General features: G+C 41.1%; 2 protein-coding genes across 2 annotated transcripts; both read right to left on the bottom strand.

The window, feature by feature from the left end:
* Positions 1–22,938: 22,938 nt before the first annotated feature.
* On the bottom strand, positions 22,939–81,517 carry LOC115416229 (ATP-binding cassette sub-family G member 2-like). Its single transcript, XM_030129975.1, has 18 exons — positions 81,484–81,517; positions 81,174–81,304; positions 67,442–67,501; positions 54,308–54,422; positions 50,967–51,119; positions 50,302–50,459; positions 46,190–46,292; positions 45,989–46,037; positions 42,424–42,522; positions 42,245–42,343; positions 37,821–37,966; positions 36,218–36,303; positions 33,969–34,058; positions 33,744–33,868; positions 31,051–31,205; positions 29,771–29,860; positions 29,523–29,581; positions 22,939–23,092 (listed from the first exon to the last, which is right to left on the bottom strand). Exons 1-18 carry the CDS (start codon positions 81,511–81,513, stop codon positions 22,939–22,941), a joined length of 1,902 nt encoding a protein of 633 aa, XP_029985835.1. The 5' UTR covers positions 81,514–81,517.
* A 22,199-nt stretch (positions 81,518–103,716) lies between these two features.
* LOC115416232 (protein phosphatase 1K, mitochondrial-like) lies at positions 103,717–130,376 on the bottom strand. The gene is made up of 9 exons (XM_030129979.1): positions 130,307–130,376; positions 126,535–126,662; positions 122,888–123,064; positions 120,761–120,933; positions 120,566–120,666; positions 112,526–112,691; positions 106,188–106,332; positions 105,737–105,871; positions 103,717–104,536 (listed from the first exon to the last, which is right to left on the bottom strand). Exons 2-9 carry the CDS (start codon positions 126,643–126,645, stop codon positions 104,405–104,407), a joined length of 1,140 nt encoding a protein of 379 aa, XP_029985839.1. The 5' UTR covers positions 126,646–126,662; positions 130,307–130,376; the 3' UTR covers positions 103,717–104,404.
* Between the last annotated feature and the right edge of the window lie 13,803 nt (positions 130,377–144,179).

The following is a 144,179-nucleotide window of genomic DNA, read 5'->3' as shown; positions in this document are numbered from 1 at the left end:
AACCCAGGGTTCTAAACTCCTGTTCTGTCAGGTTCCACATTCAGTCTGATCTGATCTGCAGTGGACCCAACCAGGAAAAGAAGAACAGAAGAACCTAGAAGAAGACAACTGCACATTTTGTCAGTGTTGAGTGAAAAAAGAAAAAAAAACAATAAATGATGAAAATACTACTTTTATAAACTATCCAAACAAAAAGATGTGAAGAACCTGAAAAACTGACATTTCTTCAGATAATCCGTGTAATTTCTCTTCGTCTTCCTCCACTTCTCATTAGTCCATGTGCATCTGGATCAGATCTCCAAAGACACTAACACTGAGGAACAGGGAAGAAAAAGTTCAAACTGGACTAATTTAATACAGACATTTCAGGTTGGACACATTTGTGTCAGGTTAGTCACATTTTATTGGTACAGGAGAGTTGGAAATGGAAAGAGTTCACAATTTAATGGGATTTTTGCACCAAAACAAAGACAAACATTTGTAGTTGTCATTATTTATAGACATAATGGAATATTATTTTCTCCATCAAACCCAGTAGTAAATCTGCAGTGGTTCTTCTGTGTGGGTTCTTCTGCTGTTCTTATTGGACTGTAGATCAGATTGATCTGGATGTGGAACCCACACTAAATGAGTTCCACAGCTGGACTGTGGAGTTTAGACACTGTGGAAATTCATCCCAGGGTGGGCTGGAACCTCTGGGGGGACACAGGTTTGACAGCCCTGATTTAACCCATAAAGACCTGACCACAAAGACCCACTGGAGACCAGAACCATCTACTGATCTAAAATGATCCACTGGAGACCAGAACCATCTACTGATCTAAAATGATCCACTGGAAACCAGAACCATCTACTGATCTAAAATGATCCACTGGAGACCAAACCACTACTGATCTAAAATAATCCACTGGAGACCAGAACCATCTACTGATCTAAAATGATCCACTGGAGACCAGAACCATCTACTGATCTAAAATGATCCCTGGAGACCAGAACCATCTACTGATCTAAAATAATCCACTGGAGACCAGAACCATCTACTGATCTAAATAATCCACTGGAGACCAGAACCATCTACTGATCTAAAATGATCCACTGGAAACCAGAACCATCTATGATCTAAAATGATCCACTGGAGACCAGAACCATCCACTGATCTAAAATAATCCACTGGAGACCAGAACCATCTATGATCTAAAATAATCCACGGAGACCAGAACCATCTACTGATCTAAAATGATCCACTGGAGACCAGAACCATACTGATCTAAAATAATCCACTGGAGACCAGAACCATCTACTGATCTAAGATCCACTGGAGACCAGAACCATCTACTGATCTAAAATGATCCACTGGAGACCAGAACCATCTACTGATCTAAAATGATCCACTGGAGACCAGAACCATCTACTGATCTAAAATGATCCACTGGAGACCAGAACCATTTACTGATCTAAAATAATCCACTGGAGACCAGAACCATCTACTGATCTAAAATAATCCACTGGAGACCAGAACCATCTACTGATCTAAAATGATCCACTGGAAACCAGAACCATCTGATCTAAAAGATCCACTGGAGACCAGAACCATCTACTGATCTAAAATAATCCACTGGAGACCAGAACCATCTACTGATCTAAAATGATCCACTGGAGGCCAGAACCATCTACTGATCTAAAATGATCCACTGGAGACCAGAACCATCTACTGATCTAAAATAATCCACTGGAGACCAGAACCATCTACTGATCTAAAATGATCCACTGGAGGCCAGAACCATCTACTGATCTAAAATGATCCACTGGAGACCAGAACCATCTACTGATCTAAAATAATCCACTGGAGGCCAGAACCATCTACTGATCTAAATGATCCACTGGAGACCAGAACCATCTACTGATCTAAAATGATCCACTGGAGACCAGAACCATCCACTGATCTAAAATAATCCACTGGAGACCAGAACCATCTACTGATCTAAAATAATCCACTGGAGACCAGAATCATCCACTGATCTAAAATGATCCACTGGAGACCAGAACCATCACTGATCTAAAATGATCCACTGGAGACCAGAACCATCTACTGATCTAAAATGATCCACTGGAGACCTGAATCATCCCTGATCTAAAATGATCCACTGGAGACCAGAACCATCTACTGATCTAAAATGATCCACTGGAGACCAGAACCATCCACTGATCTAAAATAATCCACTAATCCTGTCTACATATGAATAATTGGTGTCAAATGTAGTTGTCACCTGTTGATGGTTCTCAGATATGACCATATTTGGACGTTCAGAAGCTCCATAGTGAACATGGAAACACCATTATCTTCTGATTCCCCAGTCAAACCCATGGAATTGGATCAAAGGAAGTGGTATATGACAGAAGAACCTTTGAATTTACTCTGAACATCTAAATGAAGTAGAGGAAATTAAAAAGATGGAAATACAGGATTTACACTGAAAAACACTAAATACAGAGGGTAGTGTTATAAGAAATGATGATAAATCACTTAAATAAAGTTAAATAAATGATGATAAATCACTTTAGTAAAGGTTTAATAAATGATGATAAATCACTTAGTAAAGGTTTAATAAATGATGATAAATCACTTAGTAAAGGTTTAATAAATGATGATAAATCACTTTAGTAAAGGTTAAATAAATGATGATAAATCACTTAAGTAAAGGTTTAATAAATGATGATAAATCACTTAAGTAAAGGTTTAATAAATGATGATAAATCACTTAAGTAAAGGTTTAATAAATGATGATAAATCACTTTAGTAAAGGTTTAATAAATGATGATAAATCACTTAAGTAAAGGTTAATAAATGATGATAAATCACTTAAGTAAAGGTTAATAAATGATGATAAATCACTTAAGTAAAGGTTTAATAAATGATGATAAATCACTTAAGTAAAGGTTTAATAAATGATGATAAATCACTTAAGTAAAGGTTAATAAATGATGATAAATCACTTAAGTAAAGGTTTAATAAATGATGATAAATCACTTAAGTAAAGGTTTAATAAATGATGATAAATCACTTAAGTAAAGGTTTAATAAATGTGATAAATCACTTAAGTAAAGGTTTAATAAATGATGATAAATCACTTAAGTAAAGGTTAATAAATGATGATAAATCACTTAAGTAAAGGTTTAATAAATGATGATAAATCACTTTAGTAAAGGTTTAATAAATGATGATAAATCACTTAAGTAAAGGTTTAATAAATGATGATAAATCACTTAAGTAAAGGTTAATTACAGAGAAAAATTCATTTAGGAACCGCAACAAAAGTAACACTGGGTCTGTATGGGTTCAAACCAACCAGAACCAGAACCAGAACGTCCACTACATGAACAATCATCAGTTACATTAGGACGATCAAAATCTGAGAGTTAATGCAGATTAATCCACCATCATGATTAATCTGATTAAAAATGTTAATGCAATTCACCCGTCTGCAGCGTAGAATGACTGTGAACATCTGCATTTGGAGCAGTTTGTCCAAGTAGAGTTAACACTGCACATGCACACCATTAATATAGATTAAAAATGAATGAGATTTAATCTGGATTAACTGAAATTAATCCACAGCCTCTGTGATTAATCTGATTTTTAAAAAATTTAATCATTTGACAGCACAAAAAAAACTATCTATCTATCTATCTATCTATCTATCTATCTATCATCTACTATCTATATAGATAATATATATATATATATATATATATATATATATATGTATATAGTATAATAAATCTGTTGTTCATTTCCAGCTCTACAAAAACTGGTAAATGATCACTTATGTCAGTCAGAAACAGACCACTCTTTATCTCACCATCAATAATATTTGTAAAAATATGTCAGTCAGTGTTGCACTTTCCAATGTGATTCTTGGTTTTGTAATTACTGGATGAAAACTCTAAACATAGTATTTACAAATTCTGCCGTTTTTGCATGTTCATTCCATTTCAACAACAATGTTAAAGTCACCACAAACCAAATCCCCTCATCACAATATTTCTCATGTAAATCAGTAATCTCCTTATTAAATTCTCAATGCATGACCCCGGTGTCCTGTAAATACAACTAAGAAATATATTTGTGTATTTTTCCATCTTAATTTCAACCGTTACACATTCCATCAGATTGTCTATAGCAATTGTCAAATCACCATTTACACACTATATCCAACAGTATTCCCTCCCCTGCTTGACTCTCATATGAATGTCAGGTCCATCCCTTCCTAGTCTATGGGTTCAGTCTGACGTGGCTCCACCCTTTGCAGCTCTAACAGCTTCAACTCTTCTGGGAAGGCTGTCCACAAGGTTTAGGAGTGTGTTCATGGGAATTCTGGACCATTCTTCCAGAAGTGCATTTGTGAGGTCCCACACTGATGTGGACAGAAGGCCTGGCTCTCAGTCTGCGCTCTAATTCATCCAAAGGTGTTCTATGGGGTTGAGGTCAGGACTGTGTGCAGGCCAGTCCAGTTCATCCACACCAGACTCTGTCCTCCATGTCCAAATGGACCTTGCTTTGTGCACTGGTGCACAGTCATGTTGGAAGAGGAAGGGGCCGGCTCCAAACTGTTCCCACAAAGTTGGGAGCGTGGAATTGTCCCAAATGTCTTGGTCTGCTGAAGCATTCCCAGTTCCTTTCACTGGAACTAAGGGGCCCAGCCCAGCTCCTGAAAAACAACCCCACACCATAACCCCCCTCCACCAAACTTTACACTCGGCACAATGCGCTCCCAAGTATCGTTCTCCTGGAGACCGCCAAACCCAGACCCCCGTCAGATCGCCAGATGGAGAAGTGCGATTGGTCAGTCCAGAGAAGGCTCCTCCCCTGCTCTACAGTCCAGTGGCGGCGTGCTTTACACCACTGCATCCACCGCTGTGCATTGCACTTGCTGATGTTAGGCTTGGATGCGGCCGCTCGGCCACAGAAACCCATTCCATGAAGCTCTGTGCGCACTGTTCTGGAGCTAATCTGAAGGACACATGAAGTTTGGAGGTCTGTACCATTGACTCTGCAGAAAGTCGTCCACCTCTTCGCACTCTGCGCCAGCATCCGCTGACCCCGCTCCGTCAGTTTCCGTGGCTACCACTGCGTGGCTGAGTCGCCGTCGTTCCCAAACACTTCCACTTTCTTATAATCCAGCTGACAGCTGACTGTGGAATATTTAGGAGCCAGGAAAGTTCACCACTGGATTTGTGTCACAGGTGGCATCCTATCACAGTTCCACAGTCTGTATATTTCTACTTGTATAAATGTCTGTATATTTCTACTTGTATAAATGTCTGCATATTTCTACTTGTATAAATGTCTGTATATTTCTACTTGTATAAATGTCTGTATATTTCTACTTGTATAAATGTCTGTATATTTCTACTTGTATAAATGTCTGTATATTTCTACTTGTATAAATGTGTGTGTATTTCTACTTGTATAAATGTGTGTGTATTTCTACTTGTATAAATGTGTGTATATTTCTACTTGTATAAATGTCTGTATATTTCTACTTGTATAAATGTCTGTATATTTCTACTTGTATAAATGTCTGTATATTTCTACTTGTATAAATGTCTGTATATTTCTACTTGTATAAATATCTGTATATTTCTACTTGTATAAATGTCTGTATATTTCTACTTGTATAAATGTCTGTATATTTCTACTTGTATAAATGTGTTTATTTCTACTTGTATAAATGTGTGTATATTTCTACTTGTATAAATGTGTGTATTTCTACTTGTATAAATGTGTGTGTATTTCTACTTGTATAAATGTGTGTGTATTTCTACTTGTATAAATGTGTGGTATATTCTACTTGTATAAATGTGTGTGTATTTCTACTTGTATAAATGTGTGTGTATTTCTACTTGTATAAATGTGTGTGTATTTCTACTTGTATAAATGTGTGTATATTTCTACTTGTATAAATGTGTGTATATTTCTACTTGTATAATGTCTGTATATTTCTACTTGTATAAATGTCTGTATATTTCTACTTGTATAAATGTGCTGATATTTCTACTTGTATAAATGTGTGTATATTTCTACTTGTATAAATGTGTGTGTATTTCTACTTGTATAAATGTCTGTATATTTCTACTTGTATAAATGTCTGTATATTTCTACTTGTATAAATGTCTGCATATTTCTACTTGTATAAATGTCTGTATATTTCTACTTGTATAAATGTCTGTATATTTCTACTTGTATAAATGTCTGCATAGTTCTACTTGTATAAATGTGCTGTATTTCTACTTGTATAAATGTGCTGTATATTTCTACTTGTATAAATGTCTGTATATTTCTACTTGTATAAATGTGCTGTATATTTCTACTTGTATAAATGTCTGTATATTTCTACTTGTATAAATGTCTGTATATTTCTACTTGTATAAATGTGTGTGTATTTCTACTTGTATAAATGTGTGTATTTCTACTTGTATAAATGTGTGTGTATTTCTACTTGTATAAATGTGTGTATTTCTACTTGTATAAATGTGTGTATATTTCTACTTGTATAAATGTGTGTGTATTTCTACTTGTATAAATGTGTGTGTATTTCTACTTGTATAAATGTGTGTATTTCTACTTGTATAAATGTGTGTGTATTTCTACTTGTATAAATGTGTGTGTATTTCTACTTGTATAAATGTGTGTGTATTTCTACTTGTATAAATGTGTGTGTATTTCTACTTGTATAAATGTGTGTATATTTCTACTTGTATAAATGTCTGTATATTTCTACTTGTATAAATGTCTGTATATTTCTACTTGTATAAATGTCTGTATATTTCTACTTGTATAAATGTCTTTATATTTCTACTTGTATAAATGTCTGTATATTTCTACTTGTATAAATGTCTGTATATTTCTACTTGTATAAATGTCTGTATATTTCTACTTGTATAAATGTCTGTATATTTCTACTTGTATAAATGTGTGTCTCTATTTCTACTTGTATAAATGTCTATATATTTCTTCTTTTTCTAAATGTGTGTGTATTTCTACTTGTATAAATGTGTGTGTATTTCTACTTGTATAAATGTGTGTGTATTTCTACTTGTATAAATGTGTGTGTATTTCTACTTGTATAAATGTCTGTATATTTCTACTTGTATAAATGTCTGTATATTTCTACTTGTATAAATGTCTGTATATTTCTACTTGTATAAATGTCTGTATATTCTACTTGTATAAATTCTGTATATTTCTACTTGTATAAATGTCTGTATATTTCTACTTGTATAAATGTGTGTATATTTCTACTTGTATAAATGTCTGTATATTTCTACTTGTATAAATGTCTGCATATTTCTACTTGTATAAATGTCTGCATATTTCTACTTGTATAAATGTCTGCATATTTCTACTTCTATAAATTTCTGTATATTTCTACTTGTATAAATGTCTGTATATTTCTACTTGTATAAATGTCTGTATATTTCTACTTGTATAAATGTCTGTATAGGTCTACTTGTATAAATGTCTGTATATTTCTACTTGTATAAATGTGCTGTATATTCTACTTGTATAAATGTCTGTATATTTCTACTTGTATAAATGTCTGCTATTTCTACTTGTATAAATGTGTGTATATTTCTACTTGTATAAATGTCTGTATATTTCTACTTGTATAAATGTCTGCATATTCTACTTGTATAAATGTGTGTCTATTTCTACTTGTATAAATGTCTATATATTTCTGCTTGTCTAAATGTGTGTGTATTTCTACTTGTATAAATGTGTGTGTATTTCTACTTGTATAAATGTGTGTGTATTTCTACTTGTATAAATGTCTGTATATTTCTACTTGTATAAATGTCTGTATATTTCTACTTGTATAAATGTCCTGTATATTTCTACTTGTATAAATGTCTGTATATTCTACTTGTATAAATATCTGTATATTTCTACTTGTATAAATGTCTGCTATTTCTACTTGTATAAATGTCTGCATATTTCTACTTGTATAAATGTCTGTATATTTCTACTTGTATAAATGTGTCTGTATTTCTACTTGTATAAATGGTCTGTATATTTCTACTTGTAGAAATGTCTGTATATTTCTACTTGTATAAATGTGTGTTAGTTTCTACTTGTATAAATGCTAGTATATGTCTAGCTTGTACTAAATGTGTGTGTATTTCTACTTGTATAATGTGTGTGTATTTCTACTTGTATAAATGTTGTATATTTCTACTTGTATAAATGTGTGTGTATTCTACTTGTATAAGGTCTGTGTATTCTACTTGTATAAATGTCTGTATATTTCTACTTGTATAAATGTCTGCATATTTCTACTTGTATAAATGTTGTGTATTTCCTACTTGTATAAATGTCTATATATTGCTACTTGTATAAATGTCTGTATATTTCTACTTGTATAAATGTCTTGATATTTCTACTTGTATAAATGTCGTGTATATTTCTACTTGTATAAATGTGTGTGCTATTTCTACTCTTATAAATGTGTTGTAGATTTCTACTTGTATAAATGTGTGTGTATTTCTACTTGTATAATGTGTGTTTATTCTACTTGTATAAATGTCTTTATATGTCTGCTTGTCTAAATGTTGTGTATATTCTAGCTTGTATAAATTGTGTGTGTATTCTACTTGTATAAATGTGTGTTTATTTCTACTTGTATAAATGTCTAGTATATTTCTGCTTGTCTAAATGTTGTGTATTTCTACTTGTATAAATTGTATGTATATTTCTACTTGTATAAATGTGTGTCTATTTCTACTTGTATAAATGTCTATGTATTTCTACTTGTATAAATGTCTGTATATTTCTACTTGTCTAAATGTCTGTATATTTCTACTTGTATAAATGTCTGGCATATTTCTACTTGTATAAATGTGTGTGTATTCTACTTGTATAAATGTCTTATTATTTCTACTTGTATAAATGTGCTGTAGTATTTCTACTTGTCTAAATGTGTGTGTATTTCTACTTGTATAAATGTGTGTGTATTTCACTTGTATAAATGTGTGTGTATTTCTACTCTGTATAAATGTGTGTATAGTTCTACTTGTATAAATGTGTGTGTATATTTCTACTTGTATAAATTGTGTTTATTCTACTTGTATAAATGTCTGTATATTTCTACTTGTATAAATGTGTGTATATTTCTGACTTGTATAAATGTGTGTGTATTTCTACTTGTATAAATGTGTGTGTATTCTACTTGTATAAATGTGTGTATATTCTACTTGTATAATGTGTGTGTTTCTACTTGTATAAATGTTGTGTATTTCTACTTGTATAAATTGTGTATATTTCTACTTGTATAAATGTGTGTGTATTTCTACTTTATAAATGTTTTATGTTTCGACTTGTATAAATGTGTGTGTATATCTACTTGTATAAATGTGTGTGCATTTTCTACTTGTATAAATATGTGTGTATTTCTACTTGTATAAATGTAGTGTGTATTTCTACTTGTATAAATGGTGTTTATTTCTACTTGTATAAATGTGTGTATATTTCTACTTGTATAAATGTTGGTGTAATTTCTACTTGTATAAATGTGTGTTTAATTTCTACCTGTAAATGTGTGTATATTTCTACTTGATAAATGTGTTGTATATTTCTACTTGTATAAATATGTGTGTATTTCTACGTGTATAAATGTGTGGTGTATTCTACTTGTATAAATGTTTGGTATTTCTACTTGTATAATGTGTGTGTATTTCTACTTGTATAAATGTGTGTGTATTGTCTACTTGTAGAAATTGCGTAGTTATTCTACTTAGTGCTGTAGTTCTTCTAGTTACTTCTTGCTGCCTTAGTGCTGCTCGTTCAGCTCAATGCTCATTGTCCTGTTGTCATGGTTCATTACACATGGGTCGCTCTGTTTACTAAAGTGGACCAAATACACACTGAGGAATACTCAGAGGATCTGTGCACAGTCTGAGGACTGGTTTGGAAGGCCTATATAAAGGCCCAAAAAAGGCCCATATAAAGCCCAAAAAAGGCCTATTAAAGGCCCAAAAAGGCCTATATAAAGGCCCAAAAAAGGCCTATATAAAGGCCCATATAAAGGCCCATAAAAAGCATATAAAAGGCCATATAAAGGCCCAAAAAAAGGCCTATTAAAGGCCCATATAAGGCCTATATAAGGCCCAAAAAGGCCTATATAAAGGCCCATAAAAGGCCCATAAAAGGCCTATATAAACGCCCAAAAAAGGCCTATAAAAGGCCCATAAAGGCCCATAAAAGCATATATAAAGGCCCATAAGGCCCAAAAAAGGCCTATATAAAGGCCATAAAAGGCCTATATAAAGGCCTATATAAAGGCCCAAAAGGCCTATATAAGGCCATGTAAAGGCCAAAAAGGCCTATATAAAGGCCCATAAAAGGCCCAAAAAGGCCTATATAAAGGCCATAAAAGGCCTATAAAGGCCATAAAGGCCTATATAAAGGCCCAAAAAAGGCCTATATAAAGGCCCAAAAAGGCCCTATAAGGCCCATAAAACATATTATAAAGGCCCATATAAAGGCCCAAAAAGGCCTATATAAAGGCCCATAAAAAGGCCTATATAAAGGCCCATATAAAGGCCTATTAAAAGGCCCAAAAAAGGCCTATATAAGGCCCATGTAAAGGCCCAAAAAAGGCCTATATAAAGGCCCATATAAAGGCCCAAAAAAGGCCTTATAAAGGCCCATAAAAGGCCTATATAAGGCCCATAAAAGGCCTATATAAAGGCCCAAAAAAGGCCTATATAAAGGCCCAAAAAAGGCCTATATAAGGCCCATAAAAGGCCCATAAAAGGCCTATATAAAGGCCCAAAAAGGCCTATATAAAGGCCCATAAAAGGCTATATAAAGGCCCATAAAAGGCCTATATAAAGGCCCAAAAAGGCATAAAGGCCCAAAAAGGCCTATATAAAGGCCCATAAAAGGCCTATAAAAGGCCCATAAAAGGCCATATAAAGGCCAAAAAGGCCTATAAGGCCCATAAAAGGCCTATATAAAGGCCATATAAAGGCCAAAAAAAGGCCTATATAAAGGCCCATAAAAGGCCTATTAAAGGCCCAAAAGCCTATATAAAGGCCCATAAAAGGCCTTATAAAGGCCCATATAAAGGCCCAAAAAATGCCTATATAAAGGCCCAAAACAGCCTATAAAAAGGCCTATATAAGGCCCATAAAGGTATTAAAGGCCCTATAAAGGCCCAAAAAAGGCCTATATAAAGGCCCATAAAAGGCCTCTATCAAGGCCCATAAAAGGCCTATAAAAGGCCCACAAAAGCCTATATAAAGGCCAAAAAAGGCCTATATAAAGGCCATAAAGGCCTATATAAAGGCCCATAAAGGCCTATATAAAGGCCCAAAAAAGGCCTATATAAAGGCCCATAAAAGGCTATATAAAGGCCATATAAAGGCCCATAAAAAGCATATATAAAGGCCCATATAAAGGCCCAAAAAAGGCCTATAAAGGCCCATATAAAGGCCTATATAAAGGCCATATAAAGGCCTAATAAAGGCCCAAAAAAGGCCTATAAGGCCCATAAAAGGCCATAAAGGCCTATATAAACGCCCAAAAAGGCCTAATAAAGGCCCATATAAAGGCCCATAAAAGCATATATAAAGGCCCATATAAAGGCCCAAAAAAGGCTATATAAAGGCCCATAAAAGGCCTATATAAAGGCCCATAAAGGCCTATATAAAGGCCCAAAAAGGCCTATATAAAGGCCCATGTAAAGGCCCAAAATCATAAGGCCATATAAAGGCCCATAAAAGGCCTATATAAAGGCCCATAAAAAGCCTATAAAGGCCCATATAAAGGCCCAAAAAAGGCCTATATAAGGCCCAAAAAGGCCTATATAAGGCCATAAAAGGCCTATAAAAGGCCATAAAAGGCCTATATAAAGGCCCAAAAAAGGCTTATATAAAGGCCATAAAAGGCCTATATAAAGGCCCAAAAAAGGCCTATATAAAGGCCCATAAAGGCCTATATAAAGGCCAAAAAGGCCTATATAAAGGCCCAAAAAAGGCCCATAATAAAGGCCCATAAAAAGCATATATAAAGGCCCATATAAAGGCCCAAAAAAGGCCTATATAAAGGCCCATAAAAGGCCATATAAAGGCCCATATAAAGGCCTATTAAAGGCCCAAAAAAGGCCTATATAAAGGCCCAGTAAAGGCCCAAAAAAGGCCTATATAAAGGCCATATAAAGGCCCAAAAAGGCCTATATAAAGGCCCTAAAAAGGCATATAAAGGCCCATAAAAGGCCTATATAAAGGCCCAAAAAGGCTATATAAAGGCCCAAAAAAGGCCATATAAAGGCCCATAAAAGGCCCATAAAAGGCCTATATAAAGGCCCAAAAAAGGCCTAATAAAGGCCCATAAAAGGCCTATATAAAGGCCATAAAGGCCTATATAAAGGCCCAAAAAAGGCCTATAAAAGGCCCCAAAAAAAGGCCTATATAAAGCCCATAAGGCCTATATAAAGGCCCATAAAGGCCTATATAAAGGCCCAAAAAAGGCCTATAAAGGCCATATAAGGCAAAAAAGGCTATATAAAGGCAATAAAGGCCTATATAAACCCAAAAAGGCCTATATAAAGGCCCTAAAAGGCCTATATAAGGCCCATATAAAGGCCCAAAAAAGGCCTATATAAAGGCCCATAAAAGGCCTATATAAAGGCCCAAAAAGCCATATAAAGGCCCAAATGGCCTATTAAAGGCCCATATAAAGGCCCAAAAAAGGCCTATATAAAGGCCCATAAAAGGCTATATCAAGGCCCATAAAAGGCCTATAAAGGCCCATAAGGCCATAAAAGGCCTATATAAAGGCCCCTAAAAGGCCTATATAAAGGCCCAAAAAAGGCCTATATAAAGGCCCAAAAAAGGCTATATAAAGGCCCATAAAAGGCCTAATAAAGGCCAAAAAAGGCCTATATAAAGGCCATAAAAGGCCTATATAAAGGCCCATAAAAGGCATATATAAGGCCCAAAAAAGGCCATATAAAGGCCAAAAAGGCCTATAAAGGCCCATAAAAGGCCTATAAAGGCCCAAAAAGGCCTATATAAAGGCCCATAAAAGGCCTATATAAAGGACAATATAAAGGCCCAAAAAAGGCCTATATAAAGGCCCATAAAAGGCCTATTAAAGGCCCAAAAAGGCCTATATAAAGGCCATAAAAGGCCTATATAAAGGCCCATATAAAGGCCCAAAAAAAGGCCTATATAAAGGCATAAAAGGCCTAATAAAGGCCCAAAAAGGCCTATATAAAGGCCATAAAAGGCCTATATAAAGGCCCATAAGGCCCAAAAGGCCTATATAAAGGCCATTAAAAGGCTATATCAAGGCCCATAAAAGGCCTATATAAAGGCCCATAAAAGGCCTATATAAAGGCCCAAAAAAGGCCTATATAAAGGCCCAAAAAAGGCCTATATAAAGGCCATAAAAGGCCTATATAAAGGCCCATATAAAGGCCCATAAAAGGCCTATATAAAGGCCCATAAAAGGCCATAAAGGCCTAATAAAGGCCCATATAAAGGCCCATAAAAGGCCTATATAAAGGCCCATATAAAGGCCAAAAAAGTCCTCCAGTGTAGTCCATGAACACATGCCCAATGTGTGCAGGTGTGACCTGTATGGAGGAGGCGGTCTGAGCTCAGTCATATAGCCAGGACTATGGATGGGCTGGTCCCAAACCTGGAGGAACGCCACAACCCAGGCTCTGGTGAACAGAGACCACATAGTCCAGGACCAGGACCAGGACCAGGACCAGGACCGCTACTGTTGGACTGTGTGTTTGGCAGGTTCCATTTTCTACTGTTCAGTTTTTTGTTTTGAAATTCTTCTTGAAACTTGAGTTTTTTGTTTCTGTGCCAATATCTAAACAAATGATTCAGATGAAAACTTCCAGTTTAGGGTTTAAAATAAGACTTATGTCGGAAAACTGGTCTCAAAGTTCCATTGACTGTGAGTGTGGATCTGTGGTGGATTAGGAGTATTTGTGGTGGTTTTGGAATCCCTGTCTTTGTGCTCGACACTCCTCCGTTTTACGGAAACTGTTACTCAGAGCTGATCCACCAGCAGGTGTGTCTGAGTGGGAGGGGCTTAACTCACCTGGGCTGAACCACCAGGTGTGTCTGAGTAGGAGGGGCTTAACTCACCTGAAACCAGGGATTTCCTGACTTTACCCACAAACACCACGGAGCAGTGGTTGCTATGGCAGCGAGGTGTCTGTTTACACACAACACAGCTGTAGTCAGCTGATCTCACCGGATGTGTGTGGTGTGTGTGTCATCATGATCTTCTCCCATTCTTGTCTCCATATATCACTGTCATACGTCCCAGGTGTCAAACATGCGTCCGGGGCCAAAACTGAGCTGTGGGATGAATGTGTGAAATACACAATTATATGAATATATGAACAGTCAAGGATGTTCAAATCATTTTAGGTCAATTCAACCTAAAGTGCATCAGACCAGTAAATACTATCAGAATAAGCTATAAATAATGAAAAACACAAATTCCTCTTTGTTTTAGTGGCAAAAAAGTCAAATACACAAACATGTTTCCATTTAGAATAACCCTTTTACAAAAAAGTAGGAATAACCTGAACAAATATGAACAAGTGGAAATGTCTTAAGAGAAGTCTGTGGAATTTTAAGAATCTTCTCCCTGTTATTAAATGTTTGGTGCATTTGTAGATCCACTGTGATCTGTAAGTTATAATGTACATGTATAAATTATAAACTGAGGCAAAATAGTGTTAAAATTACACTGACTTTTCTTTAGGATTTTCAGGTGGTTCATATTACCTCGCCAAGGAGGTTATGTTTTTGCCAGGGTTTGTTTGTTTGTTTGTTTGTTGTCGTCTGTTTTCTGTCCGTTAGTGTGCAACATAACTCAAAAAGTTATGGACAGATTTTGATGAAATTTTCAGGGTTTGTTGGAAATGGGATAAGGAAGAAATGATTAAATTTTGGTGGTGATCGGGGGTGGGGGGGCCCACGGGGGGGGCGCAGACCAGAAAATTTCTTCAAAATCTGTCCATAACTTTTTGAGTTATGTTGCACACTAACGGACAGACAAACAGACAGACAAACAAACAAACAAACCCTGGCAAAAACATAACCTCCTTGGCGTGGGGGGGCCCACGGGGGGGGGCACTGATCAGCCTTGGCGGAGGTCTGTGCTCTCCGAGTGCTTCTAGTTGTTCATGTTATGTTCGAGTACAGTTCATAGATGTAAATTTTCATTGCAGAATTTGACTTTTTTTTACTCAAACCGAGAATATTTTGGATGTTACATTATTTCTAAGTTCTTATCCTGTTATTTCTATTACTTTATTGGTCTGGCCACTTTAGATCAGATCAGGCTGAATGTGGAACTGAACTAACAGGAGTTTGACAGCCCTGTCATCCAGTAAATTGAAGTCACCCAGTGCAATGCCTTTTACATTTTGTTTGTTGTTTTCTCTGGTGTCTGGCTGTGGTTTTTAGCTGAGTTTGTTTGTTTTTTTGTGTGAGTTGAAAAGGAATCTTTTTTTTTTTAATTAAAAAAACATGGATACTCACAAGGAATGGGATAAATTCACCAAACCTACGTTCCTAGAAAAGTATCTGATAGAGTTACAAACGCAGATGGAGAAAAGGAAATAATGATTGTATAATATTCTCTTATTTATGAATGAAAATAACTCCTCACAGATCAGAGGGAGATGGTGAAGCAGAGGCCAACGTGGACATACAGGGTGGGGAAGCCAAATGTACACTGAACATTTAGTTGTTTTTTCTCAGCAGACACTACGTCAGTTGTTTTGAACCCAAACATATACTGATGTCATAATCATACCTAACACTATTATCCATACCTTTTCACAAACTTTTGCCCATATGAGTAATCAGGAAAGCAACGTCAAAGATGTGTGATTTGCTGAATGCACTCGTCACACCAAAGGAGATTTCAAAAATAGTTGGAGTGTCCATAAAGACTGTTTAGAATGGAAAGAAGAGAATGACTATGAGCAAAACTATTACCAGAAAGTCTGGAAGATACTATTAAAGAAGAATGGGAGAAGTTGTCACCCCAATATTTGAGGAACACTTGCGCAAGTTTCAGGAAGCATGTGAAGGCAGTTATTGAGAAAGAAGGAGGACACAGAGAATAAAAACATTTTCTATTATGGACATTTTCTTGTGGCAAATAAATTCTCATGACTTTCAATAAACTAATTGGTCATACAATGTCTTTCAATCCTTTCAATCAAAATATTGTACATTTTGCTTCCCCACCCTGTATCTGAGGATGATGTATGTACGGAGGCACATCTGGGTACAAATTCTAATAGATGGAGAGAATTCAAATGGAAAAGAATCACCCGATATTTCAGACCAGCAGAAATAGTGTCTCAGATGGGTCCAGAACATCCCAGGTCCTGCTGGAGGAACTGCAGAGCCCATAAAGCCGATCACACTCATATGTTGGACTTTGTCCTCAGTTCAGTGAGTTTTTGGAGGGAGGTTTCAACGGCCTGAAGGAGGTTTTAACCCTTACATGCATGAATTATGAGAGCCTTTATCAAGATTTTTTTCCTGAGTGTTTTTATTCCTCTAGGCATTAAAAAAAAACATGCGATTGAAATAGTTTTTTTATGAACCCATTTTTCATGGAGCTGTAAAAATGTCCACTCAGCTGGACACCATGCATTTAATTTTTTGAAGCAAAGAAACATATTTACTGATAAACTGTGTGAAAACTATGAAATAAAAACATTTTTAATGCAGCTAATCTGATGTTTTCCCACATTTTATCATACCTAATACTAGCCATTACTCACTTCATTGAGATAATATGTAACAAAAAAAACAAAAAAAAGCAAAAACTGTTAATTACAGTTTAATAACAATAACAAGCAATTGATTTCCACTCAAACCTGTCAGTGCAGATCAGGTTTATCAGAACAGTACAGTTACAGCAATGGTCTGAATTCCAGTGTATTATGGGATGGTTCATGCACTGCAAAAATCTAAATCTGACCAAGTGTATTTGTCTCATTTAATGAAAATATCTCATCACACTTAAAATAAGACAGAATCACCTAAAAAGGAACATTTTTTTTGTTTACTTCAAGCAAAATAATTCTGCCAATGGAACAAGTGAAAATGATCTTGTTCAGATGAGTGTAAATCAGATTTTGCAGATCTATTGTCTATAAATCAGTTCTTCTGTCTGACTGTACAGTTCCTCTGTAGGTGATTCTGTCTGATTTTAAGTATGATGAGATATTTGGAACAGAAATGAGACAAATACACTTGGACAGATTCACCATCACCCCGGTCTGCCAATGCAGAGGTACTGTCCCCGACTGCCACGCCATGTTACAGAGATGAGTCCACCAAGACAGTCCTGCACATCCAGACTTAAGGTACTCAGGGTGAACCTCATCCACCCCCGGTGCCCTGCCACTGAGGAGCTGTCCAACCACCTCAGTGACTTCAGCTTGGATGATGGACCAGTCCACCTCTGAGACCTCAGCCTCTGCTTCCTCCATGCAAGACGTGACAGTGGGATTGAGGAGATCCTCAAAGTATTCCTTCCACCGTCCGACAACATCCCCAGTCGAGGTCAGCTCCTCCCACTTCCACTTGAAACAGTGTTGGTGGTGCGCTGCTTTCCCCTCCTGAGGCGCCGGATGGTTTGCCAGAATTTCCTTGAGGCCGACCGATAGTCCTCCTCCATGGCCTCCCCAAACTCCACCCAGACCTGAGTTTTTGCCTTCACAACCGCTCGGGCTGCTGCACGCCTGGCCCGCCGGTACCCATCAGCTGCCTCCAGAGTCCCACAAGCCAAAAAGCCCGATAAGATCCTTCTTCAGCTTGATGGTATCCTTACTTCCGGGTCCACCACCGGGTTCGGGGATTGCCGCCACGACAGGCACTGGAGACCCTGTGGCCACAGCTCCGAGCAGCCGCTTCACAACAATGGAGTGGAGAACATGGTCCAGGGACTCAGTGTCCCCAGCCTCCCCCGGGATCTGGGAGAAGCTCTCCCAGAGCTGAGAGTTAAAGACCACACTGACATCAGGCTCTGCCAGACGTTCCCAACAGACCCTCACAACCTGTTTGGGCCTGCTGAGTCGGTCCGGTTTCCTCCTTCGCCAGGGGAGTCCAACTCACCACCAGGTTGTGATCGGTTGACAGTTCCGCCCCTCTCTTCACACCCGAGTGTCCAAAACACGCGGGTCGGAGGGTCTGATGATACGACAATATGAAGTGGATCATGGGACCTCCGGCCTAGGGTGTTCCTGGTGCCAAGTGCACTTAGTGAGCATCCCTGTGTTGGAACTGGTGTTTGTTATGGACAAACTGTGGACTAGCACAGAAGTCCAATGACAAAACACCACTCGTGTTCAGATCAAGGGAGGCCGTTCCTCCCCATCACCCCCCCTCCAGGTCTCACTGTTGTGCCCACGTGGCATTGAAGTCACCTAGGAGAACAATGGAGTCCCCAGTCGGAGCACCATCCAGCACCCCTCCCAGGGACTCCAAGAAGGCCGGGTACTCTGCACTGCTGTTCGGCCCGTAGGCCGAAACACAGTGAGGCACCTGTCCCCCGCCCAAAGGCGTAGGGACGCCACCCTCTTGTTCACCGATGAAAACTCCCAACACATGGTGGCTGAGCTGAGGGCTATGACCACCCCACACCAGCCCGCCGCCTCTCACCGCAGGCAACGCCAGAGAAGTGGAGAGTCCAGCCCCTCTCGAGGGGTTGGGTTCCAGAGCCTAAGCTGTGTGTGGAGGTTAGCCCGACTATATCAAGACGGTCTCAACCTCCCTCACAAGCTCCGGCTCCTCCCCCCCAGTGAAGTGACATTCCATGTCCCTAGAGCTAGACTCTGTTTCCGGGGATCAGGTTGTCAGGCTCCCTGCCGTCGACTGCCACCCAATCCACAATGCACCCGGCCCCTATGTTCCCTCGGTGGGTGGTGAGTCCACCGGAGGCGGGCCCATGTCGCTCTTTTCGGGCTGGGCCCAGCCGGACCCCGTGGGCATAGGCCCGGCCACCAGGCACTCGCATTCGAGCCCAAACCCCGGGCCTGGCTCCAGGGTGGGGCCCCGGCTGCGCCGTACTGGGTGACATCACATTCTTCTGGTTGTTTTTTTGTCATAGGGGCTTCTGAACTGCTCTCAGTCTGGCCCGTCACCCAGGACCTGTTTGCCTTGGGAGACCCTACCAGGGGCATAAAGCCCTCGACAACATAGCTCCTGGGATCATTCGGGCACTCCCCACCACGATAATGGTGGCAGTTCAAGGGGGAGGCAGAAGCCCCCATATTTCATATTCATCAGGGTAAACACGCTAAATGGGTTGTGCGACCTATTTTGTCCATTTGAAAGACGCAGCCCTCGATGGATCCTTTTTTTTAAACTTATTTTTGGGACCGAGCCAAAGGTAAGGCCCTCTCACACAGTGAGAGCCTCTTGTTTTTGTTCGTTTCTAATATTTTTCTGTGACGCTTTAAACTGGATTTTGACCCCCTAAACATGCCCAAAACTCACCAAATTTGGCACATGTCAGGCCTGGCGAAAAATTTGATAAAATGAAAAAATTAACCCCATTAACTTCCAAAATGTGCTCTCTAGCACCACCTATGTGAAAAAAAAACCTTAACGGCCCTAGTGACCAGAAGGAATGTCGTAGAGACATGGAACCACTGCCAAAATGTTTGTTGGATGAAGCACTACAAATGATACACTGACCGTTATGACCTAACTCCAACAGGAAGTTCACAATATGCCTTTCAAAATAAAATTTTTTAAACCTAACTCATATGACACCGTACATCATATTGACTTCTAAATAGCACCAAAAGATAGAGTAACCCTCCTCAAAAAGTGATCTCATACTATTTCCATAACTGTCTTCGTTTTTTTTTTGTAGAAGCCCGCAAAGTTGCAATGTTTGGAACTCATTTTTCACTTCGGAGTTTTTCCCCACACATGACATACCTATCCATTCACAGGACTCAGCACAACGCTCACATGCAAAAATTTTTGAGATACGATGTACGGTTATTGATTTATAACAATTTGTTTGTTTTCATACTTTTCCACTTTAGACTGCCATTTGACCCCCTTAACATGCTCCAAAACTCACCAAATTTGCCATGTATGTCATGGCTGCTGAACACTTTCATTCAATATCAAAATTAACCCCTTGGGTGCCTAAATGGACTCTGTAGCGCCACCTATTTACCAAAAAACACACAAAATCTGCCCTAGTGGCCAGTAGGAATGTCACAGAAACATGAAACAAATGCCAAAATGTTGGTCTGATTGAGCCCGACAAATCATACACTGACACTCATGAGCTAACTCCCACAGGAAGTTGGTAATCTGCCTTTGAAAGTTACTCTACGTTTCTGCAATTACTGCTTATTCATTTCAGACTTTTGACAAAAGAGTTATACCTCATTAAATTCCCACAAGTCTGCAGAATCCAAAACTGAAAGAATTTTTCAGATACGACCTACGGTTATGGAATAATGGTGATTTTTTGAAGAGTGCTTGTTTTTTATGGATCTCATTGAATAAAATCCCTCTGAAAGTCCTGCTGGTTTGTAGTGTCTGCACATAGTGCAGTGGTTAGAGCTGCTGCCTGTTGAGCAGGAAGACTCTGGTTCAAATCAAGAATTTTTTTTTTTTTTTTTTTTCCCCCCAGTTCATTTTAAAACAGGTTTTGCTGCATTGTATTGTGGATATTTGACATTTTGCACACATTACAGAGTACAAGGAGTACATTTTTTTCAAAATAAAAGCCTTATCTAAAATAATCATAATGACTATTAAATAACTTCTCCATTTTTATGCCAAACATTCAAGTGTTTCTACAGTTTTAATTCATTAAAAATTATTCTCTCAAAGACCACACACACAATAGTTTTTTTTTCAAAATAAACCCTGAAATGTGATAAATCATGACTTTTGTGTTCACTATTTCTATAATTTCAATTCCTTCAGAGTGAGTTTTGTCTCTCTCTCTCACACACACACACATACACACAGTAGGTTTTTCCAAAATAAAAGCCTCATTAAAAAGTGTTGGTGCTTTCAGCAGAGGGTCACTGGTGTTCTGTAGGGATGTAAGGATGACGGACACAAAACGGAGGGAGCTTGTATCGGGACAGAGAGGTGTGAGTGGAGCTGAGGTGTTGACGGTCATGGTAGGCGGAACACACGGGAGGTGGAACGTCCAGTGTGAGGTCCCGCCCAATGCTGCTTGCAGCTTTGTTTTATTTTATTTTTTTATCGGTTCGTCCTGTTAGTAGATTAGCTTCAACATGGTTTTTCGTGCGCAGTCAAGTTTGTGCACAATTTGTGCAATCCTTTAGTAAATGAGGTCCTAGGTGTCAGTTAATGTCATTAAAATCAGACCAACAAACGAGAAGTGAAACAGTCCAAATACAAGATCAGAACTTTTATTTTTTGAATATTAAATAACATTTTGTGTGATAAAATTACTTTTTCAGCTTTGAACTTTTGAGTGCAATAATGACAATAACACAGTTTATGACCAGAACACTAATGCTCTGTGGCGTTAAGTGGAGTTAGCGAGGAGGAAACAAATATTCAACAACTTCAACAGCAAACATCATTTTACCAAATAACAGTGATATTCCAGATCTGGAGCATGGATTTAAGATTTTATATGTCATCTCACATGTGCTCAGAGCTCTTCTGTGTGTCTGTGTTCATATTAAATCAGTCTCAGTGAATCCAAAGGAACTTTGTGTTGGTAAATGACAGTTGTTCAAATGGACGGGATTTCAGTTCTGTTCAACATGTTGATGCTCATATGAACTATGTTTTCAGCTCCAAAATGAACCATTTCAGCACAATTAATGCTATATTTTCATGTCACAAATGGACAAGTTCTATTTGAACTGAACTGAGCTGAAAAACAAATCTTCTCTTCTTTTGGATTCCCCAGTTTTTCTTCCCAGATTCTCTCCTCCATATCACATGTTTTATTGTACAGGTTCAATCTGGAGTATGGTGCTGATCCATCCTGCTTCTGTTCCACCAATACATACATGAGAATGGCACACAGCACTGTTACATCAACACTTTTACAAGAAGAAGCATTTTTAGACACAAAGAACAATTCTAGATTGTTCTTTCCTCTTTAGTCTGATGCTAAACTATCCAATAAATAATAGTGCTTCCTAGTTTTTGCACAGGGATCATTAGTGTAAACGCTGACATGGCTGCAGAGCATCAGTATGATGGATCCACAACAACCATGTCACATCCGTCCACTGACACATTTAGTGTTTTTGTGTCAGCTGGGATTGTTTTAGATCCACAATAGCAACATTTAGGAAGAAGAGCACAATTAGCAATAGGAAGTCTAGAAGTTTATTCCTAATAAAGTACTGGGACTGACCAGAGCATCATGGGTAATGTCACGTCCGTCCACCAGCAAAAGTTTTCACATCCACGTGCTATTCCAAATCCAATATTTATGAAAATAGAGCTTCCACTGTCAGAGAATATCAGTAGTCTGTGCACAAATGGATTAGCATTATTTACACACACTTCTATGACTTTAGGACAACTGTTTTGGACAAAAATGGACACTCATTTGACCCCCGAAGGACATTTTAGCCGATGAATAAACCATAAAAAAAAATCTGCCAAAACAATCGAGTATTCTACTGAACAAACACAGTGACAGCTGCTGTTCCTGTTCATCAGGCTGATTCACACAAAGGCTGAACTGAATGTTTTCATGGGTTCAGGTGAAATCTCTTTTTTTAGTTGAAGCACCTGTCAGTGGTGGAGGTCAAAGTTGACTGATGTAGTTTTGGATGGTTCATGGATGACGGTGGTGCTGCTGATGGAAGCCGAAGTGAACACCTGTTTTTTTTTTTTTTAGGTGAACTTCCTGATGAAGCGCAGTTTGAGGTAAGCGATGGTGAGGAAGACGACGGTCATGACGCTCAGAGCCACGTGGTTCTGCCAGAGCCCCCAGGTGGAGTAGTCCACCCCCTGGGTCTGCAGGAAGTCCTCACCTGTCCGACAAACACTGAAAAGACCAGCAGAGCTTAGAGTTAGAACAAACACCGAAAAGACCAGCAGAGCTTAGAGTTAGAACAAACACCGAAAAGACCAGCAGAGCTTAGAGTTAGAACAAACACCGAAAAGACCAGCAGAGGTTAGAGTTAGAACAAACACCGAAAAGACCAGCAGAGCTTAGAGTTAGAACAAACACTGAAAAGACCAGCAGAGGTTAGAGTTAGAACAAACACCGAAAAGACCAGCAGAGGTTAGAGTTAGAACAAACACCGAAAAGACCAGCAGAGGTTAGAGTTAGAACAAACACCGAAAAGACCAGCAGAGGTTAGAGTTAGAACAAACACCGAAAAGACCAGCAGAGGTTAGAGTTAGGACAAACACCGAAAAGACCAGCAGAGGTTAGAGTTAGGACAAACACCGAAAAGACCAGCAGAGGTTAGAGTTAGGACAAACACCGAAAAGACCAGCAGAGGTTAGAGTTAGAACAAACACCGAAAAGACCAGCAGAGGTTAGAGTTAGAACAAACACCGAAAAGACCAGCAGAGGTTAGAGTTAGAACAAACACCGAAAGACCAGCAGAGGTTAGAGTTAGAAAAAACACCGAAAAGACCAGCAGGGGTTAGAGTTAGAACAAACACCGAAAAGACCAGCAGAGCTTAGAGTTAGAACAAACACCGAAAAGACCAGCAGAGGTTAGAGTTAGAACAAACACCGAAAAGACCAGCAGAGCTTAGAGTTAGAACAAACACCGAAAAGACCAGCAGAGGTTAGAGTTAGAACAAACACCGAAAAGACCAGCAGAGGTTAGAGTTAGAACAAACACCGAAAAGACCAGCAGAGGTTAGAGTTAGAACAAACACCGAAAAGACCAGCAGAGGTTAGAGTTAGAACAAACACCGAAAGACCAGCAGAGGTTAGAGTTAGGACAAACACCGAAAAGACCAGCAGAGGTTAGAGTTAGGACAAACACCGAAAAGACCAGCAGAGGTTAGAGTTAGAACAAACACCGAAAGACCAGCAGAGGTTAGAGTTAGAACAAACACCGAAAAGACCAGCAGAGGTTAGAGTTAGAACAAACACCGAAAAGACCAGCAGAGGTTAGAGTTAGAACAAACACCGAAAAGACCAGCAGAGGTTAGAGTTAGAAAAAACACCGAAAAGACCAGCAGGGGTTAGAGTTAGAACAAACACCGAAAAGACCAGCAGAGCTTAGAGTTAGAACAAACACCGAAAAGACCAGCAGAGGTTAGAGTTAGAACAAACACCGAAAAGACCAGCAGAGCTTAGAGTTAGAACAAACACCGAAAAGACCAGCAGAGGTTAGAGTTAGAACAAACACCGAAAAGACCAGCAGAGGTTAGAGTTAGAACAAACACCGAAAAGACCAGCAGAGGTTAGAGTTAGAACAAACACCGAAAAGACCAGCAGAGGTTAGAGTTAGAACAAACACCGAAAAGACCAGCAGTTAACCATTTGTTCCTTGTGCCAGTATCAACATTTCCTGAAAATTTCATCCAAATCCATCCATAACTTTTTGAGTTATCTATGGACTGACTACTGTCCTGTACTGGACTGACCACTGTCCTGTACTGGACTGACCACTGTCCTGTACTGGACTGACCACTGTCCAGTACTGGACTTACTACTGTCCTGTACTGGACTGACCACTGTCCTGTACTGGACTGACTACTGTCCTTTACTGGACTGACCACTGTCCAGTACTGGACTGACTACTGTCCTGTACTGGACTGACCACTGTCCTGTACTGGACTGACTACTGTCCTGTACTGGACTGACTACTGTCCTGTACTGGACTGACCACTGTCCAGTACTGGACTGACCACTGTCCTGTACTGGACTGACCACTGTCCAGTACTGGACTGACCACTGTCCAGTACTGGACTGAGTATGGGCTGGATGTTTCTTGCTCATTTGTCACTCTGATGTTTTTTTCTTAACAGCGTGAGCAACTAAAATCTGGAATCTTGGAATCTGATCAGATGTGATTGTTAGTCAGACACACTGTAAAAACAAAAACCGTAAAAAAACAGTATTATTCCAGCAGCAGGGGCACCGAAAAAATACTGTTAAATAACAGAAAATAACCATCTGATAAAAATACGGTAATTTTTTATAATTAAAATTCAGTTTTTTGTCCTAACTTTACATGAGATTTTGCATATTTTTGTGACTTTTTAATGTTTAATAAAGAATATTTACATGCATTAAAACAATCCAATTCCCTATAAATATATATATAAATAATTTTCAGTCAGACTCAGTTGTCCAATCCGCTGATAAAAACTGTATTTGGACAGTTTATCAGTGCTTATACATGTTATACATTCACAAAAATACATTTATTCAACAGTTTTGTTGTGAAACCTCCTGTAATTACACAAGATATTTGTCAATGAACAAACAAGTCTGGTTCAACTGACAGAACTAATACTTCTGTTACCATTAACTGTCAGGAATTTTATCTGGTTTTGTTTTACTTAATTTTTTTTTTTACAGTATTAAACTTTAAATTAACAGTTTAATCTCATTAATAGAAAATAAATATTTGTGAAATTATGATACATTTGCAAATGTATTTAACTGTATTTTCTGTGAAAAAAGAAAAATTTCTTTTAAAAAATGTACATTTTTTGGTTCTTCAGAGTTACAGTTTTTTTTTTGTGTGTTCTTTTCCATTTGACATGTAAAATCACAGTCTGTTTGTGTCATTTCATTGATATTTTCCTGTATCTGAAAAATACAGGAAAAATCTGTCAAATAAACAGTGAAAATTCTGTTAAATTACAGATTTTTTTTACAGTGCACAGAACAGAGGTCTATTAAAATCTGAACAGTCATATCTCCAATCCAGTGACTTCTATGTCATGGATCCTAATTCTGTCACCAGCTCCAACTCAAATGGAGGCAGTCATCACTGGCCTCATTAATTAAACCCTGAACTAGAAATAAACCAAACAAAATGTGTAATTCACATCCGAGCATTAAACTGTGACGTGATCACAGAGGTTTGGAGGATGAACAGGTGACACCTGTGCATTAGAGCAGTTCTGTCCAGCTCCTGTTAGTTCACTTCCACATTCAGCTCAATCTGATCTGCAGCAGACCGGACCAGGAAAAGAGGAATATAAGGTTGTTCACATTTGTTCAACTTAGTCACATTTTTTGAGAAATTTTCCTTAGTTTTAGTGTAAATCCATGAAAATATTTCCATTTCCAAACAGAAACATTGTCAGTTGTCATTATTTCTGTTCTTCTGACAGTATGTGACTGGTCCTGTCCACTGCAGACTGAACTGGTCTGAATGTGGAACTGAACTAACAGGACTGGGCACATCTGAGTGGAATTTATGCAGTTCACTAATTCATCCCCAGGGCCGGACTGGACCCTTTGGGGGGCTGGACTGGACCCTTTGGGGGCTGGACTGGACCCTTTGGGGGCTGGACTGGACCCTTTGGGGGGCTGAACTGGACCCTTTGGGGGGCTGGACTGGACCCTTTGGGGGGCTGAACTGGACCCTTTGGGGGGCTGGACTGGACCCTTTGGGGGCTGGACTGGACCCTTTGGGGGGCTGAACTGGACCCTTTGGCAGGCCGGACTGGACCCTTTGGGGGGCCGGATTTGGCCCCGTATGTTTGACACCAGTGCATTAGACTGATAATAAAAATCAGTCCATAATCTCACAGCTCTTTGATCTGATCAGTAAATCATCCAATTAAAACATAAATGAGATAAACACAAACAACACTCTTTGTAACTAATTAAGTCGTAGGTATTTTAATCATGAACAGGATGGACTGTAACCTGCACTGCTGTATCTGAAAACATGGTTTGGTTTTGAATAGGCCTACAGGTCAAATAGTTTTGATCCAATTGTTTGGTTTTGTCAGAACAGTGACAGACTGTGAATGAAGCTGGAATTCTGAGTTTTGTGCGTAAACACTTTGGAGAAAAAGGGTTCAGCGTTGAAAAAACGGGGTCATAGCAGCTGTGAAAAAGTGTCAAAGCTTGAATGTGACTGACTGGAGACTAGATGTAATGCACCCTTTTATCCAGCAGGTGGAGTCTGAACCCTGGTGTGGGTTTATTTCACACATGTGATCACATCCACTGAATACACACACACATGTGATCACATCCACAGAATAAACACACACGTGATCACATCCACTGAATAAACACATGTGATCACATCCACAGAATAAACACACACGTGATCACATCCACTGAATAAACACATGTGATCACATCCACTGAATAAACACACACACGTGATCACATCCACTGAATAAACACATGTGATCACATCCACTGAATAAACACATGTGATCACATCCACTGAAAAAACAAACACATGTGATCACATCCACTGAAAAAACAAACACATGTGATCACATCCACTGAATAAACACGTGATCACATCCACAGAATAAACACACACATGTGATCACATCCACTGAATAAACACGTGATCACATCCACAGAATAAACACATGTGATCACATCCACAGAATAAACACATGTGATCACATCCACAGAATAAACGCACACATGTGATCACATCCATAGAATAAACACGTGATCACATCCACAGAACAAACACACACGTGATCACATCCACAGAATAAACACATGTGATCACATCCACAGAACAAACACATGTGATCACATCCACAGAATAAACACATGTGATCACATCCACAGAACAAACACATGTGATCACATCCACAGAACAAACACATGTGATCACATCCACAGAATAAACACATGTGATCACATCCACAGAATAAACTCATGTGATCACATCCACAGAATAAACACATGTGATCACATCCACAGAACAAACACACATGTGATCACATCCACAGAACAAACACACATGTGATCACATCCACAGAATAAACACATGTGATCACATCCACAGAACAAACACACATGTGATCACATCCACAGAACAAACACATGTGATCACATCCACAGAACAAACACACATGTGATCACATCCACAGAATAAACACATGTGATCACATCCACAGAACAAACACATGTGATCACATCCACAGAACAAACACACATGTGATCACATCCACAGAACAAACACATGTGATCACATCCACAGAACAAACACATGTGATCACATCCACAGAACAAACACACATGTGATCACATCCACAGAACAAACACACATGTGATCACATCCACAGAATAAACACATGTGATCACATCCACAGAACAAACACATGTGATCACATCCACAGAACAAACACATGTGATCACATCCACAGAACAAACACACATGTGATCACATCCACAGAACAAACACACATGTGATCACATCCACAGAACAAACACACATGTGATCACATCCACAGAATAAACACATGTGATCACATCCACAGAACAAACACACATGTGATCACATCCACAGAATAAACACATGTGATCACATCCACAGAACAAACACACATGTGATCACATCCACAGAATAAACACATGTGATCACATCCACAGAATAAACACATGTGATCACATCCACAGAACAAACACACATGTGATCACATCCACAGAATAAACACATGTGATCACATCCACAGAACAAACACATGTGATCACATCCACAGAATAAACACATGTGATCACATCCACAGAATAAACACATGTGATCACATCTACAGAATAAACACATGTGATCACATCCACAGAACAAACACATGTGATCACATCCACAGAACAAACACATGTGATCACATCCACAGAACAAACACATGTGATCACATCCACAGAATAAACACATGTGATCACATCCACAGAACAAACACATGTGATCACATCCACAGAATAAACACATGTGATCACATCCACAGAACAAACACACATGTGATCACATCCACAGAATAAACACATGTGATCACATCCACAGAATAAACACATGTGATCACATCCACAGAACAAACACATGTGATCACATCCACAGAACAAACACATGTGATCACATCCACAGAATAAACACATGTGATCACATCCACAGAACAAACACACATGTGATCACATCCACAGAATAAACACATGTGATCACATCCACAGAATAAACACATGTGATCACATCCACAGAATAAACACATGTGATCACATCCACAGAACAAACACATGTGATCACATCCACAGAATAAACACATGTGATCACATCCACAGAATAAACACATGTGATCACATCCACAGAACAAACACATGTGATCACATCCACAGAATAAACACATGTGATCACATCCACAGAACAAACACATGTGATCACATCCACAGAACAAACACATGTGATCACATCCACAGAACAAACACACATGTGATCACATCCACAGAATAAACACGTGATCACATCTATAGAATACACATCTGTACTTGTGGGTGTGAGTGTGTTACTTACACAGTGTGGTTCAACAGCTCACAGAATTTCAGACCCACAAACTCATTCACCTGTAGAGCCTGAACACAAACACATGACACACATGTTTTATTATTCAACACATGATTCATTTCACTGCAAATTTGGAGAATTCCACTGAATCTCAAAGCTCAACAACCCAACCAACAGCAGCCCTAGTTAAAGGTTTAATGTTGTGTGAATGCTGCTGTATTTATTTACTTATATATAAATACATATTATATACTTACACCGAGGCCATAACGTGGAATACTGAAGTATTTCAACCAGGCCAACCAGCTGACGATGGACGGAAGACTCACAAGTAAACCAGCAAAGATCTAGATATTAAAAAAATAATAATAATGATAAAATAGACAGAAAAAGGCATAAAGTAAAGATATAATAGGACGTCCCATTTTTGGGACTTCTTTTCTGATCCAGCTCTTAATTTGACCAGTTAATCTCTTATACATCAGTAACTCCACAAAAAAATTTCGTCCCAGTCCGTACAGTTTTAGACCCCCCACCTCCATGTTTAGGGTGCCTATCTACCCAGTGCAGAAAACCCATTTTTAATGGAAAATCCTTCATTTGTGGGTTAGTTCTGCCAGATCTGCTCATGTAAATGTCATATTAGAGGTTTTGGAGGATGGAACTGTCGTTTATGAAGGTCTACAATCATGTACAGGTCAAAGGTCACATGATTTTAGACAAGGTCAAGGTCATGTGACAGTTCAAAATGGGTCCAATCCCAGGTTTTTTCAGATTTCTTTCTGCCTTAGTCTGATTTGACAGATCTGCACTCAGGGCTGATTTCACTGCAGAACTTTTCTTTCTCCAGTGGGTCCAGGCAGTGCCTTCCAGGTGTGTGTGATGGGATCATCCAGGGTTAGGACAGTCTGTGCACAGGAGCAGCTGAAGGTTCAGTGTCTCGCCCAAGGACACTACAACCTGTGGACAGGATTTGAACCGCCGACCCTTTGGTCATTGGACAACCTGCTGTACCAACTGAGCCACAGCCACCCCCCCCTTCTCTGGAAAAAGAAATGTGGTACCTGCTGAAGCACAGAAAAGGGATGGTACCAGATGGGTACAGTAGGCTCAGATGTTCTGAGTGCAGATCTGTCAAATCAGACTAGGACAGAAAGAAATCTGAAAAAACCTGGGATTGGACCCATTTTGAACTGTCACATGACCTGGACCTTGTCTAAAATCATGTGACCTTTGACCTGTACATGTAATGAGACCTTCATAAACGACAGGAGCATCCCCCAAAACCTCTAATATGACATTTGCACATGCAAACATGGCAGAACTAACCCACAAATGAAGGATTTTACTGGGCTGACGGACACCCTAAAGATGGAGGTGGGGGGGGGGTTCTAAAACTGTACGGACTGGGATGAAATTTTTTGGGGGGGTTACTAATATATAAAAAATACACTGGTCAAATTAAGAACTGGATCAGAACAGAAGTCCTAAAACTGGGACGTCCTACTCAGATGTGCAGGTGTAGTTTGTCTGTTACCATCATGAAGACACAGGCGATGGTCATGAAGATGTTAGCGATGGCCACCACCGTCTGGTCTGCAGAGATGGCCAGAGCCATGGAGGTGGCCGTGTAGGACACCAGAGCCACCGTGAACATGAAGAGGAAGAAGGCTTCAGCTGTGGGCTTCAGACCTGCACACAAGAACAAGAAGAAAGCTTCAGCTGTGGGCTTCAGACCTGCACCACAGAGGAAGCATTAGGGTGGATCTGACTACAGGAATATCACAGTAAATAGAAAAGAACCTGCAAAACATGAGGAACAATGACCAAAAAATGATTAAAGTTTCAATAGCAGTGTTCAAGACAATCCATGTGTTTCCATGACAACTTTTATTCCTGGTTTAATCTGATTAAAGGTTGGATCCTATTTCAGATGTCCATGTAAACACCTTATTCCAGTTGAAACAGAAAAGTTCAGATTAAATTTAAACCTGATTAAAGTCACTGGTTTAATCCTCTTTTAACTGCGCTCTAAATTCTTCCTGGACATGTAAAGCCTTTATTCCGTTTGGACTTTATTCCTTCCATTCTGCACATGCTCAGTGTCTTGTCCTGTGGCGATGACGCACACATTCTGCGCTGGTGGAAGAATCTGCACTGCAGTCTAGTCTTCCCAAAGCGTTCCAGTGGAATATTCTGATGGGATCTACCAGCCTGGAAAACCCTGAAGGAACAGTTCAACACTGGCTTTGGATTCATTCATTTGTCCTGAACTAATGAGTTCCACCAGTGGGACAAACAGTTTGAACTGCAGCCCTAACGTTAGCTTAGCCTAGCTTAGCATAATGGCTTCATTCCTCTGCTCAGACGTAGCCAGGCTTTTAGAGGTGATCTGTAGTATTTTAGGAGTGATTTGGGTCAGTTCAGTTCTCCCTAATCATTCCTTTAGTCCACTGGGGTCAATATGATCACAAACTGAGGCTCAGATCATGGTCATGTGACTTACTGCAGGAAGAAAATCTGGGAAATAAAAACTAATGCAAAGCTAAAATGCTAAAGCAAAGCTAATTTAGCGCATGCATCCCTTCAACAAAAAGATTTTCCAACTTCCGTCAACACAACAGTCCACAGATTGTATGAGTGCAGTAAGTCGCAGATCTGAAGAAATAATTAGAGAGAATCGGATTTGACAAAATCACTGAGAAAAGACGACAAATCACCTTTAAAAAACTGGATATGTGTGACCATGGAAATGCAGTGACTATGCTAAGCTAAGCTAACAGAAGGGCTAAGCTAAGCTAACAGAAGGGCTAAGCTAGCAGAAGGGCTAAGCTAAGCTAACAGAAGGGCTAAGCTAACAGAAGGGCTAAGTTAAGCTAACAGAAGGGCTAAGCTAACAGAAGGGCTAAGCTAAGCTAACAGAAGGGCTAAGCTAACAGAAGGGCTAAGCTAACAGAAGGGCAACCAGAACAAAGCAACATGAGCACTGCAGCACAAACCCTTCTGCTCACTGCTCTACCTCATTAATACCTCATGTAAACCTTTATTCAGGTTTAACATTTCCATGTAAACAGGAGAAAATACTTTAGTTCCGAATTAATTTCTTCTGAAAAAATAACTCGGATTTAAAAATCATCATGTAACCATATCCAGTAATTACAAAGAAGATACGACAACTGTATGACAATCAATGAAAATAATTTAAGAGATACATGATGCAGACAGACATTTGAATTATCCCAAATGCTGTATTGAGATGGAAACAACAGTAGGAAAAGGAACAGTGATTTCAAAGACAATACTGAAGCCCATGCAGTGGCAGATCCAGACAAAATTGAAAGGGGGGGGGGTATATATACATACATACTGTATGTCCACACTGCTATTGTCACGTTTCTGCTCAGCAGGACTGCTTGCTTCGTTTACAGAACATACTGTGCATTACGGTCATATTTCACAACACAATCTACACTTTAAAGGTGCAGGAGACTTTTGTGAGCAGAGTTTCCTCAGATCTGTCCATCCTCAGTCATATCCTCAGTCTCATTCGTCCGTTAGTCTGTCTGTCATTACTCTCCTGAATCTCTTCCCTCATGGTGAACAGTTTCTTAGTTCCATCCACTATAAACAAATTGTGTGTTTAAAAACCGACCCAGGACGTCACTGGGGCATCTGAGGAATTTTGTTGCAACATGCATTGTGGGAAACGGAGGTTTGCACAGCACAACCATATGGTATTATATGGATGAAACAAACACATGGAAACAGCACACACACCACTCTGACCAATCAGAGGTCTACAGTGTTTACACAGTGTCACCTTTAGGATCTGGTCCCCAGTCCTGGAACCTCAGCAGAGGAGGAGGTACCAAAAAACTAGGACCAGGTACCAGAGTCCAAAAAACTAGGACCAGGTACCAGATTCCAAAAAACTAGGACCAGGTACCAGATTCCAAAAAAACTAGTAGCAGGTACCAGAGTCCAAAAAACTAGGACCAGGTACCAGAGTCCAAAAAACTAGGACCAGGTACCAGATTCCAAAAAACTAGGACCAGGTACCAGATTCCAAAAAACTAGGACCAGGTACCAGAGTCCAAAAAACTAGGACCAGGTACCAGATTCCAGGTCCTTTTATGTAATGGAAACGCAAAAAGGCCGAGTTGAGTCGAGTCGATACCACGTAGTGGAAACGGGGCATAAAAGGTAAATGAAGGTTCAAGTCCCACCCACCGATCATGAAGTATGCCACACAGCTGAAGACGATGGCAGGGATGGTCCTGAGGGTGATGATGTCAGACAGGATTTTACACAGGAAGTAGACAGACACACGGTAGTATCCACTGATGTACTCATGACTGAAACCAGAGGGGAACAAATTCTGATCCATGTTTGTCTTTAACATTTAGGGACAGATGGACAGATGGACAGATGGACAGAGGTGGGAGTCCAACCTACATGAAGAGCTTCCGCTCTGTGATGAAGAGTTCGGCCGATGACAGCGAGCTGAAGCACTGATTAACCACGATGAAGAAGAGAGCGCCGAACCTGGAGTCAAGAAAACAACAAGATGAGCGACACAAAGTCACATGTGTTCACTCTTCAGCTCCAAACAGGAGTCCATATAGATTTGGTTTCAGGTCCAGTTCAATGAGCGCCGCCCCCCCCCGCAGTTGTATCAGTTGTATAGTAAAGCCTGTGAACAAGTCAAGTGACCGTTTACAGTCTATCAAGACTCACAAAAATGGAGTGAAGACTTTGTAGAAATTAAATCAAATGTATTCAGTTCATCGGCTGCTGCTCAATCTCAAGGGTAAAGAAGAACTTTACAAACAAACAAACAAACAAACAAACAAACAAACAAACAAAAGAACAGTGTGGTGCACTGGAGCACTGTCAAAGCCAGCAGGTGACAGTGATCCACCAGAGGGCGCTACAGGGTTTAGAACTGGAAAATACTGAGCTACTGTGGGAACATGGTGGACCTTTGACACATATTAAAGAAAAAAATGAGTTGTTTAACAGATGAGGATACGCCAATGAAAACCTTAGAATCTATTTCTACCATTCCATCCTCCTAAATCTAAACTCTGAGCTCCAAAGACCAAATACACAACTGGGCCAAAAACAGTTCCTGCCTGGGTTAGGGTTAGGGTTAGGGTTAGGGTTAGGATTAGGGTTAGGATTAGATTAGGACTGAATGAACCCAACACTTTTGTGTCACTTCCCAAAGGAAGTTTTCTACATATTCAACCTTTCTCAAGTGATTTATCACCAGTGATTGTAATAATTATCCTCCTTATTTTGCATTTTTTTCAGTGTAAATCATGTATTTTCCTATATTTTATTTATTGATCCTGTAGATGTTCATTAAAGCTCAGATTACAGTTGATGGTTCTTCTATCAGAAACAGATCAAACTGAATAAACAGTGTCTTTTTCAGTCCAATCTGTCATGAACTGAACATAAACCCAGTGTGTCCATCCACTGTCATTGATCCAACTGCATGGGTTCGACTGGAGAATCAATGTTGGAGAAGATGATGGTGTTTCCATGGTAACTACGGAGCCTCTGAACATCCAAATATGGTCATATCTGATGACCATGAGAAGATGAAGAACTGTATTTGACACCAGTTATTGACATGGATTGATAGGATTAGTGGATCAACAGGAACTAAACAGTTTAGATCAGCAGATGGTTTAGGTCACCAGTGGCTGTTTGGGTCTTTAAGGGTTAAACAAATGGTTCATAGTGATTAATGTGCTTCAGTTCGGACATGTTCTTTAATTCTAACTGATGCACTGAGTATTTTCTCATTTCAGTTTGATAGAGAACATACAGATTGGATTGTGTTCCAGTAGAAAAGGGTCATGTGGTCTGATGAGTCCAGATCACAGGTGTCAAACATGCGGCCTGGGGCCAAATCCAGTCCACTAAAGATTCCAATCTGGCCCATAGGATGAATTTGTGAAATACAAAAAAATTACACTGAAGAAATTAACAATTGAGGATGTCAAAATCATTTGAATTCAGATTCCACATGCAGACTTAATTAGATATCAATTTTGTCGGAACCAGTAAAATACTATCATATTAAACCTATAAATAATGAAAACAGCAAATGTTATCTTTGTTTTAGTGTAAAAAAGTAAAATTACATGAAAATGTTTATATTAAACAACTGTTGTTTTACAAAAAATGTGAAAATCCTGAAATGTCTTAAGAGAAGTAAATGCAATTTGGATCTGCCTTGGTGGAGGTCTGTGCTCTCCAAGGGCTTTTCGAGTTGTTCATGTTATGTTCAAATCCAAAACATTTTCATTACAGAATTTACTTTGTTCCCTCAAAAGTTCTTCTCCTATTATTTATATTATTTCACTGGTCCGGCCCTCTTTAGATTATATTAGGCTGAATGTGGCCCCTAAACTAAAATGAGTCTAACAGCCCTGGTCTAGACTGACCCTGTTCCAGAGTGATGGACACATCAGGGTGAGAAGAAAGTGATTACCCATCATGCCTAGTGCCTACAGTACCAGCCTGTGGGGTCAGTGTTATGATCTGGGCTTGATTCAGTAGGTCATTCTGTGTCCATAAAGAAATAAACCTTAGGACATAAACAGACTTCAGTGAAATGATGGCACCATGAATGTGTGTTCTAAAGGCTCAGTAATAAAGCTGTAAACAGACTTTGTGGAACATCCGACCTGTTTTGAATCCCACTGTTTGGATCATCGCTCACATTGAAGAAAATGGCTCCAACTACCAAAGCCAGGAAGATGGTGACTGCCACCTGAACGAAGAACAAAACAGATAATCTGGGATCAGACTAATACAGATAATCTGGGATTAGACATATACAGCAAATCTGGGATTAGACATGTACAGCAAATCTGGGATTAGATATATACAGCAAATCTGGGATTAGATATATACAGCAAATCTGGGATTAGATATATACAGCAAATCTGGGATTAGACATATACAGCAAATCTGGGATTAGATATATACAGCAAATCTGGGATTAGACATATACAGCAAATCTGGGATTAGATATATACAGCAAATCTGGGATTAGACATATACAGCAAATCTGGGATTAGATATATACAGCAAATCTGGGATTAGACATATACAGCAAATCTGGGATTAGACATATACAGCAAATCTGGGATTAGACAAATACAGCAAATCTGGGATTAGACATATACAGCAAATCTGGGATTAGATATATACAGCAAATCTGGGATTAGACATATACAGCAAATCTGGGATTAGACATATACAGCAAATCTGGGATTAGACATATACAGATAATCTGGGATTAGACATATACAGCAAATCTGGGATTAGACAAATACAGCAAATCTGGGATTAGATATATACAGCAAATCTGGGATTAGACATATACAGCAAATATGGGATTAGACATATACAGCAAATCTGGGATTAGACAAATACAGCAAATCTGGGATTAGACATATACAGCAAATCTGGGATTAGATATATACAGCAAATCTGGGATTAGACGAATACAGCAGTGTCTGTCAAACTGTGGGGTGGACCCCCGAGGGAGGGGTGGGGTGGGGTCTTCAGGTTACAACATGTAGCAGGTGGAACTAACATTTTAGCATTGGAGGACCCTGGACTCATTTTATGGACGTACCAAAAAAAAAACCAAAATCTACTGCCATGGTGATCTGTGACTAGACCAGACAAAGAGTTTAGGTTTGGACAGTGGAGCAGGACTGGACTGGAAAAGACACGTGGGACATGTTTGTGTTTGTCCACAGTTTGGACAGTTTACACTTGAATGTTCTCAGATGTACAGTGGAAACAGGCTGATATTGTTCAACTGGTCATCTTTGGTACCAAAATGTGCTTGTTGTTCTTAAAAAAAAGTAACTTTACTGTCATAGTTGTAAGATAATTGCACACTTGCTATTTTTATTTGGAAACATATTGTCTCAGGGAGCAGTCTGGTTGAGTTCATTTGTAAAGATCAAGTAAAAATCGAAATAATTTGTAATTTACACAACAAATTATTCAAGGAAAAGCAAAATGTATTGTTACAATATTGATGTTTCTTTCAATAACAGTTATAATTGCACCACTGTTACAATGTTGCTGGGGTTGGGGGGGGGGGGGGGGGGTGTCGACAGAAAAAGATTGACAACCACTTCTAAACCCTAACCTTTATAACCCTAACTGATAAACAGTCAGATTTCCATTTGTGTACGGGGTCTCTGACAGAAGCTGCAGTTTGGTGATGGCCTTCAAATGTTCTCAGGTGGTTTCAGTTCTTCTTACCTGAGCGATAGAGGTCTGAGGGTTGAGCATGAGGTTCTGGAATGTTCTTTTGAGAACCCATCTGAACTGTGTGAGGAAGCTGGTGCTGTAGGTGATGGTTCTGGAGGGAACAAAGGTCGTTGTCTGCTTGACACTAATGATGTTTTCTGGGAGAGACAAAATACACAGTCAGAATATCAGTAGTACTTACAGAGGTCATCCACGGGTACTTTATCCTGTTTTTCCACTGAATAATACAATAACACATCATTTACTGGCTCTTCAAGTTGGTTGCAATCTGCCAGGCCACCACTACAACATTTAATTGTCACAAAATATATTTTTTTAATTATTTAAAATAATTAAAATTGCTGTAAAATAAAATTTTAGAGGACTTTTACCCATATTGCCCCTGTCCCTGCTCTTTTTCTATCCAATAAAAAGGCATAAAAAGCCCAAAAATAAATGTGTTCATTCTATGCTAGTACAGTGTGAGCCTTACAGTAGTGAATTTATACACATACTTACACATAACAAACACATCTGTCAGCAGCGTTCAATACTGGAACACACAAAAAACTGAATTTGTTTGCCTTTTAGGCTTTGTTAATAAAAACTGCAAATGGTGGTTATGACTTAACCCTCTTATTATCCTCAAATATTACTAACACATGTTACCTTTGGGCTCAATCTGACTCCAGGGATATTTGCCACCAGAAAATGATTTACATAAAACTGTTGACCAAGTTTTTGTCAGGCACTTTGTTTATTACCTCCGCCAAGGAGGTTATGTTTTTGTCAGGGTTTGTTTGTTTGTTTGTTTGTTTGTTTGTTTGTCTGTCTGTTTGTCTGTCCGTTAGTGTGCAACATAACTCAAAAAGTTATGGACAGATTTTGATGAAATTTTCAGGGTTTGTTGGAAATGGGATAAGGAAGAAATGATTCAATTTTGGTGGTGATCGGGGGTGGGGGGGGCCCATGGGGGGGCCCATTTCCAACAAACCCTGAAAATTTCATCAAAATCTGTCCATAACTTTTTGAGTTATGTTGCACACTAACGGACAGACAAACAGACAGACAAACAAACAAACAAACCCTGGCAAAAACATAACCTCCTTGGCGTGGGGGGGGCCCACGGGGGGGCCACTGATCAGCCTTGGTGGAGGTCTGCGCTCTCTGAGTGCTTCTAGTTATTATTATTATTATTATTATTATTATTATTATTATTATTATTATTGTATTTGTTGTTGTTGTTGTACTTGAGATGATAATTTTAGAGGGGAGGCATGTGTAGTTGGACAGACTCAGATGTGATCAGCTCCAAGCCTCCATTGGCTTCCTCACCTAAGGCTACGTTCAGACTGCTAGCAAACGTGGCCCACATCCAGTTTTTTGCACCTACATGACCTGTATCTGATCTGGTAAAGACAATTTGAACAGCACAAATCTGATTTTTTCACATCCAACCCAGGCCACTTTCATATTGTATTTTCACTATCAATGATTAAAGTCCTGGTTTTGGCTCCATAATCTCAAGGCCTGTATTGTAATAAGTGTGACAAAGCACACATGAGGCCCCGTTTGCTGAAATCACATGACTGCCTCGTTATGCATTTCAATGTGTGTCATTAGTCCCCTGTGAGTGAAAGTTTTCAAATTCTAAGGCTGAGGAAGTTCTATCAAAAAGAAGGAATGGCCTGAACCCTGACGCTGTCAAAGAGTTTTTATTCCTGAATAAAAATCATAAAAGCAGTAGTCCTCAGTCGTCCACAGAACTTGGCTGATCTCAAATATATCCCATTCACATGAGAACTTTCTGGAACAGTTTATCCACAAATACAGCCACATACGGAACATGATATTTTATTGATATACAACAACTGATGTATTAACGCCTTGATATACCACCAGTATGACTTCACTGATATACCATGATCTGGACAGATTAATTTCATCTGGCTTTGCAAAACCTCAAATGGAGATTTAGAAATAATACATTTATACTCAGAGATCCGCTAGTCCACATGGAACACACCAGCAGATGTCAGTATTCCAAAATGAACTGTTCTATGGGGCTTTGCCTGATCAGGCTTTTGGTCAAGCATTTGGCCACAAAGATCCGACCTCATCACACCATCACTGACTAGATGAATAATTCTCCTTTGGGACAAAGTTAGTTTGGGTGAGTGATTTACCTCGCTGACATGTTTCGACTTCGTCTGCAGTCTTTCTCAGAGTGTCATCTGACGTATGAGCATGTGTTTTTTTATCAGGTGACCAGCCTAACGGATCTCTTAGGCCAGCTACCCCCCACCCCCCCACCCTCCGCTCTGTCCGGTGGTCTCTGGAGGATGGAGTCCCAGGTATGCCAGACAGTGTAAGCTCCCTGGTCCCAGTTCATGGAACCGTTGGCCCACTTCCTGATCTCCTTGGCCTCTTTTATCCACCTCTTGTGCTCGTTGGTCTCTGATGTTCAAAGTTTTCCCTTATCCCATTTTTCCCTTATCCCATTTTTCCTGTATCCCTGCCAGGCCAGTCACCTGATTAAAACTCACGTGTTCACACGTCAGATGACGCTCTGACAAAGACTGCAGACGTAGTCCAAACATGTCAGCCAGGTCAAACACTCATCCTTAAGAACTTTGTTGCAAAGAAGGTTCAAGGTTCAAAGTTACTTTATTTGTACCCGTGGGTCGATTTGTTTTGCAGTCGAGGTGATTGCTTTGGTATTACAACAAGACATACACTGAACATGTTAGACAGGGACTGGATCGAGCTTACAGACAGGACAAAAAGACAGGACAAACAGTGCTCAGAGTTCCACCATTCATCAGTACAGCAGCATGGATGAGTAAAAGAATAAAATAAATAAATAAGATCAAATAAATAAAAACAAGATGCAAAAGAACACAATAAAAACCCAGACAAGATAAAAACAGTCTGGGATAAAAACCAGGATAAGAACCGAAAATTTTAAAATTTGAAGTCACAATGATAATAAACGGAGCAAAGAAATAGAATAAATAACTAAAATAAGTAAATAAAGTGCAATGTCACTGTTTCTTCTTGAGCTCAGTGACGGCGACAGGAACAAAACTGTTTTTAGAAACGCTGTGTCCTGAACCTGGGACTAGGAACCTCCGTCCAGAGGAAAGGAGCTGAAGTTCAGCTGGTAAAGGATGGGAGTCATTGTTAAAAACTGATGAAGCCATCCTCTGGACCTGTTTAGTGGACAGGGAGGCGGGACAAGCCTGGGTCTGACCAATCAGGCGACTGGACCATCTGACTGTTTGATTCAGTGAGTTTCTCTGCAACTGAGGTCTGAGCGAACCACGGCACCAGACAAAAAGAGAAAACTGACTCAATAAAGGAATAACCAAACAAAGTTCAAATGGTTCGGTCCACGTGGAAGTGTTCCAGTTTTGGTGCTGGTGGAGGTGCTGATGGTCCTGTTTACACACAGATCTGCAGTTTTCAGTAAAACTCAGTTTTTCATCAATTATCATCCCAAGGTATTTGTCTGATTGCACTTGCTCTATAGTCTGACCTTTAATTACAGTGACTCTGTGCCTGTCCTGTTGTTTTCTAAAATCGATGACCATATCTTTTGTTTTAGATCAGTTCAGGTGAAGGTCGGACTCCTCACACACTGGACACAGTCATCAGTGACAGGACTGGACTGGGCTGCCCCTCTTTGAGTCGGCTGACAATGACTGAGTCATCAGCATACTTAATGATGGTCCTGTTTTCAGATTCACTCTGAAGAAGAATTGCTAATCTAAAACCAATGGAGTTGGATCAGTGACAGTGGATGGACACGCTGGGCTTATGTTCAGTTAATGAGAGATTTTGCTGAAAAAGTCACTTTTTTCAGTTTTCTCTGTCTCTGATATAATAACCCCCAACTTTAATATGAGCTTTTATGAACATCTACAAGATCAGTGAATTAAATACAGGAAAATACCTGATGATTTTACTGTAAAACACAAAATACAGAGGATAATATTGTAATAAATGGTGATAAATCAAAGAGAAAAACTATTTTGGAAGTGCCAGATTAGCAGCACTGTGTATGGGTTAAGGTATTAAATGTAAATTTGTAAATTCAAGACTTTTTAAGACCCTGCAAGAACCCTGTGATTGCAATAAAGCAATTCTGTAATAAATGTGACAGGTGTGGTCCTGGGTGAATACTACCACAGCATGTAAACAAAACAAAACAAAAACAAAAAAAACACACACACACACACACACACACACATATATATATACATATATATATATATATATATATATATATATATATATATATATATATATATATATATATACACACACACACAACTGAGTGTTTAAATGGAATTAGTTTTTAGAATACATGCTTTTAAAAAAATGACATAACAAACATGTAATTATACCAACTAAAACCAGTGGATTCTGCCTACCCAGCTGTTCTTTGGTCTGGGTGTAATAGCTGCTGAGTCTGTATTCCTGCACCAGTTTGTCTTCAATGCCCTGTTTGGATGGAGACTCTAAACCTTCATCTGCAGGAGGATGAAGGAAACCACATGTTAGAAGAAGACCCAAATGCTTTCACGATCATTGATTCCGAATAAGCACAGACCTTCTTTGTCCATGTTACTGAGGACCACGGCCGTCGAGTCTCCGTTGATGACATCCAGGAAGAAGTCTGCAGGGTTGTTGTGAGGCTCACAGGTGTATCCTGGGAAACAGAGCCCATGTTTGTGTTAGACTTTTACATCAGCTTGTGTTACATTAGCAGGTGACTCAGAAAAGTTCCAGGACTGGCGTCACAAAAGATGGACTTCAAATCCAAACTACAAACTACAAGTTTTCCCCTTCAAAGTCATCGCCCTGGAGTCTAAGGCACTTTCCCAGCCTTGTCTGCCACGCCTCCATGGAATCCTGGAAGGATCCTCTGTCAGCTCTGTGGTCACGGCCATCTTGATGTCCTCCACGTCTTCACAACGGGTCCCCTTGATGACCCCCTTCAGTTTATGGGAGAAGAAAAAAAATCCCACAGAGCCAGGTGGGGTGTTTAGGGAGGTTGTTCCAGCATGGGGATGTCCTTCTGGGCCATGAACTGCTGAACGCTCAGGGTGTTGTGACCTGGGGCCTCATGTCCACAGACTTGCGTGGATTTCATACGTAAACCTGGTGTACGTCCAAATCCAGAAAAGTCCGTACGCACAAAATAATCCAGATGAACAAATCTGTGCGTACGCCTGAATCCAAACACACTTCCTCTGTTCATCCCAATCAGCTGGAAGTGAGCACATATGGCAGAGTACCTGACTCCTCCCTCTCCACGCCCACATTTAAATATGCAAATTAGTATAAACAGGGTCTGCAGGTGGGACTCTCTCTGGGATTCACCTGTCTGCAGGATCACATGACCCTTCTGCAGGATCACATGATGACAAGGTGGACGCGAAGCGGAGGATGAAACAGACAGAAGAAGAAAAGACAAACTGAGACTGAACAGAGAGAGGGGTGACACTGGTCTGACAGGGGTGACACCGGTCTGACAGGGGTGACACCGGTCTGACAGGGGTGACACTGGTCTAACAGGGGTGACATCGGTCTGACAGGGGTGACACCGGTCTAACAGGGGTGACACCGGTCTGACAGGGGTGACACCGGTCTAACAGGGGTGACACCGGTCTGACAGGGGTGACACCGGTCTGACAGGGGTGACACCGGTCTAACAGGGGTGACATCGGTCTGACAGGGGTGACACCGGTCTGACAGGGGTGACACCGGTCTAACAGGGGTGACACCGGTCTGACAGGGGTGACACTGGTCTAACAGGGGTGACACCGGTCTGACAGGGGTGACACCGGTCTAACAGGGGTGACACCGGTCTGACAGGGGTGACATGGACCCCCCCCCCCCCAGGTAAATCTATATTTAGTTTTAGTGTCAGTCACACACGAGTTCATTCTACAGGTCCTCAGTCTGATCACAGATAAACTAGATAAAGGTTCATGTGGGATCATGTCAGGAGATCACAGAGGAAATCAAAGACTTCAACTCCTGTTTAATTACTCCATTTATTATTTCCCGAAAGACACTGAGACAGAAGACAGGGATTTGCAGTCTCAGCCCGTCACAGACCGTGGGATTTCTCTGGTCCAACAGCTGCTGATGCCCGTTCTTGGTGGTGTCCTCACCCGAGTCACCAGAGGATATGGTGAGGACAATGGACTGGACCGACTTATAAATGTTCCACAGACATGAATATTAGATTAAATGCATTTAACAACCAGTGAATTCTGTGTCCTTGTCTCTTCATGTTGTTGAAATCACATCCTGTTCGGATGGCAGGATTGGCATTGATGGGTCCAGGGTTGGTCTGGTTCTGGTTGGTTCTGGTTCTGGTGGTGGATGTGCTGCTCTGACAGTAGGATGTGGTGTCTGTGTGTTCACTGTTCTTCTGTGTATCTCTGATGTGCACATCAATTGGAGGAATGACCTTTGCCACATTATTCTCAGTTTCTCAGTGTCTCCTCTGTGTCTCCAGTGGTTCTAAAGCACTAGAAACCTGTGAACTCCAGCTGTGGAGTTGGAGTGGAGGAGCGTACATTTCCACGCTCATGTCACTCTTTGTACATCTGAACGTGGAACAGGGCGTACGCCAGGTTTTTGTGCATATGCAACCTTTGTACATGAGGCCCCAGGTGCGTTGTCATGGTGAAGCAGCCACAATTTTTCCTGCCACAACTCTCACCTCTTCTCGTGCACTGAACGAAACAAACGCTGCAGGATCTCTTTGTAGACATGCTGGTTGATCGTCTGTCCCTGTGGTAAGAACTTGCAGTGGACGATACCCCTCACATCAAAGAATGCGATCAACACGACTCTGACTTTGGACTTGGACTGTCCTGCTTTCTTCAGCCTCGGTGACGTCGGACTCTTCCACTGCAGACTCTGGCGTAGGGTGTCCGGGTCGTACTCGAACATCCAAGACTCATCACCGGTGATGAGTCTCCCTAGAAAGTCTGCTTTGGTTTCAAGACGCTCCAGGACGTTCTGACACACTGGCGTACGTCGATCCTTCTGGTCATCGTTCAGCAGTTATAAAAGCATGTGGAAAAAAGGTCAGTGTCTGTAGAGAGCTGAGATCACAGTTATAAACTCTGGGACACAGGTGTCAAACATGAGGCCCAGGGACCAAAACTGGCCCACCAAAGAGTCCAATCTGGCCCACCAGATGAATTTACAAAGTGCAAGATGCAAAAATTACCCTGAAGATATTAACAGTCAAGGGCATCAAACTCAAAAATAACAGCATCATAACCTAGAAATAATGACTCCAAATGTTCTTCTTGGTTTAATGTGAGAAAAATAAAATGATATTATGCCTCTAAATAATGGCAACACCATTTTTTTTTCTCTTTGATTTACTGCAAAGAACATTAAATTCTGATATCCTTTAACAATAAAATGTCAATAACCTGAACAAATATGAACGACCTGGAATGTCTAAAGAAAAATAAGTGCAATTTTAACAATATTCTGCTTATTTTGTGCCTTTGTAGATCTGATCTGTGATGCACATGTAGAAATCAGAAGTTGAGGCAGAATATTGATAACATTGTACTTATTTTTCTTCAGAAATTTCAGTTTTTTCCAGTTATTCACAACTTTTTTTGTTTTGGATAGAAATAGTTTCATGCGCACATTGGCAGCCACGCTTCTGTCAGCCTGTCCCAGAGCAGCTGTGGCTACAAATGCAGTTTACCACACCCCAGAGTGTGAATGTGAGAGCGAGTGAATAATGGGTCAATAATGTAAAGCACTTTGGGTGTCTAGAAGAGCGCTATACAAATCCAATCCATTATTATTATTATTATTATTATTATTATTATTATTATTATTATTATTATTATTATTATTTAATGTTATTTTTTGGACTAAAACATTTGCAGTTGTCATTATTTATTGGTTATCATGCTATTATTTGACTGGTCCGGCCCACTGCAGATCAAATTGGGCTGAATGTGGAACCTGAAAGAACAGGAGTTGGACAGCCCGGCTCTAGGGCAAAGACTTTGAAGGTGAAAACTTGGAGTTTGTAGTCTGGATTTGAAATGTATCTTTTGTTGCACCAGTCCTGGAACTTTTCGGACACACCGTGTATATTAAAATTGAGGTCATGTTCTTACCGATGTCTGAGAAATATTCCAGAGCTCTCTCTGCAGGACCGTGATAAACCTGTGGATGTTTTTATGAAAACAACTGTGTATTTTACTAATGCAGAATATTTTTTTTTGAAGAAATAAAGAATGGCTTCAAAAACTTAAAAAAAGTACTTAGGTTACTAATTGAAAGTAATGACACTGATGAAGTGATGGTGCTGCACTGACCTGTTTGCCGCTGACCAGCAGTGTGAGGCTGTCGAACAGGCGGTAGATGGAATATCGCGGCTGGTGGATGGACAGGATGATGGTGCGGCCATGATTGGCCATCCTGGAGAAAAGACCACAAGGGTTGGATAGATGTATTAAAGGTCCAGAAGACTTTTGTGACCAATTTTTCCTCTGATCTGTCCATCCTCAGTCATATCCTCAGTTTCATGAATCTGTTTGTCGTTCTGTCATTACTCACCTGAATCTCTTGCATTATGGTGAACAATTTTGAAGTGCCATCCACCAGAAACAAACTGTGTGTTTACATTCAGGTAACTCGGGCATCTTCGGAATTTTGTCGCCACGTGCATTGTGGAAAATGGAGGTTCGCGCAGCCGCCTGCAGCGGCAGCAGCAGTGCAACCATATGGTATTATATGGATGAAACAAACGCGTAAACGTCTGAAACGCAGAAACAGCTGGAGGAATATGCATAGAGGGAAGGGAGCTCCTGCTGTTCCCGTGTCGTGTCTTTTGCAGCTGCTGCTGTCAGGTGGCTGCGCGAGCCTCCGTTTCCCACAATGCACGTCGCAACAAAATTCCAAAGATGCCCGAGTTCCCTCCCGGCTCTGGATGTAAACACACGGTTTGTTTGTGGTGGATGGAACTAAGAAACTGTACAGCCCCTTGTTTTGGCTTTGGTTAATCCTTTGTGCGTTCCTTTTCACTCTGGACTCCTGCCTACTCATACTTTCTCCTGGATTCTGCTGCTCCAAGTCTGAACTTTGAACTCCTGCAACCTCAGCTCTTCACCATCAAAGTTGATCCCCTCTGGCTTTCAGCTGCCGTGCCTACTTCTCCACCTCCCTTGTCCTGCCACCACCTTTCATACCCCTCTGGTTTTGTCAAGCTGAGTCCTTGTTCACTTCTGAGCCAGACTGTTATTTTTCACAGTTGTCTGATTTAGTTCTGCTGTATTTAATGATTAATTTTGTACTTCCTGTTACTTATGTTCAGCTTGTCCTAAATAGATCATGTCTTTCATGGTGGATATTTGTTTTAGTCCGTGTAGTTATTCCTCCTGCTCCCTAGAGGGCTCTGGTATTGTGTGTTCTTGTTTCTGGGTATTTGGTTGTTGACCTTTACCGGACTTCCACTTGTCCTCTTTTCAGTTGTAGTTTGTACCTGTATTATCATCATTGTACAATCAAAATCTTTTTACATTATTTTGGTGGTTGTGTCTGTTATCCTGCACTTGAGCCTTATCAGTGGATCCCTAACAAACTCAATCAATGAATAGACACATGCATTTAAACTACCAAATCCTGTTTATTACTTTAAATGATCTACTAAACATGTTTGTTTCGTAAATAAACTGTACTTTCAAGTACATTTCAGAAGAATAGTAAAGTGATAAATGAATATCCTTGGCCAAAATAAACAGACCAACAGTTAAAGTGCCATAAAACATTCAGTGCCATAGCATCTACGATGACAAAAAAAAACAAAAAAAAAAAAAACAAAACACAAATGGTCCCTTAACTGACCTGAGCCCCTCTTTCCCTTTTACTTGCTTTTCAGTGTCATAGAGCTGCTGAATTTTGGGGGAAATCATCTCTCTGCATAGCAGTTCATGAGTGGGGTCAGATCACACTAACTTTAGCATCTTTTCTAATCCCTGATCTTCTAAAGTGGTCTACAGTCCCCTGTAATCCATGTCAACAATAAACTTGTTCATTTATCAGATGTGGACTCTGTCATCTTCGCTCTGAAACCCATTATCTGAGTGTTGGTTGGTGACTGACAGGTGCTAATAGCAGCACTAGTGTTACTGTTAGCTTGGTGCTAATAGCAGCACTAGTGTTACTGTTAGCTTGGTGCTAATAGCAGCACCAGTGTTACTGTTAGCTTGGTGCTAATAGCAGCACCAGTGTTACTGTTAGCTTGGTGCTAATAGCAGCACCAGTGTTACTGTTAGCTTGGTGCGAATAGCAGCACCAGTGTTACTGTTAGCTTGGTGCTAATAGCAGCACTAGTGCTACAGTTAGCTCCTGTATTTGTACTAGCTGCAGTGTCATTGGCATTTAGGTGGTACCGGAGGCTTGAATAATTGTGGCGGTATCCAAAGTCTTTGTGTCATAGTTTGAACACAACAGTGCTCTTATCTGGGCTTCCTTCCATCCATTTTTTAAAAAAGGTAAATCTCCTGTCCACTTGGCCTTGTCATGTGTTGTATATTGGCCGAACGTCACCTCTTCCACTTGTTCAGTGCATCGGTATGATCGGTATGAAGCTAAGCTCTGGGAAACGTTCAGTGTTTGCTGGAACATAAAAATGAAATGCGATTAAATGTTAGGGTTTTTTTGTCAGTCACTTTTTCCTGTAATTAAAATTAACCCGTTAAAGTCCCAGCCCTGATCCCCATGTAACTCCATTTTAGGGATATTATAAAATTTGGATCAGATTTAAGGTCAAGGTCAAGGTTACTTTGTTTATACCTGTAGGTAGATTTGTTTTGCAGTCTAGGTGATTGCCTTGGCATCACAACAACACTTACATTGAACATGCAAGACAGGCACTTGATCACGCTTACAGACAGGACAAAAAGACAGGACTAAAAGTGTTCAGTGTTCCACCATTCATCTGTATAGCATGGATAAGTAAAATAATAAAATAAATAAGATCCAATAAATAAAAACCAGATGCAATAAAACACAATAAAAACCAGAAAAGATAAAATAGAAACAATCTGGGATAAAAACCAGGATAACATAAAATTAAAAATTAAAAAAATTAAAAAATTGGAAGTCACATAATAATAAATAGAGCAAAAAAAATGGAATAAATAACTAAATAAGTTAGTAAAGTGCAACGTCACTGTTTCTTCTTGAGCTCAGTGATGGCGACAGGAACAGCTGTTTTTATAAACGCTGTGTCCTGAACCTGGGACTAAGAACCTCCGTCCAGAGGAAAGGAGCTGAACTTCACCTGGTAAAGGATGGGAGTCATTGTTCAGAACTGATGGAACCATCAGAACCATCCTCTGGACCTGTTTAGTGGACAGGGAGGAGGGACCAGACTGGGACTGACCAATCAGGCGACTGGACCATCTGACTGTTTGATTCAGTGAGTTTCTCTGAAACTGAGGTCTGAGCGAACCACAGCACCAGACAAAAAGAGAAAACTGACTCAATAAAAGAACAATAAAACACAGTTCAGATGTTAGGTCCATGTGGAAGTGTTCCAGTGTTCTAAGGCAGTGGAGGCGCTGATGGTCCTGTTTACACACACATCTGCAGTTTTCAGTAAAAGTCAGTTTTTCATCAATTATCGTCCCAAAGGTATTTGTCTGATTGCACTTGCTCTATAGTCTGACCTTTAATTACAGTGACTCTATGTCTGTCCTGTTGTTTTCTAAAATCAATGATCACATGTTTTGTTTCAGATCAGTTCAGGTGAAGGTGGGACTCCTCACACACTGGACCCAGTCATCAGTGACAGGACTGGACTGGTCTGCCCCTCTGTGAGCAGGCTGACAAGGACTGAGTCATCAGCATACTTAATGATGCTCCTGTTTTCACATTCACTCTGACACAGGTTTGTGTAGAGAATGTAGAAGAATGGAGACAGGACCCAGGCTGGAGGAGAACCAGCGGAGAACACTGGGTCTGACAGAAGCCCATTCATCCTCACTCTGTGGGACCTGTCTGTTAAAAGTCTAAAATCCAGCCCATCAGGTTTTACTGATCTTAAACTGTTCTAAAAGCCTTTTAATTCAAATGTGGGGCTGGATTGTGTTCAAAGCACATTACATTTGCATATTCAAGTTTCAAGCGCTCTGAGGTCAGGGAACTGAGCAGAACAGTCATTATCTGAAAGGAGTTCATTATCCCAATGAAGACAATGTAGCTAGCTGCTAGAGAGTATTGTGAGGAACCCCCCCCCCCCATTTTCTGTAATATCTATGTTTATATAGTGAACTGGAATTGCCATACCTCTAGCATACATGATAACATACTGTACAGTGTGTGTGTCTGATTTGTGTCCATTTAGAGGTGGGGTCGTCACAAACGTCCACAGATCCTTGTGTACAGTTTGTTTGTGTGTTTGTGTTTGTGTGTTTGTGTGCACCTCTTGAGCAGCAGTAACACAGAGTTAGCAGTGCTAGCATCCAGGCCGGTGGTGGGTTCATCCAGGAACAGAACAGGAGGGTCAATGATGAGCTCCATGCCGATGTTCGTCCTCTTCCTCTCTCCACCAGAGATTCCACGAATCAGCTGGGTACCCACCTGCACAAGCAGTGCACTTTTACACACTTATTCAGCCAGAACAGTGTTTGTCTTCTCAGGGTGGCAAAAACAAGAGCAAAGTTAGTTCTAGCAAAAACATTTCATACTTCAGGAGAAACTTAGGTGCCAAGCTTATGGGGGTGGGTGGGCTCATCTGCTTTTGCACACTAACTATGTCCACTTCGAATACCAGAGCAAAACACAAGTAGAAAGTTCTGCCTCGATGCATTGAGAGCAAACTCTGAGAACTCAAACTGGGAAGCAAAAAGAAAATTCTCTGTCGTTGTGGAGTCTGTAGCAGAATTAAATGGCCCACACTGACATCACCTTTAGTCCGAAGAACAGATAGTAGAAAAAGACACCGTTCTATTTGTCCTTCTCTCTTACTTCCTACATTTAAGTGGGTGTTTTTAGAACTCTTTCATTTTTTCCTTTCCTTGGTGATTTAGTGACTGTCAGGTTTTGCTTATTTTCTTCTTTTGTGCTTTCTTTTGTTCTTTCTCTCACCCTGGAGTCCGCCACTCGGCTCAGTCCTAACTCCTGGATCAGTTTGTTCACTTTCTGTTCTTTCTCCTCCTGACAGATGCTGGAGGGCAGACGCAGAGCTGCAGAGAAACGGAAGTTTTCCCTGACCGTCAGAGTTCCCATCACCACATCATCCTGCACACACAAAGACAAGAGAACAAATGACTACTGCAGAACAAGACACAACAGAAAGAAAGACAGAAAGACAGATAGATAGATAGATAGATAGATAGATAGATAGATAGATAGATAGATAGATAGATAGATAGATAGATAGGTGTGTCTTGCACACTTAGCGCCATTAAAAATGCATGGGTCAGAATAATATGTATATTTGGAGATATTCATTCATTCATTCATTCATTCATTCATGTTCTGAACCTGCTTTATCCTCCCTAGGGTCATGGGGGCGGAGCCTATCCCAGGTAGTCATGGACGAAGGAATCAGGGGGAGGTGGTGACTGCAGGTGTGTGTGTGTGACGGTGGTCTCAAACTGTGAAAGAAGTGGTTTAGCTCCTCTGCCAGATCACTGCTGTCGCTGGAGGAAGAGGGGGAGGGGCTGGGCCTCTGTAGGGGGAGGGGCTGGGCCTACGTAGGGGGAGGGGCTGGGCCTCTGTAGGTGGTTAGGGCCTGAATGCCCCTCCACATCTGTCTGCGGTTGTTGTCCTGAAGGTACCCCCCCACCTGCCTCTTGTTCAGTCCTTCTTCTGTCTAATTGCCCTCCTCAGGTCAGCTCTGGTGGTCTCGTACACAGCTCTGTCCCCCGTCCTGAAGGTGGAGTTTCCAGCTCTGATCAGACTCTGGACTTCACTTGTCCTCCAGGACTTCCTGTTTGGAAAGACCCGGATGCGTTTTTCCTCCTCCACCCCCCCCCCCCCCTCCACAGCACTGACGGTAGAAGAGGACAGACTGTTCATGTGTCCAGGTCTGGATCCTCTGAAATGCTCCACTCAGTGCAGGAAAAGCAGTCCTGCTACCGGACCAGAACATGTGCAGTCCAGGCTTTGATGGGGGGGCTGCTTTTGTTCGCCTCCGCAGGGGGGTGTAGGCTGGGAAGAGGAACAGGGGGAGGTGGTCCCATTGTCCGAGGTCTGGGGGTGGGGTGGGGTCGCTCTGTAGGCATGCTTGATGTTTGTGTAAACGTGGTCTAGTGTGTGTTGTTGTGTGTTGTTGCACATTTGACGTGCTGGTGGAATTTAAGGAGCACAGACTTTTGTACAAGGGGGTCTGTGGTGGTCCCACCAGGTTTACAGGGACTCCATGTCCCTAACATGGATCTGAATTTGGTTTGATGTACTGTACATGGTACTGTGCTGTCAAATGACCAGAAAAAGCTATTCTGTTCTGTTCTGTTCTATTCTGTTCTGTTCTGTTCCGTTCCGTTCCGTTCTATTCTATTCTGTTCTGTTCTGTTCTGTTTCGTTCTATTCTATTCTATTCTATTCTATTCTGTTCTATTCTGTTCTGTTCTATTCTATTCTATTCTGTTCTATTCTATTCTATTCTATTCTGTTCTATTCTGTTCTGTTCTGTTCTGTTTCGTTCTATTCTATTCTGTTCTATTCTATTCTATTCTATTCTGTTCTATTCTGTTCTGTTCTGTTCTATTCTGTTCTGTTCTATTCTATTCTATTCTGTTCTGTTCTGTTTCGTTCTATTCTGTTCTACTCTATTCTATTCTGTTCTATTCTGTTCTGTTCTGTTCTATTCTATTCTATTCTGTTCTGTTTCGTTCTATTCTATTCTGTTCTACTCTGTTCTATTCTGTTCTGTTCTATTCTATTCTATTCTATTCTATTCTATTCTGTTCTGTTCTGTTCTGTTCTGTTCTGTTCTGTTCTGTTCTGTTCTATTCTATTCTATTCTGTTCTGTTCTGTTCTATTCTATTCTATTCTATTCTATGATCCTGTCCTGAGGGGTTCACCCACTCACATGACTGGTCGGACTGTGATAACAGTGCAGATGAACAGACACTTCACCATCGCTCAGACCTGAGCAGAACATGCCAGTGGCACCTTCTCTCTGTTGGATCATAAGTCGTAGCATTTTGAGCTGGCAAAAAAAAAAAAGGGCATTTTCTTTGCTGCCGTTATGAATGTAAAATATGAATAGTGACTGTTGCTGACTTTGGGTAGTCGCTGAATTTCACAACTGAAAATGATTACAATAAAATTGCATTAACGCACGATAAAATGTTTGTCAGTGTTATCAAATTAATGAGTTAACGTGATATAAACGTGTTAACGTGCCCAGCTCTAACATATATATATATATATATATATATATATATATATATATATATATATATACACATATATATGTATATATATATATATATATATATACATATATATATATATATATATATATATATATATATATATATATATATATATACATACATACATATATATATACATATATATATATATATATATATACATACATACATTTATATATATATATATATATATATATATATATATATATATATAATATATATATATATACTGGGCAGATAACTAAATGTTTAGGATCTTTTCTAAGCCCTGCTCTTCTTCAGTGGTCTGCAGTCCACTGTAATCCATGTCACCAGTGAATGTGTTCATGGATCAGATGTGGATTCTGTCATCTTGGCTCTGAAACCCATTATCTGACTGTTGGTTGGTGACTGACAGGTGCTAATAGCAGCACTAGTGTTACTGTTAGCTTGGCGCTAATAGCAGCACTAGTGTCACTGTTAGCTTGGTGCTAATAGCAGCACTAGTGCTACTGTTAGCTCTGCTATTGGCACTAGCTGCATGTGTTTTTCATTTGGGTGCTACTGGAGGCTTGGGTAACTGCTGGGATCCAGACTGTGTCATAGTTTGAACACAACAGTGCTCTTATCTAGGCTTCCTTCATTCCATTTTTAAAATAAATCTCCCATCCACTTGGTCTCATCCTTGTCATCTTGTGTTCTTTCTTGGCCTAACGTTGCCTCTTCCACTCGTTCAGTGCATCTGGTTGATCAGTTTGATCAGTATGATCCCTTTTAATTGGTTTGATCAGTATGATCAGTTTGATCATGCTGATCAGTTTGATCAGTATGATCAGTTTGATCAGTATGATCAGTATGATCAGTTTGATCAGTTTGATCAGTATGCTCCAAACCTGTGTTCTGAGTGTCTACAGTGCATAAATACAATGGGATTAAATACGTTAATATTTTAATCCCATTATTTTTCCTGTAATCTAAATAATCGTGTTACAGTCCCAGCTCTAACATGTATTTGTTTTTAAATTCTTGCGTTGTATGGGCCCCAGCTGTTTTGAACTGACCTGCACCACGTATCCAGACAGACACTTGAAGTTGGGAGGCTGAGGCGCTCCGTCGATCAGGACTTCTCCGGTCAGACCTGAAGGATCCTTCCTGGCTGCCAACACATCCAGAAACCTACAGGGGTCAGAGGACAGGACGGCATGGACTGGACCCCAGTTCAAGGCACATTTATCCAGTTCAAATTAAACAGTCCAAAAGAATCTGTGTTTGTGCAGCGACGTGGACAACACTGACAGAGGGAACATGACAGAAATGTCACAAACATGATGTGCAGTCGTCTAATGAACACATTCTGTCAACACTGAATACAACTGGTCAACAGTCGACCCACACCATGAGGGTCCTGGGTTGGATTCTGGCTGACGGGGTGGGGGGTGGGGGTGGGGGTGGGGGTTCTGTGTGGACTTTGCATGTAGTCTTTGTGTTTGTGTGGGTTCTCTCTGAGTCCTTGGGCTTCATTGGGTTCAGTCTAAACTGACCGTGGGTTTGAATGGAACACTGATCGCTTGTTGGTCTCTATACGTTCGGCCCTGTGATGAACTGGTCACATGTCCGGAGTGAACCCTGCCTTCACCCATAAGCAGCTGGGACAGGCTCCAGCACCCTTCACAACATGAATGAATGAATGAATGAATGAATAGAATTATAAAATGGTTTTACATACATTTTCAACACAATATGTCTAGCCACAGGGAGCACATCATGTGATATTACTACATATGGACACATATTTTTGTTAACTGTCCTGACATTAACTGTTAGAATGAACTAATTTGTGTAAAAACTGACATCCTGTCCCAGGTCTGACCTGTTCATGTCTGTACATCTAACACAGTTTGTGTCCCTTTGAACCCATACTTCCTATAAGGTGGACTGCATGTCCAACCTGGTCCGTACACTGTAAAAAAAAACGTAAAAAAACAAAAGGTATTATTCTGGCAGCAGGGGTGCCAAAATAATACTGTTAAATAACAGAAAATAACCATCTCATAAAAATACAGTAATTTTCATAATTTAAATAGTTTTTTGCCCTAACTTTACATGAGATTTTTCATATTTTTTTGACTTTTTAATGTTTAATAAAGAATATTTACATGTATTAAAACAATCCAATTCCCTATACATATGTCTATGTGTATATATATATATATATATATATATATATATATATATATATATATATATATATATATATATATATATGACTGGACAGATGACAAAGACATCCATCAACAGCGCTGTAAGATTTATTCTCAAGCTAACATGCTGATAAGGAAGTTTTCTATGTGCTCTGATTCAGTGAAGTGTTCTCTGTTCAGAACCTACATCACACCACTATACACTGCTCAACTGTGGTCAAACTATAAGAAAATAAGTCTGCAGAGGTTCAAAGTAGCCTATAATGATGCATTGAGGTTGCTGCTTCATGTCCCTCGGTGGCATAGTGCCAGTCAACTGTTTGTGACCACAGGAGTGCCAACTTGTGAGGCACTACTAAGACAGTTGATGTCTAGTTTTATGTGTCGCCTGGATGAATCAGAGAACCACATTATAGAAGCTCTAGTTAACCCCCTGAAAAGCTGCTATCGTTTTACCTCTAAACTGAGACGGCATTGGTGCAATAGTTTGTATATTTAATAATGTGTTTAATTTTTTTTTTTTTTTAATCTCCTTTTTATTCTTTTATTTTTATTTTATTTATTCTGTATGTTGTGTGCTTATGGACCTGTGTCTGCAATGAAGTTTATTATTATTATATATACACACAAATAATTTTCAATGAGACTCAGTTGTCCAATCCACTGATAGAAACTGTATTTGGACAGTTTATCAGTGCTTACACATGTTATACATTCACAAAAACACATTCATTCTATTTATTTAGTCTGGTTCAACTGACAGAACTAATACTTCTGTTACGGTTAATTGTCAGTAATTTAATCTGGTTTTATTTATTTATTTTTTTTACAGTATTAAACTTTAAATTAACAGTTTAATCTCATGAATACAAAAGAAATATTTGTGAAATTACACCACATTTGCCAATGTATTTTAACTGTATTTTTCTGTGGAAAAAGAAAAAATTCCTTTCAAAAAATTGAAATTTTTTGGTTATTCACAGCTACACTTTTTTCATGTTATTTTCCATTTGACATGTAAAATCACAGTCTATTTTTGTCATTTCATTGATATTTTCCTGTATCTTAAAAACACAGGAAAAATCTGTCAAATAAACAGTGAACATTCTGTTAAATTACAGATTTTTTTTTACAGTGTATAACATCAGTTCATGCAGAGAATGCACAGCGTATATGTGTGACAGAGGTTATCAAATCCACTCTTCTCCCATCTTTGAACTAGTTTGCAAATGGAATGAGGCCTTAATAGACCTGCTGCACATCTGGCATTCAGAACTGTTCTAGCTGCTGTCGAATCCCTTTTCCATAGTGATAAGAACATAATAAAGTTCCATTCCCGTTCACATCTTTGACTTTTTTCTTACAGATGTCCACTGTCCCTCATGTTGGTGAACTGTGTCATTTGATGCCACTGTTTCTAAATTTGACAGCAGAACTTTTTTCAGACCTTTAAATATTGCTAAGTCTACAACTCTGGCAGGTGTAACAAAAACAGGAGAGAGGTGACTTTGGAGTGGAGGACACGGTGAAAAGGCCGATGTGGATGTCAGATAAAGACCCAAATATACTTGTGGTATTTCTGTCATGTCACCTTTAAGCCAAGTGTCGACTGAAGACTGACCCAAATTCAATACAACTGACTTTCAGTTTGACACAGTCAATCATCACAAACTCAGATCTGTGCCTGATGAAATGGAATATTTCAGACCTGCTTTTGCAGAATACTTGTACTGGATTTTAGGTTGAACCTCCTCAGACCCACCTATGGGTTTTCTGTCCACATCTATGGATAAGACTGTCACAACTTTATACAAAAAAACAAAAAACTGTCCACAGCAAAACACATTCTATAAAAAAAACAAAAAATGCATCTGAAAAAACAAAGTGGTCCGTCATTATGTTTCCAATATTGGCAATTATTTCATAAAAAAACCCCAAACTGGTCCTTTCCTGGGTCTCAGGAGGTTCCACCAGTCTGAACTCTCTGATTTCACCCTCATAAACTCTTTCAATTGTGCAAATACTCAGTTCCTTCATCTGTTTTGTGTTTATAGTGCATTTTAATTTTATGTGGAATATATTCGAAGAATTTCAAATTGTCACATGACTGCGCAGCTAGAAAACTCTACAATTTGATCCCAGTTTAAACCAAACTCTAAAACTTGATCCCAGTTTAAACCAAACTCTAAAACTTGATCCCAGTTTAAAGCAAACTCTAAAACTTGATCCCAGTTTAAACCAAACTCTAAAACTTGATCCCAGTTTAAAGCAAACTCTAAAACTTGATCCCAGTTTAAAGCAAACTCTAAAACTTGATCCCAGTTTAAAGCAAACTCTAGAACTTGATCCCAGTTTAAAGCAAACTCTACAACTTGATCCCAGTTTAAACCAAACTCTAAAACTTAATCCCAGTTTAAACCAAACTCTAGAACTTGATCCCAGTTTAAACCAAACTCTAGAACTTGATCCCAGTTTAAAACAAACTCTAAAACTTGATCCCAGTTTAAAGCAAACTCTAGAACTTGATCCCAGTTTAAAGCAAACTCTAAAACTTGATCCCAGTTTAAACCAAACTCTAAAACTTGATCCCAGTTTAAAGCAAACTCTAAAACTTGATCCCAGTTTAAACCAAACTCTAAAACTTGATCCCAGTTTTAAACAAACTCTAAAACTTGATCCCAGTTTAAAGCAAACTCTAGAACTTGATCCCAGTTTAAAGCAAACTCTAGAACTTGATCCCAGTTTAAAGCAAACTCTAAAACTTGATCCCAGTTTAAAGCAAACTCTAAAACTTGATCCCAGTTTAAACCAAACTCTAAAACTTGATCCCAGTTTAAAGCAAACTCTAAAACTTGATCCCAGTTTAAACCAAACTCTAAAACTTGATCCCAGTTTTAAACAAACTCTAAAACTTGATCCCAGTTTAAAGCAAACTCTAGAACTTGATCCCAGTTTAAAGCAAACTCTAGAACTTGATCCCAGTTTAAACCAAACTCTAAAACTTGATCCCAGTTTAAACCAAACTCTAGAACTTGATCCCAGTTTAAAACAAACTCTAGAACTTGATCCCAGTTTAAACCAAACTCTAGAACTTGATCCCAGTTTAAACCAAACTCTAGAACTTGATCCCAGTTTAAACCAAACTCTAAAACTTGATCCCAGTTTAAAGCAAACTCTAGAACTGTCTGGTTCACTTTAGTCCAGTTCAGTTTAGTCTGGTTCACTTTAGTCCAGTTCAGTTTAGTCTGGTTCAGTTTAGTTCAGTTCAGTTTAGTCTGGTTCAGTTTAGTCTGATTCAGTTTAGTCCAGTTCAGTTTAGTCTGGTTCAGTGCTGTTCTTTAGTCTGGTTCAGTGCTGTTCTTTAGTCTGGTTCACTTTAGTCCAGTTCAGTTTAGTCAGGTTCAGTTTAGTCCAATTCACTTTAGTCTGGTTTAGTGCTGTTCTTTAGTCTGGTTCAGTGCTGTTCTTTAGTCTGGGTTAGTGCTGTTCTTTAGTCTGGTTTAATGGTGTTCTTTAGTCTGGTTTAATGCTATTCTTTAGTCTGGTACAGTGCTTTTCTTTAGTCTGGTTCAGTGCTGTTGTTTAGTCTGGGTTAGTGCTGTTCTTTAGTCTGGTTTAATGCTGTTCTTTAGTCTGGTTCAGTGCTTTTCTTTAGTCTGGTTCAGTGCTTTTCTTTAGTCTGGTTCAGTGCTGTTGTTTAGTCTGGGTTAGTGCTGTTCTTTAGTCTGGTTTAATGCTGTTCTTTAGTCTGGTTCAGTGCTTTTCTTTAGTCTGGTTCAGTGCTGTTGTTTAGTCTGGTTCAGTACTGTTCTTTAGTCTGGTTTAGTGCTGTTCTTTAGTCTGGTTTAGTGCTGTTCTTTAATCTGGTTTAGTGCTGTTCTTTAGTCTGGTTCAGTGCTGTTCTTTAGTCTAGTTTGGTGCTGTTCTTTAGTCTGGTTCAGTACTGTTCTTTAGTCTGGTTCAGTGCCGTTCTTTAGTCTGGTTTAATGCTGTTCTTTAGTCTGGTTTAGTGCTGTTCTTTAGTCTGGTTCAGTACTGTTCTTTAGTCTGGTTCAGTGCTTTTGTTTAGTCTGGTTCAGTGCTGTTCTTTAGTCTGGTTCAGTGCTGTTCTTTAGTCTTGTTTGGTGCTGTTCTTTAGTCTGGTTCAGTGCTGTTCTTTAGTCTAGTTTGGTGCTGTTCTTTAGTCTGGTTCAGTACTGTTCTTTAGTCTGGTTCAGTGCCGTTCTTTAGTCTGGTTTAATGCTGTTCTTTAGTCTGGTTTAGTGCTGTTCTTTAGTCTGGTTCAGTACTGTTCTTTAGTCTGGTTCAGTGCTTTTGTTTAGTCTGGTTCAGTGCTGTTCTTTAGTCTGGTTTAGTGCTGTTCTTTAGTCTGGTTTAGTGCTGTTCTTTAGTCTGGTTCAGTACTGTTCTTTAGTCTGGTTCAGTGCTGTTGTTTAGTCTGGTTCAGTACTGTTCTTTAGTCTGGTTCAGTGCTGTTCTTTAGTCTGGTTTAGTGCTGTTCTTTAGTCTGGTTCATTGCTGTTCTTTAGTCTGGTTCGGTGCTGTTCTTTAGTCTAGTTTGGTGCTGTTCTTTAGTCTGGTTCGGTGCTGTTCTTTAGTCTGGTTCAGTGCCGTTCTTTAGTCTGGTTCAGTTCTGTTCTTTAGCCTAGTTTAGTGCTGTTCTTTAGTCTGGTTCAGTACTGTTCTTTAGTCTGATTCAGTACTGTTCTTTAGTCTGGTTCAGTGCTGTTGTTTAGTCTGGTTCAGTGCTGTTCTTTAGTCTGGTTCAGTGCTGTTCTTTAGTCTGGTTTAGTGCTGTTCTTTAGTCTGGTTTAGTGCTGTTCTTTAGTCTGGTTCAGTGCTGTTCTTTAGTCTGGTTCAGTGCTGTTCTTTAGTCTAGTTTGGTGCTGTTCTTTAGTCTAGTTTGGTGCTGTTCTTTAGTCTAGTTTGGTGCTGTTCTTTAGTCCGGTTCGGTGCTGTTCTTTAGTCTGGTTTGGTGCCGTTCTTTAGTCTGGTTCAGTTCTGTTCTTTAGTCTGGTTCAGTTCTGTTCTTTAGTCTAGTTTGGTGCTGTTCTTTAGTCTAGTTTGGTGCTGTTCTTTAGTCCGGTTCGGTGCTGTTCTTTAGTCTGGTTCGGTGCCGTTCTTTAGTCTGGCTCAGTTCTGTTCTTTAGTCTGGTTCAGTTCTGTTCTTTAGTCTGGTTCAGTTCTGTTCTTTAGTCTGGTTCAGTGGTGTTCTTTAGTCTGGTTCAGTGTAGTCTGGTTCAGTTTAGTCCAGTTCAGTTTAGTCTGGTTCAGTGCTGTTCTTTAGTCTGGTTCAGTGTAGTCTGGTTCAGTTTAGTCCAGTTCAGTTTAGTCTGGTTCAGTGCTGTTCTTTAGTCTGGTTCAGTGCTGTTCTTTAGTCTGGTTCACTTTAGTCCAGTTCAGTTTAGTCAGGTTCAGTTTAGTCCAATTCACTTTAGTCTGGTTTAGTGCTGTTCTTTAGTCTGGTTCAGTGCTGTTCTTTAGTCTGGGTTAGTGCTGTTCTTTAGTCTGGTTTAATGGTGTTCTTTAGTCTGGTTTAATGCTATTCTTTAGTCTGGTACAGTGCTTTTCTTTAGTCTGGTTCAGTGCTGTTGTTTAGTCTGGGTTAGTGCTGTTCTTTAGTCTGCTTTAATGCTATTCTTTAGTCTGGTACAGTGCTTTTCTTTAGTCTGGTTCAGTGCTGTTGTTTAGTCTGGTTCAGTACTGTTGTTTAGTCTGGTTCAGTGCTGTTCTTTAGTCTGGTTTAGTGCTGTTCTTTAGTCTGGTTTAGTGCTTTTCTTTAGTCTGGTTCAGTGCTGTTCTTTAGTCTAGTTTGGTGCTGTTCTTTAGTCTGGTTCAGTACTGTTCTTTAGTCTGGTTCAGTGCCGTTCTTTAGTCTGGTTTAATGCTGTTCTTTAGTCTGGTTCAGTGCTTTTCTTTAGTCTGGTTTAGTGCTGTTCTTTAGTCTGGTTTAGTGCTGTTCTTTAGTCTGGTTCAGTGCTTTTCTTTAGTCTGGTTTAGTGCTGTTCTTTAGTCTGGTTCAGTACTGTTCTTTAGTCTGGTTCAGTGCTGTTCTTTAGTCTGGTTTAGTGCTGTTCTTTAGTCTGGTTTAGTGCTGTTCTTTAGTCTGGTTCAGTGCTGTTCTTTAGTCTAGTTTGGTGCTGTTCTTTAGTCTGGTTCAGTACTGTTCTTTAGTCTGGTTCAGTGCCGTTCTTTAGTCTGGTTTAATGCTGTTCTTTAGTCTGGTTCAGTGCTGTTCTTTAGTCTGGTTCAGTGCCGTTCTTTAGTCTGGTTTAATGCTGTTCTTTAGTCTGGTTCAGTGCTTTTCTTTAGTCTGGTTCAGTGCTGTTCTTTAGTCTGGTTCAGTTCTGTTCTTTAGTCTGGTTCAGTGCTGTTCTTTAGTCTGGTTCAGTGTAGTCTGGTTCAGTTTAGTCCAGTTCAGTTTAGTCTGGTTCAGTGCTGTTCTTTAGTCTGGTTCAGTGTAGTCTGGTTCAGTTTAGTCCAGTTCCGTTTAGTCTGGTTCAGTGCTGTTCTTTAGTCTGGTTCAGTTTAGTCCAGTTCAGTTTAGTCTGGTTCAGTGCTGTTCTTTAGTCTGGTTCAGTGTAGTCTGGTTCAGTTTAGTCCAGTTCAGTTTAGTCTGGTTCAGTGCTGTTCTTTAGTCTGGTTCAGTGCTGTTCTTTAGTCTGGTTCAGTGTAGTCTGGTTCAGTTTAGTCCAGTTCAGTTTAGTCTGGTTCAGTGCTGTTCTTTAGTCTGGTTCAGTGTAGTCTGGTTCAGTTTAGTCCAGTTCAGTTTAGTCTGGTTCAGTTTAGTCCAGTTCAGTTTAGTCTGGTTCAGTGCTGTTCTTTAGTCTGGTTCAGTGTAGTCTGGTTCAGTTTAGTCCAGTTCAGTTTAGTCCAGTTCAGTTTAGTCTGGTTCAGTGCTGTTCTTTAGTCTGGTTCAGTGCTGTTCTTTAGTCTGGTTCAGTTTAGTCCAGTTCAGTGTAGTCTGGTTCAGTTTAGTCCAGTTCAGTTTAGTCCAGTTCTGTTTAGTCTGGTTCAGTGCTGTTCTTTAGTCCAGTTCAGTTTAGTCTGGTTCAGTGCTGTTCTTTAGTCTGGTTCAGTGTAGTCTGGTTCAGTTTAGTCCAGTTCAGTTTAGTCTGGTTCAGTGCTGTTCTTTAGTCTGGTTCAGTGCTGTTCTTTAGTCTGGTTCAGTGTAGTCTGGTTCAGTTTAGTCCAGTTCAGTTTAGTCTGGTTCAGTGCTGTTCTTAAGTCTGGTTCAGTGTAGTCTGGTTCAGTTTAGTCCAGTTCAGTTTAGTCTGGTTCAGTGCTGTTCTTTAGTCTGGTTCAGTGCTGTTCTTTAGTCTGGTTCAGTGTAGTCTGGTTCAGTTTAGTCCAGTTCAGTTTAGTCTGGTTCAGTGCTGTTCTTTAGTCTGGTTCAGTGTAGTCTAGTTCAGTTTAGTCCAGTTCAGTTTAGTCTGGTTCAGTGCTGTTCTTTAGTCTGGTTCAGTGGTGTTCTTTAGTCTGGTTCAGTGTAATCTGGTTCACTTTAGTCCAGTTCAGTTTAATCTGGTTCAGTGCTGTTCTTTAGTCTGGTTCAGTGTAGTCTGGTTCAGTTTAGTCCAGTTCAGTTTAGTCTGGTTCAGTGCTGTTCTTTAGTCTAGTTCAGTGTAGTCTGGTTCAGTTTAGTCCAGTTCAGTTTAGTCTGGTTCAGTGCTGTTCTTTAGTCTGGTTCAGTGCTGTTCTTTAGTCTGGTTCAGTTTAGTCCAGTTCAGTGTAGTCTGGTTCAGTTTAGTCCAGTTCAGTTTAATCCAGTTCAGTTTAGTCTGGTTCAGTCCTGTTCTTTAGTCCAGTTCAGTTTAGTCTGGTTCAGTGCTGTTCTTTAGTCTGGTTCAGTGTAGTCTGGTTCAGTTTAGTCCAGTTCAGTTTAGTCTGGTTCAGTGCTGTTCTTTAGTCTGGTTCAGTGTAGTCTGGTTCAGTTTAGTCCAGTTCAGTTTAGTCTGGTTCAGTGCTGTTCTTTAGTCTTGTTCAGTGCTGTTCTTTAGTCTGGTTCAGTGTAGTCTGGTTCAGTTTAGTCCAGTTCAGTTTAGTCTGGTTCAGTGCTGTTCTTTAGTCTGGTTCAGTGCTGTTCTTTAGTCTAGTTTGGTGCTGTTCTTTAGTCTGGTTCAGTACTGTTCTTTAGTCTGGTTCAGTGCCGTTCTTTAGTCTGGTTTAATGCTGTTCTTTAGTCTGGTTCAGTGCTGTTCTTTAGTCTGGTTCAGTGCCGTTCTTTAGTCTGGTTTAATGCTGTTCTTTAGTCTGGTTCAGTTCTGTTCTTTAGTCTGGTTCAGTGCTTTTCTTTAGTCTGGTTCAGTGCTGTTCTTTAGTCTGGTTCAGTTCTGTTCTTTAGTCTGGTTCAGTGCTGTTCTTTAGTCTGGTTCAGTGTAGTCTGGTTCAGTTTAGTCCAGTTCAGTTTAGTCTGGTTCAGTGCTGTTCTTTAGTCTGGTTCAGTGTAGTCTGGTTCAGTTTAGTCCAGTTCCGTTTAGTCTGGTTCAGTGCTGTTCTTTAGTCTGGTTCAGTGTAGTCTGGTTCAGTTTAGTCCAGTTCAGTTTAGTCTGGTTCAGTGCTGTTCTTTAGTCTGGTTCAGTGCTGTTCTTTAGTCTGGTTCAGTGTAGTCTGGTTCAGTTTAGTCCAGTTCAGTTTAGTCTGGTTCAGTGCTGTTCTTTAGTCTGGTTCAGTGTAGTCTGGTTCAGTTTAGTCCAGTTCAGTTTAGTCTGGTTCAGTTTAGTCCAGTTCAGTTTAGTCTGGTTCAGTGCTGTTCTTTAGTCTGGTTCAGTGTAGTCTGGTTCAGTTTAGTCCAGTTCAGTTTAGTCCAGTTCAGTTTAGTCTGGTTCAGTGCTGTTCTTTAGTCTGGTTCAGTGCTGTTCTTTAGTCTGGTTCAGTTTAGTCCAGTTCAGTGTAGTCTGGTTCAGTTTAGTCCAGTTCAGTTTAGTCCAGTTCTGTTTAGTCTGGTTCAGTGCTGTTCTTTAGTCCAGTTCAGTTTAGTCTGGTTCAGTGCTGTTCTTTAGTCTGGTTCAGTGTAGTCTGGTTCAGTTTAGTCCAGTTCAGTTTAGTCTGGTTCAGTGCTGTTCTTTAGTCTGGTTCAGTGCTGTTCTTTAGTCTGGTTCAGTGTAGTCTGGTTCAGTTTAGTCCAGTTCAGTTTAGTCTGGTTCAGTGCTGTTCTTAAGTCTGGTTCAGTGTAGTCTGGTTCAGTTTAGTCCAGTTCAGTTTAGTCTGGTTCAGTGCTGTTCTTTAGTCTGGTTCAGTGTAGTCTGGTTCAGTTTAGTCCAGTTCAGTTTAGTCTGGTTCAGTGCTGTTCTTTAGTCTGGTTCAGTGTAGTCTAGTTCAGTTTAGTCCAGTTCAGTTTAGTCTGGTTCAGTGCTGTTCTTTAGTCTGGTTCAGTGGTGTTCTTTAGTCTGGTTCAGTGTAATCTGGTTCACTTTAGTCCAGTTCAGTTTAATCTGGTTCAGTGCTGTTCTTTAGTCTGGTTCAGTGTAGTCTGGTTCAGTTTAGTCCAGTTCAGTTTAGTCTGGTTCAGTGCTGTTCTTTAGTCTAGTTCAGTGTAGTCTGGTTCAGTTTAGTCCAGTTCAGTTTAGTCTGGTTCAGTGCTGTTCTTTAGTCTGGTTCAGTGCTGTTCTTTAGTCTGGTTCAGTTTAGTCCAGTTCAGTGTAGTCTGGTTCAGTTTAGTCCAGTTCAGTTTAATCCAGTTCAGTTTAGTCTGGTTCAGTGCTGTTCTTTAGTCCAGTTCAGTTTAGTCTGGTTCAGTGCTGTTCTTTAGTCTGGTTCAGTGTAGTCTGGTTCAGTTTAGTCCAGTTCAGTTTAGTCTGGTTCAGTGCTGTTCTTTAGTCTGGTTCAGTGTAGTCTGGTTCAGTTTAGTCCAGTTCAGTTTAGTCTGGTTCAGTGCTGTTCTTTAGTCTTGTTCAGTGCTGTTCTTTAGTCTGGTTCAGTGTAGTCTGGTTCAGTTTAGTCCAGTTCAGTTTAGTCTGGTTCAGTGCTGTTCTTTAGTCTGGTTCAGTTTAGTCCAGTTCAGTTTAGTCCAGTTCAGTTTAGTCTGGTTCAGCGCTGTTCTTTAGTCTGGTTCAGTGCTGTTCTTTAGTCTGGTTCAGTTTAGTCCAGTTCAGTGTAGTCTGGTTCAATTTAATCCAGTTCAGTTTAGTCCAGTTCAGTTTAGTCTGGTTCAGTGCTGTTCTTTAGTCCAGTTCAGTTTAGTCTGGTTCAGTGCTGTTCTTTAGTCTGGTTCAGTGTAGTCTGGTTCAGTTTAGTCCAGTTCAGTTTAGTCTGGTTCAGTGCTGTTCTTTAGTCTGGTTCAGTGCTGTTCTTTAGTCTGGTTCAGTTTAGTCCAGTTCAGTTTAGTCCAGTTCAGTTTAGTCCAGTTCAGTTTAGTCTGGTTCAGTTTAGTCCAGTTCAGTTTAGTCTGGTTCAGTGCTGTTCTTTAGTCTGGTTCAGTGGTGTTCTTTAGTCTGGTTCAGTGTAGTCTGGTTCAGTTTAGTCCAGTTCAGTTTAGTCTGGTTCAGTGGCGTTCTTTAGTCTGGTTCAGTGTAGTCTGGTTCAGTTTAGTCCAGTTCAGTTTAGTCTGGTTCAGTGCTGTTCTTTAGTCTGGTTCAGTGTAGTCTGGTTCAGTTTAGTCCAGTTCAGTTTAGTCCAGTTCAGTTTAGTCTGGTTCAGTGCTGTTCTTTAGTCTGGTTCAGTTTAGTCCAGTTCAGTGTAGTCTGGTTCAGTTTAGTCCAGTTCAGTTTAGTCCAGTTCAGTTTAGTCTGGTTCAGTGCTGTTCTTTAGTCTGGTTCAGTGTAGTCTGGTTCAGTTTAGTCCAGTTCAGTTTAGTCCAGTTCAGTTTAGTCTGGTTCAGTGCTGTTCTTTAGTCTGGTTCAGTTTAGTCCAGTTCAGTTTAGTCTGGTTCAGTGCTGTTCTTTAGTCTGGTTCAGTTTAGTCCAGTTCAGTTTAGTCCAGTTCAGTTTAGTCTGGTTCAGTGCTGTTCTTTAGTCTGGTTCAGTTTAGTCCAGTTCAGTTTAGTCCAGTTCAGTTTAGTCTGGTTCAGTGCTGTTCTTTAGTCTGGTTCAGTTTAGTCCAGTTCAGTTTAGTCCAGTTCAGTTTAGTCTGGTTCAGTGTAGTCTGGTTCAGTTTAGTCCAGTTCAGTTTAGTCCAGTTCAGTTTAGTCTGGTTCAGTGCTGTTCTTGTGTCTGGTTCAGTGTAGTCCAGTTCAGTTTAGTCCAGTTCAGTTTAGTCTGGTTCAGTGCTGTTCTTTAGTCTGGTTCAGTGTAGTCTGGTTCAGTTTAGTCCAGTTCAGTTTAGTCCGGTTCAGTGGTGTTCTTTAGTCTGGTTCAGTGTAGTCTGGTTCAGTTTAGTCCAGTTCAGTTTAGTCTGGTTCAGTGCTGTTCTTTAGTCTGGTTCAGTGTAGTCTGGTTCAGTTTAGTCCAGTTCAGTTTAGTCTGGTTCAGTGCTGTTCTTTAGTCTGGTTCAGTGGTGTTCTTTAGTCTGGTTCAGTGTAGTCTGGTTCAGTTTAGTCCAGTTCAGTTTAGTCTGGTTCAGTGGTTTTCTTTAGTCTGGTTCAGTGTAGTCTGGTTCAGTTTAGTCCAGTTCAGTTTAGTCTGGTTCAGTGCTGTTCTTTAGTCTGGTTCAGTGTAGTCTGGTTCAGTTTAGTCCAGTTCAGTTTAGTCTGGTTCAGTGCTGTTCTTTAGTCTGGTTCAGTGTAGTCTGGTTCAGTTTAGTCCAGTTCAGTTTAGTCCAGTTCAGTTTAGTCTGGTTCAGTGCTGTTCTTTAGTCTGGTTCAGTGCTGTTCTTTAGTCTGGTTCAGTTTAGTCCAGTTCAGTGTAGTCTGGTTCAGTTTAGTCCAGTTCAGTTTAGTCCAGTTCAGTTTAGTCTGGTTCAGTGCTGTTCTTTAGTCTGGTTCAGTGTAGTCTGGTTCAGTTTAGTCCAGTTCAGTTTAGTCTGGTTCGGTGCTGTTCTTTAGTCTGGTTCAGTTTAGTCCAGTTCAGTTTAGTCCAGTCCAGTTTAGTCTGGTTCAGTGCTGTTCTTTAGACTCACGATGACTTGCCGCTTCCTGTCGCTCCCATGATGCCGTTCAGTCCTGGCTTCATGATGCCGCTGTGACACACAAACACAAACACAGTGAACACTTTTTTGTGCTGATTCAACACTTTCATTTCTGTCTGTGTTTGAATCCAGCTCATACTTTCATGCACAGTCAGACTCAAACTCTCCTTCTGCAGAACTTCTGTTTAGTTTGTTAGTCAGCAACTTTCATAAACATGACACTGGTGTTCATTTTAGAACTGGGAACCATGAGGATGCAGTTTGGTTTGAAAGTTTTACAGGTTTGTTTTTTTACGTTTTTATTTAACATTTTTTGATGAGGATTGCAGTTCTGTTAAATCTTTGAACAGTCGTTCCACAGGCTCAGTCTTCTCATCCTCTGCTCCTTCAGGACTTCTATTCTCTGTCCACGACTGAACAGAGATAAGAACAACAGTATTATTGTCACATCATCAGCCTTGATATTACCACCAGAATTCACAACGACATGAACTGTAATAAAAGTAGTTAAATACTCATATCACAAATAATTTACAAATACAAGTGAAAGAAAATAATAATTATGACAAAATAATAGTAGACAAATCTGCTTCTTCACACTTCCATCCTACAGGCCAAATCTGGACATGGGCCTGGCTCAGTGTTTACAGTCAACGCCAGGCACAATCCGATACAGTTTACAGTCAACGCCAGGCACAATCTGATACAGTTTAGAGCCAACACCAGGCACAATCTGATACAGTTTACAGTCAACACCAGGCACAATCCGATACAGTTTACAGTCAACGCCAGGCACAATCTGATACAGTTTATAGTCAACACCAGGCACAATCTGATACAGTTTACAGTCGACACCAGGCAAAATCCGATACAGTTTAGAGCCAACACCAGGCACAATCTGATACAGTTTACAGTCAACACCAGGCACAATCTGATACAGTTTACAGTCAACACCAGGCACAATCTGATACAGTTTACAGTCAACGCCAGGCACAATCCGATACAGTTTACAGTCAACACCAGGCACAATCTGATACAGTTTACAGTCAACGCCAGGCACAATCTGATACAGTTTACAGTCAACGCCAGGCACAATCTGATACAGTTTACAGTCAACACCAGGCACAATCTGATACAGTTTACAGTCAACACCAGGCACAATCTGATACAGTTTACAGTCAACGCCAGGCACAATCTGATACAGTTTATAGTCAACACCAGGCACAATCCGATACAGTTTAGAGCCAACACCAGGCACAATCTGATACAGTTTACAGTCAACACCAGGCACAATCTGATACAGTTTACAGTCAACACCAGGCACAATCTGATACAGTTTACAGTCAACGCCAGGCACAATCCGATACAGTTTACAGTCAACACCAGGCACAATCTGATACAGTTTACAGTCAACGCCAGGCACAATCTGATACAGTTTACAGTCAACGCCAGGCACAATCTGATACAGTTTACAGTCAACACCAGGCACAATCTGATACAGTTTACAGTCAACACCAGGCACAATCTGATACAGTTTACAGTCAACGCCAGGCACAATCTGATACAGTTTATAGTCAACACCAGGCACAATCTGATACAGTTTACAGTCAACACCAGGCACAATCTGATACAGTTTACAGTCAACGCCAGGCACAATCTGATACAGTTTACAGTCAACACCAGGCACAATCTGATACAGTTTACAGTCAACGCCAGGCACAATCTGATACAGTTTATAGTCAACACCAGGCACAATCTGATACAGTTTACAGTCAACACCAGGCACAATCTGATACAGTTTACAGTCAACACCAGGCACAATCTGATACAGTTTACAGTCAACACCAGGCACAATCTGATACAGTTTACAGTCAACACCAGGCACAATCTGATACAGTTTACAGTCAACACCAGGCACAATCTGATACAGTTTACAGTCAACGCCAGGCACAATCTGATACAGTTTATAGTCAACACCAGGCACAATCTGATACAGTTTACAGTCAACACCAGGCACAATCTGATACAGTTTACAGTCAACGCCAGGCACAATCTGATACAGTTTATAGTCAACACCAGGCACAATCTGATACAGTTTACAGTCAACGCCAGGCACAATCTGATACAGTTTACAGTCAACACCAGGCACAATCTGATACAGTTTACAGTCAACACCAGGCACAATCTGATACAGTTTACAGTCAACACCAGGCACAATCCGATACAGTTTACAGTCAACACCAGGCACAATCTGATACAGTTTACAGTCAACGCCAGGCACAATCCGATACAGTTTACAGTCAACACCAGGCACAATCTGATACAGTTTACAGTCAACGCCAGGCATAATCCGATACAGTTTACAGTCAACACCAGGCACAATCCGATACAGTTTACAGTCAACGCCAGGCACAACCTGATACAGTTTAGAGCCAACACCAGGCACAATCTGATACAGTTTACAGTCAACACCAGGCACAATCTGATACAGTTTACAGTCAACACCAGGCACAATCTGATACAGTTTACAGTCAACGCCAGGCACAATCTGATACAGTTTATAGTCAACACCAGGCACAATCTGATACAGTTTACAGTCAACACCAGGCACAATCTGATACAGTTTATAGTCAACACCAGGCACAATCTGATACAGTTTACAGTCAACACCAGGCACAATCTGATACAGTTTACAGTCAACGCCAGGCACAATCTGATACAGTTTACAGTCAACACCAGGCACAATCTGATACAGTTTACAGTCAACGCCAGGCACAATCTGATACAGTTTATAGTCAACACCAGGCACAACCTGATACAGTTTACAGTCAACACCAGGCACAATCTGATACAGTTTACAGTCAACGCCAGGCACAATCTGATACAGTTTACAGTCAACACCAGGCACAATCTGATACAGTTTACAGTCAACACCAGGCACAATCCGACACAGTGGTGGATCACACATCTGTTTCAGATGGACCAGCTGAGGTGGATCACACATCTGTTTCAGATGGACCAGCTGAGGTGGATCACACATCTGTTTCAGATGGACCAGCTGAGGTGGATCACACATCTGTTTCAGATGGACCAACTGAGGTGGATCACACATCTGTTTCAGATGGACCAGCTGAGGTGGATCACACATCTGTTTCAGATGGACCAGCTGAGGTGGATCACACATCTGTTTCAGATGGACCAGCTGAGGTGGATCACACATCTGTTTCAGATGGACCAGCTGAGGTGGATCACACATCTGGTTCAGATCCTCCTGGACTCCTCCCTGGGCAGGTGTTCTGGGCATGTCCCACCAGGAGAAGACCTGAGGGAAGACCTAGGACCCACTGGACAGACTATGTCTGTGGACTGGACTGGGAACACCTGGGGTCCACCCAGAAGAGCTGGAGGAGGAGTCTGAGGAGAGGGAAGTGTGGACATCCGTGCTCAGACTGTTACCCAGGACAGAACCTCCATCCAATGTGTGAATGTTTTTGTTCAACCCTTACAGACCCAAACATCCTCCTGTAACCTAAACCATCTGCTGATCTAAACGCTTTCATATCTGTTCATGCACTAATCCTATCAATACATAGAAATACTTGGTGTAAAATACAGTTGTTCATCTTTTCATGGTCATCAGATATGACCATATTTGGACGTTCAGCGGCTCCATAGTTACCATGGAAACACTGTCATCTTCTCCAACACTGATTCACCAGTCAAACCCGTAGAGTTGGATCAATGACAGTGGATGGACACACTGGGTTTGTGTTCAGATCATGATAGATTTGACTGAAAAAGTCACTTTTTGTTCCAATATAATAACCCTCAACTTTAACTTAAGCTTCAATGAACATCTGCATGATTAGTGAATGAAATACAGGACAAAACCTGATTTTCAATTGAAAATGCAAAACGCAGAGCATAATATTAGAGTAAATGGTGATAAATCACGTTAGAAAAGTTAAATATTGAGGAAAAAAAACTATTTGGGAATTGCAAAAGTACAAATTACAAAAGTCACCCTGGGTGTTTATAGGTACTGTTGAACTTCCTGGTCACAACGCTCAAACCCATAGAATCACTTTTTTAAAAAGCCATTAATATATTTGCCAAAAAACCATTGAATTTCCACCACTGCATTGTTTTAGATAAATATAAATGTTTTAATTTTAATAATTTTGTGAATTTTAAGAATTTATGCCTTTAAGTCTTGCATGGACTGGCCCCTCCTCCTTTGACAGATTTTATCCAATCCCAGTCTGTCAGTGGGAGGGGCCACCAGGGCCACAGCTCCAGCAGACTGGGAGGGGCCACGCAGGTGCACTACTGTTGGACAAACCACACTGTCAGTCAGTGGAACTGAATATTAGAACAGTTCAACTGAACAGAACAGACTCCCACTCATAACCCTAACCCTAACCCTAAGCCTAACCCTAACCCTAACCCTAACCCTAAGCCTAAACCTAACCCTAACCCTAACCCTAACCCTTACCCTAATCCTAACCCTAAGCCTAACCCTAACCCTAAGCCTAACCCTAACCCTAAACCTAACCCAGTCATAACCCTAATCCTAAACCTAACCCTTCAAATTCAAACTGAAACCGTGGATGAAGGAAAACCAAACCTGTGACTGTCAGTCGATCATCACTGTGTTGTTCTGTGGGTTTTATAATGTTCTGCCTTTATTCAACTATCTTCATATGATGTGTTTTATGATGTTTTATGATGTGTTCAGATCACTGTGTCCTTATTTACAGTCGATGCACAGAAATCCAAATGGAAGCCATGCATTATTGGAAGGCACTGGTTTTTGAGTTTTGACTTGTGACATTTGCATCCCCCACTCTTTTAACATTTCAACTTTTCTTCCTTAATATTCCTCCCTCTTCTGCATTCTCATCTCCCTCCACATTGAACCGTCGTCCGTCTGTGTCGCCCAAACCCATGTGAACCTTTGTGCTAACACATGGGATCTTTTGGAGGAAGTCAAAGAGGATTTTCTGTCCCCACGTGAAGCAAATATGTGAAAGTCATTCATCTTTCAGTTTTTTTTTTTTTACAGACTGACTGGACTGACAAACTCCTCTCAACAGTCTGTATAAGTGGTGTTCACAAAACATGACTCTACTGTTTATGGACAACCTGGAAATGATGGGCTGGTGCAGGTGTGTGTGGTTGGGTTTCAGGCTGAAATAAAACCACTATTTTAACCACAAAGACAGTGTCCAGCTAAAACTGACCTCTGCGCTGGTGACATCACCTCATCCTAAATATGTGCACAAAAATATTCAGTTTGGAGCTGCTGAGATGTGCACTAACAAAGAAGTAAAATCCATAAGTTTAACCCTGTCATGCACAGTGGTCACTCCAGTGGTCAGTCCAGTGGTCACTCCAGTGGACAGTTTTTCTCCAGCTGTCCTCTTGTATATTCATGGGTTTGGTTGTTTTAGTTCCATATCAGCCAACACAGTGGACACTAATGCACCATCCCATAATAATACAGTGACATTCAGACCATGACTGTAACTTTGCTGTTTTTGATGAACCTGATCTGCACTGACATGGTTTAAATCAATTATTAATTGTTATTAGACTATAATTAACAGTTTTCTTAATCAAAAAGGGTTTTTTTTTTTTGCATATTATCTCCATGAAGTGAGTAATGACTAGTATTAGAGTATGTTAAAATGAAGAAAACATCAGATTAGCAGAATGAAAAGTTTTATTTCATAGTTTTCACACAGTAGATCACTTTCTGATGACGGGTTTTAAATACATGTTTCTTTGCTTCAAAAATTAAATGCATGGTGTCCTGCTGAGTGGACATTTTTGTAGTTCCAGGAAAAATAGGTTCATAAAAAAATGTCCGTTGCATTGTTGTTGTTTTTTTTTCTCATGCCTAAAGAGGAATAAAACCCCACAGGACAAACTCTTGACTGAGGTTCTCATAATTTATGCATGAAAGGGTTAAAACTGGCTGAAATAAAACAAACTCAGTGCTATTGTGTGTTTTTTGTCCAATACTTTTCCGTGTTTTGCTGCATTTTCCTTTGCTGAGTTCATCTGCCTCCACACTTTGAACCCACATATAAACCAAATCAAATGTTGATCTTTGTCCTTTGGAAAGTCACAGATAAACTGTGAGGAATGTGACCCTCACTGAGCTGAGGAAAGCATCTGTTCATGAACACACTCACACTGGAGTCATCGTTTCTGTCAGTCAAATGTAGAAACGCAGACACTTTTAATCACTGTTTAGAGTGGAAGAAACTGTTCTGTCAGATTGTGGAGACATGTTCTACACCCATGCATCAGCTGCAGCTCTCCATCCACTGGACCTGCTTCTACAGTCCAACGGCCCTCGGTCCAACAGGTGTGCTATTGGACGTATGTGTTTTTAAAGCCCTCACTGGTCTTTTATCGTCTGAGATTCATTCTTTAGTCATCCACACTCAAAGCACTGCCTCCAACTGCAGGTTCCCTTATGCAAAGAAAATATATTTCTCTATATATTGACTGTCAATATATTACTGACTGAAAAATATATTACTGTATAATATATATTTATATTCAAAATATACAGAATAATATATAATATATATTTTTATACTTCAATATATTGAAAAATACATAAGGAATTGCCGCTTTCCATATATTGAAACAAATATGACAATATATTTACTTATATATGTAAATATATGTCATTACATATTTAGTAATACACTTCATAATGCATGTATGCATATATACATACATATATTGTCTAGTGTATTACTAAATATATGTAATTATATATTTAGTAATACTCTTCAAAAAATATGCATGTATATATATGTACATCTTTTTCATCCTATGTTGCCAAAATGACTAAGAAGGCATCATTTTTCAGTTAACACTTTTTTCATGTATATCATGATGCATATTTTCATGAAATATGTTATTATGCATACCAAGTAATGTAAGTGTTGATAAATATCTGCTTTATGTAAACTTGTGTCAATGGAAAGAAATTGAGTTTCAATAAAACTATATGTAAAAATATAGGGCAGTTTTTGTCTTCATTGCAATATATGTTTTATATGTATCAATATATGATTAAAGCATATATTGCAGTATATTGGAAAATATATGCACTACTTCCCCCTATATGGAAATGTATTTTTTAATATAATGCATTATATTTTTCAATATATTGCCATATATTTTTGTTTCATAAGGGTTCCTTCAGTACACTGAATTTGGAATTACTGTGCATCTACAACCTGGAACACTCTGCAAAACCATCTGACACTGACCACACATGTATTATTAGGACACTTTAAATCACATTATTTGACCTCCAGCTGCTCCTGTTTTTACTCACACTTCTCTGTTTACAATTGATCTGTGTCACTTTTACGTTTTGCTGTTCCTGATATGTTCATTGTATGTTTCCAATATTTGGTGTTTTGTCTCCGCTCTGTTGTAAATGAGGTTGCTTCCTCAGTATATCTCCAAGTTTAAATATGAGAGTTATTGATCACAGAACAATATCAGGTTTGGTTTGGAATCAAATAAAGTAGTGTAGTGAGTTGGCAGCACAGACCACAGAAACCACATGAACATGTAAACGCAGATAATGCTCCACAGCTCCTGTAAAAAATGTAACGAGCTGCTCAGTGAGGAGTTCCCTTCAACTGCGGACACAAACTGGTCAATGATTACACCAGCTGAACAATACAAGCCTATAAACGCTGAGTCCACTGCACCTTGACCAGCTGTAAAGTTCACAACAAAGAGTTTTACTGCTTTGAGTTACACCGTTATGTAAGGATGAAAGTTTGGGACTTTAGAAATCAACTATGATTGAACACAAACACAGAAGCTCCAACAGGATTAAATGTCTGCAGCCGCATTAATATAATGAACAGGCTTCAGCTTCCATATGAACATGTTCATGAATAATGTTATTTTAGTTCAGTGCAGTAGAGACACACAGGAGGAGAACCAATGGTGGTTCATCTATCTATCTATCTATCTATCTATCTATCTATCTATCTATCTATCTATCTATCTATCTATCTATCTATTGTTTGTATTTATCTCATTAAATCTTCTCCTCGAACCCTTTTTCAGACCCTTTGTCTTTTTTCACAGTCCACAGATAAGTCTCACTGTACAGCATCCGCAAAACTCAAAAATACACATTCACACCCCATCAGAGAAAAAAAAAAAAGTTTTTTATACATAAATGTTGTGTATCTTCTGAAGTGAATGAATAAAAATTTTAACCTGACATTTATTAAAACAAATACACAATATGTATTATTTTCTTCTCACACTAAAAAACACCATTTTTTTCAGTCATTTCTGTCCCTTTCAGTCACAGTAAACCCCATTACTCAAATAAATTTACACTACAAACCAACAGTATGATGAGTATATATATATATATATATATATATATATATATATATATATATTTTTTTTTTACTTGACAGTCCAAAAAGGCTTTAGGAAAGAGTGTGGTTTAGACAAGCTTCGAAATGTCAAGTGTCATAAGAGAACTTTTGTTGTGATGTAGCACCGTATAAACAAAATATGACTGACTGAAGCTGGCTCAGTGCATTCCACTCACATGCACTGGCATCACATGTGATCCAGGTCTGAGCCCATGTGGGTTTGGGTTCACATGGGATCCAGGTCTGAGCCCATGTGGGTTTGGGTTCACATGTGACCCAGGTCTGAGCCCATGTGGGTTTGGGTTCACATGTGACCCAGGTCTGAGCCCATGTGGGTTTGGGTTCACATGGGATCCAGGTCTGAGCCCATGTGGGTTTGGGTTCACATGGGATCCAGGTCTGAGCCCATGTGGGTTTGGGTTCACAGTTCACTTTGGTGCATTTTGTCCTGTTTTTCTGAACAAGCACTAATCATAAATTCCATCCATCCATCCATCTTCTTCCTCTTATCTGGGGTCAGGTCGTGGGGGTAACAGTCTAAGCAGGGATGCCCAGACTCCTCCCTCTCCTCAGACTCCTCCTCCAGGTCTTCTGGGGGGACCCCGAGACGTTCCCAGTCCAGCCCACAGACATAGTCTGTCCAGTGTGTCCTAGGTCTTCCCTCGAGTCTCCTCCTGGTGGGACATGCCCAGAACACCTCCCCAGGGAGGAGTCCAGGAGGATCTGAACCAGCTGTCAGATCCACCTCAGCTGATTCCTCTGGATGTGGAGGAGCAGCGGCTCTACTCTGAGCTCCTCCCTAGTGACTGAGCTCCTCCCCCTATCCCTAAGTGGACCCACCCACCCTGTGGAGGAAACTCATTTGGACCGCTTGTATCCTGGATCTGGTCCTTTGGGTCCTGGATCTGGTCCTTTGGGTCCTGACCCAAAGCTCATGACCACAGGTGAGGGTCTGAACGTAGACTGAGGGTAAATCCAGAGCTTCTCCTTTGGGCTCAGCTCCTTCTGAACCACAACAGACCCATACAAGCACTGCAGCACTGCACCCACCCACCTGTCAGTCTGAACCTCCACCCACCCACCTGTCAGTCTGAACCTCCACCCACCCACCTGTCAATTTGAACCTCCATCCTTCCCTCACTGTGAACCAGACCCAGATACTGGACCTCCTCCACTTGGACCAAAGACTCTCCACCGACCCGGAGAGGGCAGACCACCTTTTTCTGGTCCAGAACCATGGCCTCAGATTTGGAGGTGCTGATCCTCATCCTGCTCCCTTCACACTCGGCTGCAAACCACCCCAGGGCATGCTGAAGGTCCAGGTTCCATGAGGCCAACAGGACAACGTCATCTGCAAAAAGCAGAGATGAAATCCTGTGGTCCCCAAACCGGACCCCCTCCGGCCCCTGGCTGCGCCTAGAAATTCTGTCCATAAAAATAATGAACAGAACCGGTGCCAAAGGGCAGCCCTGAAGGAGTCCAACATGCACCTGGAACAGGTCTGACTCACTGCCGCCAATGTGAACCAGGATCCTGCTTCGGTCATAAAAGGACCGGACTGCCCTGAGCAGAGGACCCTGGTCCCCATACTCCTGAAGCACCCCCCACAGGATACCACGAGGGACACGGTCGAACGCCTTCTCCGGATCCACAAAACACATGTGGACCGGTTGGGCGAACTCCCATGAACCCTCGAGCACCCGATGGAGAGTATAGACCTGGTCCAGTGTTCCAGGACTGGGATGAAAACCACATTGTTCCTCCTGGATCCGGGGTTCGACTATCGGTCGGATCCTCCTCTCCAGTACCTGGAATAGACTTTCCCCAAGAGGCTGAGGAGTGGGACCCCCCTGTGGGTGGAGCACATCCTCCGGTCCCCCTTCTTAAAAAGGAGGACCACCACCCCGGTCTGCCAGTCCAGAGGGACTGTCCCCGACTGCCACGCCATGTTACAGAGACGAGTCAGCCAAGACAATCCTGCACATCCAGAGACTGAAGGGACTCAGGTGGAGCTCATCCACCCCTGGTGCTCTGCCACCGAGGAGTTCTCTCCTCACTTTCATCAAACTGCAGCGTTCAGACAGGACGGTCCAGTCATGAGTGTTTTCTAACAACATGGGTTCAGTCACTTCATTCAAACCACGGAACGATTTCAACATCAATATCCTGCATGTGCACGGTGATTAAAGCTGAGATGGTGTGTGTGTGTGTGTGTGTGTGTGTGTGTGTGTGTGTGTGTTTGTGTGTGTGTGTAAACTCGCAGAACCACTTAGAATCTTGACAAACCAAACTTCCTTCCTTTTTCTCAACCCTGTGTGTGTTTGTGTGTGTCTGTGTGTTTGTGTGTGTGTTTCATCCAGACTGGTCTGGATCAGGTCACGTTGGCCCATCAGGTGGTTTTTGGTTTTTTGTGTTTTTTTTGGCCCATCAGGTGGTTTTTGTCATTGTTTGTTAGCACGTAGACCAACACACAGCCAGTGTGTGTGTCCATGCTGCTAAACGTCTCCTCATCCTGTGCTGTAATCCCAGAGCAGGGGCGGAGCTAACCCTAACCCGAACACTTCCATTGTGTTTGCACACAAAGGCTGCGTCTGCACTGGAAGCCTCAGGACTCACTTCACATATACTGTTCACAACCGACTTTTTTATGAAAATCATTTTTAAAGTGTGGCCACTATTAAATCCAGTGTGAACTGACCCCATATGTTGATGGGTCTTTCCATGAAACTGGGTTTATTTTAGTATCTGGCACTTTGCCAGCCTTTATAGACCCAGGAAACACTGAGAAATTTGGACATATTTGCCCCCAGGATGGACATGCTGATGACCTCAGATAAATGCAAAATAAATAAACAAAAAAATATACTATTGCTCTGAGCCATCCCAAAATTAATGCATTTTTTAATTAAATATTGGGGCCAAAAATAGGACCCAAATATGGACAGTTAAATCTCCTTAGGTGTCAGTGCATTTGATCTGAAAACACAAGTGTGTGAAGGGTCTTATATACCACTATAAAAAAGACACTGTTAAATTTGAGGATCCAAGTGGTTTTTGTTTTTTGTTTTCCCAGTGGTTTTTTTAATCCACACATGTCGGTTTTTCATCAATCTCAGTCTCATTTCAGGTTTTGTGCTAACCCATCGTGTCCACTCATGTTACATGCAGAACCTGCCCATTTAAACACAAATAAACTGCGAGTGATTTTGGAACAGCGATCATTTTTGTGAAACACTCTGCCTTGCATGTTTACTTCAATTCCCAAAATGCACCTGTGAGACAATAAAAAGATATTTGAAAAAATAGTAGTGTGTAATTTTCATTTTCTTTTTACTGTGTTCCGAACAGAATTTTGAATGCGCTTGTCAATTAAAAATGTCTTTTATCTGAAAAATAGTTTCTATTTTATCTCAGTAAATATTGATTTTTCAAATAGACCCAAAGTGTTTGCTTCATTACATTCGTCTACATGTGGTTTGAATTTTCAGCCCCTCTGTGCTGCTGCTGTTTGGACCAGTTTCATAGAAGCACCCACAGTGAAAAAGACAGCAAGCGCCAAAGCTACAAACAAAAATGAGCAGAAACAGACCGATGTGTGTTTTTGTGGACAAATGGCTGCGCCATCTGCATGCTTCTAATGTGTCCTCTGCAGTTCTGCTTAAATCCAGATGTTTAGGATGTCTAACAGCAGACCTTTAAAGACTGGAATGAATATGATTCACCTCTGGACTGGTAAAAAAAAAAAAAAAAGGATAGTGTACTTATACAATTAATGTATTTATCCACATTTGACACTTGCTTCTTATGCTGCGGTAGATCCAACTGTTCTACATTTACATATGAAGAGTCCAGTTCTGCAATCCAAATGCAAACACAGTCTAGAGTCCTAGTTCTGGACCAAAACAGGTAAACTTCTGCACAGATGCAACTTCCCAAAGACGTTCCCAAAGACATTCCCAAAGACGTTCCCAGAGATGTTCCCAAAGATGTTCCCAAAGATGTTCCCAAAGACGTTCCCAAAGATGTTCCCAAAGACGTTCCCAAAGACATCCTGTAGACATGTGGTGGTCAGATCTACATGGAGGATGGAGAAGTGGGCCAAGTGTGCAGACTGACCATGACTGTGGACTGACCCAACTGACCACAACTAAGAACTACAGGTTAAAAAAAAAACTAAAAAGACATTAGGAGCTAAAAGTTGCTGGTTTTTTTTGTCTCTACCACAATGTCTCACCATCTTCTGTGAGTTATTTCTATCATTTCCAACCAGAAGCCACCTATTAGTCCTACATTATGTCACTATGAATTCTAAGTTAGCCTGCATATCAGTGGATTAGATTTCCAGAGCACTTTTCAAACAGGTTCCTTAGTTGTTGGTAAACTAGAGGTGTGTCCACAGCTGCCCTGTGGCAGGCTGATGGGGGCGTGGCTGCTGTTGGCCCCTCCCACCACCACCCAACAATCATACATATTCATCCACCAGTGGGAGTGATACTGGAGGGAAGGAGGGTGAAGTGCCCAAGGACACTACGGCACATGACAAGGACAGAGCAGAATTCAAACTGCCAACCCTTTGGTTACTGGATGACCTGCTTTAACCCCTGAGCCACATGTTAGGGTTATGAATGAAAGTTTGATTTGAACATGACTGTAGTTATGGACGAGCCAGAAGTTCTGTCAACAGGACTGATTCCACTTCAATGAACAGTGAAGGCTTCCGGTTTAGGCTTAGGCTTAGGCTTAAGTTTAGGTTTAGGCTTAGGCTTAAGTTTAGGTTTAGGCTTAGGGTTAGGCTTAGGTTTAGGTTTAGGGTTAGGTTTAGGCTTAAGTTTAGGTTTAGGCTTAGGCTTAGGCTTAAGTTTAGGTTTAGGCTTAGGGTTAGGCTTAGGTTTAGGGTTAGGTTTAGACTTAAGTTTAGGTTTAGGTCTAGGTTTAGGCTTAGGGTTAAGCTTAGGTTTAGGTTTAGGCTTAGGTTTAGGTTTAGGGTTAGGTTTAGGCTTAAGTTTAGGTTTAGGTCTAGGTTTAGGCTTAGGGTTAAGCTTAGGTTTAGGGTTAGGTTTAGGGTTAGGGTTAGGCTTAGGGTTAGGTTTGGGCTTAAATTTAGGGTTAGGGTTAGGTTTAGGCTTAAGTTTAGGTTTAGGTTTAGGCTTAGGGTTAGGTTTAGGAATAGGGTTAAGCTTAGGTTTAGGTTTAGGCTTAGGGTTAGGGTTAGGGTTAGGTTTAGGGTTAGGTTTGGCCTTAAATTTAGGGTTAGGCTTAGTCTTAGGGTGTGAAGTTACCTGAGGTCGATGAGGATGTCTTTGGCCACGCCCTTCTTCAGACACATGCTCCTCCCCCCCTGGGTCACCTGGTAGTGGATGTTGTGGAAGCTGACGGTGGCCCCATGCTTCTGCTGGTCCAAACCTGCAGACTGATAAACACTTCACTTCTCCGACCACAACGCAACAAACTTTGAAAAGACACGGTTCCACAGAAGTGTGTCCTGTGTCTGACGCCAAAGTATGAAACCCAGCGTATGTTAGAGATGAGAAAAAATAAGAAGAGAAAAGAAGAGCAGGGATATGCAGAGAGGACTAAACCTGCGAGTACCTGTTTTTTGGAGCCGTTCGGTCCCTCCATCTCCAACGTGGTCTCCATTCTGTTCAAGCCCTGTCCTCCTAAACACAGAACACAAACCAGATCTTTTAGACACTGGTTTAGCAGCTTCATCCACACCATGCACTGTCCTCCTCCAGTGGTTTAGCATTCATCTGAAGTTCTGCTTTAATGACTCATTCTGTCAGCGTTCATTTATGAGGAAACTCAGACTGAAATGCTGGGCAAAAGGCTGGAAGATTTACAAAGAATGTTTGGACATAGTTTCTTTCATTTGCTGCTCTAGTGCTGATGTAGGAACGATCCCATCTGTGAATCACACAGGAGTGACAACACACTGAAGTGACCCTGGACAGGAAGTCCAAAGAGTGTTCATCCACATTTCAAAGAGAAAACACTTACAGTCTGATGTCTGTGTCAGCAGAGAGTTTTACTTCAAATGTTCATGTTACACATGCAGATCACACAACTGCAGCAAAACGTCTGAAATTATTGGACAGCTAAAGGTTTTCCTGTCTGAGTCTGGTCTTACAAATCATGTCTGTGCTCCACTTGAACTTACCAAACAGAAGTCTTCGTCTAAGAACACTCCAGACTGCTTCATGAAAGACCAAAAACTACAGTCATCTGGTGAAATACTGAAAAAAGAAAACAGAAAAAACACAGATCTGTACCCACTACCACAGCAAAGCATACAGCAGAAAACCCTCCAGAAAAAAATAAAATAAAAACAAACAAACAAACAAAACAAACAGATCTGTACCCACTACCACAGCAGAAAACCCTCCAGAAAATACAAACAAACAAAAAAAAAACAGATATGTACCCACTACCACAGCAAAGCATACAGCAGAAAACCCTCCAGAAACAAACAAACAAACAAACAAACAAACAAACAAACAAACAAACAAACAAAACAAACAGATCTGTACCCACTACCACAGCAGAAAACCCTCCAGAAAAAAACAAACAAACAAAAAAAAAACAGATATGTACCCACTACCACAGCAAAGCATACAGCAGAAAACCCTCCAGAAACAAACAAACAAACAAACAAACAAACAAAAAAACAGATCTGTACCCACTACCACAGCAGAAAACCCTCCAGAAAAATACAAACAAACAAAAAAACAGATCTGTACCCACTACCACAGCAGAAAACCCTCCAGAAAAATACAAACAAACAAAAAAACAGATCTGTACCCACTACCACAGCAGAAAACCCTCCAGAAAAATACAAACAAACAAACAAACAGATCTGTACCCACTACCACAGCAGAAAACCCTCCAGAAAAATACAAACAAACAAACAAACAAACAAACAAACAGATCTGTACCCACTACCACAGCAGAAAACCCTCCAGAAAAATACAAACAAACAAAAAAACAGATCTGTACCCACTACCACAGCAGAAAACCCTCCAGAAAAATACAAACAAACAAAAAAACAGATCTGTACCCACTACCACAGCAGAAAACCCTCCAGAAAAATACAAACAAACAAACAAACAGATCTGTACCCACTACCACAGCAGAAAACCCTCCAGAAAAATACAAACAAACAAACAAACAGATCTGTACCCACTACCACAGCAGAAAACCCTCCAGAAAAATACAAACAAACAAACAAACAGATCTGTACCACTACCACAGCAGAAAACCCTCCAGAAAAAAAAAACAAAACAAACAGATCTGTACCACTACCACAGCAGAGCATACAGCAGGAAACCCTCCAGAAAAAAAATAAAATAAATAAAAACAAACAAACAAACAAACAAAAAAACAGATCTGTACCCACTACCACAGCAGAAAACCCTCCAGAAAAAAACAAACAAACAAAAAAACAGATCTGTACCCACTACCACAGCAGAAAACCCTCCAGAAAAATACAAACAAACAAACAAACAGATCTGTACCCACTACCACAGCAGAAAACCCTCCAGAAAAATACAAACAAACAAACAAACAAACAAACAGATCTGTACCCACTACCACAGCAGAAAACCCTCCAGAAAAACAAAACAAACAGATCTGTACCACTACCACAGCAGAGCATACAGCAGGAAACCCTCCAGAAAAAAAATAAAATAAATAAAAACAAACAAACAAACAAACAAAAAAACAGATCTGTACCCACTACCACAGCAGAAAACCCTCCAGAAAAAAACAAACAAACAAAAAAACAGATCTGTACCCACTACCACAGCAGAAAACCCTCCAGAGAAGCGCTGCTGACCCACACCAACACATCCACCACTAAAGTGTTTGTGAACTGAAAGGATCCATGTGTGTGTCCAGTGAGTGTGTTCAGCCCAGTTTTATGACTGAAGGCAACATAAGACAAGTAGGCAGGACCGTCCATGTGTGGACACATGCAGAGAGAGGGAACGTACGTGTGTGTGTGTTCAGCCCAGTTTTATGACTGAAGGCTAGATAAGGGAAGTAGGCAGGAGGGCAGCGCTAGGTTGGACTGCGTGTGTCCTCCAGTCTGTCACAGAGTCATCTGCCCAGAACCTCACTGAGGAGACAACTACATTCAGCCTGGAGCCAGGAGTGGAATGGAACCACATGTTCTGACTGGAGTTACTGGAGTTACTGGAGTTACTGGAGTTACCATAGTTACTGGAGTTACTGGAGTTACTGGAGTTACCGGAGTTACCATAGTTACTGGAGTTACCATAGTTACTGGAGTTACTGGAGTTACTGGAGTTACCGGAGTTACCATAGTTACTGTAGTTACTGCACTTCAGTACAGAGTTCAAGTGCTTCTGCTTTACTTTCCTTTCATATTCAGCTTTATATTTCCACAGTGCTGCATGTCAGAGGCATTTTTACAAATAAATTCACTGATTTTGTCTTTTTTCCCTACAAATATTTATTGTAGTTTGACATTGTTATGTAAAAACAGGTAATGACACTTGTACATTAAAAGAATCCCTATAACCCCCCACCAACACAACCGCATCATACTGTCAGTGGAACAAAGTCCATTTGACGGGCTCACTTCCATCCCTAACCCCAACCCTAACCCTAACCCTAACCCTGTCCTGAAGGAAATGGAGCCCGTGTGCTCTGCCTGTTGCCGGATCGGTGGACTGGTGTGATGTAAAAGCGAAAACATCTGCCATTCACTTCATCTGTGTATGTGTGTGTCAGTGTTTGTGGACTGACGTCACCACAGACCGTCTGTAGACCTGTATTCAGATGAGAAGCCCCTCCCACAGTCTGAGAAGCCCCTCCCACAGCCTGTGTCAGTCCTGTTAAAGCAGTGTTTCAATAGGCCCCTTTAACTGAATACTTCCGTGTGTGTGTGTGTGTGTGTGTGTGTGTGTGTGATCCCAGGTGAGCTCATTCATTTCATACAGAGAATTTATGGGAAGTTGTTCAGCTTTATTGTACTTATATGTTTTTATATTTATTCTTATTGCATTCATTATTTGTTATTCAGATTTATTTTGAATTGTACTGTGTCTGTATTAGTGTATCTTTTTTTGTGGAGCCTTAACCTGTTTAACCCTGACCATATTTTCAGGGAAAAACATCTAAACAGACACACCCAAAGTAAAAACGAAGAATTCCTCCACAATAATAAGGTCCATATGGATGTTCTTGGTGTCTATGGACATTTACAGACCTCACAGAATCTATTCCCATTGTCTAAAATATTATATCTATTACTATGCCTGAGTAAACTGGAACAAACTAAAAGAGACATTTGAATTTTTTATCCTTGCCTGTTTGTTTTTTCTTTATTTGACAGAGGATAACACCCTGCCAACAATGACTCTATGAAGAGAGACACCATTGATCACTTTCAGCAACTCCTTGGCAACAAATGTACAAAAGTTGATATAATTAGAGCAAAGGGCAAAGCCTCCAGAAAGGTTTTAGTAAGGATAAAACCAGGCAGACATTGTATTTGGCACACTTTGGCACCAAAGTGAGCCAAACTGTGCCAAATGGGTTATTTTCCACTTCCAATAAAAACTGGCAGTTTTCCATAAGTTCTATCCACTACAGGAGTCTACTACCATCTACTGGAGCTGTTAGGTATGACATTTACCTTGTGCTTCATCAACTTCCACCTTTGTGCACAGAATATAATCAATAAAAGCAGATCAAAATCTATCATTTTGTCTCCAAATTGAGTAGCTTTATTAACAACTTTCTCAAAATTAACTATATAATATAATACTAACAAAAATAAACATCAATAGTAAATATCCAAATATAAAGTTGAACAAATGTGCACTAAAGATGTAAACAATCCACTTCAAACAGACAATGTAAAGTTGAACAAATGCTAATGTGCAATAAAGAAGTAAAAAATCCAATTAGAGAAAAAAATAAATGTAAATATCCAAATCAGTGCAAACAATGTACTCTTCAAAACAACAACTAATACAAACATTCAAAACAGAAACAGTGCAACAAAGTCCATAAATGTCCGTTGGCTGCCATGGGGTGGGGGCTGGCTGGCTGGCAGCAGACTGAGCTGGAAGTCCCATGTTGTGATGCTCCAAGAAGCACTTTTCAGGAACGAGGCAAAGTGAGACGCTGCACTTGGAGCAGGAAATGGGGCTCTTCATGTCCTCCACCTTAGAGCCGCTGTGTGTTCTGCCTTCTCCGTCTCCTTGGCTGCACAGACCACACACTTCCTGCGGTTCTTGGGCATGCAGGTGTCGGTGAGGCTGGGTCGGGGGGGCAGCTTCAGCAACTACGGCGATGGCGTGCTCGACCATTTCTCTCATGAGGACCTCTCTAAATTGTTTTTGAGACGTGGAGGTCTGATTCTGAGCGCTGGCCTCTGCCTGGTGGAGTATGTCCACTGGAACAAGTTTCTGTAGTTTTCACAGCATTATTACTGTAGAATGAGCAGATGCTTCCTGTAGAACCTGTATACAGTATGCTGCTGTAGATCTGCAAAGCATCATGGGCAAAAGTAATTGGCTGGTGAATTCTACAGTAAATATATTTTACTGTGAATCAAAATACAGTAATTTTGAGCAGGATTTTTTTTTAGCTGTCCTCTTTGGGTCATACTACATATTCAACATTGAATATCCAGAGGAGGCAGCCACATGACTGGAGTTTATCCAGAGGGAAGCATGTGTTTGGTCTGAATATTCTTCACCAGGGATGGGAGCGAGTATTTGTTATGTGACCTCCGACTCCACAAGTAAAATACTACTCAAAATGTATCCGATTTTCACTGATTTTCACCGTTCAAACTTTAAAATGTTCAGCTTCTTCAGGACATTAGTGCTTGTATTTATATTTTTTAAATTAAAAAAAAAAATTCAACTTTTATGCCAAAAATTTTTAGTGCTTTCTTCTGGAGGAATCAGCGCTTCTTCTAGTACTTGATGGCAGCGCCTGCGGCCAATCAAACTTGAAGCACTTTTTGCACTTACTGAGGGTTTTTCCCTCCAGTCTGAATTCTTGCTTATGTTGAACGTTGCTTTGGACAAAAGCGTCTGCTAAATGAAATTGTAAAATTGTAGAAATCTTCAACAAGCCACACTTTCAACTTTTTCAGCTGTATTTTCAACCTTTCTTTTCAGCTCAAAGTGAATTTTAACCACCTAAAATAAAGCCCACCTACATAAATCAATACTGGTTCAAGAGTGCACTAAATAAAGGATATTCCCATTTTTTACATCACATCAGACAGCTCATTCCTTGGCCAGAACATTTTCTCAACTATATTACTTCAGAAATTCCAAACTATCACCTCAAACAGCAGTTCTTTATTTTTACTCACCATGCAAACGATAGAAAAGCAAGAACAGCTTTTATTGGTTCCATGAGAAATGTAAGTCTAAAATGTCTGCACATATCACATATCTACATGTCTTTTTTCACTTCATCAGTTTAAAACAAAAAGTTGAGTGCTTGTTTTTGTTTTGGAGTATTGGATAAAATACCTCAAATTCCCATTCCTATTCTTCACACAGTCATAAATGTGCTCACTTAAATCTTTTGGCCCATTTTTAAAAAAAATGTTTTGACATAAGGTCTCTTGATTTTCATTCCAACATGTTGTTGTAGCGTAGACATACTGTAATAACAGCTGTGCACAGAAACTTTAAGTGATAGGTCAGATTCTTGTCCATATAGTGGTATTTACTGGTCCATGTGAGTGAGATACATCCACCAAATCTGGTCCATTAACTCCTTCACTGTTGTAAGAGCAAGAGGTTTACCAGGAGTGTACTGCTCCAAAATGAATGAAGTAGGTACAGAGCAGAAAACAACACCATCCATGACAGGGAAGGAGTTCATCAACCAGACTTTGTGGATATATTACAGTAGCATGAAACAGCACAGACCACAGCATGGGTAAGAATCCAAACAGCAGTTCAACCAAGTGTTTCTCCTTGGCTGGGGTCATGGATGATGTCTTCTGTATTTACAGATTTTTGTTAGGATAAATCCAGAGCAGAGTAAGTGCGGTTCCAAGGTCCAGGTGAGCAGAAGAAGTGGCAAGATGGTCCAATGAAAGAATGAGTCCTTCAAGCCACATGTGGCATTGTTCATCAGGAACTTCACTGAGTATGACTGGCAGAACAACTGATACCAGGTCAGACTTAATTCATCTTTACCTTGAACACTTTCAATTTCTGTACAGTTCCAGTTCAGGTTTATTTATAGTGTGGAAGAACATTTTGACAAGTGATAAGGTTTGAACTTGGTTGTATTGACATTACAAGACTAGGAGAATATATATATATATATATATATATATATATATATATATATATATATATATATATATATATATATATATGCTTCTGCCATTTTGATGTAGTGTTGTAAGTAGTAAAAGCATATTGTGGTATTTCTAATGGGTCGCAAGGAGTCAACAAAAATGGTCCGAACCATCGATCTTGCCTCTAAATTTCTACATCAGTAACTAATTCCTTTTTATCCTTCCACTGCAGGGAAGAAGACTACTAGTATTCAGTATCCAGTTCAGGTTTGAGAGTGCAGATAAAGATGACGATGACAGAAGATTCACTGTTTGAGGTTCAACTGGTGTATAGTCTTGTTTATAGAATCAAATATATTAAGTATGTACGTTGAAATGTTTAAATGTTGAAAGTTTAAATAAATGAGAAGGTTTATGGCAAAAACAGTGTCTTTATTTTAGAGTATGTAATTACTTTACAGTTATTAATTTATATTATTAAAATGAATGCAGTAATGCCTGTCACAGTAGTCCACTGTTTGCTGTGATACACAATACATCACCATATTACAGTACTGTAATGACAATTACAGTTCTGTGATTGGTACTGTAATGACAATTACAGTTCTGTGATTGGTACTGTAATGACAGTTACAGTTCTGTGATTGGTACTGTAATGACAATTACAGTATTTTACAGGTACTGTAATTTAATATACAGTAAGTATGCTGTAGATTAGCAACTGACTTGCTAATTGCTGCCAGCAAGTTACTGTACATTTCACAGTATCCTTGTTATGGTGTAGCTGTTGACAGCTGCTATATATATGAAGTGGTACAAAAATGTTTTATACCATCACATTGTCTTCCCACACACAGAATAATACTGTATCAGAGCATCTGAGAGGTCCACCCCACCCATGTTGATATTGTAGTCCGTGCAGACATCTGGAATGTCCACAGCAGCCCTGCACCAGCGTCCATCAGCCCCTCCCCCTCCTCAGTACAGCGGCTCCACTATATGCCAGGTGAGAGGTGCTGCAGACGTTCAGTATTCTAGTGTCCATCCATCTCACACAGAGGAGCTTACCCTTCCAGATCCACCTCATGTCTTCCCTCTCAGGCTTCTTTTGGAGGTCGTTGACGGTGGTTCGTGGGAATCCCTCTCAAGTGACCCTTATTGTGCCACAAGCTGCTGTGGGATTATGTGCCTGCTTATTGAAAAGCAGTGGGCTAGTGGAAAAGTTCTCAACATAGAGGTGGTAGCCTTTACCGAGGAGTTCAAACTTCATAGTGTCCATTACAGATGGAACGCCGAGGCCATCCTGCTTCTGCCCCCTCAGTCTGACACTGGTCTGATCCTTTCCTTGAGAAATAAATAAACTGAAGGTGTAGCCAGTTTGGGAGTCTGCCAATACAAATCATTTGTAACCACATTTTGCTGGTTTATCTTTCATATACTGTCTGAATCCTATTCTGGCTTTGCTTGCCACCATCCTCTCATCAATTGATATGTCCTGGTGCAGTTGGAAAAGAGTTACAGGCAGTCACAACGTCACCATAAAGTGGTTTGATTCTGAACAGCCTGTCAAACTGGGCTGTTCCTCTTTTTCTTTCATTCTCTTCATCTTCATTAACATCAGAAACATGTAGAGACCAAAACATGGCTTCAAATCTGTCCCTGGACATGGTGCTTTTGGGGAAAGGAAAATTATATGGCCACTTCGTCCTCCAAAAGTCGGCCCTAGAGGGTCCATGAACCAGGCCAGAAAAAAGGATGATGGAGAGAAAAATGAAAGTGTCAGCTGAGGGGGGGACCACTTGTAAAGTGCACTTTGTGCCAGCGCTCGTGCAGCATTAGCATTGGTGTTGTTTATTACTGTGTGCAGTACATTACCACTGAAGAAAAGTTGGAAGAGGCTCAAAGCAGACCAGCTGACTGTGGGGTCAACCCTGGGGCCAGGGGGGTGTTTGGGCTCAAACCTCAGTGTCGGAGGATCAACATCTGGCTCTTCCTTACTGTGCCACCTCTCCTGCTGAGCCTCAAAATCTCCAGCGTCCAACCTTGCTCCCTGCTGGTTTGCTGGCCCCGGGCTCTTTTTTTTTTTTTTTTTTTCTGGGCTCAGCTGGCTGACAGGCAGCTGTCTGTATCAATAAGGCACAGCCCACACCAGCTGTACTCCCAGTCATCACTGCCCATTCTTCTGACACCTTTGCTTGTGTATCCTCTTTTATTTGGACATTTTACCAGGGAGTATCTCGCACTACATTTTTTTTTTTTTTGTCTTTTTTACTTTTTTTTTTTCCTACTTGTCTTGTCCAGCGTCCTAACAGCAGAATGGTAGTCTGGTTCCTTTTGGTGCTGAACACATTTGCTTTGCCAAGGGGAACTTCATAAAGTATATGAAGCACCCTTTGATATTCTACTGTGTTTATTATGAGTTTAGTTGAACCACATTTTCATGCCGGACCCGACATGGGGGGTGGGGGTGGGGGGGTAGAAGAAGGGGAGAGAACAAGAGAAAAGAAGGTAGAGAAGACCCTCACAAGAAAGTATCAATTCAATTCAATTCAATTCAACTTTATTTGTATAGCCCAATATCACAACAAGGTTATCTCAAAGGGCTTTACAGAGTCAGTTAGAGTAAACAACAGTCAAATGAACAGCAAGAAAATGAGTAGTGTCCAGGGCATCCCCCGTCCTTAGACCCTCCTTCTCGGCAAGGAAAAACTCAAAACCCAGTGGGAAAAGGGAGAAACCTCGGGGAGAACCACAGTGAAGGAGAGATCCACTCCCATGGACGGACAGGCTATAGATGCACCAGGACTGATGGACGTCCATTTGCAGATGTAGTTCTAGTCTACAAGGATGCAGTAGGGTGGTCCATGGTGGTGGACACATGGGGGGTCCATCCCGCTGGATGAGACAGGCAGGGGCGAGGAGGCCCATCCACAGTGGTGAGGCCGAGGACGTCCATCCAGACAGGTGGGGGAGGGGGTCAGGACACAGGACAGGGCAGGACACAGATGGGTCAGCGCAGATCCTGCCATCATTGGCTCCCAAGTGGCATCAACAATACAAACAGCAACAACCATGGAGACAATTATAATGGAAACAATAACTACAACCAGAACTGAGTAAACTGGGCAGAAGAGAGAGAAAAAAACAAAACAAACAAAACAAAACAAAAAAAAAACGAAAAAAACACAACAATGAAATATGTAAGACCTAGGAAATGAAGAATATAAGAAAAGAAAGCATGAACAAAATGTCGTATACCACATTCGCACAAATAATCCCAGTACCAGATAATCCCAGTACCAGATAATCCCAGTACCAAATAATCCCTATACCAGATAATCCCAGTACCAGATAATCCCAGTACCAGATAATCCCAGTACCAGATAATCCCAGTACCAAATAATCCCTATACCAGATAATCCCAGTACCAGATAATCCCAGTACCAGATAATCCCAGTACCAGATAATCCCAGTACCAGATCCACACACATCAGTTGTTCACATTCATCTGCTGTGACAGAGTGAACCAGGCAAACAGACTGAGGCGAAGAACACACACATGCAACCACAACCGCCCCCCCTCCAAGGATCAGGGACTGACCCAGAGGGCCCCAAGGACCGGCCATCCAGCAGACACCACAGAGAGGGGGGATCCAGCCCACCCCCCCAAGAAGCGACAGTGTGCCCACCCTGAAGATGGTCGAGGGAGGCTCGCGCCAGAGGTCCCACAGCAGCCCAGTACAGGCCCCAGGAGGCCAGGGACGCCAGCCGCCACCCCCCCGCAGGGGGCCGGCCACCCAGGGGCAGGCAAGGGGCCGGACCCCGAGCCCCACGAGCCCAGGAGCCACCCGTCTCCCCAGGCAGGGCAGCACACCGGGCAGCCAGGCTGGCCCAGACCGCCACCCACTGCAGGCCAGTGCGCACCCCGATGCCACAGCCAAGCGCCCTGGGGGCCCAGATAACGGAGTGGATAACGGAGTGGATAATGGAGTGGATAACAGAGTGGATAATGGAGTGGATAATGGATAACAGAGTGGATAATGGATAACGGAGTGGATAATGGATAACAGAGTGGATAATGGATAACGGAGTGGATAATGGATAACAGAGTGGATAATGGATAACAGAGTGGATAATGGATAACAGAGTGGATAATGGATAACGGAGTGGATAATGGAGTGGATAACAGAGTGGATAATGGAGTGGATAACAGAGTGGATAATGGAGTGGATAACAGAGTGGATAATGGAGTGGATAATGGATAACAGAGTGGATAATGGATAACGGAGTGGATAATGGATAACGGAGTGGATAATGGATAACGGAGTGGATAATGGATAACAGAGTGGATAATGGATAACGGAGTGGATAACAGATAACGGAGTGGATAACGGATAACGGAGAGGATAATGGAGTGGATAATGGATAACAGAGTGGATAATGGATAACGGAGTGGATAACGGATAACAGAGTGAATAATGGATAACGGAGTGGATAACAGATAACGGAGTGGATAACGGATAACAGAGTGGATAATGGATAACGGAGTGGATAACAGAGTGGATAATGGATAACAGAGTGGATAATGGATAACAGAGTGGATAATGGATAACGGAGTGGATAACAGATAACGGAGTGGATAACGGATAACGGAGTGGATAATGGAGTGGATAATGGATAACAGAGTGGATAATGGATAACGGAGTGGATAATGGATAACAGAGTGGATAATGGATAACGGAGTGGATAACAGAGTGGATAATGGATAACAGAGTGGATAATGGATAACAGAGTGGATAATGGATAACGGAGTGGATAACAGATAACGGAGTGGATAATGGATAACGGAGTGGATAATGGAGTGGATAACGGATAACAGAGTGGATAATGGATAACGGAGTGGATAACAGAGTGGATAATGGATAACAGAGTGGATAATGGATAACGGAGTGGATAATGAATAACGGAGTGGATAATGGATAATGGAGTGGATAACGGATAACAGAGTGGATAATGGATAGCGGAGTGGATAACAGATAACGGAGTGGATAATGGATAATGGAGTGGATAATGGAGTGGATAATGGATAACAGAGTGGATAATGGATAACGGAGTGGATAACGGATAACAGAGTGGATAATGGATAACGGAGTGGATAACAGAGTGGATAATGGATAACAGAGTGGATAATGGATAACAGAGTGGATAATGGATAACGGAGTGGATAACAGATAACGGAGTGGATAATGGATAACGGAGTGGATAATGGAGCGGATAACGGATAACAGAGTGGATAATGGATAACGGAGTGGATAACAGAGTGGATAATGGATAACAGAGTGGATAATGGATAACAGAGTGGATAATGGATAACGGAGTAGATAACGGATAACGGAGTGGATAACGGATAACGGAGTGGATAATGGAGTGGATAATGGATAACAGAGTGGATAATGGATAACGGAGTGGATAACGGATAACGGAGTGGATAACGGATAATGGAGTGGAAAACGGAAAACGGAGTGGATAATGGATAACGGAGTGGATAATGGATAACGGAGTGGATAATGGATAACAGAGTGGATAACGGAGTGGATAATGGATAACAGAGTGGATAATAGATAACGGAGTGGATAATGGATAACAGAGTGGATAACAGATAACGGAGTGGATAACGGATAATGGAGTGGATAATGGATAACGGAGTGGATAACGGAGTGGATAACGGATAACGGAGTGGATAATGGGTAACGGAGTGGATAACAGAGTGGATAACGGAGTGGATAACGGATAACGGAGTGGATAATGGATAACGGAGTGGATAATGGATAACGGAGTGGATAATGGATAACGGAGTGGATAACGGATAACGGAGTGGATAATGGATAACGGAGTGGATAACAGATAACGGAGTGGATAATGGATAACGGAGTGGATAACAGAGTGGATAACGGAGTGGATAATGGGTAACGGAGTGGATAACTGAGTGGATAACGGAGTGGATAACGGATAACGGAGTGGATAGTGGATAACAGAGTGGATAATGGGTAACGGAGTGGACAATGGATTCGATCTAGTGTTGGAAAATGTAGAACAGACGGTCATCCACAGTTCCAGACCAGCCTGGAGGTTTACGGATGGACTTGGGACCGAAGGAGCGACTGATGGAGCAACATGTGAAGAAGAAAGGTAAAGTTCACCAGGTCCATTTAGTGGACTGTCCACATGACTGAAGCACTGTGTGCTTCTTCTATGGAGTTTGTACTTGTTTTATTTTATTGTTTGTGTAAACTGAGGCTTCTACTGCATGGTGGGTTTATAGAATAAAGTAGGAACCATGTAGAATGTGTGTTAGTTTGGAGTATGTTCGACTTTCTGTGGGTAAAAGTGCACATGACGCTGATGTTTGGTGACTTTTTTCTTCAACAGTACAACCTGGTCTGGTTTGTGTCGTACACTGTTCTGTTCTTTTTCCATGTGTCCACCGGAAGTTACATTCAAGGATGAAGAGGGAGGAGCCACGGTGATGAACAAAGACTGTGGAGATGAAAGCAGAGACTGAAGACTGTAAGACTGTCCACACACAGATGAAGGACGGAGGAAGAGACTGAGGATGAGTTCAAAGACACAGACAGGAACACATCCACAGGACTGACTTTTCCCACAGACAGTGAACACATCCACAGGACTGACTTTTCCCACAGACAGTGAACACATCCACAGGACTGACTTTTACCACAGACAGTGAACACATCCACAGGACTGACTTTTACCACAGACAGTGAACACATCCACAGGACTGACTTTTCCCACAGACAGTGAACACATCCACAGGACTGACTTTTCCCACAGACAGTGAACACATCCACAGGACTGACTTTTACCACAGACAGTGAACACATCCACAGCACTGACTTTTCCCACAGACAGTGAACACATCCACAGGACTGACTTTTCCCACAGACAGTGAACACATCCACAGGACTGACTTTTCCCACAGACACTGAACACATCCACAGGACTGACTTTTCCCACAGACAGTGAACACATCCACAGGACTGACTTTTACCACAGACAGTGAACACATCCACAGCACTGACTTTTCCCACAGACACTGAACACATCCACAGGACTGACTTTTACCACAGACAGTGAACACATCCACAGGACTGACTTTTCCCACAGACAGTGAACATATCCACAGGACTGCCTTTTCCCACAGACAGTGAACACATCCACAGGACTGACTTTTACCACAGACAGTGAACCCACCCACAGGACTGCCTGTAGGTGTGAACAGACTCTTTTCCATGTGCAGACTCTTCCATAGGAGCTCTGTCTGGATCAGAACTGTGAACTGACACAACTGTTTGTGCAGAACCACAAACATGAAGGAACTCTGCAGACACAGAACAGACAAATGCCCTGTGTGTGTGTGTGTGTGTGTGTGTGTGTGCGTGTGTGGGGGTAAAACACCTGTAGAGTTTGACCTTTGACCCTGTTTTTGCACAGTAAAAGGAAAATACTCACACAGTTTGTTGTAAATACTTTTTATACTTTCAAAGTTCATGTTTAACTTTCAAATCTTGTATCCATGTGTAATGTTAGTGTTTTTCCGCTAAAACTAAAACAACAAAAAAAAATCTGTTTTTGTCTTTTTCGTCATTTTAAACTGTTAGTACAGTATTAAAACAAACAGTGACTGCTATATTGAACATTCAAAGTGTTCTGCAAAAAGGGACAAAAGGACTCAAAGCATATTTTCTGACCTTTTTATGATCAAAATAAGAAAACCAGTCCAGGTGGACCATCTGAGGCTCAGGAGTAGAAAGGATTTGAATCCAATGCACACATCCTCCTTTCTCGTAGACCATTCACTCTTGGTGAAACTCCACCTGTATTCATGAAGCTGCATCCAACCGTGAAGATGAACAAATATGAATTTCATTCAGAAACCGTTGGAATTTTCCTGATCGGACAAATAATGAAAGAGTTACGGTCATACTACACAGAACAGGAGGGCATGTTAGACCTGACAAGTCGGACCAGAACTGGAGCCCATTATGTACGGACCTCAAGCAGGACACAGCATATATAATTGTGTTATAACGCAATACTTTTGCATTATAATGCAATAGTGTTTGTGTTATAACGCATTAGTGTTTGCATTATAATGCAATACATTTGCATTATAATGCAATAGTGTTTGTGTTATAACGCATTAGTGTTTGCATTATAATGCAATACTTTTGCATTATAATGCAATAGTGTTTGTGTTATAACGCAATACTTTTGCATTATAATGCAATAGTGTTTGTGTTATAACGCATTAGTGTTTGCATTTTAATGCAATACTTTTGCATTATAATGCAATAGTGTTTGTGTTATAACGCATTAGTGTTTGCATTTTAATGCAATACTTTTGCATTATAATGCAATAGTGTTTGCATTTTAATGCAATACTTTTGCATTATAACGCAATACTTTTGCATTATAATGCAATAGTGTTTGCATTATAACGCATTAGTGTTTGCATTTTAATGCAATACTTTTGCATTATAATGCAATAGTGTTTGCATTATAACGCATTAGTGTTTGCATTTTAATGCAATACTTTTGCATTATAACGCAAAAATGTTTATTTTTTGCATGTCCCTTCCTGGGACATAATATCCAATGCTCTGGGCTGCACTCCTTTTCAAAGCTTTTTGTATAAAAAGTTATAGTAATAATAATAAAAAATACAACAAACAATAGTCCCTGTGCCTTGCATTACATGCAAACACACAGGGAATTAAAGTGTTTGTCTGAACCAATAATGACTTTTTGAACCTTCGATTATTGTTGAGGTATTTGACAGTTACTAAATGAAAGTCTTTTGTCTGAACCACTCATGTCTTATACTTCTGGTGCTCCTGCTCTATCTTACCTGATGCCATTGTGATGTGCATGTGCAGTACCACTCAGTGTTTGATGGAATTATCTTGTGACCTCATTAAAACAATAATTGTTTTCTCATTATCTCATTAAAATTATCTGGTTATCTAATTAAAACAATTGAAAACAATGTTTGAAGGCATGTCCTTTTAGGGCTTCCATACTCTTACAGTAATCAGATATTAGTTAATAGATTCCAGGTAACTGAGTGTAATATATAAACATTGAAGGAGGACATCTAACGAGTGAGACTCTCTTCCCCAACAAGTCAGTTATAAATGACAGGATAATTGGTACCTCCAGTTTTGGTTCATCCATGGATCTGTAGAGCAGTGGCGGCTGCTCGTGTTTCAGACAGGAAGCTCATTGTCGGCTTACATTAAAAAAAACATAAACATAAATTGGTCCCTCCGTTCCTTTTTCAGAAGATGCTCAGCGACCTTATTGTACCAACTACACAAGAAAACGTTGAAATGATGTTAAATGTAGCCCAGTTAGTCCAGTGGTTGTGTTTTCAGTAAATGAACAGTTCATTTGGTTTGTGTGATTTCACAGCAGAATGTGTGACGTATTAAACTGAACTGTGTCAGTGAAGGAGCACATCTGAAAACAGCTGTCAATCAAACCGCATTCAGCCTTCGGACCCGTCCTCCGATCGGTACACAGAAGCTCGGCGTCCGGCCTGGCCAAGCTCCGCCCACAGCTCCGTTCACCCCCGGAGACAGTGAGCGTCCAGGGGCGGGACAACAGGTGTCATGTGTCCAGTGCTGGTCCAGTTTGTAGTGGTTTTAAACCAGTTCCACTCAGTCCCATTGAAGGTCATGGACGCTGAGCGTCTATGGACAAATGCACTGAGCAGAGATGGAATGAACAAACACAGACACGGGAATGGAGGAGAAGTGAACAACATCCAGTCCACTGATCTGGGATCAGACTGATTCTGAACCAACTGGTCTGAGAGATGAACGTGTTCCAACACATTTGGAGTCAATGAAATGAAAACAACTGAACAGATTTGAGCATTTAATGGGAGTCATGTTAGGGTCAGAGGAGCTTCACTGCAGTCTGACACAAACAGCTGTGGTGTAGAACTACACTTTTGAAGGATCGGATGTTAAGGATCAAAAAAGGAGTGATCTGTAGATGCCAGACAGCTGGGATGGATGGTGTTTGGTTTGTTAGCTAATTTTTGGGAGGAGGGGCAGAATAGGGAGTGACAGTGTGTGTTGAGTTGTGCAAAAAGTGTGTTATAGATGTGAAAATAGTGTCAAAGTGTGAGAATCAGCTGGAGCCAAAGAGTGACTGATGTGATGAATGAGGAGTTGAGTCAGAGAAAAGGGTTAGTGTTAGAGCAGTTCAGAAAAACTGGAAGTGTTGGTTTTCCTTTGGATGTGAAGTACTACCATGTGTTTCCTGCTTTGCAGTGCAACAGCTCCACCTGCTGGACGAACCTCACTGTCAGTCATGAACTCCTTCTACATACAGAACAGTGTTGATGGTTCTTCAGCAGCTTCAGTGACTTGAAGGACATTGTCATACATTCATGTACAGAGAACCAGTTTTCAATCATGCACACATCAGGTTAGATGAGTTCTGTGTCTGGGATGTTCTAGTGCTCGTCCCCTATCACACACATGTCCCAGTGGCTCCAAGGCTTCGGTGCATTTTCCCAGAGTTCATGGAAGGAAGAAGGAACACGAGTAAATACAGAAACCTGGACTGGACTCCACTGGACTGGACTGTTCAATCTAAAAAGGAAATTCACATCAACTCAAACCGTTATAACTATGAAAATAAACCGCATAGAAACAGCTGATAGAAAAGTCCTTTTCTGTTGGATGTCCTCAGGGGGCGGTGCCTAAAAGTCCTTTTCTATTGTATGTCCTCAGGGGGCGGTGCCTAAAAGTCCTTTTCTATTGTATGTCCTCAGGGGGCGGTGCCTAAAAGTCCTTTTCTATTGTATGTCCTCAGGGGGCGGTGCCTAAAAGTCCTTTTCTTTTGTATGTCCTCAGGGGGCGGTGCCTAAAAGTCCTTTTCTATTGGATGTCCTCAGGGGGCGGTGCCACTGACTCTAGGTCAGTGTTGCAGAACGGTCCAACCCCACTACATGAGTTCAGTGTGTACTACATGAGTCCAGTGTGTACTACATGAGTCCAGTGTGTACTACATGAGTCCAGTGTGTACTACATGAGTCCAGTGTGTACTACATGAGTCCAGTGTGTACTACATGAGTTCAGTGTGTACTACATGAGTTCAGTGTGTACTACATGAGTCCAGTGTGTACTACATGAGGTGTGTCCTCAGGTGTGTTGCTGTTGTGTGTGCGCTGTGTCAGTGTCACTTTGTGGTCATGTGATAGAATTTGAGACGGCCAGAAACAGTTCTATATTTACACACCAACAACGGCTGAAGGACTCTTCACACATCAGGAACATACCTATCTATCTATCTATCTATCTATCTATCTATCTATCTATCTATCTATCTATATATATATATATATATATATATATATATATATATAAATTGCACTTTGTTAATGTTCAACTTTAAAACAGACTGTTGTTCTAATTATCCCACTCAACAGGAGAACTCTCATGTAACTGCTGTTTTTTTATGCAGTCCCTCCTTCATAAGTTTATGATTGTCGTTTCATTCACTCATTAACCGTTCTCATTTTTTCTCTTATTTTACTTTTTTTTAACAGTTGTGTGATGCTGTATACAGTTTATGAGTAAAAAATACTCACACACGCCTGTCACAAACATTATATAACTCCTGTATACAGTTTATGAGTAAAAAAATACTCACACATGCCTGTCACAAACATTATATAACTCCTGTATACAGTTTATGAGTAAAAAATACTCACACATGCCTGTCACAAACATTATATAACTCCTGTATACAGTTTATGAGTAAAAAATACTCACACATGCCTGTCACAAACATTATATAACTCCTGTATACAGTTTATGAGTAAAAAATACTCACACACGCCTGTCACAAACATTATATAACTCCTGTATACAGTTTATGAGTAAAAAATACTCACACACGCCTGTCACAAACATTATATAACTCCTGTATACAGTTTATGAGTAAAAAATACTCACACATGCCTGTCACAAACATTATATAACTCCTGTATACAGTTTATGAGTAAAAAATACTCACACATGCCTGTCACAAACATTATATAACTCCTGTATACAGTTTATGTGTAAAAAATACTCACACATGCCTGTCACAAACATTATATAACTCCTGTATACAGTTTATGTGTAAAAAATACTCACACATGCCTGTCACAAACATTATATAACTCCTGTATACAGTTTATGAGTAAAAAATACTCACACATGCCTGTCACAAACATTATATAACTCCTGTATACAGTTTATGAGTAAAAAAATACTCACACATGCCTGTCACAAACATTATATAACTCCTGTATACAGTTTATGAGTAAAAAATACTCACACACGCCTGTCACAAACATTATATAACTCCTGTATACAGTTTATGAGTAAAAAATACTCACATACGCCTGTCACAAACATTATATAACTCCTGTATACAGTTTATGAGTAAAAAATACTCACACATGCCTGTCACAAACATTATATAACTCCTGTATACAGTTTATGAGTAAAAAATACTCACACACGCCTGTCACAAACATTATATAACTCCTGTATACAGTTTATGAGTAAAAAATACTCACACACGCCTGTCACAAACATTATATAACTCCTGTATACAGTTTATGTGTACAAAATACTCACACACGCCTGTCACAAACATTATATAACTCCTGTATACAGTTTATGTGTAAAAAATACTCACACATGCCTGTCACAAACATTATATAACTCCTGTATACAGTTTATGAGTAAAAAATACTCACACATGCCTGTCACAAACATTATATAACTCCTGTATACAGTTTATGTGTAAAAAATACTCACACATGCCTGTCACAAACATTATATAACTCCTGTATACAGTTTATGAGTAAAAAATACTCACACATGCCTGTCACAAACATTATATAACTCCTGTATACAGTTTATGAGTAAAAAATACTCACACATGCCTGTCACAAACATTATATAACCATCCCATTGCATTTGTTTGAGCCAACTGACCATCTGAGATTTTAGAAGGGAACTGGACCCAGTGTGTGTGTGTGTGTGTGTGTGTGTGTGTGGGTGTATGTGTGTGTGTGTGTGTGTGTGTGTGTGTGTGTGTGTGTGGGTGTATGTGTGTGTGTGTGTGTGTGTCTCGGTCATCACACTAAATCCACACAGATGTGACTGCTGCACTTTGGCGTACTTATGTATTTTTGGTCAAAGAAGAGAGTAGTGAAAATAGCAAGTGAATAGGACCAAGATTTTGGGAGTTTTGATGTCCGTGCATATAAAATATAGACTATCATCTTTTCCCAAACGTCAGCCCGCCCCCCCCCCCCCCCAATCATAAAAACCACCACATCTAGAACCCCTGGTTCCCCATAGGTCAACATGCTAGATTTGCTTCAAGGTTCATATTTATTAAACCCACTTTTCTTAGTCTGTGCTTCATTACCTCCGCCAAGGAGGTTATGTTTTTGCCAGGGTTTGTCTGTCTGTTTGTCTGTCCGTTAGTGTGCAACATAACTCAAAAAGTTATGGACAGATTTTGATGAAATTTTCAGGGTTTTTTGGAAATTGGATAAGGAAGAAATGATTAAATTTTGGTGGTGAACGGGGGTGGGGGGGCCCACGGGGGGGGGGCGCAGACCAGAAAATTTCATCAAAATCTGTCCATAACTTTTTGAGTTATGTTGCACACTAACGGACAGACAAACAGACAGACAGACAAACAAACCCTGGCAAAAACATAACCTCCTTGGCGTGGGGGGGCCCACCGGGGGGGGGGGCACTGATCAGCCTTGGCGGAGGTCTGCGCTCTCTGAGTGCTTCTAGTTTCTTTGCGTATTTGGACTCTAATAGTTCCGACAGTTTGAATTTGAACCTCCAGCTGATGATCAACTATCTGTAGATTCCAGCACAAATCCAGTGGATTTCTCCAACCCATTTCAATTCCTTCTTAATTAGTCCCGTTTTATAACTGGTTCCGTCTCCTCATTTGTTCATATCAGGTCCAGACTTCACACCAACATTTCTCCAGTTTTTCTCCATAATTGTTTGTCGTCATCAGCGGTCGGAGTCCAGACTGAAAATAACCTGGAGGCCGTTTCTGAAAATGTTCAGCTGTTGGTTGTATTAGCGAACACAAGTGGCTGAATGGGACAGAAAGCACAGCCAATAACCTGGAGGGGGCGGGGCCTGAAGTGTCTCCTGTGCATTTAAAGGGCCAGCGCTCCAAATCACCTTTACTGGTGTCATTGGTCAGAAATAGTGTTGAAGACGGACCTGTGCAGTTGAATGAATGAAGACGGACCTGTGCAGTTGAATGAATGAAGACGGACCTGTGCAGTTGAATGAATGAACATGGATCTGTGCAGTTGAATGAATGAAGACGGACCTGTGCAGTTGAATGAATGAAGAAGGAACTGTGCAGTTGAATGAATGAAGACGGACCTGTGCAGTTGAATGAGTGAAGATGGACCTGTGCAGTTGAATGAATGAACATGGACCTGTGCAGTTGAATGAATGAACATGGACCTGTGCAGTTGAATGAATGAACATGGACCTGTGCAGTTGAATGAATGAAGATGGACCTGTGCAGTTGAATGAATGACGACAGACCTGTGCAGTTGAATGAATGAAGACGGACCTGTGCAGTTGAATGAATGAACATGGACCTGTGCAGTTGAATGAATGAAGACGGACCTGTGCAGTTGAATGAATGAAGGTGGACCTGTGCAGTTGAATGAATGAAGACGGACCTGTGCAGTTGAATGAATGAACGTGGACCTGTGCAGTTGAATGAGTGAAGATGGACCTGTGCAGTTGAATGAATGAAGGTGGACCTGTGCAGTTGAATGAATGAAGACGGACCTGTGCAGTTGAATGAATGAAGGTGGACCTGTGCAGTTGAATGAATGATGACAGACCTGTGCAGTTGAATGAATGAAGACGGACCTGTGCAGTTGAATGAATGAACATGGACCTGTGCAGTTGAATGAATGAAGACGGACCTGTGCAGTTGAATGAATGAAGGTGGACCTGTGCAGTTGAATGAATGAAGACGGACCTGTGCAGTTGAATGAATGAACATGGACCTGTGCAGTTGAATGAGTGAAGATGGACCTGTGCAGTTGAATGAATGAAGGTGGACCTGTGCAGTTGAATGAATGAAGGTGGACCTGTGCAGTTGAATGAATGAAGACGGACCTGTGCAGTTGAATGAATGAACATGGACCTGTGCAGTTGAATGAATGAAGACGGACCTGTGCAGTTGAATGAATGAAGGTGGACCTGTGCAGTTGAATGAATGAAGACGGACCTGTGCAGTTGAATGAATGAACATGGACCTGTGCAGTTGAATGAATGAAGACGGACCTGTGCAGTTGAATGAATGAACATGGACCTGTGCAGTTGAATGAATGAAAACTTCAGAGCCAAGCAGAGCATTTACAGTTTATGAAGACCTCAGGGAAATGTGGGAAAATAAAGAATTGCATTTAAAAAAGCAGAATGTCCCTCCTATAAGTTAAAGCTCTTTCTATTCACCTTCACTAAAACATATTTCCATCAACATTTCCTGTTTGAGGTAAAAGGCAAACAAATTCACCTTTTACTTATATAATCATCAGTATTAAAACATGGCTCCTCTGTGGTTTATGTGTATTAAAATACTCTTTGGCTTATGTAACAGTGGTATAAAATGAAAAGAAAACAACAACTAAATTATTGATTTCAACTATACATATATACACAATATGTTTAAGGTGGATCAGAGGCTGAACTGTTCAACACTTCCCTCTCCTGCCTCCGGTGTCACTCACACTGGTGGATGAATGGGTATGAATGTTGGGTGGTGGTGGGAGGGCTGTAGGCTTCTGTCTGCCCCCCCCCCCCCCCCCCCAGGGCAGCTGTGGATACAGGTGTAGTTTACCTCCACCAGAGGGGGAGTGTGAGAGTGAATGAATAATGGGTCAGTAATGTAAAGCACTTTGAGTGGCCAAAAAAGCGCTGTAGAAATGTCATCCATTATTAATATGATTATTATTATGATGAACTCTAGCTTTTTAAAACTGTTGGTGTCCTTGGAGTCCATCTGGATGGATCAGCTCTCTCTGTTGTGTGTGAGTTCTTATGCCCATCGTCCACTTGAACTGAAGTTTCTGCTCATACTGTAGGTGCTGGCAGAGCTCTGATGTTTCCCCCAGGCTCCGAACGGGACGATGAGGATGGAAGCATTGTCATCAGAGCCGTACTGCAGCGCCTGCAAAACACAAACCCTTCCATGAACCACATTCAAAACACAAACCCTTCCATGAACCACATTCAAAACACAAACCCTTCCATGAACCACATTCAAAACACAAACCCTTCCATGAACCACATTCAAAACACAAACCCTTCCATGAACCACATTCAAAACACAAACCCTTCCATGAACCACATTCAAAACACAAACCCTTCCATAAACCACATTCAAAACACAAACCCTTCCATGAACCACATTCAAAACACAAACCCTTCCATGAACCACATTCAAAACACAAACCCTTCCATGAACCACATTTATGGTCTCTTACCTTAGCTAGCTATTCCTACATTTCCAAGAATACCTTTTGTTTAGCAGCTTATTGCATATTGAAAAGAATGAATGGTGTCACTTCCTTGAATAAAAGAATGTTGGATTTGCAGCTGTTTATTACTTTATTGCAATGTTTCCTTTAAGATTCATTAAACTCTGAAAAATCTATTGCACATTACTTTTATATGATTAAGTAAACTTAATAAAAAGAAAAAAAGAAAAAAGAAAAAAAAAAGCTGACTTAAAAGAGAATGAGGTGTTTTCCAAACAGATATACAGGACAACACAAACCAACTAAAAACAGAGCTGTGATCCAACTATCAAATGGACGCGTGTGAAGACGATAACACAGATTTGGATGACTGAAGTAACTGTTTGAAGGATAAAACTTCTGCAGATGTGCGTAAATAATGAGCTTCACAAACTATTCCATGACTGAACCAGTCTGTGACAACACTGTTTTCAATTAGAGTTAGGGATAGGGATAGGCTAACCCTAACCCTGACAGTCCAGTGTGTGTCCAGTGTGTGTCCAGTGTGTGTCCAGTGTGTGCCCAGTATGTGTCCAGTATGTCCAGTATGTGTCCAGTGTGTGTACAGTATGTCCAGTGTGTGTCCAGTGTGTGTTCAGTATGTGTCCAGTATGTGTCCAGCATGTCCAGTGTGTGTCCAGTATGTCCAGTATTTGTCCAGTGTGTGTCCAGTATGTGTCCAGAGTGTGTCCAGTATGTCCAGTGTGTGTCCAATGTGTGTCCAATATGTCTAGTGTATGTCCAGTGTGTGTCCAGTATGTCTAGTGTATGTCCAGTGTGTGTCCAGTATGTGTCCAGTGTGTGTACAGTATATCCAGTATGTGTCCAGTATGCCCAGTTGTCCACTCTACCTGTTCTGCGATGACTTGTGCTGCTTCTGTTGGATCTGGACACTGGTTGATGACATCACAGATCTCCTGGTCACTCAACAGGAAGTTGATCCCATCACTGGTCAGAGTCAGGAATGAGTCATTGGCGTGTTGGACCTGCACAGAAAAAGGGTGAGGGTTAGGATTAGGTTTGGGTTAGGATTAAGTTAGGGTTAGGATTAGGATTAGGATTAGGATTAGGTTAGGTTTAGGGTTAGGGTTAGGGTTAGGTTTAGGTTTGGATTAGGTTAGGGTTAGGGTTAGGCTTGGGTTAGGATTAGGTTTGGGTTTAGGTTTGGGTTAGGTTTAGGTTTGGGTTAGGATTAGGTTTGGGTTTAGGTTTGGGTTAGGTTTAGGTTTGGGTTAGGATTAGGTTTGGGTTAGGATTAGGTTTGGGTTAGGATTAGGTTAGGGTTAGTTGTTTTTTTCTCACCATAATCCGTGTGGTGTCTGGTTCAGCGATGACGCCGCTGTCTTTCAGGTGGAAGTCTCCGATGCTGCGTGTCATGGCCAGTCGTCCGTTAACGTTAGCCTGACCCACACTGTTCCACGTGACGAAACCCCCGTGTCTCTGGATCCTAAACACACACATGGAGCGTTCTGGGATTACAGTGAACACTGAGAGGCTGGGCCATGATCATTTCTGCTTTATTGGGATAGAAATCTGTTCAGTGTATATTCAGGACAGACAGAAAAGTGTTCCTGGGACACAGTCACACCTCCTGTCTACAACCCAAAATAGACTCGTCTGCTGTTATGTAACATCAGCTGCAACAAGCCCTGAACATAAACAGCACATGACTGAGCCTAGGAAGTCCTAACCCTAACCCTAACCGTAGGAAGTCCTAATCCTAACCCTAGGAAGTCCTAATCCTAACCCTAGGAAGTCCTAACCCTAACCCTAGGAAGTCCTAACCCTAACCGTAGGAAGTCCTAACCCTAACCCTAACCGTAGGAAGTCCTAACCCTAACCCTAAGAAGTCCTAACCCTAACCCTAGGAAGTCCTAACCCTAGGAACTCCTAACTCTAACCCTAGGAAGTCCTAACCCTAACCCTAGGAAGTCCTAACCCTAACCCAACCCTTACATCCCTTTGACTGATGTACATTTCCATTTTTTATCCTGTTCCTTCACTCCAGTGAAATGACTGCAGTGAACACTATGAAAACTGAAAACTCAGCTCTTCCTCCTCACAGCTTGAACTCTGCTCAGTTAATCCACTTCAGTTTGTGTTACAAAAGAAGAGGCTTTTTTCTAAAATGGGTTAGGGTTAGGCCAGGGGTCAGCAACCCTGGTCCTAGAGAGCCACTATCCTGCATGTTTTAGATGTAACCCTCTTCCAACACACCTGATTCAAATGATAAGCGGCTGTGGCTCAGGTGGTAGAGCGGGTCGTCCAATAACTTGAAGGGTTGGCGGTTCAAATCCCGCTCTGTCCTAGTCAGTCCGTTGTGTCGGAGGGGCCGTAGGCGCAAATTGGCAGCCACGCTTCTGTCAGTCTGTCTCAGGGCAGCTGTGGCTACAAATGTAGTTTACCACCACCAGAGTGTGAATGTGAGAGCGAATGAATAATGGGTCAATAATGTAAAACACTTTGGGTGTCTAGAAAAGCGCTATAGAAATCTAATTCATTATTATTATTATCATCAAGCTCTGCAGAAGCCTGGTAATGACCATCAGGTGAGCTGGAAGAGGGAACCATCTGAAACATGCAGGACAGTGGCTCTATAGGACCAGGGCTGCTGACCCCTGGGTTAGGCTCCTGACCATTACAAGCTTCCTCCCACACTAACTTTGATCCCACTGGCTGTTACCACAGTAGTGTGGGCTTAGGGTTAGGCTAACTTTAGGGTTAGGGTTAGGCTAACTTTAGGGTTAGGGTTAGGCTAACTTTAGGGTTAGGGTTAGGCTAACGTTAGGGTTAGGGTTAGGCTAACGTTAGGGTTAGGGTTTATGCTAACTTTAGGGTTAGGGTTATGCTAACTTTAGGGTTAGGGTTAGGCTAACTTTAGGGTTAGGGTTAGGCTAACTTTAGGGTTAGGGTTAGGCTAACTTTAGGGTTAGGGTTTATGCTAACTTTAGGGTTAGGGTTAGGCTAACTTTAGGGTTAGGGTTAGGCTAACTTCAGGGTTAGGGTTAGGCTAACTTTAGGGTTAGGGTTAGGCTAACTTTAGGGTTAAGGTTAGGCTAACTTTAGGGTTAGGATTAAGATAAATTTAGGGTTAGGGTTTATGCTAACTTTAGGGTTAGGGTTAGGCTAACTTTAGGGTTAGGGTTAAGATAACTTTAGGGTTAGGGTTAGGCTAACTTTAGGGTTAGGGTTAAGATAACTTTAGGGTTAGGGTTTATGCTAACTTTAGGGTTAGGGTTAGGCTAACTTTAGGGTTAGGGTTTATGCTAACTTTAGGGTTAGGGTTAAGATAACTTTAGGGTAAGGGTTTATGCTAACTTTAGGGTTAGGGTTAGGCTAACTTTAGGGTTAGGGTTTATGCTAACTTTAGGGTTAGGGTTGGGCTAACTTTAGGGTTAGGGTTTATGCTAACTTTAGGGTTAGGGTTAGGCTGTCCTCCTGTCCCTCTGTCCTCCTGTCCGTCTGTCCTCCTGTCCGTCTGTCCTCCTGTCCCCCTGTTGCCACAGGACTGTGGACAGAACCGTCACACATGTCCCGGTTCTATCCACTCACAGGAAAAGCCCAGGGGTCCAGTCTGGCTCCATTCCTGGTATTTCTTTAATAACGGATTCTAAAACTGTCATGTGTTTACACGCATCATTTCAATAAATATCTGTGTTCAGGTGAAAATGGGAAAACTGGGTTCAAATGGTGTAATTGCACCTGTATGTGATGCTGTCCACAAACACAGACAGAGCTGCAGAATACACTGAAATCACAGAAGGCACCGAGTTTCCTTTTTCTGCCCATGTGGTACTATGGTAACCCTAACCCTAACCCTTCTGGTCATGTGGTACTACGGCGTCATTGTTTCCATACAGTGCTGTTGGTCCTATCCATACGTCATTGTTTCCATACAGTGCTGTTGGTCCTATCCATACGTCATTGTTTCCATACAGTGGTGTTGGTCCTATCCATACGTCATTGTTTCCATACAGTGGTGTTGGTCCTATCCATACGTCATTGTTTCCATACAGTGGTGTTGGTCCTATCCATACGTCATTGTTTCCATACAGTGGTGTTGGTCCTATCCATACATCTTTGTTTCCATACAGTGGTGTTGGTCCTATCCATACGTCATTGTTTCCATACAGTGGTGTTGGTCCTATCCATACGTCATTGTTTCCATACAGTGGTGTTGGTCCTATCCATACATCTTTGTTTCCATACAGTGCTGTTGGTCCTATCCATACGTCATTGTTTCCATACAGTGGTGTTGGTCCTATCCATACGTCATTGTTTCCATACAGTGGTGTTGGTCCTATCCATACGTCATTGTTTCCATACAGTGGTGTTGGTCCTATCCATACGTCATTGTTTCCATACAGTGGTGTTGGTCCTATCCATACGTCATTGTTTCCATACAGTGGTGTTGGTCCTATCCATACGTCATTGTTTCCATACAGTGGTGTTGGTCCTATCCCTATGTCAGTGTGAGGGCTGCGTTGTGTGATTTTTCTGCTCTAGGACCTGTTGTCCAAAAATACCATTTCAGGGCACTGACAACACCGCTGTCATGTGGACAAAAGGCCCAAACCATAGTAAACTTTTGCGGATTGACATAATGTGGTTGTGGTGTGTACGGGGGGGGGGGGGGGGTATACTCCATATATGAGCACAGTACTGTGGTAGTATACTCCATATGTGAGTACAGTACTGTGGCAACAAGAGGACAATGAGTTCATGGAACAGGATCCATGATTGGCACTGTGGCAACCAAATATCCTAACTGCTTATTGTCACAGTCCAAATGCTAACATTTCATTGGCTCTGTGGCAATAGACAACTGGATATTTGGTGCCACAGTACTGTGGCAGTAGACATTGCCCATTTTTATTACATGCATTTGATTGTATGTCAAATGCAAGTACTGTATAATACCAGCCAACAGTGACAGAGAACGTCCAATCTGTTTTTATAATGACATGAACATAGAAGGACACCTGTCTACATAAGTTACTAAAAGTATTATAAACTACTGACTATGGAAGACAACAGAAGGTTTCAGTGTTTTCAGTCCTTTCTAAAGTCTGTTTCTGAACTCTAGACTTGGTCTTGTACACACCAGTACATTATGTAAGACACTGGTCCATTGCCAAAATACTGTACACTCTATTAATACACATAAACTTGAGCCGTCTCTAGTGGGAAACCTGAACCCTACTGCTGGCTGAAAAAAAAAAAAAAAAAGAAACAAACTGTTGACACTGTGGCAGAAGACGATCAGAAACACTGGGGAACACATCCAATTTAGAATTTGGAGTTAGGCAAATGTTCTGCTGAGTTGATGCCAACATTATTATTTGAGTAAAACCCTAAAAAATTATTTGTATTCCAAAAGGGAAAAAAGCCTGAAACCAAACAGTAGTCCAAACTCACACAGTCCACAACACTGGACAATACTTGAAGTGTTTGTTTCACAACATCTGTCCTTCGTCATCAGTGTTCTTCCTGGAAGCATTTTCCAACATGTGAATGAAACACTGCAGCTGTTTAAGAGAACCTTCCCTGAAGTCAGATTATAGACCAAGGCACAAAAAGGTCAATTCTACTTCTTCAATGATAGGGTGACTTTATTTGGTCTATTTTAGTTCTTGTTTTCAGAAAAAAGAAATACCCTGGAGAACACCTTTAATAGAATAAGAGAAAATTCAGAAAAAAAAACAAACAAACCAAAACCTAGAGAGTAAGTGTGGCCATAAAAATACAAACTAAAAAACAGCAAAATAATAAAATGTGACTTAATTATTGACCTATGGATAAAAATGAGGTGAGATTAAAAATCAACTGAAAATAGATTTTCTACTTGATCTCTGCAAAAATAACCACCTACATGAAACTATCATTTGAACTTGTATGAGATGAGCCTACATTCACAAAAGACTGAGGTGTGATACAGTGGTCCAAAAAAAAAAAAAAGGATCAGTTTACTGTAAAACCAAGCCTTTGGATCCAGGTGCTCCACACTCCTCTAAATACTTCTAGACTGAATGTACCTTTGGATCCAGGTGCTCCACACTGCTCTAAATACTTCTAGACTGAATGTACCTTTGGATCCAGGCGCTCCACACTCCTCTAAATACTTCTAGACTGAATGTACCTTTGGATCCAGGCGCTCCACACTCCTCTAAATACTTCTAGACTGAATGTACCTTTGGATCCAGGCGCTCCACACTCCTCTAAATACTTCTAGACTGAATGTACCTTTGGATCCAGGCGCTCCACACTCCTCTAAATACTTCTAGACTGAATGTACCTTTGGATCCAGGCGCTCCACACTCCTCTAAATACTTCTAGACTGAATGTACCTTTGGATCCAGGCGCTCCACACTCCTCTAAATACTTCTAGACTGAATGTACCTTTGGATCCAGGCGCTCCACACTCCCCTAAATACTTCTAGACTGAATGTACCTTTGGATCCAGGCGCTCCACACTCCTCTAAATACTTCTAGACTGAATGTACCTTTGGATCCAGGCGCTCCACACTCCTCTAAATACTTCTAGACTGAATGTACCTTTGGATCCAGGCGCTCCACACTCCTCTAAATACTTCTAGACTGAATGTACCTTTGGATCCAGGCGCTCCACACTCCTCTAAATACTTCTAGACTGAATGTACCTTTGGATCCAGGCGCTCCACACTCCTCTAAATACTTCTAGACTGAATGTACCTTTGGAGCAAGTGTTGCATGACACTGCAACTTCAGTTCAGCTAGGGTTACAGTTAGGGTTAGGTCTGTGGGTGTGTTTCAGTGTGTGTTCCAGTGTGTTTCAGTGTGTGTTCCAGTGTGTTTCAGTGTGTTCCAGTGAGTGTTTCAGTGTGTTCCAGTGAGTGTTTCAGTGTGTTCCAGTGTGTGTTTCAGTGTGTGTTCCAGTGTGTTCCAGTGTGTGTTTCAGTGTGTTTCAGTGTGTTCCAGTGTTTCAGTGTGTGCTTCAGTGTGCTTCAGTGTGTTCCAGTGTGTTTCAGTGTGTGTTCCAGTGTGTTTCAGTGTGTTTCAGTGTGTGCTCCAGTGTGTTTCAGTGTGTTCCAGTGAGTGTTTCAGTGTGTTCCAGTGAGTGTTTCAGTGTGTTCCAGTGTGTGTTTCAGTGTGTGTTCCAGTGTGTTCCAGTGTGTGTTTCAGTGTGTTTCAGTGTGTTCCAGTGTTTCAGTGTGTGCTTCAGTGTGTTCCAGTGTGTTTCAGTGTGTGTTCCAGTGTGTTTCAGTGTGTGTTCCAGTGTGTTTCAGTGTGTTCCAGTGAGTGTTTCAGTGTGTTCCAGTGAGTGTTTCAGTGTGTGTTCCAGTGTGTTCCAGTGTGTGTTTCAGTGTGTGTTTCTGTGTGTTCCAGTGTGTGTTTCAGTGTGTTTCAGTGTGTTCCAGTGTTTCAGTGTGTGCTTCAGTGTGTTCCAGTGTTCCAGTGTGTGTTTCAGTGTGTGTTTCTGTGTGTTCCAGTGTGTGTTTCAGTGTGTTTCAGTGTGTTCCAGTGTTTCAGTGTGTGCTTCAGTGTGTTCCAGTGTTCCAGTGTGTGTTTCAGTGTGTTTCAGTGTGTTCCAGTGTTTCAGTGTGTGTTTCAGTGTGTTCCAGTGTTTCAGTGTGTGTTTCAGTGTGTGTTTCAGTGTGTACCGCAGTCTCTCATCTTTACGGTCAGGGGTGTGGTCTGTGGTCAGCTTCTGGGCCCGCCCCTTCCTGCACAGCATCGCTCGGCTGTCGCCGGCGCTGCCCACCACCAGCTCCACGCCATCCCGTAGCATAGCAACCGTTGCGGTGGTGCCAGCTGTTAAGAACGAGGCTGGACGGAAAAAAAAAGATGTGTTATTGAGGAATTTTACCCCAAAAACACCGTGTGAATGGAGCTGATCCTAAAGTGGGCTGACTGCAGAGTCAATGAGCCTGTTTACATGAGCGTCCAAATCTGATCACTGAGCCTGTTTGCACGACCGTCCAAATCTGATCACTGAGCCTGTTTACATGAGCGTCCAAATCTGATCACTGGGAGGAATCCAAAACTGGTCATAATCAGATGGGACACATTTACATGCACTTCAGAAATGCGATAACAGAAAACCCTGTTTGGATACTCCAGTCAATGATCACATGACTTTGGGAGTATGTATGTACATAGTGATCGTAGACTCAAACTTCCTGTTGTCTTCTGCTCTCGTTTGATGACATAACTTCTGTTTTCTATGATTTTAAATGTGTTCACACATGCTCAGACCTGTCAGATGAACCTGTCTACATGCAGGAAGGCACTGGAGTATTGGGGATGAAATCCAAGAGTGTTCATGTGATTTGTCCTAATCAGATGATGCTGTTTACATGATCACTTGAATATTATGATAAGTCCAGAGTATTGGTGTGCATGTAAACAGGTTCACTGGAGCTGATCTGGTTAGGGTTAGGGATAGGGTTCGGTTCATGGTGAAACCACATCTGACTGACACACTACGTTCTGATGCTTTAAAAACATTATGAGCCATGATCCAAACCAGTCATCTTCTGTGTGTTTCAGATGAACTTGCATCTTTTTTTTCCAACCTTTGTTTATTTGGAGTTTTGCAGAAATGGGTCATTACAAACACTGTATCATATGTCACAAAACAATAGAAAATGAACTGTTGCACAATTTCCTTTTTTTTTTTTTTTTTTTTTACACGTATACAAAAACAAAACAAACAAACCCAAGAACAACTACAGCAACCTTCTCCATGAACACACACACACACACACACACACACACACACACACACACAAAAAAACAGCTGGGAAGGTTCACATTCAGAAGAATGATGGATTATGTGTTACACAAGGTAAAGTGCCAGACATAAAAAAAGAAGAGGACCAGGCGTTCAAATGAACATAAAGGTCAATCTGGAACAAAGGGGAAATGAAGTTGCATCTTTTATCAAATGTGTTTATAAGCTTGTTCCTTAAAACATTTTTTTTGCATTATCTTTCAAAGGAAGTGTTGTTTGTTACTTGTTACTCAACATCATTGCAAAGAAGACGGCTGTCCTCAGTGACTGTTTTTAGTTCCTTTAGGTCAGTGTTTCCAACCTTTTTGAGCCACAGGCTTAGGGTTAGGGTTAAGGCTGCTTTATGCTGACCATGTCAGCCAGCTCTGCGCGGCTTCACGTGGTTAGTTGACATCATTTTCACAGCCACGCCCCTTTGCACGGCTCATCTCAAGCGGAAACTTTCCGCATCACGCACCTCAGGAAATTTGTAAGAGACGCGTGGACAACATGGCCGACATTCAGGAGCTCCTGGTGGTAGAAGTGCAGAAGCACAGGCACCGGTATGATTAGTCCCACCAGGACCACCGCCACAGCCGAGTGGGGAACAATTCATTAGGGGAAATTACAGCTACAGTCGGCAAAGAGGAGGAATGGGAAAAAAAACCTGGAAAAACATTCAGGACAGATATGTGAAGGCAAAAAAAGACCACCAAAGGGAGAAGTGGAGACCCAGGGGGGAGGGGCCAAATGTCCCGTATGATTCTGGGAGAGTTGAGCTGGATCTGGAATTTTATTAAAACAGGGAAACACACACACATTTCCCTCTGGAGGAGGTAGCTTATTGGTAATTTTCTTCTTCTCTAGTTTTTAATGTGATAGACGTGTGTTTGTGGCAGACTGCCCCCTGCAGTTTGGGAACAGACGCTGTGCGGAGCCGCCTGGAGTAGAAAAGCATCATGCGTACTCTCGTGCCGACTCCCCACGTTTATTTTCCGCACGCCACGTTCATGTGGCGAGCATAAACCAACCTTTAGTCACATATCTTACATCTGAAAAACCAAAAGGCACAGAACCAATCCAACATATCACGAGTGTATTTATTGAAATATTATGTGAATCTAGTCTCAGTTTACTTATTCAGTGGGACACTGTCGCAGGTGTTTGGAAAGAGGGGGGTGTGTCAGTGACCCCTTGGACGGACCCCCCTACCTTATGCATTGAGTTCCATCGTAGTATAATAGAGGCATATCCCCTCTGCCCCAACCCAATCTGCCGGTTCCGCGGGTAACCCACTGATCCGCACATCACTAAGGAGAGGGGTTTAAGGAACAGAATGCACCGCACGGGGCTGATCAGAGGGGTTTAATGAACAGAATGCACCGCACGGGGCTGATCAGAGGGGTTTAATGAACAGAATGCACCACACGGGGCTGATCACAGGGGTTTAATGAACAGAATGCACCGCACGGGGCTGATCACAGGGGTTTAATGAACAGAATGCACCGCACGGGGCTGATCACAGGGGTTTAATGAACAGAATGCACCGCACGGGGCTGATCACAGGGGTTTAATGAACAGAATGCACCGCACGGGGCTGATCACAGGGGTTTAATGAACAGAATGCACCGCACGGGGCTGATCACAGGGGTTTAATGAACAGAATGCACCGCACGGGGCTGATCAGAGGGGTTTAATGAACAGAATGCACCGCACGGGGCTGATCAGAGGGGTTTTATGAACAGAATGCACCGCACGGGGCTGATCAGAGGGGTTTAATGAACAGAATGCACCGCACGGGGCTGATCAGAGGGGTTTAATGAACAGAATGCACCGCACGGGGCTGATCAGAGGGGTTTAATGAACAGAATGCACCGCACGGGGCTGATCAGAGGGGTTTTATGAACAGAATGCACCGCACGGGGCTGATCAGAGGGGTTTTATGAACAGAATGCACCGCACGGGGCTGATCAGAGGGGTTTAATGAACAGAATGCACCGCACGGGGCTGATCAGAGGGGTTTTATGAACAGAATGCCCCGCACGGGGCTGATCAGAGGGGTTTAATGAACAGAATGCACCGCACGGGGCTGATCAGAGGGGTTTTATGAACAGAATGCACCGCACGGGGCTGATCAGAGGGGTTTAATGAACAGAATGCACCGCACGGGGCTGATCAGAGGGGTTTTATGAACAGAATGCACCGCACGGGGCTGATCACAGGGGTTTAATGAACAGAATGCACCGCACGGGGCTGATCACAGGGGTTTTATGAACAGAATGCACCGCACGGGGCTGATCACAGGGGTTTTATGAACAGAATGCACCGCACGGGGCTGATCACAGGGGTTTAATGAACAGAATGCACCGCACGGGGCTGATCACAGGGGTTTAATGAACAGAATGCACCGCATGGGGCTGATCACAGGGGTTTAACGAACAGAATGCACCACATGGGGCTGATCAGAGGGGTTTAACGAACAGAATGCACCACATGGGGCTGATCAGAGGGGTTTTATGAACAGAATGCACCACATGGGGCTGATCAGAGGGGTTTAATGAACAGAATGCACCACATGGGGCTGATCAGAGGGGTTTTACGAACAGAATGCACCGCATGGGGCTGATCAGAGGGGTTTTACGAACAGAATGCACCGCATGGGGCTGATCAGAGGGGTTTAATGAACAGAATGCACCGCATGGGGCTGATCAGAGGGGTTTAACGAACAGAATGCACCGCATGGGGCTGATCAGAGGGGTTTTATGAACAGAATGCACCACATGGGGCTGATCAGAGGGGTTTTACGAACAGAATGCACCACATGGGGCTGATCAGGCACTGTTTAGTCGTACATCACTGCGCTCACATACAGGACCAATCAGGTGAAACTGGATAATCTGACACTCTTGATTTCTCACAGCACACTTCAGTGGTTGGAAACACTGATTTAGGTTCTTCTAGTAAATGAGTCTATACGTTGTAGGACAGCATACTCAACCACTCGGACTTGTCTTTGGTTGTTTGGTCCAGTTCTGCAGTGGGACTCATCTTTTACATCCACTAGGGGTGGAACAGTGCACTCGTTTGTACCGAAGTGTTTCAGTTTGGGGTCGTCAATACAATGTGGAGGTGTACCCAACAAATACATGTAGCCTATGTGAAAAACGCAAACACTCGCTGCAAGTTTATACACAAACCTTGAAGTGGAACAAGCACAGTATGAGCAGAGTGGAACAAGTGGAAGCCATGTGCACTATTTGATCTGCTGGACTGACATCGAAGCAGTTAGGGTTAGGGTTAGCACCATCCACATGGGTTAGGGTTATGGTTAGGGTTAGCACCATCCACATGGGTTAGGGTTAGGGTTAGCACCATCCACATGGGTTAGGGTTAGCACCATCCACATGGGTTAGGGTTAGCACCATCCACATGGGTTATGGTTAGGGTTAGCACCATCCACATGGGTTAGGGTTAGGGTTAGCACCATCCACATGGGTTAGGGTTATGGTTAGGGTTAGCACCATCCACATGGGTTAGGGTTAGCACCATCCACATGGGTTGGGGTTATGGTTAGGGTTAGCACCATCCACATGGGTTAGGGTTAGGGTTAGCACCATCCACATGGGTTGGGGTTATGGTTAGGGTTAGCACCATCCACATGGGTTAGGGTTAGCACCATCCACATGGGTTGGGGTTATGGTTAGGGTTAGCACCATCCACATGGGTTAGGGTTAGGGTTAGCACCATCCACATGGGTTGGGGTTATGGTTAGGGTTAGCACCATCCACATGGGTTATGGTTAGGGTTAGCACCATCCACATGGGTTAGGGTTATGGTTAGGGTTAGCACCATCCACACGCTGAAGGTAACCCAAGAATCACATGTCCAACACCAGAGCTGGATGATCCTCTGTCTTCTCTGAGCTTTTTCATTTGGTAGCATGTCACTGGACTGAAACTGGATCTAAACCAGGGTTCTCAAACTCCTGTTCTTTCAGGTTCCACATTCAGGTCCACATTCAGTCTGATTTGATCTGCAGTGGACTGAACCAGTAAAATAATAACAGAATAACCTATAAATAATGACAACTGCACATTTATGTCTGTGTTTTAGTGCAAAAAATAACTGAATAAATAAATAAAAACATCAAATTATGAAAACACTTACTTTTATAAACTATCCAAAGAAAAAAAGATGTGAATAATCTGAAAAAAGTTAAATTTGACAGAAAAATAAGTGCAAGTTAACCAATCTTCTGCCTCCATTTCTCATTAGTCCATGTGCATTCTGGATCAGATCTCCAAAGACACTAAACACTGAGGAACAGGAAGAAAATAGTTCAAACTGGGCTGAATTTAATACAGACATTTCAGGTTGGACACATTTGTTCAGGTTAGTCACATTTTATTGGTACAGGATAATTTGTAAATGTCAATATTTTCATGATTTAATGTTATTTTTTGCACTAAAACAAAGACAGAAATTTGAAGTTGTCATTATTTATAGGCATAATGTAATTATTCTTATTATTTATTTATTTTTTTACATCAAACTGAGAAGAAAATCTGCAGTCATTCTTTCTTGTCAGTTCTTCTGCTGTTATTATTGGACTGTAGATCAGATTGGTCTGGACGTGGAACCACAACTAAAATGAGATCCACAGCCCGGACTGGAATTTTTACACTTTGTAAGTTCGTCCCAGGGGTCGGACTGGAACCTTTGGGGGGCCGTATTTGGACCCCAGGATGCATGTTTGACACCCCTGATCTAAAACAGATCCAAGTGAAGACCCCTTTACCCACAATGGACCAAACTGAAATGTTTTTGTACGGTTTCACCCCTACTTACCACTGAATTTTTCCAATCTTCCAGTCTGTAATATTTCAGTCTTTTTAGAACTAACTGGTTAGAGTTAGGGTTAGGGTTGGACTCCTTCTAGGTTAGGGTTAGGGTTGGACTCCTTCTAGGTTAGGGTTAGGGTTGGACTCCTTCTAGGTTAGGGTTAGGGTTGGACTCCTTCTGGGTTAGGGTCTGACTCCTTCTAGGTTAGGGTTAGGGTTGGACTCCTTCTGGGTTAGGGTTAGGGTTGGACTCCTTCTGGGTTAGGGTAAGGGTTGGACTCCTTCTGGGTTAGGGTTAGGGTTGGACTCCTTCTGGGTTAGGGTTGGACTCCTTCTAGGTTAGGGTTAGGGTTAGGGTTGGACTCCTTCTGGGTTAGGGTTAGGGTTGGACTCCTTCTGGGTTAGGGTAAGGGTTGGACTCCTTCTGGGTTAGGGTTAGGGTTGGACTCCTTCTGGGTTAGGGTTGGACTCCTTCTGGGTTAGGGTTAGGGTTGGACTCCTTCTGGGTTAGGGTTAGGTTTGGACTCCTTCTGGGTTAGGGTTGGACTCCTTCTGGGTTAGGGTTAGGTTTGGACTCCTTCTGGGTTAGGGTTAGGTTTGGACTCCTTCTGGGATAGGGTTAGGTTTAAACTCCTTCTGGGTTAGGGTTAGGTTTAAACTCCTTCTGGGTTAGGGTTAGGTTTAAACTCCTTCTGGGTTAGGGTTAGGTTTAAACTCCTTCTGGGTTAGGGTTAGGTTTAAACTCCTTCTGGGTTAGGGTTAGGTTTAAATTCCTTCTGGGTTAGGTTTAAACTCCTTCTGGGTTAGGGTTAGAGTTAGGGTTAGGTTTAAACTCCTTCTGGGTTAGGTTTGGACTCCTTCTGGGTTAAGGTTAGGTTTAAACTCCTTCTGGGTTAGGGTTAGGTTTAAACTCCTTCTGGGTTAGGGTTAGGTTTAAACTCCTTCTGGGTTAGGGTTAAGTTTAGACTCCTTCTGGGTTAGGGTTAGGTTTAAACTCCTTCTGGGTTAGGGTTAGGTTTAAACTCCTTCTGGGTTAGGGTTAGGTTTGGACTCCTTCTGGGTTAGGGTTAGGTTTAAACTCCTTCTGGGTTAGGGTTAGGTTTAAACTCCTTCTGGGTTAGGGTTAGGTTTAAACTCCTTCTGGGTTAGGGTTAGAGTTAGGGTTAGGTTTAAACTCCTTCTGGGTTAGGGTTAGGTTTGGACTCCTTCTGGGTTAAGGTTAGGTTTAAACTCCTTCTGGGTTAGGGTTAGGTTTAAACTCCTTCTGGGTTAGGGTTAGGTTTAAACTCCTTCTGGGTTAGGGTTAGGTTTAAACTCCTTCTGGGTTAGGGTTAGGTTTAAACTCCTTCTGGGTTAGGGTTAGGTTTGGACTCCTTCTGGGTTAGGGTTAGGTTTAAACTCCTTCTGGGTTAGGGTTAGGTTTAAACTCCTTCTGGGTTAGGGTTAGGTTAGGGTTAGGTTTAAACTCCTTCTGGGTTAGGGTTAGGTTTAAATTCCTTCTGGGTTAGGGTTAGGTTTAAACTCCTTCTGGGTTAGGTTAGGGTTAGGTTTAAACTCCTTCTGGGTTAGGGTTAGGTTAGGGTTAGGTTTAAACTCCTTCTGGGTTAGGGTTAGGTTTAAACTCCTTCTGGGTTAGGGTTAGGTTTAAACTCCTTCTGGGTTAGGGTTAGGTTAGGGTTAGGTTTAAACTCCTTCTGGGTTAGGGTTAGGTTAGGGTTAGGTTTAAACTCCTTCTGGGTTAGGGTTAGGTTAGGGTTAGGTTTAAACTCCTTCTGGGTTAGGGTTAGGTTTAAACTCCTTCTGGGTTAGGGTTAGGTTAGGGTTAGGTTTAAACTCCTTCTGGGTTAGGGTTAGGTTAGGGTTAGGTTTAAACTCCTTCTGGGTTAGGGTTAGGTTTAAACTCCTTCTGGGTTAGGTTAGGGTTAGGTTTAAACTCCTTCTGGGTTAGGGTTAGGTTTAAACTCCTTCTGGGTTAGGGTTAGGTTAGGGTTAGGTTTAAACTCCTTCTGGGTTAGGGTTAGGTTTAAACTCCTTCTGGGTTAGGGTTAGGTTTAAACTCCTTCTGTACTGCTGTGTGTGTGTCTCACCGTTGTTAAAGTAGCTCAGGTGTGTGTGCAGAGCCTTGTCAGCATCTAAAAAGGCTTTCTTCAGAACTTTCTCCAGATCATCCTCTTCTTCCAGAGCATCTCTGTAAAAATGTGTTTTTTTAATTCAATAACTGCATAAGTCGCATGTGAGTAACTCCATTTCCTGTCCAAAAGGTCCAATAAAATGAAAGGAACCTGATAAATTTCTCCATGAAGGTGTAGCAGTAGTCGGCAGCGTGCGGTCCACCGTGGCCGTCAAACACTGCGAAGTAGAGCAGGTTGTCATGGATACGGGCCACACGGAGACGGTCCTCATTCTGCTTTCTGAGGCCCAAAACAGACGCACAGCCGACCCGGGACAGACTGACCTGAAAGACACATCTGAATGTGTGATCATCTAGTTCTGTTTATGTCTAGTCTTCTCATTCATGACACTCTTCTGGAAATGGACTTTATACTGGATTTATGTCTTTGTGTGCATACCACCCATCATTATTTTCTGCTATTTCATAATACAACACTCCATTTATAACATAACTGAAAGAATAACTGAAACAAATCATATTTGTTTGGTGAAGCTTTGAACTTCTTTATTGCTTTACCACTTTTCTTCTCCACTTGTTCATTTCCTTACACAGCAGCAGTGTACCGTTTGACCACATTTCATTCTTTCCATATACTGATGCCCTCAAGTGAACCTTTATTTTGTCAATTTGAGCTACTCAGTCATTATTTCTTGTTGATCTTGCTTTCCACTGAAATGTTCATATAATTTTTCTTTGAAGGATCAGTTTATCCTTTTAATCAAATATTCATTTATTTCACTACAGCACCTCAGTTACGACTATAAAAAGACACAAAAACATACTGGTGATGCATTTGATATCAGTACAAAAGAACCTCACAGTACGAGTTTAATTTGTCCTTGACCACGCTTGTTTTGCGACTTACTTGTTTTAAAAAATAGTTTTCCCCGTTAAAATGAACTGAAATACAATTAATCCATTCCAGCCCCCAAAAAACGCCCAAAAATGCCCATTTAACGGTTTTTAAAAACAGAAACAAGTGCAGTTAGAAAGAAAATAGCAATTATAAAAACACAATAAAAGAGAATGCAAACTAAATGAACTGTTTTATGAACTTATTTACCTTAAAAATGAGATGACCTGTGTGCGAGGAAGACGGTGGACCGGGAGGAGGAGCATTATTGTTTGGAAGGAGAATTGCAATAGTATTTTGTCTGGCACAGAGGCTGCTCTTGTTGGGTTAGCTTAGCATGTGCCAACTGTTGTCTTAGGTTAGCATGTGCCAGCTCAGGTTAGCTTAGCATGTGCCAGCTGTTGGCTTAGGTCAGCATGTGCCAACTCAGTTTAGGTTAGCATGTGCCAGCTCAGGTTAGCTTAGCATGTACCATCTCAGTTTAGGTTAGCATGTACCAGCTCAGGTTAGGTTAGCATGTGCCAGCTCAGTTTAGGTTAGCATGTGTCAGCTCAGTTTAGCTTAGCATGTGCCATCTCAGTTTAGGTTAGCATGTACCAGCTCAGGTTAGGTTAGCATGTGCCAGCTCAATTTATGTTAGCATGTGCCAGCTCAGTTTAGGTTAGCATGTGTCAGCTCAGTTTAGCTTAGCATGTGCCAGCTCAGGTTAGGTTGGCATGTGCCAGCTCAGTTTAGGTTAGCATGTGCCAGCTCTGGTTAGCTTAGCATGTGCCAGCTCTGGTTAGCTTAGCATGTGCCAGCTGTTGGCTTAGGTCAGCATGTGCCAACTCAGTTTAGGTTAGCATGTGCCAGCTCAGGTTAGCTTAGCATGTGCCATCTCAGTTTAGGTTAGCGTGTACCAGCTCAGGTTAGGTTAGCATGTGCCAGCTCAGTTTAGGTTAGCATGTATCAGCTCAGTTTAGGTTAGCATGTGCCAGCTCAGTTCAGGTTAGCATGTGCCAGCTCAGTTTAGGTTAGCGTGTACCAGCTCAGGTTAGGTTAGCATGTGCCAGCTCAGTTTAGGTTAGCATGTATCAGCTCAGTTTAGGTTAGCATGTGCCAGCTCAGTTCAGGTTAGCATGTGCCAGCTCAGTTTAGGTTAGCATGTGCTAGCTCAGTGCTAGTATGAAGCTCACTCAAACTGCCCATTTCCACTTGGATTTCAAGACAAAACTACTCCGGTATGAGTCATCTGCTCGTACTCCATTGGTGCCCTGGTACTGTGAGGTTCTCCTCTAGATCACAAAGCTGTAAACGCTCAAATATCAGTACTGAACCATGTAGTGACTCACACTATATGACCTTGATTATTTGGACTGATCTTCTGTTGGTTGTACGCTTTACCTGTGGAATGGGTTTTCCATATCTGATACTGGATGGAAGCAGGACGGGTTCCTCGATCCGATTGTCCCAGATCCCAAATGAATCCCAGGTCACCGGCTGACCGCTGCCGTCCGTATCGAACCGAACTGAGCCGCTAACCTTCCGAACTCCGGCTACACCGAACAAAGCCCCACACACCTGCAGAGGGTGGAAAGAAAAAAAAAATTACAAGTTTTTACAAGGATTCATGGACTAAGATGGACAAAAAAACACAAGTTCTGCAATTATGCATGAAGCAATACAGATATATAGACTTAGAAAAAACCAAAAAACCACTGGATTAAAGGTTCAGTTTGTAATATTTAATGACATTCACATTGTAACGCTCTGCTCTCACCCTGACCCTGATCTATGCCCAGGAAAAACACTCCAGTCTGTGGTGAAGGTCGCTCTGGGTTTGTGGTTCCTCACTCAGGTGGAGTAGTTGTACTCCTACAGTAGTAGTAGTAGTAGTACTCCTACAGTAGTAATAGTACTTCTATAGCAGTAGTAGTACTCCTACAGTAGTAACAGTAGTCCTACAGTAGTAGTAGCACTCCAACAGTACTAGTAGTAGAACTCCTACAGTAGTAGTACTACTACTACAGTAGTAATGGTACTCCCACAGTAGTAGTAGTACTCCTACAGTAGCAGTCGCACTCCTACAGTAGTAGTAATAGTACTCCTACAGTAGTAGTAATAGTACTCCTACAGTAGCAGTCGTTCTCCTACAGTAGTAGTAATAGTAGTAGTACTCGTACAGTAGTAGTAATAGTAGTAGTACTCCTACAGTAGTAGTAGTAGTAGAACTACTGCAGCAGTAGTAATACTACTACAGTAGTAATAGCACTCCCACAGTGGCAGTCGCACTCCTACAGTAGTAGTAATAGTACTCCTACAGTTGTAGTGATAGTACTCCTACAGTAGTAGTAATAGTACTCCTACAGTAGTAGTAGTAGTCCTACAGTAGCAGTCGTACTCGTACAGTAGTAGTAATAGTAGTAGTAATAGTAGTAGTACTCGTACAGTAGTAGTAATAGTAGTAGTAATAGTAGTAGTAGTACTCGTACAGTAGTAGTAATAGTAGTAGTAATAGTAGTAGTACTCGTACAGTAGTAGTAATAGTAGTAGTACTCGTACAGTAGTAGTAATAGTAGTAGTACTCGTACAGTAGTAGTAATAGTAGTAGTACTCATACAGTAGTAGTAATAGTAGTAGTACTCGTACAGTAGTAGTAGTGCTGGTACAGTAGTAGTAATAGTAGTAGTACTCGTACAGTAGTAGTGATAGTTGTAGTACTCATACAGTAGTAGTAATAGTAGTAGTACTCGTACAGTAGTAGTAATAGTAGTAGTACTCATACAGTAGTAGTAATAGTAGTAGTACTCGTACAGTAGTAGTAGTACTCGTACAGTAGTAGTAATAGTAGTAGTACTCGTACAGTAGTAGTGATAGTTGTAGTACTCGTACAGTAGTAGTAATAGTAGTAGTACTTGTACAGTAGTAGTAATAGTAGTAGTACTCGTACAGTAGTAGTAGTACTCGTACAGTAGTAGTAATAGTAGTAGTACTCGTACAGTAGTAGTGATAGTTGTAGTACTCGTACAGTAGTAGTAATAGTAGTAGTACTCGTACAGTAGTAGGAGACGGTGCCTCCACCTGAATTTAAAAATGATGTCACTGTTTTCTGAATGAAGTAAGTGTTGAGCAGATGTGCTGTCTTTAGATGACATAGCACACCAGTGCCCATGAAAGTGAATGTGTGTTTTCTAAGCAGTGCTGAATGCATCTGAGGTGAACTAAACTAAACTAAACCCTCCTCAAACACAGATGGATACAAAGAACTCCCAGCTTCTACAAATGAACCTCTATGTGACAGTGACGTCACAGACTCAACTGGAAACAGTTTATATGATGGAGAGGACAGACAGGAAGTGAGCCACAAAGATAATAGTACATAGAGTTCATGTGGGAAAAAAGAAAATATGGAGTCTAAGAAGAGGAAGAACCCTCAGATGATTCCCAGATACAGACACAGAACCAACAGCAGCCACCAGCTGCACACATGTGTTCAGCATCTACAGGCAGTACATCTGGACCATTAAGTGCATTTGGGAGACAAATATTCAAAAATAAATACAGGGCTACTTCACAACTGATAAGTTACTTCATTAGTTTTTATTTTTGCTCACTAATGGGTGATAAGCCATAAATTATTGACTTTAAATGCATATGAACATAAAATAACTACTAGTGTGAGAATAATTTAGCCACTTAGAGCAAGAGAAAACTATTGGAGTATAGGGGTAAGCACTTTACATCCAATTATCAAATAACACAGCAGGTAAAAAACAAAACAAAAACAAATACCATTAAAGGCTTAATGAGCTACAATAATTAAACACACTCAAATGTATATAAAAAAAGGGCAAAAATTTGAGGAGACTAGATATTCATATTACAACTGAATGGAATAGTTATTTTAACCTGAATTTCATTGATCACAGAGCATTGACTTGATTAAAAATAGAAAAGTATAAAAGTAGTTTGTGATGTCCTGAAGCGTTTAGCTCAGCTCCAGTCAAACTGCACACAGGCTCAAATGATTTGGTCAATTAGCTGTTGGGATTCAGTAAAGTCTACTTGCTTGGTCAACAAAGAGAATTAAGTTATTAAAAAAGCATAAACACACAAAAACTTCCAAACTAAATAGCAGCTAAAGTCCCTTAAATCTACACCTTTAAATTATAGCCTTCTGCAGTTACATCCTTATTTCCCCCTAAGACGGAAGCTTCAGCGCAGTCGGTCTGCGCAGAGGGTTAGGGTTAGCGCTAACTCTAACCCCTTCAGTGCAGTCGGTCTGCGCAGAGGGTTAGGGTTAGCGCTAACTCTAACCCCTTCAGTGCAGTCGGTCTGCGCAGAGGGTTAGGGTTAGCGCTAACTCTAACCCCTTCGGTGCAGTCGGTCTGCGCAGAGGGTTAGGGTTAGCGCTAACTCTAACCCCTTCGGTGCAGTCGGTCTGCGCAGAGGGTTATGGTTAGCGCTAACTCTAACCCCTTCGGTGCAGTCGGTCTGCGCAGAGGGTTATGGTTAGCGCTAACTCTAACCCCTTCGGTGCAGTCGGTCTGCGCAGAGGGTTATGGTTAGCGCTAACTCTAACCCCTTCGGTGCAGTCGGTCTGCGCAGAGGGTTATGGTTAACGCTAACTCTAACCCCTTCGGTGCAGTCGGTCTGCGCAGAGGGTTATGGTTAGGGCTAACTCTAACCCCTTCGGTGCAGTCGGTCTGCGCAGAGGGTTAGGGTTAGGGCTAACTCTAACCCCTTCAGTGCAGTCGGTCTGCGCAGAGGGTTATGGTTAGCGCTAACTCTAACCCCTTCAGTGCAGTCGGTCTGCACAGAGGGTTATGGTTAGCGCTAACTCTAACCCCTTCAGTGCAGTAGGTCTGCGCAGAGGGTTATGGTTAGGGCTAACTCTAACCCCTTCAGTGCAGTCGGTCTGCGCAGAGGGTTAGGGTTAGGGCTAACTCTAACCCCTTCAGTGCAGTAGGTCTGCGCAGAGGGTTAGGGTTAGGGCTAACTCTAACCCTAACCCCAGTGGTTTGAATAAGTGTGTGGCACATAGAGTTCACCTGCATGGACGCGGTGCAGGACTGTGCTGTGAACAGACTGGTGTGGAGGCCCGGTTTGGTGACGGCAGCTCGACCACAGCGCAGCAGACTGACCAACACTGAGGAGGACATTTCCAACAGACTGACAACTGTGAGGGAGAAGGAAACAGCTGATTAATGAAAGAAACACAAACAGACAAAAGCTGCAGACCATGTCTTTAAATAACTTGTAGTGATAGTCTGTCCAACAGCCCAGACTGAAGAGAGGTTCTGGTTCTGGGAACAAAAAAGTAATGTTCACACCTGAAGAGCTGAAAACATTGGACTGTTGTCTAAATGAGTGTTGTGGATGAACCAGCACACCAAGAAGGATTCAAGTTCAGCACCAAGAAGGATTCAAGTTCAGCACCAAGAAGGATTCAAGTTCAGCAGCAAAAAGGATTCAAGTTCAGCACCAAAACGGATTCAAGTTCAGCACCAAGAAGGATTCAAGTTCAGCACCAAGAAGGATTCAAGTTCAGCAGCAAAAAGGATTCAAGTTCAGCACCAAGAAGGATTCAAGTTCAGCAGCAAAAAGGATTCAAGTTCAGCACCAAGAAGGATTCAAGTTCAGCACCAAAAAGGATTCAAGTTCAGCACCAAAAAGGATTCAAGTTCAGCACCAAGAAGGATTCAAGTTCAGCACCAAAAAGGATTCAAGTTCAGCAGGGCCTTTGTGCAGGAATCTACACCTGCATTTACTTGCCTCCGTCCACAAAAATATACATTATACAGACTAAATGTCCACAGTAATATACATTATACAGACTAAATGTCCACAGTAATATACATTATACAGACTAAATGTCCACAATAATAGACATTATACAGACTAAATGTCCACAGTAATATACATTATACAGACTAAATGTCCACAATAATAGACATTATACAGACTAAATGTCCACAATAATAGACATTATACAGACTAAATGTCCACAATAACAGACATTATATAGACTAAATGTCCACAGTAATAGACATTATACAGACTAAATGTCCACAATAATAGACATTATACAGACTAAATGTCCACAGTAATAGACATTATACAGACTAAATGTCCACAGTAATAGACATTATATAGACTAAATGTCCACAATAATAGACATTATACAGACTAAATGTCCACAGTAATAGACATTATACAGACTAAATGTCCACAGTAATAGACATTATACAGACTAAATGTCCACAGTAATAGACATTATACAGACTAAATGTCCACAATAATAGACATTATACAGACTAAATGTCCACAATAATAGACATTATACAGACTAAATGTCCACAATAATAGATATGATATAGACTAAATGTACTCTAACTTTAACCTGGATTTGAAACAGAAGATAGAAAACTATTAAGAGATCAAAAACAAATTAATTTTAGCTAAAAAAGAAGTTTGTGTTTTGATGTCTGGGTCGACAGAAATGTGTGGTGATAAAATGGGGTCAGGCGTAAAAAAAGTTTGGAAACCAGTGCCATAGATATTGATGTAATAACTGAAGTGATCTTGGTTATTATCAAGAAAACCTTGGAAAATGGATAGATTTCAACTCTGAAATTAAACTCTTATGAGCTGTTATTGTTGTCCATCCATCCATTATCTTCTGCTTGTTCCAGGGCCGGGTCACAGGGGTAACAGTCTAAGCAGGGATGCCCAGACTTCCCTCTCCCCAGACTCCTCCTCCAGCTCTTCCGGGGGGACCCTGAGGCGTTCCCAGTCCAGCCCACAGACATAGTCTCTCCAACGTGTCCTGGGTCTTCCCTCAGGTCTCCTCCCGGTGAACATGCCCGGAACACCTCCCCAGGGAGGCGTCCAGGAGGATCCGAAACAGATGCCCGAGCCACCTCAGCTGGTTCCTCTGGATGTGGAGGAGCAGCGGCTCTACTCCGAGCTCCTCCCTGGTGACTGAGCTCCTCCCCCTATCCCTAAGGGTGCACCCACCCACCCTGCAGAGGAAACTCATTTGGACCGCTTGTATCCGGGATCTTGTCCTTTCGGTCCTGACCCAAAGCTCACGACCATAGGTGAGGGTAGGAACGTAGACTGACCGGTAAATCCAGAGCTTCTCCTCTCAGCTCAGCTCCCTCTGAACCACGACAGACCGGTACAACGATGGCATCACTGCAGATGCTGCACCGATCCACCTGTCAATCTGACGCTCCATCCTTCCCTCACTCGTGAACTCCCCCTTGAACTGCCACCTAACCGTGGCGGGGGAGTTTGAGTGCCCGAATGATCCCAGGAGCTATGTTGTGGAGGGCTTTATGCCCCTGGTAGGGTCTCCCAAGGCAAACAGGTCCTGGGTGATGGGCCAGACTCAGAGCAGTTCAGAAGCCCTTATGAAAAATAACCAACAAAAAAACGTGACGTCGCCCGGTATGGCGCAGCCGGGGCCCCACCCTGGAGCCAGGCCCGGGGTTGGGGCTCAAATGCGAGCGCCTGGTGGCCGGGCCTATGCCCACAGGGTCCTGCCAGGCCCAGCCCAAAGGAGCGACGTGGGCCCGCCCTCTGGTGGACTCAGCACCCACCGAGGGAATCGTAGGGGCTTGGAACTATGTGGATCGGGTGGCAGTCAACGGCAGGGGGCTGGACGACCCGATCCCCGGACGCACAGTCTATTATTCCACGACTGTATTTCTAGATTTAGTGAACTTGAGATACAGATGAGTGAAAGTTATGTATTTATTCATCTAAATCAAACTGATTTCCATTCAATATCCACAAAAATACCCAAGGGTCAACTTTCTATCATCAGTTGGACCTTTGTGAAGGGGTCTGGAACATGAACAGACATTTACAGATCAGACCAAACACACACTGCACATGTGCCTTTGGATGCACAACAACATGTCCCAACACACTCAGAAGAACAATGGAGAAGTTCTAGTTCAAACATGTTCATGCTACATGGGTATGATATGAAATAATTATAGCAGCCGTTAGGAGGAAAGAGTGCACTGAACATGCCTAAAACCCAGAGAAATAAAAAGAACTGTCTGAGAAATACAATGACAAGGAATGAAGGAAGGAAAGTTATGAATATACAACAAGTAGAAATAAACAAGTGTATATAGAAGAAACTGTTCAGTTATAAATATACAGCAAGTAGAAATAAACAAGTGTATATAGAAGAAACTGTTCAGTTATAATATACAGCAAGTAGAAATAAACAAGTGTATATAGAAGAAACTGTTCAGTTATAAATATACAGCACGTAGAAATAAACAAGTGTATATAGAAGAAACTGTTCAGTTATAAATATACAACAAGTAGAAATAAACAAGTGTATATAGAAGAAACTGTTCAGTTATAAATATACAGCAAGTAGAAATAAACAAGTGTATATAGAAGAAACTGTTCAGTTATAAATATACAGCAAGTAGAAATAAACAAGTGTATATAGAAGAAACTGTTCAGTTATAAATATACAGCAAGTAGAAATAAACAAGTGTATATAGAAGAAACTGTTCAGTTATAAATATACAGCAAGTAGAAATAAACAAGTGTATATAGAAGAAACTGTTCAGTTATAAATATACAGCAAGTAGAAATAAACAAGTGTATATAGAAGAAACTGTTCAGTTATAAATATACAGCACATAGAAATAAACAAGTGTATATAGAAGAAACTGTTCAGTTATAAATATACAACAAGTAGAAATAAACAAGTGTATATAGAAGAAACTGTTCATGTTCGGTTGATTCAAAGTGTTTGCAGGTGGTTTTCGTGTCGTTAATGTTCACCTTGTTTCTCTTTTTCCCTCCTGGTCTGTCTCCGGTAAACAGGTGCTCCAGAACCGGCCTTCTGCCCCCTCTGCTGTGGCTGCGGCTCCGGGGGCTCGACCGGAGGGTATTTAAGCACGGGGAGAGCCGGCCAATCACCATCCAGAACACACTCTGACGTCAGACTCCAGCCAGTGATCAGGGTGGGGGGGCGTGTCTGCGGTGCAATGCCAAGTAGAGAGAAGGGTCATGAGAGGAGGAGGTAACCCTAACCCTAAAAAAAAAAAAAGAAGGAGGAGGTAACCCTAACCCTAACCCTAAAAAAAAAAAAAAGAAGGAGGAGGTAACCCTAACCCTAAAAAAAAAAAAGAAGGAGGAGGTAACCCTAACCTTAAAAAAAAAAAAGAAGGAGGAGGTAACCCTAACCCTAAAAAAAAAAAAAGAAGGAGGAGGAAACCCTAACCCTAAAAAAAAAAAGAAGGAGGAGGTAACCCTAACCCTAAAAAAAAAAGGAGGAGGTAACCCTAACCCTAAAAAAAAAAAAGGAGGAGGTAACCCTAACCCTCAAAAAAAAAAAAAGAAGGAGGAGGTAACCCTAACCCTAAAAAAAAAAAAAGAAGGAGGAGGTAACCCTAACCCTAAAAAAAAAAAGAAGGAGGAGGTAACCCTAACCCTAAAAAAAAAAAAAGAAGGAGGAGGTAACCCTAACCCTAAAAAAAAAAAAAAGGAGGAGGTAACCCTAACCCTAAAAAAAAAAAGAAGGAGGAGGTAACCCTAACCCTAAAAAAAAAAAAAGAAGGAGGAGGTAACCCTAACCCTAACCCTAAAAAAAAAAAAAAAAGAGGTGGTAACCCAAACCCTAACCCTAAAAAAAAAAAAAAGGAGGTGGTGACCTTAACCCTAAATCATTCATTCATTTTCTGAACCTGTTTTATCCTCACACTAGGGTCACGGGGGTCGCTTAGAGCCTATCCCAGCTACTTACGGGTGAAGGCGGGGTTCACCCTGGACATTTCACCAGTTCATTGCAGGACTAACCCTAAAAAAAAAAGAAAAAAAAAAGGTGGTGGCTCTAGGTAAAAAAAGAGGAGGTGGCTCCAGGCAAAATAAAAGAAAAAGAAAAAAAAACAAAAAACAAAAAAAAGGAGGTGGCTCCAGGCAAAATAAAAGAAAAAGAAAAAAAAAAACAAAAAACAAAAAAAAGGAGTGCTCCAGGCAAATAAAAGAAAAGAAAAAAAAACAAAAAACAAAAAAAAGGAGGTGGCTCCAGGCAAAAAAAAAAAAACAAAAGAAAAAAAAAGGAGGTGGCTCCAGGCAAAATAAAAGAAAAAAAAAAAAAAAGAAAAAACAAAAAAAAGGAGATGGCTCCAGGCAAAATAAAAGAAAAAGAAAAAAAAAACAAAAAACAAAAAAAAAGGAGGTGGCTCCAGGCAAAATAAAAGAAAAAGAAAAAAAAACAAAAAACAAAAAAAAGGAGGTGGCTCCAGGCAAAAAAAAAAAACAAAAGAAAAAAAAAGGAGGTGGCTCCAGGCAAAATAAAAGAAAAAAAAACAAAATGAAAAAACAAAAAAAAGGAGATGGCTCCTGGCAAAATAAAAGAAAAAAAAAAAAAGAAAAAACAAAAAAAAGGAGATGGCTCCAGGCAAAAACACATGTAAGAAGGCTGTCCAAAGTAGAAATCAGTCGTTTAAAGTGATTCAAAGAACACATAAGTTTGAGCCTAAACGTTGGTTGTGAAACCTGTGGGACAGGCCACAGCTGCTTCTGTTCATGGTTCCTTTGAAGGTCTCAGGTGTAGATGAATGAACCTGGTTCTGGTCCAAACCAGTGCAGACTGAAGGTACTGAGGCTGTGACAGGATTCCAATAATGAAGGGGGTCTGAACTCTGACCTCATAAATACACTATTAGTTAGAATTTACCCACTCATTTTAAAAAGCATTCCTTTAGTTTCATCTTTGTTGGTTGATGTTCTACACATTTGAGTTCAAATGCAGATACAAATACCACATATTTAGAAATGGTGAAAAAAACTCACATGTAAAACGGGGGCGTTCAAACTTTTTGCTCCGTCATTGAACACCCCCCCCCCCCCCACGGGCTCCACCCCAGTCGCCATACTGAGGGTCAAAAATCAGCTGCTGCTTATCAGCTGAGCCCATACATACTCTAACCCTAACCCTAACCTGTACATACTCTAACCCTAACCCTAACCCGTACATACTCCAACCCTAACCCTAACCCGTACATACTCCAACCCTAACCCTTACCCGTACATACTCTAACCCTAACCTGTACATACTCTAACCCTAACCCTAACCCGTACATACTCTAACCCTAACCCTAACCCGTACATACTCTAACCCTAACCCTAACCCGTACATACTCTAACCCTAACCCGTACATACTCCAACCCTAACCCTAACCCGTACATACTCCAACCCTAACCCTAACCCGTACATACTCTAACCCTAACCCTAACCCGTACATACTCCAACCCTAACCCTAACCCTAACCCGTACATACTCCAACCCTAACCCTAACCCGTACATACTCTAACCCTAACCCGTACATACTCCAACCCTAACCCTAACCCGTACATACTCTAACCCTAACCCTAACCCGTACATACTCCAACCCTAACCCTAACCCGTACATACTCCAACCCTAACCCGTACATACTCTAACCCTAACCCGTACATACTCTAACCCTAACCCTAACCCGTACATACTCCAACCCTAACCCTAACCCGTACATACTCCAACCCTAACCCTAACCCGTACATACTCTAACCCTAACCCTAACCTGTACATACTCCAACCCTAACCCTAACCCGTACATACTCCAACCCTAACCCTAACCCGTACATACTCTAACCCTAACCCTAACCCGTACATACTCCAACCCTAACCCTAACCCGTACATACTCTAACCCTAACCCGTACATACTCCAACCCTAACCCTAACCCGTACATACTCTAACCCTAACCCTAACCCGTACATACTCCAACCCTAACCCTAACCCGTACATACTCTAACCCTAACCCTAACCCGTACATACTCCAACCCTAACCCTAACCCGTACATACTCTAACCCTAACCCTAACCCGTACATACTCTAACCCTAACCCTAACCCGTACATACTCTAACCCTAACCCTAACCCGTACATACTCTAACCCTAACCCCTCCCAACCCTAACCTAACCCTAACCTCTAACCCTAACCTAATCTGCGGTTCCTCTGGTTCTACTCCTCCTGTCAGTCATCTGCAGATTCAGAGGGACTGCTATCAGATGACTGACAGGAGGAGCAGCCAATTATTTTATTCAGACCCAATAAAATGATTGGTCAGACTTTCATCAGAAATATATAAGAATGAAACATTTTCAAAACCTGGTGGGTTTCTTTTCCTTTGTCGTTTGACACAGTTTTATTAGGAGTGTTTTATTAAAGTGTCCAAATTCCAGATGGTTTGGTATGTCCTTCAGAAGTGCTGTCCTGTTTTAAAGTCATGCTGCTCATAAGTGCTTTTTTTTTTTTTTCTTTTCCCACTCAGTGCTTGTTGTGGTTTTTGTTATTATTATGCTTGTGGTTATTGTTGTTGCCCCCCCTTCCTTTTTCCTTCTCTCTACCCCCTTTTTTCTCTTTCCTCCTGTTTCTTTCTGCCAGGTCCAGCATCAGGCTAAAGAAGATTATCATCATGTCGTGTATTTTATTCCCCATGTAGTGAAACACAACACCCTGGGCCCCCCCACTGTCAGGGGGACGACATGGGGGGGGGCAGAGGATGGTTTCATCTATGACCTCCTGTTCTGAGGTTCTTCCCATTAGTCCACATCTCCAGGTTGGTTAACCCTGACCCTCCTACTGATGTCTTGGGAGATTCAGTCCCAGTCTTTTTCAAATCCCCATCAACAGGAAAATCAGCTGGAATCTGTAAAAAGTCAGAATGTGTGGGTATGAAAACAGAAACCTGTGCAGGTGTTGTGGTCTTTGTGACCCAGATGAATTTGAATGAACATCAGACTTTAGTTCCACTTCATTTACATCCTGTCCAACACTTACTCTCATGGAAAGATGAAAAAGAATATTTGGGTATGGAAATATTTCCACTCCAAACTGATATAATTATCAACAAGTTTCATTTTTATTTTTCACTCATAATCATTAGGAGATTGATTTCTCCAACAACTAGTTGTACAAGTTGTAGATATGATTATAAATATGAAAATATGCTTATGGTCTTTACTAGTAAACCCCCACCCTAATGTCAGATGAATGGTTCTAAATCAGACTAACTCTGAAGTGGGAGTCATGTGTACGTGCATCATCCCTTAAAGCCAGTATGTAAAACAGAGCGCACATAAACATGAGGCAGCGTCTACATGTGCAGACCACACAGCACTGAGTCCACAGACTGAAAAACACCCACAAACACCTGAGCAGGTGAGCTTCTGTTCACTTTTACCATCAAATAACACTTATTTCAGGATGTTGGAGTCATTTGTCTACACTGTGCTGTTGGCTTAGTATTAGAGAGAACTGGGGGGAAAAAAAGAGAGATAACACAAAAGACGGGGAGGGTTTTTCTGTAAATACATCATACATTTTGGTAAAAGAGTCACTTTGGAGTTACTACTAATTAAGTCATTTTAATTCTGTAATAAATGTATTGATGCTATGAGTTAAACTAATCAGATGTATAAAATGAGGGGGGGGGGGTCTAACTGTTGGAAAACAAATATAGAAACTAATACAATGTCCATTAAAGGAAACTGAGCTTAAAAGTCTTATTGGGGTCAAATATATTTGAAAAACTCAAGTAGTTTTAAGTGTTATCAAACTTTTTTAATGTTGTATCTGACATATGTCCAAATATTAGAGAAATGTGAGCCAGGTTTTTGTAAATTGCAAATTAAATAACAGTTATTGTAATTTAAACATTGTAATAACATGATAAATATTAATTAATTCCTGACTAGGTTCTCAAATTATATTAATTTGACCTCATGTTTTAAAGAACACAGAACAGATTCCATCAGGCCATTATTCATTTCACAAAAATAAGGTCAAAATGTAGAAAGTGTCTCAAAATAAAGTGCACTTTTGCTGCTTCTACAAGAATTAAGTAGGTAAGAAGCAATGACATGATGAGAAGGAAAGTCTTATTTTTTAGTCATCAGTACATGTGACCACCTGTAAAAGTGACCGTTTAGGATTCTATTGGTGGTATGTTGGTACAACATCAAGGAGTAAAGACATCAGCAATGACTGAAGACAGAGCTGCTTCTGTTAAAAATCAGGGACTAGAGGAACCCAATTACGTGAACGACAACAGACAGACACGGGAAGGCGTGAATGCAAATTAAAGTTTATTGGAACACAAATTAAATTACAGAAGGGAAACAAACTCAGAATACGGAGAACCAAGGGCATCACTGAACCAGGAGATAAACATGAACAAAACCACGGGGACCGGACCTGAAACACAGCAGAGTATAAGGTTTAAAACGCACACCAAGGAAAGAAGACAGGAAGAAAACCCAACATAGAAATATGCAATGGTCTGAACTCAGACACGGAATCAATTAACAACAACCCAAGCACCAGGTGACCACCACACAAAGAATCAAAATGAGAGAGACCATCTGACCAGCATGGAAGAGCAGATGTTCTGGCACACAGCACAGGAGCTGCAGGGCTTTGAAGCAGGAGGACAGCTGGACTGCAGATCAGCTCCTGGTGTGGGCCATTACCTGGACAATCAGAGAGGGGAAGGGAGGAAACAGGACAACCAAACCAAACCAAACCAAACCAAACCAAACCAAACCGAGAAGTGGGTCAGGACAGCTTCACCTAAATCTGCAAAGGGCCCTGAGGCGATTTCCAAAACATCCCAAAGTCCATCCTTTGACAGTGAAAAATATTATTTGAGTGTCCCAGCAAATTCACCCTAAGATCAGACCATGTTACGTTAAGAGGAACTGCCTTGTTTTTTTTTTTTTTTTTGAGATTCCACAGACCTATGTTAAATATTACAGGATTATGCAGAACAAGTCCAGCCTGTTTGGATGGGCTGGTATGAAAAAAACTCTTCTATCTACAAAGACATGCATGGCTGACGTTGGCAAAGTGACATTAAACAAACCACAAGACTGATGGGTTAGAGTTAGTGTCCTGATTATAGAACAGTGTCCATGCAACACAAGGGTTAGGGTTTAGCTGTCCACACCAGTGGGTCTGGGTCAGGGTTTAGCTGTCCACACCAGTGGGTCTGGGTCAGGGTTTAGCTGTCCACACCAGTGGGTCTGGGTCAGGGTTTAGCTGTCCACACCAGTGGGTTGGGGCTGGTTTTGCAGACACAGGGTTGGGTTTGGGTTAGGGTTAGTAAAAAAGGAAAACTGTACCCAAATAAACAGTAACACTTTTAAATGAGAGTAAAAATATATTTTATTAAACAGATCAAATTTTGTCGGTACAAACATTCAGTAACCAAAGCATCGTGATATCATTCCAAACTTTTCATTCACTTGCAGCTTCTGTACGGTGCACTGCATCGTACACATGCATGTCAGTGTATGGATCCATGTTGAGTAATCTTCTCCTCCCTAAATGCCACGCATGCTAACTTCCTCCATCCTCTGTGAACACCACATGTATCTGCCCCACAGACCACTTCCATGTTTCAATCCACAGCAAGCTTCGAACCTGAGAGGACCCTGCATTCCATAATTTACTGATGTAGATCAAGGCTATAACAGTTTTGGATTTTTAATTAGTTTTCATTAGTTTTGACTTTTGTTCTCTAGTTCAGTTAGTTTTAATTAGTTTTTAGAGCAGGTTTGCTAGTTTTCATTAGTTATCATGTTTTCTGAATGCTTTGTTTTAGTTTAGTTTAGTTCTAGTATTAATTTTAGTTATTTCATATATTTTATCTTCGTCACCATCCTATTCAAAGAAATTAGTGAGGCACGGATATGGGTTACCCTGGACACTTTATTTGGGGGTGGGGTTAGGGCGGCTCATTGACTGAGCAGAGACACAAACACATGTACAGTACAATGTATACATTCCCTATAGCAGGTTGGGGGGGGTCCATACACAATGTCACTTACGTGAAAACAATGCAAAGATGTGCAAAGCGTGAGAGGAGATGCACAAAGCAGCCAGCAGTAAATCGCATACAAACATATATAAACCAGCTAACCAGCAGTAAACCAGATAGAAACATATATAAACCAGCTAACCAGCAGTAAATCGCAGACAAACATATATTAACCAGCTAACAAGCAGTAAACCAGACAGAAACATATATAAACCAGCTAACCAGCAGTAAACCAGACAGAAACATATATAAACCAGCTAACCAGCAGCAAATCGCATACAGACATATATAAACCAGTCAACCAGCAGTAAACCAGATAGAAACATATATAAACCAGCTAACCAGCAGTAAATCGCATACAAACATATATAAACCAGCTAACCAGCAGTAAACCAGACAGAAACATATATAAACCAGTCAACCAGCAGTAAACCGCATAGAAACATATATAAACCAGTCAACCAGCAGTAAACCAGATAGAAACATATATAAACCAGCTAACCAGCAGTAGACCAGAAAGAAACATATATAAACCAGTCAACCAGCAGTAAACCGCATAGAAACATATGTAACCAGCTAACCAGCAGTGAACCAAACAGAAACATATATAAACCAGCTAACCAGCAGTAAACCCGACAGAAACATATATAAATCAGCTAACCAGCAGTAAATCGCATACAAACATATATAAACCAGTCAACCAGCAGTAAACCAGACAGAAACATATATAAACCAGCTAACCAGCAGTAAACCGCATAGAAACATATATAAACCAGTCAACCAGCAGTAAACCACATAGAAACATATATAAACCAGCTAACTAGCAGTAAATCGCATACAAACATATATAAACCAGCTAACCAGCAGTAAACCAGACAGAAACATATATAAACCAGTCAACCAGCAGTAAACCGCATAGAAACATATATAAACCAGTCAACCAGCAGTAAACCAGATAGAAACATATATAAACCAGCTAACCAGCAGTAGACCAGACAGAAACATATATAAACCAGTCAACCAGCAGTAAACCGCATAGAAACATATATAAACCAGCTAACCAGCAGTAAATCGCATACAAACATATATAAACCAGCTAACCAGCAGTAAACCAGACAGAAACATATATAAACCAGTCAACCAGCAGTAAACCAGATAGAAACATATATAAACCAGCTAACCAGCAGTAGACCAGACAGAAACATATATAAACCAGTCAACCAGCAGTAAACCGCATAGAAACATATGTAACCAGCTAACCAGCAGTGAACCAAACAGAAACATATATAAACCAGCTAACCAGCAGTAAACCTCATAGAAACATATATAAACCAGTCAACCAGCAGTAAACCGCATAGAAACATATATAAACCAGTCAACCAGCAGTAAACCAGATAGAAACATATATAAACCAGCTAACCAGCAGTAAACCGCATAGAAACATATGTAACCAGCTAACCAGCAGTGAACCAAACAGAAACATATATAAACCAGCTAACCAGCAGTAAACCACATACAAACATGTAAACTGTATAGAAACATATATTAACCATTTATAACATATATAACCCAGTTCATCAGCAGTAAGTCACACATCTTAGCAGATATCACATATCTTAATCATCTACAGTTCCATTATTAGGCAATTTTGCTTCATTTCAGTTCAGCTAGCTGTAGCTAGTAACATCCAATGTTTTTTTTAAACATTATAACAGGTTCTATATCTCTGTAATTGGATTAGTTTTCCTCCTCCTCTTTTCTCCTCTTCTAAACTGTGCAGCTCAGGGCTTGGAGGGCCTTTTCATGGTGATTAACTCTCCAGTCTTTACCTGGATGTTTACACTTGTCTGATGCTGTCATTTAGCTCAGCTCTGTCTCTGTCACTCACACACACACAGTGAGCAAAAAAAAACAACAACAAACAAACAAACAAACAAAAAAAAAACCCAACCCCACGCATCACTAAAGTAAATCCCATACAGGACTGTGCTGCTTTGTCCCAGCTTTAGTCTGTATGTTCCAGGTGGTGTGGGGACAGAAGATGACTGGAAACCACAAGTGACCAGACATGACAGACTGTGGAGTGTCCTATGGTGACACCAGCTACAATTGTTGGAGCAAAATAAATCAATTTGGTATCAATCCGACATCGACAAGGACAAAAATGGATGGAATTTTATCCATAATTTTTATACGTTTGTTAGTTTTGTAAGCTCACAATAAAGTTTCAATTAGTTATCTTTTTTTTTTCTTTTAATTAAAGTTTTTATTTATTTCAGTTAACAAAAATGTTTTTTCAATTTTGGTTTTCCTCATTTCGTTAGTTTTCATTAACAATTATAAAATTGATCTATATGATCCAGACTGATGTCCCTAGTGTAAATCAGCACGGTTCCATTCTCCCTGTAAACTCTGTCGACAGCACAGTCACCTGACACTTTCCCAAAACCTCCTTCAGGTTGACCTAAATGTCATCCTCTCATGTCGTCCCGTGGCCTCACTGAACAGGACCTTCCACAGTCAAAGCTCCACTCTGCTTCAAAGGGCCACCAAGGTACTGAAGGTGGACCAGGGTTCCCCCCAGACTAAGTCATGACCCATTTGGACTCATCAGCTTCATGGTCCTTCAGGATGCCATTGAAGCTTTGCAGGAGGTGACTGTTGAAGACCTCCAGAACAGAACACTGTGCCTGATGTCACTGTAGGCTCAGGGGGTGGAAGAACCAGAACAGGATACTGTGCCTGATGTCACTGTAGATTCAGGGGTTTAAGAACCAGAACAGGACACTGTGCCTGATGTCACTGTAGGCTCAGGGGGTGGAAGAACCAGAACAGGATACTGTGCCTGATGTCACTGTAGGCTCAGGGGTTAAAGAACCAGAACAGGACACTGTGCCTGATGTCACTGTAGGTTCAGGGGTTTAAGAACCAGAACAGAACACTGTGCCTGATGTCACTGTAGATTCAGGGGTTTAAGAACCAGAACAGGACACTGTGCCTGATGTCACTGTAGATTCAGGGGTTAAAGAACCAGAACAGGACACTGTGCCTGATGTCACTGTAGGTTCAGGGGTTTAAGAACCAGAACAGAACACTGTGCCTGATGTCACTGTAGATTCAGGGGTTTAAGAACCAGAACAGGACACTGTGCCTGATGTCACTGTGGATTCAGGGGTTTAAGAACCAGAACAGGACACTGTGCCTGATGTCACTGTAGATTCAGGGGTTAAAGAACCAGAACAGGACACTGTGCCTGATGTCACTGTAGGTTCAGGGGTGGAAGAACCAGAACAGGACACTGTGCCTGATGTCACTGTAGGTTCAGGGGTTTAAGAACCAGAACAGAACACTGTGCCTGATGTCACTGTAGATTCAGGGGTTTAAGAACCAGAACAGGACACTGTGCCTGATGTCACTGTAGGTTCAGGGGTTTAAGAACCAGAACAGAACACTGTGCCTGATGTCACTGTAGGTTCAGGGGTGGAAGAACCAGAACAGGACACTGTGCCTGATGTCACTGTCAGTTCAGGGGTTTAAGAACCAGAACAGAACACTGTGCCTGATGTCACTGTAGATTCAGGGGTTTAAGAACCAGAACAGGATACTGTGCCTGATGTCACTGTAGATTCAGGGGTGGAAGAACCAGAACAGGATACTGTGCCTGATGTCACTGTAGGTTCAGGGGTTTAAGAACCAGAACAGGATACTGTGCCTGATGTCACTGTAGGTTCAGGGGTTTAAGAACCAGAACAGAACACTGTGCCTGATGTCACTGTAGGTTCAGGGGTTTAAGAACCAGAACAGAACACTGTGCCTGATGTCACTGTAGATTCAGGGGTTTAAGAACCAGAACAGGACACTGTGCCTGATGTCACTGTAGGTTCAGGGGTTTAAGAACCAGAACAGAACACTGTGCCTGATGTCACTGTAGGTTCAGGGGTGGAAGAACCAGAACAGGACACTGTGCCTGATGTCACTGTCAGTTCAGGGGTTTAAGAACCAGAACAGGACACTGTGCCTGATGTCACTGTAGATTCAGGGGTGGAAGAACCAGAACAGGATACTGTGCCTGATGTCACTGTAGGTTCAGGGGTTTAAGAACCAGAACAGAACACTGTGCCTGATGTCACTGTAGATTCAGGGGTTTAAGAACCAGAACAGGACACTATGCCTGATGTCACTGTAGGTTCAGGGGTTTAAGAACCAGAACAGAACACTGTGCCTGATGTCACTGTAGGTTCAGGGGTGGAAGAACCAGAACAGGACACTGTGCCTGATGTCACTGTAGGTTCAGGGGTTTAAGAACCAGAACAGAACACTGTGCCTGATGTCACTGTAGATTCAGGGGTTTAAGAACCAGAACAGGACACTGTGCCTGATGTCACTGTAGGTTCAGGGGTTTAAGAACCAGAACAGAACACTGTGCCTGATGTCACTGTAGGTTCAGGGATGGAAGAACCAGAACAGGACACTGTGCCTGATGTCACTGTCAGTTCAGGGGTTTAAGAACCAGAACAGGATACTGTGCCTGATGTCACTGTAGATTTAGGGGTTTAAGAACCAGAACAGGATACTGTGCCTGATGTCACTGTAGATTCAGGGGTGGAAGAACCAGAACAGGATACTGTGCCTGATGTCACTGTAGGTTCAGTGGTTTAAGAACCAGAACAGGATACTGTGCCTGATGTCACTGTAGGTTCAGGGGTTTAAGAACCAGAACAGGACACTGTGCCTGATGTCACTGTAGATTCAGGGGTGGAAGAACCAGAACAGGATCCTGTGCCTGATGTCACTGTAGGTTCAGGGGTGGAAGAACCAGAACAGGATACTGTTCCTGATGTCACTGTAGGTTCAGGGGTGGAAGAACCAGAACAGGGCTGTTAAAGAACATCTGTCAGTCTCTGCTTTCATGGTACTATTCTCTGATCTGTGCCACTTCTTCCATTTCCTCCCTTTCCTTTAGGTCTTCTCAGAAGTATGTCTTTCAATGCCTGGTCTTTGTCCAACGTGTCTCTTCCTACTCCTCCCGTCTCCTCTCTCTTACATCTCATACTACACTGTTCTAAGACCACCGCTGGCACCGTCAGTTTCACAGCCTTCACCGTCACCATGGTGATCCTGGTCCTGCCGCTCTGCATCTTCATCCTTTATCTGGGGACTCAGCGGCGAAGGCGGCAGATCAGGATAAGCTACTCAGACTACTTCACCTTCCACATGGCGCTTATCCAGCTGATCAGTGTGTCAGGAGCCGTCCTCTTCTGTTTCAGCATCTACATGAAGCATCCACTGGTGTCAACACTGGGAACTTTACTGTTGTCCAACAACTTCTCAGGACAGATAGGCTTCCAGATCCTGGCCTGCTTGGACCGTTACTTGGCTGTGGTTCACCCGGTCTCCTACCTGAACCTGAAGACACCAAACGGAGTCCGACTCAGAAACATGAGTGCCTTCTGTGTTTGGCTCTTCTGCTTCGCAAATGTATGTTTGATGGTTCTAATGTCAGATACTTACTTTTTCATTTTGATTTTCACCTTTTTTTCTGCAGCTCTAATCATCGTGTGTTACTTCAACGTTTCTGTTCTCTGCACCCTGATTGGTCCAGGACCAGGGGAAGGGGGTGGGGATAGGAAGAGGGTGAACCAATCAAAGTGGAGAGCGTTCTGCACCATCACAGCCATAAGTGGCACTCTTCTGTTGAAGTTTGGAGGAGATCTGTTAAATGCTTCCATGTACGGTTTAATGGATGTGAAGACAGATGAAGTGTGTGGTGTTTTTGTGTCTGTGTTCTGGTTCTCTGTGCCCAGTGGCCTCGTCTTACCGCTGCTGTTTCTAAACAGAGCAGGAAAACTGACCTGGTGGAAAACAACTACTGGATAACTGGCTTTAGTTTGGCTTTCTCCACAGTATACCTCTGTAATACTAACAGGGGGCAACAGCTCCATTTGCCCTGTGAGGCAACAGGAGAAATCACTCAAATATTGTTTGTTTTAATATTGTTTTAATGAGATAGTGAGATAACTTTAATGAGATCAGAAAAAAACAACTATTGTTTTAATGAGATAACGAGATAACTTTAATGAGATCAGAAAAAAAAACAACTATTGTTTTAATGAGATAACGAGATAACTTTAATGAGATCAGAAAAAAAACAACTATTGTGTTAATGAGATAATGAGATAACTTTAATGAGATCAGGAGAAAACAACTATTGTTTTAATGAGATAACGAGATAACTTTAATGAGATCAGGAGAAAACAACTATTGTTTTAATGAGATAATGAGATAACTTTAATGAGATCAGGAGAAAACAACTATTGTTTTAATGAGATAATGAGATAACTTTAATGAGATCAGGAGAAAACAACTATTGTTTTAATGAGATAATGAGATAACTTTAATGAGATCAGGAGAAAACAACTATTGTGTTAATGAGATAATGAGATAACTTTAATGAGATCAGGAGAAAACAACTATTGTTTTAATGAGATAATGAGATAACTTTAATGAGATCAGGAGAAAACAACTATTGTTTTAATGAGATAACGAGATAACTTTAATGAGATCAGGAGAAAACAACTATTGTTTTAATGAGATAATGAGATAACTTTAATGAGATCAGGAGAAAACAACTATTGTTTTAATGAGATAACGAGATAACTTTAATGAGATTAGGAGAAAAGCCCTGGGCCTCAGAGCAGGAGTAGACTTCATGGAGATCAGCTGTTTTTCAGGTGGTGTCAACGGAAACAGATCATTTTGAAAATGATGCTTTGTTATAAAAGTGAATC

The sequence above is a fragment of the Sphaeramia orbicularis genome, unplaced genomic scaffold, assembly GCF_902148855.1.
Source record: "Sphaeramia orbicularis unplaced genomic scaffold, fSphaOr1.1, whole genome shotgun sequence".
In the NCBI taxonomy this organism is placed as follows: Eukaryota; Metazoa; Chordata; class Actinopteri; order Kurtiformes; family Apogonidae; genus Sphaeramia; species Sphaeramia orbicularis.
This window is presented reverse-complemented; position numbering and strand designations above follow the sequence as displayed.

What these genes read in the sequence shown, in the direction of transcription:
- LOC115416232 (XM_030129979.1), bottom strand. Translation starts at nt 126,645, where the DNA reads ATGTCCTCCTCAGTGTTGGTCAGTCTGCTGCGCTGTGGTCGAGCTGCC. An exon ending in TTCATGGAGAAATTTATCAG is followed by an intron (nt 120,667 to 120,760) that starts GTTCCTTTCATT and finishes ACATTTTTACAG; the next exon opens with AGATGCTCTGGAAGAAGAGG. An exon ending in CAGACACCACACGGATTATG is followed by an intron (nt 105,872 to 106,187) that starts GTGAGAAAAAAA and finishes TTTTCTGTGCAG; the next exon opens with GTCCAACACGCCAATGACTC.
- LOC115416229 (XM_030129975.1), bottom strand. Translation starts at nt 81,513, where the DNA reads ATGGAGGGACCGAACGGCTCCAAAAAACAG. An exon ending in ACAGAGCGGAAGCTCTTCAT is followed by an intron (nt 33,869 to 33,968) that starts GTAGGTTGGACT and finishes CTCTGGTTTCAG; the next exon opens with TCATGAGTACATCAGTGGAT. An exon ending in TCGCCTGTGTCTTCATGATG is followed by an intron (nt 29,861 to 31,050) that starts GTAACAGACAAA and finishes TTTAATATCTAG; the next exon opens with ATCTTTGCTGGTTTACTTGT.